Source organism: Candoia aspera, chromosome 4 (assembly GCF_035149785.1).
Source record: "Candoia aspera isolate rCanAsp1 chromosome 4, rCanAsp1.hap2, whole genome shotgun sequence".
Taxonomy (NCBI): Eukaryota; Metazoa; Chordata; class Lepidosauria; order Squamata; family Boidae; genus Candoia; species Candoia aspera.
Genome location: NC_086156.1, coordinates 107,053,294 through 107,179,784, shown reverse-complemented (window position 1 = coordinate 107,179,784; position 126,491 = coordinate 107,053,294). Strand labels below are relative to the sequence as shown.

The following is a 126,491-nucleotide window of genomic DNA, read 5'->3' as shown; positions in this document are numbered from 1 at the left end:
ACTTCCATCAAAATGTATGCATTGTCAAATATATAACCTTCTTACCTTATCAGAACACTTTAGAAACTACATCAGTGATTGTTGCAATCTTCTTTTGTCACAATATTGGTCCTTGGGATTTTCATTAAGCACTCTGACACACCTATAGTCAAAGCTAACAACAGGAGTCAGTAACATCCTATCTTATCCAGTATCATCTTATTTATTTATGTATTTATTCATTCATTTGATTTCTATAGCCAATCATGCTTGACTTCCACAGCTATAATAGTTTTTTTTAAAAAATTGGAAGCTGAACCTATCAGAGAGTGTGGTATTGTTTAGGAAAGTGTAGTATTCCAATGACAAAAATAAGAACATTCTTGGTGTCATATGAAGAAGTTAAAAATATTTAAAAATATTATCGCATTTGAAAATTGTACTGTACTTTAATTTTTATCTCTGCTAGAGACTATGGATCTATAGATCACATTCTAAAGGATGTCAATATAAAAGCACAAAAAACCCCCTCAGGACTATTGACTCCTTCAATGACAAATTCCAATGAGGAGATTTCAGTAGTTTGTTTACATTTTTTAAAATATGTTCATAGGAAGGTTTTTTTTTTTTTTTTAATCAAAGTCATATTGGAGTGTCCACATTTATGATAATAATTTTGTTAGGTTTGCTTAGAGGGACCCACCCTACTTTGAGAAAGTCCAATCTGCAGATTCATATTGGAAACATATTTCTAGAAGCAATTCAAGTGCCATTAAACCTGGCTGGATGTGTTACTTTAATTTTATATAATAAAGCAACCTTTGTGGATGGGTGGGGGGAAATAAAAGTCTTTGTGTTTGTGATTTAAATAAATTTAAATACATAAATAAAAAGCCCCTAACAAAAGCCATCACTCCATTAACCAGAAATCTAAGGAAATGTTTATGCTACCATCACTTTAAACCTTTGGGTTAAATTTGTGTGGTGGTGGTGAGGATTCAGTTTTAATAGAAGTTTCAGGAAGCAAGGGAATTAGGAATATTTAAGATTGAACAGAAAAGTTATTTTAACTAAAACCAATCCTTTAACATCAAATTGTGCCACTGGATCAACAGTGTATATTTCTGTTTTATAAATACTCTAAGAAATCACTGGATGATCCTTTCATGAATTAAGGAACCAGTTTAGGATTTAACAGCATGTTGCTGATCATGTTTTTTTGTTAAAAGTCAGTTGGAAAATAAGGTGAGTTATTTGAAAAGCCCTAACAAAGGCCCATATGGATTTGCTACGTTAATCTGTGAAATGACACCTCAACAACGGCATGAAACGGAGGTGAATATCTCCCCTTTGGAAGTATGTAGACCAGCTCTGAATGTCAGGTCTGATTATTGTCAAGTCAGTGTCAGTGGCTTACAAGTTCTACGAAGAACAAAACTGGTTACACAGTGCATCCTAGTGATCTGCAGTGATAACAAGTGTAATCGTGGCGTTCTGTTGTCACTTGATGAGCAAGTGCCCATTAGAACACAAGATTTTTTTAAAAAAGAGAGAGAAAAAAAAGATTACAGCATTTAATGTGAGCTCTGCCACTGGAATACTGTGTATAACACAGTGATGCAAGTACAAAAGGTGCTGTGTTTGCATCACAATGTTCCATTTATCCTCATCAATTCTTTCCTTGTTCTCCTAGAAAGACATTCAGGTCCTAAATCTCCATGGATATTTCTGTCATTTCTATCTCTGCCCTTCATTTTCATTCCTATTTGAAGTGTGACCATTGGCTCAGTTTAGGGTCAGTTTCCATGTGAGCTATTCTGAGCACTGCATGGCCAACATGTATGCTTCTTTCTGCAAATAGCAAGTTTGGGAACAGAGAAATTAAGGAATAACTGAGCGATGTAGGTGACCACATTTGGAGTGGATTAATATGGCAGGCCTGGTATGACAAAGACTGATAAGGAATAAGTGATGTGGTTTTAGGCAGGACAAACAATATTTTGATATGCCATCTTAGTGTTGGAATGGGTGGGAGGAGCTGAAAAATGATCCTCCAAGGGACATAAATTGGTCCCATGTTCAGGAGACTGTGACTATTATGCCTGCGGGAATAGATTACTCAAAACAGATAAAGTCATAGTTTACACCAATTTACAGAACAATTAATAAATTCATTCATTTATCCAACTCTTGAACACCACATCCAAATATCCTTTACCATTGACTACTCTGTCTGAGCATAATGGGGGGTCCTGCCATATGGAAGTAACTATTCATTAACACAAGCATGCATCACATTTTAAAGAAGGTACTGTATAACTATAAATATGTACACCCTATACATGAAGAGCTCTTTACTAATTATCAGTATCAATAACCAGCTTGTTTTTTTTTTTTTTCTATTTCAATTTAGCTCCATCATTATCTAAGAAGCGTCTCATTCAACAATAGTGCTGGAGATGAAATTTCTTTTGATTCAGATGGAGAATTAGTAGTTGGATTTGATGTTATCAATTGGGTCACATTCCCAAATCTGTCATTTGTCAGAGTAAAAGTAGGAAAGGTGGATCCCTTTGCTCCAGAAAACATTTTTTTCACAACTTTTGTTGATAACTTCATGTGGCCCAGCACATTTAATCAGGTGAGGATGTAGTTTACTGTTGAGGCACTGAAGTCTCTCTGTCTCCACCCTGAATTATCCCAAACAGTAGAAGTTCTAACAGTCTCCTCTGTGAATGATACTCTCCACAAGTGATGCCAAGTGAAGCTTTGTCACCACACCTATTGTGTGCCAGCAGTTCCTGGGAGACTATCACAACACTCAGTGACATTTTTCTAACCAGCAACAAGTATTCTTGCTCCTGACCAACCAGTATCAAGAATACTTACTGAAACTTAAGATATCCTCCTCCTTCATTCGCATACAGGTCCAGCCTCTTTCTCTGTGTAACAATAAATGCAGCCCTGGATATACAAAAGCCACAAAGGAGGGGAAGCCATTTTGCTGCTATGATTGTCTTCAATGTCCACTTGGGAAGGTCTCTCAGCAGCAGGGTAAGAGGTGTCATGGAACCAGCTTCCTCTCTTTGCTGCTTGTGCTTTGCTTAAAGTTTTGGTTATGATTCCTCAGGTGTATGAAGATGACCTAAAGCAGGGTTTTTTTTTTTTTTTTTTTCCAGTTACCATGGATTACAATGTCCCAAATACCATTCACATTGTGAATTCTGAGTTGGAGTCCCATATATCTCAGAGGGCCCTGAGCTCCAAGATCAGCCAGGGAAGGGAAGTGGGTTAAGTACAAAATAATAAGGAATTTGATGAATTTTGTGATGTGAAATCCAGAGACAAATCCAGAGAGAAATATTCTCCAAAGAATAATATAGTATGCCCTCACCTGATAAAATATGTGGAGAGAGTACTCTTGTTAAAATGATATATGTTTGAAATGATTTTCTATTTATTTTATGATGCTTTACTTTAAATAGCTCAGATACATTTTCCTATATTTTGCTTTCTAATTATTCATTTAGTGTGTGCCTTCGAGTCAGTTTTGACTCCTGGTGAGTTGTTTGACATTGCCTCCTTTCTAGGGCTGAGAGAGAATGACTGGCCCAAAATCACCTAGCTTACTTCATGCTAATGTGGGACTGGAACTTACAGTCTACCAGCTTCTAGCCCGGTGCCTTAACCACTACACCAAACTGGCTGTAATTACTTCTAATAAAAATAAAGTCTCTTTAGAAGTCCAGTTTAATCATTAGCACATCATGGGCCCATAGATAAAGTTTTTGTGCAGTGGTATGAAAAGGAGTTACTATTAGCATGATCCAGGAAGCAAGACAGATTAATAGCAGACAGACAGATATATATATATTTTCCCCCAGACTCAGATGACTGCTCCCCATGTCCAGAAGGTTCCTATGCAAACCATAACCAGGATTCATGCATCCCTAACGACATACACTTCTTGTCATATGAAGAACCCTTGGGAGTTATTTTGGCCATGCTTGCTCTCTCCTTTTCGTTCACTACAACTTGGGTGCTTTGGATTTTCATTAAGCACCAAGATACTCCAATTATCAAGGCCAACAATCGAAATCTCACGTACTCACTCCTTGTTTCTCTGCTGCTCTCCTTCCTTTCTGTTTATTTATTCATTGGCCATCCCAACAAAGTGATGTGTCTCTTTCAACAGCCTGCTTTTGTGATCATATTCTCTGTGGCAGTTTCTTGTGTGTTAGCTTTCGTGGCCACCAAACCTGGATCAAGGATGAAAAAAATGGGTGGGAAAAGGTTTGGCAAACTCCATTGTTCTTTCTGGCTTCTTCATTCAAGCCATCATGTGCACTGTTTGGCTGACAACCTCTCCTCCATTTCTCCATTTTGACATACATTCTCTGCCTGAAGAAATCATCTTAGAATGCAGCGAAGGTTACACTGAAATGTTCTATTGTGTCCTGGGATTTATGGGATTGTTAGCCATGATCAATTTTATGGTGGCTTTTCTTTCTAGGAAATTACTTACCAATTTCAATGAAGTCAAATTTATTACTTTCAGCATGTTGGTTTTTTGCAGTGTTTGGTTGTCCTTTGTTCCAAGTTACCTGAGCATCAAAGGGAAATACATGGTGGCTGTGGAGATCTTCTCCATCTTGGCTTCTAGTTTTGGATTATTGGGTTTGATTTTTTTCCCCAAATGCTATATCATTATGGTGAGGCCAGAACTGAATGACAAGAAGCAACTGTTAAGGGGAAGCATTTAAAAAGTTCAAGGCTGATGACCCTTCTGAAGGAGTTATATATGGTTTAATCCCATTCTAAGAAAGTTGCAAGGAAACAAAATTGTTCTTACGTCTCTTAATATACACCTTGAGTAATAAAACTGACCTCAAAGAACAGGTAAAGGTTTTTTTGCCCCTTACATCCTGTTTCTCTCCACCTTTAATTTAAATCTGAACTAGACAGTTATTGAGGCTTATTCTTCATCAGCAATTGGCTATGTTATTTACTTGATTATGAAGATTAGAAATTTGCTTAGTTTATTCTGAGTTTTTATTTTCTTATTTTATGTTCTACCAATAATATTCCTGATCTGGAAGCTGCTTATTGGACTCCAGGCCTGTTCACATTTTTTCTACACTATTTTTAATGAGATTTGTTCCTCCTCATCTAAACTGTATCCCTGGTTTAGCTCAAAATTTTTGCATACTTAATAATACAATAATCTAAGAGGTTAAAAACTCTGATTAAAGGAACTGTTCCCTTATGCACTGGAAGGAGTTTGGCAGAGATGTCTAGTTGGGAAAATGATCCCATTTTGAAAGAAATAATGGTGCCTTCAGTAGCCTCTTTCATGAACCATTGTGTACAGCAATTCTATTATCAGTAGGGATTAGCAAAATATATATATTAAAGGAACTGAAGGATTACTTTCCAAACTAAAATCACAAGAAGATACCTGTCATAGGTAATGTAGCTAGAGCCAAAAACTCTTCCTGGGTTATTCCTGGTTTTTTAATGGAAGCAATGTGCAGAAGCTTGCAAAGCATGCATTTGCTCTTCCTCCAGATCGCTTTTGGTAATAAAATGAGTCTGGAAAAACCTGTTGGCCTATTAACCTGACCTTCCCCCTCCTGCATTTATGCCCTCTGAAGCTGGATGCTCCCTTCTGAGACTTGCCTTGATCCCAGCTAGTAGGATTGCCAAATAGGAAGAGGTGCCTCAGGGTCCTCTACTGAGTTAGACTTACATTACAGCCTCACATACATTTCTGGGTCTTACAGAAGCTGAATCCAATTTCTTCTCAGACTTTGGAAGAACAGCCTTCCTGGATCCGGGAAGCAGCCCTGTTGTTTTGGCTTTCAGGTTCTGGAACAATCAGCCAGCTTCTCCTGAGCAGCTGGATCCAAAATAAGACAAAGGAAGCAATATACTGTAGCAATGCTTAAACTGTGGAGTAGTTTGAGCTTCCAGCTCTATGAGAATCATAACTTCAGAGGAATTTAGTGAACAGGCCAAGCAGATATTGATAGGGACTGTATCTTTCTTCCCTTTTAACTGTTGGAAAATCCATCAGATATTGATCTCCAAGGATTGGTGCACAAAATGAAAAGGAAAGGTGATTCTTTCCTCCCTACTTTCTTCAATCCAGAAACATCCTCTATTTCTCCATTCCCAAGTGAAGCAATGCTTGTGAAAAAGTTATTGAAACTTCCCCTGCTTTCCCATTCCTAAATCACATCATTCTTCATTGTGGTAATTAAGCAGCACAGAACTTAATGAATATATATATATATTTTCTTTGAGTTCAGTACACTACTCACCAAACTCCTTGTCTTTCTCTCATTGAATTCAAGAACTTACTAAATTTTCATAGTTTTCTAATTGCTTCTTTGATTGCTTTTTATGTTAGCTTTAGATATAATTTGCCATTAATTGGCAACTATTTTTGATTTGATTAGTTTTAGATCTTTAGACTCAACTATTACTTAATAAATTGTTGGATTGTTTATAATGATAGTTTCTTTTTGGGACATAAGGAATGCATACACCTCTTAAATCCCAACAGAACTGGTGTCATAGCAGACCCCAATTCCTAGTACCATTAACACAATTTTCACAGGTCAGTTCAAACATCTGTGCAGTATATTTGAACAGCTTGCATTCCATAGTTGTAACCTTTGAGAATGGTCAATAAAATTTGGAAAACTATGATACTTGGTATTTTTTTACTGACTTTCATCTTCATCCTGTTCCCTCCCTCCCTCCCTCCCTTGGTCAACCTCATGATATGAAATGACACCTTCACCAACTAACATTGGCATCATCTTTTCTGTGGCTGTTGCTTCAGTTTTGGGCAGAACCATTTTAATATATTTTACTTTTGTAGACCCAAGCCTGGGGATGAGGAATTGGTTAGAAAAATGGCTGGTCAGCTCCATTATTCTCTCTTGTGCATTTATTGCCAAGAAAGAATAATGGTGCTGACCAGCCATTTTCCCTCCTGCTCTCTTCACTCTATATTTTACTACTACTTGCCAACCTGAGAAGTGGACATGCTCCTTCAGCAAACTACCTTTGGTGTGATCTTCAGGGAGGTAGTGTCTTTTCCAACAGTTAAAAGGGAAGAAAGATACAGTCCCTATAAATATCTGCTTGGCCTGTTCACTAAATTCCTCTGAAGTTCCTCACGGTCCTCTACTGAGTTAGACTTACATAACAGCCTCACATACATTTCTGGGTCTTACAGAAGCTGAATCCAATTTCTTCTCAGACTTTGGAAGAACAGCCTTCCTGGATCAAGGAAGCAGCCCTGTTGTTTTGGCTTTCAGGTTCTGGAACAATCAACCAGCTTCTCCTGAGCCAAGTTTGTATGGGTCCAGAGAAGACTCAATTTAGATGAGCAAAAGTATGTTGATAATTAAATCTTGGTTGAAACTTTACCCCAAGTCAAAGCACTACCCTTGTATATATTATCTACATGGAAGAAGCTTTTCTCTGTGTTCTTATACACCTTGAGTTTATTTCACATTTATCTGGGAGCCTCTGTCATTATGGATAAATGAGCAAATTCTGTACAGCTAAAGCTAAAGCTCTTGGATACATGATAGAAACGGAGACAGAGGAAAATGCTATAGATATTGATATGATATAACCCTACCAAAGAAGCACCAAAGTTGAGTTCAGATCTAGGGAACATATTCACATTTTCAAACCCTCAGAGAACCTGTACCTCTGAATCCTAACCATAATTATCATCATTCCCCCTTGCAATTACGAGATTAGCCCTATCCCCTTCCCCCATTCCTTGGGGAGTTGTAAGTCTATTGGAAAAATAACAAGCCACACAAACCAATATCAAAGCATGTTTACCAGCCATTCAGAGTTACAGTAGATCAGTTGCACAGTGCAGCCATGGCTTCAGTTCTCACAGTCAGCAACCACTCAGGTTGAACAGCACTAGACAGAGACCCTGCTGGGTCAAATCACTGCAGTGTGATTCCTTTTCTAGCCAGAAGAGTTCCACGGAAAATGATAGCATTGGTGGTGTTGGTATTAGTGCTACTTCCACTGGCAGTGTGCAAAGTTCCTAGCTTTAGATGTAACGTTAGTGAGCCTCTTCCTATTCACCATAAGTATTATACATCTGGAGATCTCATAATGGGTGTCATCATTTCTCACACTTACCGTTTTTCAAGTCCTACTTCCTATGAAAAACGTCCTTCTTCTGCACTCTTCGGTGATTTTGTGTAAGGCACTTGATTTTCTTAATCGTATCATATGTGTTTTCCAAGTCTGGTTTCTAAGACTGTTTCTCTGTTATTGTGTTAGAGGGAGTGAACTTTGTCAATGCAGGTTTGTTTAGTCATTTAGTAGAAAATAATGGACAATGTTTCCTTTTTCTTTTCTAAGAATGGAGGCAGACTCCACTGTGATGCAGTCTACCTTCAGGGCCATGTTTCTGCTGGTTCCAATCCTTACACACTAAGCATTTAAAAGTGTGAGGATTTCTTTTCAACACCATGGTCATTTGCCTGTGCTGTCTCTCCAAATTTTGGGAGTTTCCATCCTAGGACATTTGAAAGGGGAGCAGATTAGGAATTCTTCATTCTGAGATGGATCTGCAAATTATTACATTATTTCCTGCTACACATACTACTGGGGGATAGGTATCTTTGAATTTTTAAGAGACCATTTTGGCAAGAGTACAAAGAAGAATACATGTACATTTTAATAGAATTTACTTCCCAGTGTTGTAAACTGAAGTAACAGCTTGTTTCTAAAACTAATTCTCTCCTCGTTGCCCTCACCCCAATCTTTGTGTGCTCCATGAAAATGGTCTAAACATCTTATACTGCAGAGGTTGCAGGATGGAGAGGATAAAAGGAGAGACAGTTTTAAACTTGCCCTTTGTTGTTTATTCATTCAGTCACTTCCAACTCTTCATGACTTCATGGATCAGCCCATGCCAGAGCTTCCTGTTGGTCGTCACCACCCCCAGCTCCCCCAAGGACAAGTCTGTCACCTCTAGAATATCATCCATCCATCTTGCCCTTGGTTGGCCCCAAGTTGGTCCTTTTGCCTTCCAATCTCCCTAGCATCAGCATCTTCTCCAGGGTTTCCTGTCTTCTCATTAGGTGGCCAAAGTACTTCAGTTTCGCCTTTAATATCATTCCCTCCAGTGAGCAGTCTGGCTTTATTTCCTGGAGTATGGACTGGTTTGATCTTCTTGCAGTCCAAGGCACTCTCAGAATTTTCCTCCAACACCACAGTTCAAAAGCATCTATTAAACTTGCCCTATTATGTACAATATTCTGGGTCTTAATCTGGATGTTCTGCCCAACTTTGAAGTATGAGAGAGGTATAAGAAGGAGGGGAAGGTTCAAGGTTAGCACCTTAAATACAATATTCTCAGTCTTAATCTGGGTGACCGCCGCTTATTTGAGGGTGACAAATGGAGAAAATGAGCCATCTACTATGATTGTCATGGAGCCTATAGTTGTTGCTCTTTTTTCTCTAAAGAAAAAAAAACAGCCCATAATGGAACTAAGAAGCAATTCATAGAGAGTCTCCCAGAAGAAACCAGAGTAGTTTTATACTCTTTCCAAAAAGTTACAGTGATGGGTATTAAGGGGCCAAACATTGCAGCTGCACTTAGCATTTCAACAAAGCGACGTGTTCCCCTGCCAAGCTCTGCATTTTTATCCATTTCTTAGCCACAATCCAAGAAATAAATGTTATTGAAAATAGGAGTTAGGATGGTGACTCTGTCTATTTTTAGTGCTCAGTAGATCACTTTGAAATGTGGAATGTATGAAGACCAATGCAAGAAGAAGAACATGAGTACCACTGATTTACTAATGAGATTTTCTGACTATTCCAATTCTGAGTCCCATTCTGAAAAGTTAGGTCTACCTCTCTGGCAAATGTCTGTTTCTAAAATTATTCAGAAACTTCTTCCAATTTTTTGAAACTGCTGTGAAATCATGCAATACTGTACTCCAAAAAGGAGAGTAAAAGGCCCTACTGGTCTATTCAGAAGTGCTTGTGCATTTCAGGCTCACTAGGAACTGGACAAAGAGCTTCAAACATGAAAGAATAGAAAACTATGGATATCTTGAAAACAATTTAATGTATGTTGCATTTTAATCTGATTGAAGCATATTAGACTTCCAAAAAAAAATCTTCAGGGAAGTCACAAGATGATTCCAGGACAAGGGCCCAAGTAATTTAATTTCAAACAAGATTTTTGCTAAAACATCAATATTTTTAGCTGTTAATTTCTCTCATTGTAGGGTCCTGAAACAGCACTACCAGCATATCTTGGCTTTGGAATTTGCTGTAAAGGAGATAAATGACAATACTAAACTCTTACCTAACATCACCCTGGGTTTCCATATCTACAATAATGATTTCAGTGCCAGTGTAATTTATCTTGCTTCCATGGAGCTTCTCTCCACAAAAGACAAATTCTTCCCAAATTACAAATGTGATGCCCAGAACAATCTGGTAGCAGTGATTGGGGGACCTAACTCTGATGTCAGTCTCAACATGGCAACCATTCTCTGCATGTACAAGATCCCACAGGTAGGCAATGTGGATAAATGTTAAGGATTTAAGAAGCAAGAATCTCTTCTCTCAAATTTGAGGTATTTTTGTGGCCAAGTTATGGAAAAAAGTGAACAAAATAGAGAGAAATCCAAGGACTTAAATAGAAACTCTTCAGTCTGGGAAAGTTTTTATTAATTCCATTTTGAGTTGTCTATTCCTTTCTTCATGGAGTAGAGCATGTCATGTGAACTGGGAGCAGCTTTTTATGATTTGCTAGCCACATTCATGTAAATAATTCAGACAACTATAGGGCGTGGAGGAGAGGTGCAGGAGGAAGACTTGCCTTACACAAGACAATGCTAAAAATTGGTGCATTGGTTTCTTGCCATTTGAAATAGAAATACATGAAAATTGAATTGTGAACAATAAAACAGGAAATAAAAGTAGAAGGAAGAATTTAGATTAGATGATCCATCAGCAACCTGTATGGACAAACACACATACTTGTTTTACTTTGGAAATACTTTTTTCGGTGTTCCCTTTTGATTTAGCTCACATATGGCTCTGCTTTAATGATGGAGAAACAAACCCAAGGAGTTTTTTTCCAGCAGATGTTCCCAAGCGTGGCCCTCCATTATAAGGGTATTCTGAGGTTACTGCTGTATTTCAAATGGCGATGGGTTGGAGTGGTTTATCTGAATGATGTTAATGGAGAGAGATTTGTACAGGAAGTACTTCCCATGTTCTCCAAAAGTGGCATCTGCTTTGACATCATACTAAGATTCCCACAGCTAACCTTTTCTGTATTTGCTGATCAAATGGTGAAGGAGGGTTTTCAAACATTCCTGGGTATCATGAAAAGCACTGCAAATGTATTGATTGTACATGGTGAAATCCAGACAATCATTATTTTGAGAATGGTACTTCACTTCTCAGAATTTGAGAATATACCAATGGTAACAAAGGTCTGGATTATGACAGCTCAAATGGATTTCACTTCCCTTCCCTTTCAAGATGATTGGAATTTAGACTTCATACATGGTGCTTTATCACTTGCAATGCACAGAAAGGAATTGTTTGGCTTCCAGAACTTTGTTTGGGCCAGAAATCCTAAAGGGGAAAGAGAAGATGGCTTCATCAAAGCTTTTTGGGAACAAGCTTTTAACTGTGTGCTTCCCACTTCTCTGGCAGACCAAGAAGAAAGCAAAATCTGCACTGGGGAAGAAAAACTAGACTCTCTTCCTGTGACTGTTTTTGAAACACAACTGGCCACTCACAGCTACAGCATCTATAATGCTGCCTATGCTGTGGCTCATGCTCTGCACAATATACATTCCACCAAGTCCTTGCACAGAGCAAGAGCAGAGGGACAAATATGGAAACTGCTGAAACAGCCACTGTGGCAGGTAATGGTCTTCCAAGCTGAAATATATATGCTTGTTCAACACATCTGTAAGTACCAAGTGGAAATCTAGGTCATGTGCTGTCTTTTTACCTATATTAGTATTTATTTAACCTAGATGAAGCTTCTGGGAGATGAGAGAGAAAGTGAGAATCTCAGATGTGAATGTTTGCTGTATTAGCTCTTTTTGGATATAGTATTCATATTTTTCCCTCCTTCCGGATTTCAGTTCCACCACCATCTGAGAAGTGTTTCATTTAACAACTCTGCTGGTGAAAAGGTTTCTTTTGATGAAAATGGCTCATTAATAGCAGGATTTGATGTTATCAATTGGGTCACATTCCCAAACCAATCCTTTCAGAGAGTTAGAGTTGGCAAAATAGAATCCCCGGCTTTTTCTTTAAGAACATTGAACATTCATGGAGATAATATTGAATGGCCAAGTAGATTCAACCAGGTAAGAACTGATTGCATTTCGTGATATTGTAAGCGATTTTCTGATATTGAAAAAGTGCATGCTATGCAGCCCCTGAAACAACTGATCTGCCATTGGATAATTCTTTGAATTTATCTCACTTTATCTCACTTACTCCCTCTAGATATTTCAAAATTCTACTTTCATTCATTCTAGCCTCCCAGTTTAAAGACTTTACTGTTTGACTTGTGGCCCAAAACATATTTAGGGCCACATCCCTAGGTGATCTTACTTGTCTTATCTTAATCAAGTTCACACCACATTAGCAGGGAATGCATGATATTTGAATGAATATCAGTATCCTCGAGCTATAGTTTATAAAACACAATAGCAAAATAATAATAATAATAATAATAATAATAATAATAATAATAATGAACCAATCATATTATGCCAGCTACTAGTTTGTCCTCAGTACCTATCATACAGGGAAAAACAAAACAAAACAACCCAGACCTAATAGCTATGAAAAACTGCCTGTAAAACAATTGAGTAGAAATAACTTGAGGTGGTGGGTATGGTTGCCAAAGCTAACATCATATTTGTAAAAGAGTGAAATTGCTATATATCAGTCCCCAAACGCTCTTGAAAAGTAATGTTAGTATGCTATTCCTTAGCTCATTTCATAACTTAATTTTCCAAACTGTAAACCACTTACCATTTCCATTTATGAATAGGCCTGGCCCCTTTCTCTCTGCAACAACAAATGTCTTGGAGGCACCAGTAAGACAAAGATAGAAGGGAAGCCAAACTGTTGCTACTATTGCCTCCCATGCCCTGAAGGGAAAATGTCAAACCAGACAGGTAAGAGATATGATACAGAGAGGTTTTCAAAATATTGGTTGTGATCCTGAATCTCACAAGCTCATTCAAAATTGGGGGTGATCGCTGGATTAGGGAAGGGGGAAAAAAAAAAAAGATCTCATGGAGTCATCTCTGTGTTCTTGAGCATAGCACGGGAGCTTACTTGACGGATGGAGAATACATAGGAATAAAATTGAGGGCATGAAGGAGGTATCTTCTGCAATACTCCTGAGCCCCATTTTCACTCTCTTCTACCAGGATGGATTCTCTTTCACAACTGAATTGGTACATAAACCTATGGAATTTCAATAGAAACCTAAACACATTTCTACATCATCCCAGAAATGTCTTGCTAATGCTTTCTTTTCCAGATATGGAGGACTGTGTCCAGTGTCCGGAGGATAGATATTCAAACTATGCCCAAGATGCATGCCTTCCAAAAGGTATAAGCTTCTTGTCTTATGAAGAATCATTAGGGATCAGTTTGGCCATATTTGCTCTTTCCTTCTCTTTTGTTACAGCTCTGGTGCTTAGCATCTTCCTCAAGCACCAGGAGACTCCCCTAGTGAAGGCCAATAACCGGAACCTCACCTACACTCTCCTCATCTCTCTCTTCCTCTGCTTCCTCTGTACTTTGCTGTTCATTGGGCGGCCTGAGAAGATACCATGCCTCTTCCGCCAAACGGCTTTTGGCATCATCTTTACAGTGGCAGTTTCTTGTGTGCTGGCCAAAACTATCATTGTGGTTCTGTCCTTCATGGCCACCAAGCCAGGATCCCAAATGAGAAAATGGGTGGGGAAAAGACTGGCAGCCTCTATTGTTCTTTCCAGCTGCTTTATTCAAGCCTCTATTTGTACTGTGTGGTTGGCAACCTCACCTCCATTCCCAGATTTCAATACTCACTCAATATCTGAAAAAATTGTTCTGGAATGTAATGAAGGTTCTGCCATCATGTTTTATTGTGTATTGGGTTTTATGGGTATCTTGGCCATTATCTGTTTCACCCTTGCTTTCCTGGCCAGAAAGTTGCCTGACAGTTTTAATGAAGCCAAGTTTATAACTTTCAGCATGTTGTTATTTTGCATTGTTTGGTTGTCCTTCGTTCCCACCTACTTATGCACCAAAGGGAAATACATGGTTGCTGTGGAGATCTTCTCCATCTTGGCCTCCAGTGCTGGTCTAATGATTTGTATCTTTTCCCCTAAATGCTATATAATTGTTTTAAGGCCTGAGTTGAACAGCAGGGAACATCTAATGAGGAGAAAGAATTAAATAATATACCTTGTCCAGATGAAATTAGCTATAATTTAATTTAATTTAATTTTAAGAGACTAGATTTAGTCACAATAACATGTTCTGTTTGAACAAACAGTATCTGATTAGAAGTAATCATAGATGGATTGGAACAATCACTTTTGATTTTTGTATGTTTTCACTGGAATATAAATTTCATAGGAATAATCTTTAATCTTGGAATAAAACAAAACTATTATAAAAATACAACCACGTAGCAATGGCTAAGAACAGACCATGGACTAAACAGACTGGTTTAAGATTGAGAAAGGAGTATGGCAGGGTTGTATACTCTCACCCTACCTATTCAACTTTTATGCAGAACACATCATGCGACATGCTGGGCTTTAGGAATCCAAGGCTGGAGTTAAAATTGCTGGAAGAAACATTAACAATCTCAGATATGCAGATGATACCCCTTTGATGACTGAAAGTGAAGTGGAACTGAGGAGCCTTATGATGATGGTGAAAGAAGAAAGTGCAAAAGCTGGCTTGGAGCTAAACTTGAAAAAAAACAAGATTATGGCAACCAACTTGATTGATAACTGGCAAATAGAGGGAGAAAAGATAGAGGCAGTGAAAGTCTTTGTATTTCTGGGTGCAAAGATTACTGCAGATGCTGGCTGCAGTCAGGAAATCAGAAGACATTTAATTCTTGGGCGGAGAGCAATGAGAAATCTCAATAAAATAGTCAAGAGCAGAGACATCACACTAACAACAAAAGTCCACATAGTTAAAGCAATGGTATTCCACGTAGTTACATATGGCTGTGAGAGCTGGACCATAAGGAAGGCTGATCGAAGGAAGATAGATGCTTTGGAACTGTGGTGTTGGAGGAAAATTCTGAGAGTGCCTTGGACTGCAAGAAGATCAAACCAATCCATCCTCCAGGAAATAAAGCCAGACTGCTCACTTGAGGGAATGATATTAAAGACAAAACTGAAATACTTTGGCCACATAATGAGAAGACAGGACACCCTGGAGATGATGCTGATGCTAGGGAGAGTGGAAGGCAAAAGGAAGAGGGGCCGACCAAGGGCAAGATGGATGCATGATATTCTAGAGGTGACGGACTCATCCCTGGGGGAGCTGGGGGTGTTGACAATCGACAGGAAACCCTGGTGTGGGCTGGTCCATGAAGTCACAAAGAGTCAGAAGCAACTGAATGAATAAACAACAATTATAAAAATATTTGCTGATGTTTCCATCTTTTTAGCTCCAAATGCACAATGAAATGTATATACATTTACATAATGAGTATTGCATGGACAATTATTTTTTTTCACCTCTAGAAATATGTTGCAAATTCTTAGATGTATTGTCTTTATAGTGAGAAGAGAAAGCCAGTTTGGTGTAATGGTTAAAGGCACTGGGATAGAAGCTGGGAGACTGTGAGTCCTAGTCCAGCCTTAGGTACTTAAGTATAAGTACTTAAAAAAATACTTAAATGCATTTTTAAAAAGTACTTAAAATAAGTAGACACTGTATTTCCTAAGCAACATCTGGGCTTGGTAGTTACAAGGAGGTAGGCAAAGGAGACAACAATCAAACCGAAAGTGTTTGGTGACTGGAGCATGAAATGGTCCAGTGGGAGTTTTAGTCTCACAGTTACTGGGTTGATGATTTGTTCAATTTCAAAGGGTCCCACAAGCTGGGTGACTTTGGGGTAGTCTCTCTCTATCAGCCCTAGGAAGGAGGCAATGGAAAGCTCTGATGTTGTTCCTGGGATCTGTTGGAACCACTCTCCCAGCTTAGGAGTCACAGCCCCAAGTGTTCCTACCACCACAGGGACTACTTTGGCCTTTATTGGCCATATCCTCTCTAATTCCTCCTTCAGGCCCTAGTAATTTGCAAGCTTCTCGTACTCCTTCCTGACGTTCCTGTCACTTGGCAGTGCTACATCTATCCACCACCACTGTCTTCTGGTCCTTGTCTTCTAGCACAATGTCTGGTTGATTGACCAGTACCTCCCTGTCTATCTGGATCTGGAAGTTCCACAGGATTTTTAGCTCTGTTATTTTCCATGAACTTCTGTGGAATCTCCCATCTGGACTTGGGAAGGTCTAGCCCATACACTGTACAGATGTTCCTGTATACAATGCTAGACACCTGGTTGTGCAGTTCAGTGTATGTTGTTCCTACATGCATCATACACCCTGCCACTATGTGTTGGACTGTCTCTGATGTCTCTGATGACTTGCTTAGTTCACATCACTCTCATATTCAAGGTAGGCAGGTGAAGCATTAGAGATCTTTCCTCATGGACCTGCTGGGATTCATAACCCAGTCTCCCACATCAATGGATGGCACTCTAACCACTATTCTACCCAGCGGCAGGCAGGCAGGCAGGCAGGCAGGCAGGCAGGCAGGCAGGCAGGCAGGCAGGCAGGCAGGCAGGCAGGCAGGCAGGCATATATATATGAATATATATATGAATATATGTATATATGTATATATATATATACATACACAAACATGCATACATACATACACACATACACATATACATACATACATACACACACACACATACGTACATACACACACACATACACAATACACACACATAGATATATACACACATACATACATACACATGCACATGCACACATACAGAGAGGGACCAAGATCTGGTTTAGGTTTTGTTTTGTTTTGTTTACTTAGTTAGATTTTCTGTCTCACTCAGATTGAATCTGTGATTCACTTTAGAGAACTGATTTGAGCTGAGCACCTGTCAACCACTCCCTAAACCAGCTGTGTTTTTCTCAGGATTCTGTGGCTATCCTGCACAGCACTAGCTAATTCCAAGTTACTCTGTCATGTGTAATTATCAAAATAACCATTATTGTCTCTGCTTCTTGTCTGAGTGATATCCATGGCAGTAGTAGCCAATTTTGTATGAAGACTAAAAGTACTATAAATATCCATTGCACCATTCAGACAAGGCTTCTTCATGGATAATGTTCACTAGAAAAAAGAGCATTTGCAGTATCATTTCTGCTTGAATGAATTGCCATTCAAGTCAGATCCCGGGACACACATCTTCTTGAATTTTCTTGTATGCTTTAATGAAAGGTTTTGGAAATCAGATGGTAATGCAGAATGCTGGTGTTGATGATGCTGGTATTAGTGATGTTGCCCTCTGTGGTATGCAAGTGTCCTGCGAGTCAGTGGGCTACTCAGATACTTCTTCCAGCTCTTCACAAATATTATCATGCTGGAGACCTCAATATTGCTGGCATTACTTCTCAGAATTATGTGCTTTCACGTTCAATAACATTTGACAAAGCTCCCTCTCCTGAACTCTTTGATGACCTCATGTAAGGAGTTATCGGTTTACTTATTTAAAAATAAAACAATATAAAACTTTGGAAGATTTTGGAAGAAATGCTGCCTAAGGAATGATCAGATAAAAGAGAAAGGGGCCTGCAACAGAGTAATGGCCAGAGAAAGAAACTTAGGAAGGATCTGCTGTAAGAGATGGTGGGAGATTTGTACTTTCAGACTTCCAAGGTTCTGTTAATGTAGCCTGGAGGGGGTATATGGTTTTAGAAGCCCGGTTAAACTTTTCCTGTTCCTTTTGAAGGACAAGCATGACTTGGGCCCCTCTTCCTCATCTGGATCCTTCTTAGACACATGGTTGGCATGTTGTCCTGCCCCAGCTTCATATATATTGGTTGTTCAGGGCTTAGACTGAGTTCATACATCCTATAGTGCCATGGTTTGCTTTTCCATGTTCATTGCAGCCTTTCCCAGCCTAAACCCCATCCAACTATGTAGATTTCAATTCCCAAACTTTCAGGAATAACGATGCTGGGGAATTCTGGGCATTGAAGTCCATCTATGTGCACAAGTGGAGAAAGGTGTTTTAATGATTAAACCATAGCTGGGGTTTACAGTAGTTCAAGAAGTAAACTGCATTTTGCCAGCAATAGTGGCTGAGTTTACCCAACATGCTAACATCTTTTAGCTCAGCACAAGGGCTGAACCATTTATTGTAGCTTGTGAACAATGGGTTATATCTTAGTCTTGGGGTTAATCAGGCCACAATATTTTCTTCAACAGTTTTATGTGAGTATGAACCCAAGAAGAGCATTAGACTTAGTCGAGATGGACTGGGATTCAAATTCCCAGGAATCCACCCAGCTATTCAGGCGGTAAATTGGGAGGGTGGGAGGTTTGTACTTTCAGACTTGCAAGATTCTGTTATTGTAACCTAACAATAAAGTAGAATTAGCTCATCTAGTTGTGTTTCCTGTCTGGTCTACCTGGGAGGGCTGACAGGAACATATCAAGAAGTGTAGTATATGATTCACTTTCCTTTTTAAGAAATATATATATATATATCGCTAAATCCTTTTTCCAGATTCTTTTTGTTCCCTAAAATTATGTCTGCTGTACTGTAAAACAGTTGCACATTCCACTGACTTCCCATTACCGTCATGAACTGAACAGAGTGGTCCAAAAGAGCTCAATGTTATAGGTGGTCTTTGTAGTATATCATAATTCCATAATAATAAATGGGGGACAATTATAATTCTCTCTCCATCCCTCCCTCCCTCCCTCTCTCTCTGTATGTTTGTGTCTATTCATATTCATATTCATATTCATATATATATATATATTCATATATATATATATATATATATATATATATATATATATATATATTGTAATTTGAAACAAACTAGGGTAGCAACAATGGAATTAATCTTTTAATATCATAATTTGGGGATCCCTTTCTTTTTTTATTATTATTTTTCAGTCTTTGGGGGGTGGGGGATATTGAATAAAGAAGTTCATATATTAATTATTCAACCTTCATCTTTTCTTATCATGCATTATTACAGTAATAGATGTTGGCTCCTTGTCCTCTTTGTTTGAAAGCCAACCACGGTATTTTGTTGCATGAATTTGACTCAAGATAGTGACCACCCCTGGAAAATCTTGACAGCCCTAGAATGGACAGAAAGAATTGAGAGAAAAAACTGGTAGGTCACAGCAGAATCCACTAGAGATGGCAAGCAGTTTTGACTTCTGCAACAAACAAACAAACTGGAGAATGCTTGGAATACCCAAGAGTGATTTTTTGAATGATCCTGGGTAGCACTCAAAGACATTTCTGGATTTTTACATTTTAATAGAAGAGAATATCTGTGGCTCATGGTTGAACTGAGGAGTTCTTGGTGTTCTCTGAGCTTACAGATGTTTCATCTCCCAGCTGGGTAACATCATTATTTTACATTGTAATTCTGGGCATATAATTTATTCTAGCACATCAGCTAGTAACCTTTCGAATTTTAGTAGTTGAATATATATAACTACTAACCATCCGTATGTCTGTTATCCTCATCGTTTTCATTGAAGTCATTCTTTCACACTGCGATTGAGAAGAGCCAGCTTTGAGACTCCAGCAATTAACAAACGCCTCTTTATTGACTATCAAAGACCATTTACAAGCACAAATCTGTGAAGCACCATTAAACTTTAATAGGAGCCGATCTATTCCAGGGCATCAGGATGAGTAATCTGTCATTGTGTTTTAAAGCAGCTACACAGAAGTTCACTACTTGAAGTGTAATGTAGTAATTCATACCCAAAAAACTACAGTGATATAAAATGCACCAAACTAACTGCCTATTCTAGAAGCACAGGGCTATTATACTTGAAATGCAAGTCCATATAGAAAGGACACCAAAGGAAATATGATTTATACTTTCAGTTTCCTGGATTCATATGAGCAGCTTCTCCTATACAGGGGAGCTTGAGAGTGTTCATATTTAAAAATCATCAATGGAAGAAAAATGTATCTAGCCATAAAAGCTCTCTTTGTAGCTTTGGAATGGTGAAAGTATTTAATTAGTTTGTTCCCTGGTGATGTTTTGAACCCAAGGCTTGCTTTTGTGTGATATTTTCTTCCCTTCAATTATCTTAGCAGGAGAATCAGATTATTGAGGTCGTATCATAGAAAGGTAAGGAACTCATAGCAACTTTTAAAAATCATTTTTGGCTTTCCAATAATGTTTATCTGCTGGAACTAACAGAGCCAAGCCTGCAGGCCATCAGGTGGGTGGGTGGTGGAGCTTAAGTTTGGTTTCAAGTCCTCTCTTCTGTAGAGGAATCCTGGTTGCTAGTCTAAGTGCAGCACTGAATAAGCATCTTGAGGCAGAAAGAAGCATTGACAAAACTTCATTCCTAATATAACACAGCAAAGAGCCTTGCAGAACTTTAAAGAATAATTCATGATGATTGAAGCGGTGTGCACAAAAATGTCTGTTTCTGCAGTTGCAAAAAAACATAGTAAATGTGATAGTCATGAAATGGCCAGGAAAGACTGTTGGTTGCCATTGGAAAAAGCTAATTTTTGAAATCCACCCTATGATCCTATTCTTTTTTAAATGATTCCACTTGTAGATACTGCAGAATAAGAATGAGATCATTCATGAGATCATCCGATTTTTAGCAGAGAAGCATAATGGTACCATGGTACCATGTTTCTTGATGAAAAAAAGCCATACATTCTATTCTTAATAAGGGCTTGTGCCTTTGCTTCCCAGTAGCTTAGTAGGGCCTTCACCCCAATAAAGCTTTATAGCCCTAATGTCCTTGGAGGTTCTTCAGTACAATTGAGAACACGTGGCAATCAAGTGAAGAACTCAGCAGCAGGCTAGGGAACCAAAACAGAGGTTGGGAGAATGGAGCCCTTCAGAATCCTGTTTCATGCAACCTACCAGGAAATTAATATTGTGCCTACAGCAACAATAGAAGATAGACAAAAGGGTTGCCTTAGATCCTTCAATAGATTAAAAGGAATATTTCTGAAAACTGCACGGAGCCTCCTCATGCAACATAAGGGCACTCCATTTTAGTATATCCCACAACTCAGTTCATCTCTTTTCTCTGGTTTGGCCAACCCACCATGTTTTCACATGAGGAATATTTGGGTAGGAAATCTTTCATGCTGGCATTGCATCATAAGATATCCTGGCAAGTTCTTCAAGAGAACTCAAGGCTTTATTGTGCCTTTAGAAAGGAGTGAGGGTTGACTGTCTTTTTAAGGTACAATATATTAATGATCAATGAAAGTGGAACCCAGCTGTCTGATTGGTAGTCAAGTTAACAATTAAAAGGGTTTGATTTTAACCCTAAACTGCCATCTATCATTTCATGGCAGATTGAAACAATGCTTTATTCATGTGTCCCTTCTCCAACCCTTCATAAGATGATTCCTAGACTGATTTCAGTTGCTACTTCCCTCCCCTGCCAAAGGGGATCAAACAAGAATGGAGATACAATCAACTTGTTTTGTCTTTCATTATGTAAGAAAAACAAATTAGTGATAGTTTCTATGATCTTCCAGTTCACTGTGATTCCTTCGGTTCCATGTCCCCAGAAAATTTTAGTGGCTACAGTCACTAAGGTTACTTAAAAACAAAAGAAAAGAAAAGAAATAAAGTTCTATATGACCATTCCTAGAGTGATATGAATTAAAGTGTTTAGGTTATTGAATGTGTTAAAGTTAATCCTTATTCAACTTGATACTAGACATTGATCAAAACTTTTTCACTGATCTGAACACAAAACAAGGTTAACTAACTTGCTCTGGACCCAACATATTGTTTTCAAGACTGCAAAGCAATGGCACTTCTGAGTAAATAATTATTATCAAAATAACCATAATTAAATCAACAGCTTTCTGTCTATTGGCAGTAGCGAAACTAGACATCAAGATTCATGAGTCCACCATCCCAACAGTTGATCCATATGCTCAGTGCTCTATTTTTCAGAACAGTTTTCTGCAGGAGCAGTAATTATTTAAATTAAGATGTGATGCTCAGATATTCTCAGTTATCATTTGTTTTGAATCAATGAAGAGTTTGTTAGAAAGGAAATTTGAATGCAAGATGGTGGTGGCAATAATGCTAGCATTAGCATTATTACCTCAAATGGCTGGCAAATGTCCTCTTGATAAACACACTACTCAGGTGCTTCTTCCTATTCTTCATAAATATTACCATTCTGGAGAATTCAACATTGCTAGCATTACCTCTCAAAGTAATGTCCTTTCACGTGCATTATCCTATGAAACAATTCCATCTCCTGGGTTCTTTGATGATATCCCGTAAGAATCTGGCATACATTTGAATAACAGTGTGTATCTCTCCTGACTATATGTCTGAGCAAGTTGCTTTATACATGAACTTCTGTTCAGATTCATATCATTTGCAATATGACATCATTCTACTTTTAGCAGAGAAGCATAATGATACCATGTTTCTTTATTAATAGAAGCCATACATTCTATTCTTAATTATGTTTTTGTCTTTCTCAGTTGTTTCTGAGGCTGGGCAGTCCAAGTTGTGTGTGTTTGTGTTTTTTTTAAACCATAAAGGCTGTCATGTGCTAATAATGTTTTGGTTCTCCAGCAAAAGTAGGAAATGTTTTCTGATTGTATTTATTTCAGCGTTTATTTGAGAACAAGAGCTGCAGCCTGTATGAAGATGTATGTCAATTGATTTATCTTTCAAGATACGTTTTTTGCATTGGCTCCCTAAAGTTCATCAGCTAAACTGAACAGTAATCTATAGCTGTTCTAATAGTTTGGGGAAAATGACCAACTTTTCAAAACTGGGACAAACTACATTTCCAGTTCTGAGCTGGAGAGGAATGATTTTTGGAACTTGTTTGTTTCTTGGGTAATAAATGGAAGCTAATTATTCCCAATCTTTGTTTTCTCTTAAAGAATCTCCTTCTTCTTCCTCCTCCTCCCCTTTCTTCTTCTCCTTCTTCTCAAAATATCTTCTTAGCACATTCATGTGTTTGTGTGTCTACATGTCCGTGAGTGGGTGTTATATCCATTTTATAATACAAATATGAATTCTTCCCACCAACTGAATATCACTCCCTGAGCTTTGGTCCCTGATGGCCATTAAGATGCTATGCTCGGTTTCTTCCTATTGTTCTCTTAGCATATCAACCTCCCTTTTTTATGGAATAGATCAGAGGAATCTAATTAGGACAATGCTTTGGACCACAGGTTAAGGGGTCCAAAGTGAACGAATAGGGACCCTGGGTTTCAGCTTCCTAGCTTATGGAGAACTATCTAGTCAGCCCTGTCAATGAGGGAAGAAGTGTCAGCCACAGATGTATAATCTAAATCAAAATGAATGATTGGCTTGCCTTACTGAATGCAGGCAGATGCAGATTTTTAGATGCAGGGTTAAAAAAAGAAAAATGTTGTATGCATGCTAACTAGAAGTTCCAAATTAAATTCACATGCAAATTTCAGGAAGTGATGCATTAGGGAAGTGTATTGTTTTCCCCCAAGTTACACTTTCCATGATAGAAGCTATATAATCTATCCTCGATGCCGCATCATTTGTTTGACACACACACACACACACACACAGAGAGAGAGTATATATAATTAAAATATAGCAAATCTCAAATTTTGAAGTACATGGATACAATTTGTGTACTGCTTTGTAGGGTATTGACTCAGCACTACCAGCATATCCTGGCACTGGTATTTGCTGTAAAAGAAATCAATGAAAACCCACACATTTTGCCAAATATCACTCTGGGCTTCCAGATCTACAACAGCCATTTCAGTGCCAGCTGGACTTATCTTGCCTCAATGGAACTTCTCTCCACCTGGAAGAGGCTCATTCCAAACTTCAAGTGTGACAGCAGGAACAATGCAGTTGCAGTCATTGGGGGACCAAACTCAAACGTCTGCCTCCATATGGCCCCCATCTTAGGTATCTACAAGATTCCGCAGGTAAGGAATACTCAGAGTGCTGATACTTCTATGATTGGCATGATTAAATAAGAGGAAAACTCCAGAGTTAAGACTAACATGTTTGATTTCCACCTTTTATTCAGATTCATATTTTTTGTTATATGATTTAGAAATTCAGTATTTGTCTCCTTATAGAAACCCAAAGTATTTAGCCACAATTTGTTTCTGTGATCAGAAGTTTGCACCAGGTCCTCTGTTTTTCTATACAAGGTATGTGCAAGAGGAACTTCAAACATACAATTCTGTTTGAAAGGCCCACACCAGTGTCTCATGACACTGAAGTTGAGTCTGACAGATGTTTACCCTTGGCTGTTCATAATTTGATTTAGAAGATACTTCAGTCTATAAAGGCTAAAAAGAACTCAAAACGCTTTCTGTGATCAAAGACATGAACCAACGATCCTGTGGATTTGCAGTGGTATATTGGTAAACTCTGTGTCAGTTCTTTGAGTTGAAATCAAATATATTTAACATTATGTCGTTAATATTTCAATTGATAAGTTTTCCTGCTCCTAGAAGTTTAAAACAATTGTTGAACAATTTTAATTTGGAACAGAATTTCAAGTTCTAATGTAATTATGTTTGAATATCTAAATATTCATCCTTCTCTGATTAAAACAAAAATGTGCACATCTGCCCTTTTTTTTTGTATATGAAAACATCTATTGTACACTGCTTGAAATAACATATACAACTGTATTACATTATGGACATTTCTTCTAGCAAAGCCTTCATAAAGGAAATTATAATATTTCAATTAGCAAAACTTTTGCAGGAAATTTCCATTAAAAATGAAATAATATATGTATGAGATAAAAACTTATATCTTAGAGAATGTTGGAAATGTTAGTGTTTTTGGTGTTATCAAAATCAATGTTATTTTTTATAATTTGGCTGCTACTTGAATGATTTTATTTGGCTACTAATTTTATGGTACTTTTTTGGATAGCTTTAAGTTTATTCTGTATGAAGTCTTTTGATTGTCTCTTCTTTAGTTATATTGTAGGAAGAAACTTGTAAACCTTTAAATAAAATACTGTACCAGAATTGAATGATTTGACAACCAGGATGTGGCTTGGCAGTTTTCTAATTTTAGTAAAACAGGAAACCAGAATTTAACTGGAATGGCTTAGTTATTAGGTATCACAAACAAATAAGGAAAGGGTAACAGTTCAGCTGGATTGTGGAGTGTAGTTTTAACCTATCATGTATCATTTAATGGAAGGAATAGCATATGGGCTTTGAAGCTGCAGGCTGAGACCAGCATTCTAACCTATAAGGAGATATGATAGATTAAAACTGGGGGTAGAGGAAAATACACCAATATCTGGATTGTGTCCAAGCAGGTATGTTGGGACAAACATCAAAGATTAATCAACCTACCACTTCCATATGCCAACAAAAGCACAGAAACCTATTTTGGAAATTTGTTCTTTTTTCTTATCAATTACTTAGCTGTCATATGGTTCTGCTCCAGTGCTGGATTACAAAAACCAAGATGCTTTTGTCCAACAGATGTTCCCCAAAGGCACCCATCAGTACAAAGGGATTCTTCAGTTACTTCTTCATTTTAGGTGGACATGGATCGGGGTGCTTTATCTCGATGATGACAATGGGGAGAGGTTTGTGCAGAACGTCCTTCCTTTTTTTTCCCAGAGTGGCATCTGCTATGATTTTATCCAAAGACTCCCCAAACAAGGGTTTTCTAATGCAATTGAAACCCTTGTGGAAGATGGGATTAAGACATACAAGATCATCATTAGGAACACTTCCAATGTCTTAGTCATACATGGAGAATTACAAACCATGTCAGTTCTGATACTGCTGCTAGGAATATCAGACTATCTTGACACAGCAACATCAAAAGGAAAAGTCTGGATTATGACAGCTCAGATGGATTTTGTGTCCTACTCTTTCAAAAAACCACAAGACATAGACTTCATCCATGGTGCTATATCCTTTGCAATTCAATCAAAGGATGTGTTAGGATTCCAAAACTTTCTTCAGAACAGAAAGCCTAGCTCAGAAAAAGAAGATGACTTTCTCCAGATCTTTTGGGAACATGCATTTGACTGTCCTTTATTCAAACCCAACTTAGACAACATACCTGGGAGAGCCTGCACTGGGAAGGAGAAACTGGAAAGTCTCCCTGGGACTCTTTTTGAAATGAAGATGACTGCCCACAGTTACAGCATATACAATGCCGTCCATGCTGTAGCACATGCTGTGCACTTCATGTGTTTATCACAGTCCAAGCAGAGACAAGTGGGAAAAGAACAGCAGCAGAAGCATCTTCTCAATCAAGTCTCCTGGCAGGTAAAAACAGAATGGGAGGATGGTGCTACAAGAGGGAAAGAACAGGTTACCAAGAACTGTAATATTATATATATATATATAAAGTCAAAATTTATTGTGACTTTATTTATGAAGAAAGAGTGAGCAGATTTCTAAACTTTGAATGAAGTGATTCAGGCAGTAGAGCCAGATGTCTTGCAATTGGAGAAAAAAAAAATCCAGGAATTGAATTGTGATTTACCCACATTCTTGGCTTGTAAAATGGCCTGATGATCAGAACTGATGTCTGTTCATTTGTTTTATAAATTTGAGTTTATTAAATTAAAGTAAGACTTACAGCTATGCAGAGAATTGGTCATTTTGCATTATGATTTTGGAAGAGAAAATAGAGCCTATTGCTGATGCAGCTTAAATTTACTTTTAACACTACTTTTAACACAAGTTCATTCTAAGATTAATAAGGACCATGCTGCTTATAAAAATGCAAGGATAATAATTATAGAGGAGGAGGTTACCATATTTGAATGCCCCCTTTGGGGATAGGCAAGAGACTGCAATATTCAAAAAGTAACTTTATATTCAATGTCTCCTAATCCACACTGCATGTTGACAATATAATCAATAAAAGACCCATCTGCATACCAGCTCAACTTAGGAAGGGCTCACAATGCATAAGATATTTAAAAAAACAACAACAACGTTATTCTGCTTCATTAGATTTAGGTTATGGTCAAACCTACTGTGCCAATGTCACCAAAGTTCCTTACCTCTATTAAACAAATCATATCTATCCACTTACCAATCTACCTTTTTTGTGATAAGAGAGTATTTTGGTTACTGTTCAGAGTTGGGTGCTTATTTTAAGCGTTAGACTTATTAAGTGGCCAAGCATTTGTATGTAGGGCTGTGAAGCAACTTAAGGAAGATCAACCAAAAACAAGAGTGAGGAAAAGTGCATTAGTTGTTTACAATTGTAATTAATGAATTAGAGTACTATCCCATAGAAACAGTAAGCTACGACTGTAATGAGAAATAATTATAGATTTCTCACCCCTTCCATACCCCTCTATGATTAAACTACCTATCAAAACAAAAACAAAAACAACTGGAACTGGGACAGCTGAATGTGACAAGAATCACTCTGAGGACAGACATCTTGACCACTGAATCTGATATTCCCTTCCTCCATGATCTTTTATAAAAATAAATGTCATATGTAGTTATTTCTGGCTTGAGTATGATTTCAAAGCAATATTTTCTCCAAGCTATGAAGGCAGAGCTTCAGAGAGGGTTTTGAAACATGGGCAGGGTGGTTATGAGATCTCTGTCCAGCCTCAACTGAATTAAAAAAAAAAAATACTCTGATCAAGATTTGAGTTTCTTGCAAAAGTTGGAATCTACTCTACTTAAGTGTGTTCTTGTAAATCATTGTCATCATCATCTTTTGCCAGCTGAGTATAGTTCCCACATGACTTCCTATTCAATCTTGAATCTTCACTGATGGTTTCTATTTTCCCCAATATATAAAAAAAATATTTTATCCAATATGTTAAAGTGCCTCCAATCCTCATTATTTTTAATTTTACTAGAATCACAATGTTGTATTTGCATCATGCATCTAATTATCTCTCTTCCTCCCTCCCTCTCTCTCTCTCTCTCTCTTTTGCACATTTTTGTTCACTCCCAGCTCCACCCCTTTTTGAGAAAAGTTTCATTCAACAACAGTGCTGGTGACATGATTTCTTTTAACCAAAATGGTGAAAGAATAGTGGGATTTGATATTATCAACTGGATAACATTCCCAAACCAGTCTTTTCATAGAGTCAAAGTTGGAATGGTAGACCCACATGCTTCTTCAGAAAGTGCATTTGTCATTGATGACAGTCACATTGTGTGGCCTAACAGGTTTAATCAGGTAAGTATGCATGTGTTCAGATGTTTTCAGACATTACAGAAAAGTTGGAACATTATTTATTGGAGCTTGCCTTAACATTAGGCAGAACAAGACATTGATTCAGATTGTAGATGCTTGAGGAATTGGGTAGCATCTCCAAAATCTCCTTCCTAAATTTCTTACCAGTTATCTTCTGTTGATGAACAGAGATAGGCATGTTGGGCAATCTAGCCTCTGGCCTGTAGAGTGACCCCACAGAATGGCAAATGCTATCGTGCCACTATCATCCCTATAAGAACTGGGAACATAATACTGCATTTCCTCAGGATTACAACCAAGTTTCTAAGGTTTTCTTTACAGGATCATCTGTATCTGCAAATATACTAAGCACTTGTCAAACTCAAGGGCCATAGAACAAAACTGCATAATCATAATGCAAGATAATGAAATATAACAAAAGGTATTTGATCTTCTCAGCCTCTTGTTTAAGAACAAGTGTATACCAAGAATTGACATCAAACAACAAAACAATAGGGTCATTTATGCACTATGATGTCCCAAAATATATAGACAAACTATTTTTAATAATGCAACCAAAGCTGCTATAAAATATTTTTCTGTGATATATTCTATACTTTCTTTCATGTCCAGGGGTATCCCCTTTCACTATGTAATGACAATTGCCAAGAGGGTTTTAGTAAAAGAAAGAAGGAAGGGAAGCCATTTTGCTGTTACGATTGTTTTCCATGCCCGGAAGGGAAGATATCAAATCACAAGGGTAAGATATGTCCAATACAGAATATATATCTTATATATTGTGTCTGCGCTCTAGCAGGTACATAGGAGGAGGTATGACTCTGCAGGTGTGGAGTATTTTGTGTTTGATTTGGAAAAGGTGGTTCAGAATGCAGAGATGTACCAATACAGGACCTAATGGTGATTCATGAAGGAGACTTGTCTTTTCCAGAATCATACAGATTCTGCTCAGCCATACAGTCCTGGAAACAGATGGGGCTGCTTTAATGAATAACAGACTGTTTGCATTCCAGCATGCTCCAAAGCACTTCCTCTGAATCATTTTCACTCTAACTGAACCCTAACCTCTAATTCACTGAAATTTCAAGATTTTGCATTTCAGATCCAAAGCACATCCTCTGAAACTAATTCAGAACTTTTTATCATCATAACATGCAGCATATTTATGTGTCAAAACAGTAGTGTAAATGATCTTTATTGCTGAGATGAAAATATATCATTTAAAATAACTGTAGATTATCTTTCCTTTTGTGTATAGTGCCTAATCTGATTGGAACAAAACAATTATTTCCACAAACATATATACCCAATAGCATGATTCAAGGGCTACATGATTTGTGGCTGGCTCAGAGGATAACCTCTTGTGCTGGTTCTAGGTATTTCATTAGAACTTGTACCAATTCTGGAGGGTTATTCAGGAAAAACAGAGTTTGCTTCCAATTACTTAGCAAGGAAAAACAAACACACAAACTTCTAAGAGCACCTCTACCTTATGAAACAAGATTTGCAGAAAGCATTTGACTATAATGAGTGGAGGATGTATGCACAACCCATGGAATGCTGTGTGTGGATTCAAATGTAAAGTCCTGTATACCTCAAGCTCTCTTCGCTACAGATCTGAAAGTCTGTGAGCTGATTGACTGATGGCAGCATAACTCAGAATTGAATCTCCCACTGCTGAATTCTATTCTCCCCCCACCCTCAGCTCTTTTGCACTAAGGAGTACTTTATGCATTTAAAATAAATATTATCAAAAATCCACCATACAGTTTTGGCATGTATGGTGATATTCAGCCCAATGAGTGTGTGAATGTACTTTATGTATCTCTCTCTCTTTCTCTTTCTCTCTCTATATGTATGTGTATGTGTGTGTCTATATATATATATAGACACACACACATAAACACACAGACATAAACACATACACACACACACGTGTGTGTGTGTGTGTGTGTTTGTGTGTGTGTGTATGTATGTATGTATGTATGTATATATATATATATATATATATATATATATATATATATATATATATTTCTCCACCTCCACCTTTACCACTACCACTACCACTACCACTACCACTACTTCTATTCTTGAAGAACCCTGAGAAAGATTTTAATCTAAGACAGATTGTTCCATGATACCTCAAATATCCTGCTGAAAACACACCCTTTTCCACTTCTGATTCAGATTTGCACCAACTCAAGAGCACAACCCTAATAAAGAGATGATGTGTTTTTCTAGCTTCTGTTTAGTCCACCTTATAACCTGACCCATTGTTATGTAATTGTGGTGCATATATTTCTTTTTCAGATGCAGACATCTGTTTCCCATGTCCGATAAATCAATATCCAAACCCTCAACAGCATTTATGTATTCCAAAAACTCTAAGTTTCTTGTCTCATAAAGAACCTTTAGGAGTCTCTTTGGCTGTTCTCGCTCTTTTCTTTTCTTTCCTGACCACACTTGTGCTTCGGCTTTTCATTAAGCATCGAGACATGGCCATAGTCAAGGCCAACAACCGGAGCCTCACCTATGTTCTCCTCATCGCTCTCCTGCTCTCCTTCCTCTGTGCTTTATCATTCATTGGGCCACCAGAGAAGGTAACATGTGTTCTTCGCCAAACTGCTTTTGCCATCATCTTTTCACTAGCAGTTTCTTCTATATTGGCCAAAACCATAATTGTGGTTCTGGCCTTCATGGCCACCAAACCTGGGTCCAAGATAAGGAAATGGTTGGGGCAAAGGCTGGCTCACTCCATTGTCCTTTTCTGTTTGCTTATTCAAGTAACTATTTGTACTACATGGCTGTCAACAGCTCCCCCATTCCCAGATGCTGATGCACACTCATTGAATAAGGAGATTATACTGGAATGTAATGAAGGCTCCTCTACCATGTTCTATTGTGTTCTGGGTTTCATGGGATTCCTGGCCATTGTCAGTTTTACTGTGGCTTTTCTAGCTAGAAAATTACCTGACAGCTTCAATGAAGCTAAATTTATTACCTTCAGCATGCTGGTCTTTTGCAGTGTTTGGCTCTCCTTCATTCCCTCCTCTTTGAGCACTAAGGGAAAATACCTGGTAGCTGTGGAGATTTTTTCCATCCTGACCTCCAGTTTTGGGTTACTGGGATGCATTTTTTTCCCAAAATGTTTTATAATTTTGATGATACCTGATTTAAAAATTGGAACGTCTTTAACAAAAAGAAATCAATAAAGGGGAAAAGCTCAAACACCTCGATTTGGGGATGGGAACCAGTAAGTTCAGGACATACTCTACATATGATTCTAGTCAATAAATGTGGAACCCTATCTACCTGTGCTGAGGATTTATTTGGGGTGGGGTGGGTTGGTCTCTTTTACCTCTCTTTTAACATTACCCAAACATTGCTTAGGATGATCATCTGAAATGTGGGGCATATTTCTGTATGTATCATTAGGGATACAAAAAGGGTTTGGGGGCTGTTATTTAGCACTTGTGTATCTTTCCCCAGGATTGCAAAGCTTTCCTTAGCAACTAAGGAAATGAATTTTGAAAAAAAAAAAAAAAAAAAAGGCAACTTATGCAAATTCCAACACCCATTCTCCAAAGCAACTGTTCCCCTTTGTATTCAAACCTCTGCACAGCACAATCAATTAGAACCACAATTTATAGCAAATTTTGAGATAAACATTGAAAGAATTTAAATTAAGCCAAATAGTGTAAACAAGCATTATTTTTTTGCCCAAAAAGAGTTTACATGTCTCGACCACTTTCATAGTACTTTATTCAGTGGATCCAGAATTTTGTTTCAATTTTGTATTAACTGAATAAGGCACTGTGAATGTGATCACAAAAATCCTTTCTGGACAAATATTTATTTGTTTATTTATTTATTCTTTAAATTTCTATCACTGCCTATCTCTCCCAAAAAGGGGATTTTGGGCAGTTTACAAAAACATCAGAATTAAAAACATATAAATCACAATATACATAGACCGATAAATAAAAGTAAAGTAGATAGAAAATCCAAGTGCTGAAGATCTTATTCATTGGGGAGAGATCTATGATACTAGCCACCCCCAAGATGAACTGGTGCCCCTCCCACCCCAAGCGAGGCAGCAGAAACAGGTTTTCAAGTTCTTCCACAAGGCCGGGAGCGAAGGGGCTTGTCTCACCTCTGGGGGCAGAATGTTCCAGAGGGCGGGTGCCACTGCAGAGAAGGCCTGCCTCCTGGGCCCTGCCAGGTGGAATTCCCAAACCAGTGGGATTCATAGCATGCTCTCTCTGCATGACTGGGTGGGATGGGTTATTGTTAGGGGGATGAGGTGGTCCCTCAGATAACCTGGTCCCATGCCATGTAGGGCTTTAAAAGTCATAACCTCCACCTTGAATTGGACCCAGAAGCAAACTGGTACCCAGTGAAGCTCCGGTTCTGAATTATTTCGTTAGCTTGTGCCCTTGCTTCCCAGTAGCTTAGTAGGGCCTTCACCCCAATAAAGCTTTATAGCCCTAATGTCCTTGGAGGTTCTTCAGTACAATTGAGAACATGTGGCAATCAAGTGAAGAACTCAGCAGCAGGCTAGGGAACCAAAACAGAGGTTGGGAGAATGGAGCCCTTCAGAATCCTGTTTCATGCAACCTACCAGGAAATTAATATTGTGCCTACAGCAACAATAGAAGATAGACAAAAGGGTTGCCTTAGATCCTTCAATAGACTAAATGGAATATTTCTGAAAACTGCATGCAGCCTCCTCATGCAACATAAGGGCACTCCATTTTAGTATATCCCACAACTCAGTTCATCTCTTTTCTCTGGTTTGTCCAATCGACCATGTTTTCACATGAGGAATATTTGGGTAGGAAATCTTTCATGCTGGCATTGCATCATAAGATATCCTGGCAAGTTCTTCAAGAGAACTCAAGGCTTTATTGTGCCTTTAGAAAGGAGTGAGCGTTAACTGTCTTTTTAAGGTACAATATATTCATGATCAATGAAAGTGGAACCCAGCTGTCTGATTGGTAGTCAAGTTAATAATTAAAAGGGTTCTATTTTAACCCTGAACTGTCTTCTATCATTTCATGGCAGATTGGAACAATGCTTTATTCATGTGTCCCTTCTCCAACCCTTCATAGGATGATTCCTAGACTGATTTCAGTTGCTACTTCCCTCCCCTGCCAAAGAGAATCAAACAAGAATGGAGATACAATCAACTTGTTTTGTCTTTCATTATGTAAGAAAAACAAATTAGTGATAGTTTCTATGATCTTCCAGTTCACTGTGATTCCTTCGGTTCCATGTCCCCAGAAAATTTTAGTGGCTACAGTCACTAAGGTTACTTAAAAACAAAACAAAGGGAAAGAAATAAAGTTCCATATGATCCTTCCTAGAGTGATATGAATTAAAGTGTTTAGGTTATTGAATGTGTCAAAGTTAATCCTTATTCAACTTGATACTAGACATTGATCAAAACTTTTTCACTGATCTGAACACAAAACAATGTTAACTACCTTGCTCTGGACCCAACATATTGTTTTCAAGACTGCAAAGCAATGGCACTTCTGAGTAAATAATTATTATCAAAATAACCATAATTAAATCAACAGCTTTCTGTCTACTGGCAGTAGCGAAACTAGACATCAAGATTCATGGGTCCACCATCCCAACAGTTGATCCATATGCTCAGTGCTCTATTTTTCAGAACAGTTTTCTGCAGGAGCAGTAATTATTTAAATTAAGATGTGATGCTCAGATATTCTCAGTTATCATTTGTTTTGAATCAATGAAGAGTCTGTAAGAAAGGAAATTTGAATGCAAGATGGTGGTGGCAATAATGCTAGCATTAGCATTATTACCTCAAATGGCTGGCAAATGTCCTCTTGATAAACACACTACTCAGGTGCTTCTTCCTATTCTTCATAAATATTACCATTCTGGAGAATTCAACATTGCTAGCATTACTTCTCAGAGTAATGTCCTTTCACGTGCATTATCCTATGAAACAATTCCATCTCCTGGGTTCTTTGATGATATCCCGTAAGAATCTGGCATACATTTCAATAACAGTGTGTATCTCTCCTAACTATATGTCTGAGCAAGTTGCTTTATAGATGAACTTTTGTTCAGATTCATATCATTTGCAATATGACATCATTCTACTTTTAGCAGAGAAGCATAATGATACCATGTTTCTTTATTAATAGAAGCCATACATTCTATTCTTAATTATGTTTGTGTCTTTCTCAGTTGTTTCTGAGGCTGGGCAGTCCAAGTTGTGTGTGTGTGTGTGTGTGTGTGTGTGTGTGTTAAACCATAAAGGCTGTCATGTGCTAATAATGTTTTGGTTCTCCAGCAAAAGTAGGAAATGTTTTCTGATTGTATTTATTTCAGCGTTTATTTGAGAACAAGAGCTGCAGCCTGTATGAAGATGTATGTCAATTGATTTATCTTTCAAGATACGTTTTTTGCATTGGCTCCCTAAAGTTCATCAGCTAAACTGAACAGTAATCTATAGCTGTTCTAATAGTTTGGGGAAAATGACCAACTTTTCAAAACTGGGACAAACTACATTTCCAGTTCTGAGCTGGAGAGGAATGATTTTTGGAACTTGTTTGTTTCTTGGGTAATAAATGGAAGCTAATTATTCCCAATCTTTGTTTTCTCTTAAAGAATCTCCTTCTTCTTCCTCCTCCTCCCCTTTCTTCTTCTCCTTCTTCTCAAAATATCTTCTTAGCACATTCATGTGTTTGCGTGTCTGCATGTCCGTGAGTGGGTGTTATATCCATTTTATAATACAAATATGAATTCTTCCCACCAACTGAATATCACTCCCTGAGCTTTGGTCCCTGATGGCCATTAAGATGCTATGCTCGGTTTCTTCCTATTGTTCTCTTAGCATATCAACCTCCCTTTTTTATGGAATAGATCAGAGGAATCTAATTAGGACAATGCTTTGGACCACAGGTTAAGGGGTCCAAAGTGAACGAATAGGGACCCTGGGTTTCAGCTTCCTAGCTTATGGAGAACTATCTAGTCAGCCCTGTCAATGAGGGAAGAAGTGTCAGCCACAGATGTATAATCTAAATCAAAATGAATGATTGGCTTGCCTTACTGAATGCAGGCAGATGCAGATTTTTAGATGCAGGATAAAAAAAAGAAAAAATGTTGTATGCATGCTAACTAGAAGTTCCAAATTAAATTCACATGCAAATTTCAGGAAGTGATGCATTAGGGAAGTGTATTGTTTTCCCCCAAGTTACACTTTCCATGATAGAAGCTATATAATCTATCCTCGATGCCGCATCATTTGTTTGACACACACACACACACACACAGAGTATATATAATTAAAATCTCAAATTTTGAAGTACATGGATACAATTTGTGTACTGCTTTGTAGGGTATTGACTCAGCACTACCAGCATATCCTGGCACTGGTATTTGCTGTAAAAGAAATCAATGAAAACCCACACATTTTGCCAAATATCACTCTGGGCTTCCAGATCTACAACAGCCATTTCAGTGCCAGCTGGACTTATCTTGCCTCAATGGAACTTCTCTCCACCTGGAAGAGGCTCATTCCAAACTTCAAGTGTGACAGCAGGAACAATGCAGTTGCAGTCATTGGGGGACCAAACTCAAACGTCTGCCTCCATATGGCCCCCATCTTAGGTATCTACAAGATTCCGCAGGTAAGGAATACCCAGAGCTCTGATGCTTCCTTTACTGGCATGATTAAAATAAGAGGAAAAGTCTGTGGTCTCTTCAGAATTGAGACTAGCATGTTTACTTTCCACCTTCATATTTGACTGCCATAATTCCTCTCTTTATAGAGACTAAAAATATTTAGCCACAATTTTTTTATTTGATCAAAAAATTGCACCACATCTTCCATTTTTTTGCAGAAGATGTGTCCAAAAGAACTTCCAACATACCATTCTGTTTGAAAGGCCCACACCAGGGTCTCATGACACTGAAGTTGAGACTAATAGATGTTCATCCCTGACTCTGCCTAATTGGATTTAGATGACTCTTAGTTTCTAGAGGCTAAAAAGGATTAGAGATGCTTTCTGTGATCAAAAACCTGCATTAACCACCCCGTGTACATACGTAGGAGTAAATTTGGGAAATTCTGTTTCTTTCTGTTGTTTCCCTCTGTTGCTTCCGTAGAGATATCTCATAGGAAACACAGGATTTTAGCAGCTAGAATGCTACAGCTATATTTACCCATAGATATTTGGACAGTTTTGTTTTGTTTTTATTTTTATTTTTTCCTTTTCATAAAGCTTACATATGGATCTGCTCCAGTACTGGGTTACACAAGCCAAGATGCCTTTGTCCAACAGATGTTCCCAAGAGGCACTCATCAGTATGATGGGATTCTTCGCTTACTTCTGCATTTCTGCTGGAGATGGATCGGGGTGCTTTATCTCGATGATGACAACGGGGAGAGGTTTGTGCAGAATGTCCTACCCATTTTCTCTGAGAGGGGCATCTGCTTTGATTTCATACAAAGACTCCCCAAACAAGGATTTGCCGGGGAAATGCAGAAACTTATAGAAGAAGGAGTTGAAACTTACAAGACCATTATGAGAAATTCTTCCAACGTTTTGCTCATACATGGAGAAATCCAGACTATGCCAGTTTTGAGGTTTATGATAGCAGGTTCAGTATTTATGGATGTATCTTCAAAGCCAGGTGATAAAGTCTGGATTATGATGGCCCAAATGGATTTCACTTCCTTTGCTTTTCAAGGTACTTGGAGCATAGACTTCCTTCATGGTGCTATATCCTTGGCAGTCCACTCAAAGGAAGTGTTAGGATTTCAGGAGTTTCTTCAGACCAGAAATCCTATCTCAGAAAAAGAAGATGGCTTTATCCAGATCTTCTGGGAAAGTGTATTTGAATGTTTTTTCTCAACCCCCATATCAGAAGAGTTGTCTGAGAAAACCTGCACTGGGGTGGAAAAACTGGAGTCTCTCCCTGGCTCTCTTTTTGAAGTGAGGATGACTGCTCACAGCTATAGCATGTACAATGCAGTCTATGCTATAGCACATGCTCTGCACTTCATACATTCCTTGAAATTCAAACAAAGGGGGATGGTGAAAGAGCAGAGAGAGAAGCTTCTCAATCAATATTCTTGGCAGGTATATCACAAAGGGAAAATAGTTTACCGTATCTTTGTGTGCAAAGGAAAGTCCCCAATAAGTTAGAACAAAAAAAAAAGGTGACAACCCTTGGTATGAAATATTTCAACATTAGCTCTGCTTACCATTAGCTGATGAGCAGGCCAATGTTTTGGACCCAAAAGAAAACTGAGGAAGCAGTGCTGTTAAGCTTCTTTTCCCTACAGAAAGGGAATGTTCTTGTCAGTGTGTTTTCTTCTACCAATGTGGGAAAAACCCACTTGCAGCGAATGCGGCTTGTGTCTGGGTAGATTGCATAAATACAACAATTGCCTGTGATACTGCAAAGGAGAATTGCATTTGAATGTCATCCACAGATGTCAAAATTATGACAGAAAGTATGGCATTTTGGAAATTAATAACAGATCACAAAGTTTTATGGAATTACAGGGATCTGCAATGAAAATTAACTTGATGGATTATTATGTCTTATGCTATCAGAGAGGATTTAGAACAATATATGTCCCTCTGTCTACTTTGGATGAGCAACTCCATCCTGCTCCAAACTTTGCATCAATCTGAGATCTTAAAGTTAAATCACATATCTTAGAGTTGCTGAGGTTGAGAAACACTGCTCTAGCCTAATGGGATATATTAGCAATTCTGTGTTGCTTTTTCAAAGGTATGATAGTAAAATTCTCAGTAGTAGAATATTATCTGCCTGTTGATCCCTATATGTTGTTTTGAAAGTTTTTCCCCAATTTGCTCTTAGCTCCATCACTTTCTACGAAAAGTATCATTCAACAACAGTGCTGGAGATAAAATTTCCTTTGATCAAAGTGGAGAAAGAATAGCTGGATTTGATATCATCAACTGGGTTACATTTCCAAATCAGTCTTTCTTTAAAGCAAAAGTTGGAAAGATTGACCCATACGCTTCTTCAAAGAAAACATTCACCATTAATGACAGTGGTATTTTATGGCCCAACAAGTTTAATCAAGTAAGGATCCATGTATTTCCTGAGGTATTACCAGCTTTAATAATATGTGGGAATGACCTTGGGAGACAGGGAGAAGATCCACAGCCAGGGGAATGGTGAGATAAGAGGCAGCTTAGTCTGAAGAAGCAAATATCTCAGAAGGGACCCTCCCTAGTTTCTTGGGCTGTAAAGGTGATGGGGGAGGAATGTACTTTCAGACTTGCAAGATTCTGTTAATGTAACCTTACAATAGGGACGCGGTGGCGCTGCGGGTTAAACCGCTGAGCTGTCGATCGGAAGGTCGGCGGTTCGAAACCGCGCGGCGGGGTGAGCTCCCGTTGTTAATCCCAGCTCCTGCACACCAAGCAGTTCGAAAACATGCAAATGTGAGTAGATTAATTGGTACCGCTTCGGCGGGAAGGTAACGGCGTTCCGAGTTGTCATGCTGGCCACATGACCTGGAAGTGTCCTATGGACAACGCCGGCTCCAAGGCTTAGAAACGGAGATGAGCACCGCCCCCTAGAGTCGGACTCGACTGGACTTTACGTCAAGGGAAACCTTTACCTTTACCTTTAACCTTACAATAGAGTAGAATTTATATACATAATTTATATATAATAGAGTAGAATTAGTTAATCCTTGTGGACTACCTCACAAGGCTGACACAGACGTTATAGCAAAGTTTGAAAAGTGATCTATTCAGGGCCAAAACTAACAGATGCTGGTTGCAGAGTAGCAATAGTAGTCTCCCAAACAGTCTTCCCTCTCCACCTTAATGGGCTGAAAAACAGATACTATATGGCACAATGTAATTATAGCTCCTAAGGTACACTTCACATGGGTGATATCACAGACAGTGTCCTGCTGTCTTCTGTGGATGAAAAGGGAAAGGGCACTCTCTCAACTTTCACTTTTGGCAGAAACAAATATCTTTAACAAATTAGATTCAGATGGCTCTGACTCTTTCTCAGGTCCATTAAGTGAGTAAAGGTTTAAGATAATCTTGAGAGAAATACCAATCTATTGAGAAGTTAAGCAACTGCCAAACCCACCAGAACTATACATTTTGGAGGGCATGAGAGTTGGCAAAAACAATGATCATACAAAACTGAAAGAAAAATCTATACCAGTTTTGCAGTAACAGATAACAATATTCGTTATCTGTTAACATTTTAATTAGTTTTTTGAACAATATCAGAAAAAATGGAATTGTGTTTGTAACATAATTTGCCAGCTCCCCTTTTCCTTTTTTCTTTAGTTCAGATGTATTATGATGTTTATGTTTTAAGTTAAATTATTGTGTTGACTCTATTCCACGCATGTGTATTTTTATTTGCTTCAATAGTTCAGCCCAATAAAAGTTATACAAAATATTAAAAAAAAAAAAATCATATCCAAGGACCATAATAACAGCTAAATGTAAACACTACAAGATAATACAATATGACACATGGATATATACATGTAGCCAACTACATATAAACAATCTATACAGGGAAGCAACACCAAGAAAAAAAATCAAAGTACAGAAGATTATAGAGATTTCTGATTTTGGTGTTGTGATAGATATATCGAGGAAACATTTGAAACAGAGGACTTTTTTCATAGTTACATTATTAAATGTTACCATTTCAGTAACTCTAAAAGCCCAATACATAAAGAGCATACCTTAACAGTTTTGCCATACCAGCATCAAATTTGTTCTTAATTATATATCCAATTTTGTTTCAAACTCTCTAGACAAATTTAGTGATATGACATCTTGATACTTTTCCTTTTTTATAAAGACACAGCCTATTTCAGTATGTAATGATAACTGCCATCAAGGGTTTTATAAGAGAAAGAAGGAAGGGAAGCCATTTTGCTGTTACGATTGCCTTCCATGTCCAGAAGGGAAGATTTCAACCCAGAAGGGTGAGAAAAAACATACTTAGAATGTTCAGATGTTTTGATATTTGACCTATGCAGCTCCTTTTGTGTTTATAGTGATGTATGTGATTCATTAGCATCATGTTTAACAGTTCAGTTCATGATTTTGTAGTATGAGTTTGAGATTATTTCAGGTTTTGTGAAGGAACAGGGACATGGAGAAGAGCAAGAGATTTAAAGATTAAACATTTTTGTTTACCTTTTGGAGCATTTATCACAGTGTTTTCTGAAGGCCTGATTCCGCAAGACCACCTTTTCTACCCAGAACCAAACCATCTGGCCCACCCAGAATGTACATTCTGGTAGTCCCTCCATTCTGGGAGATGAAGGGGATTGAGGTCTACATTTTTTTTAAGTTGTGTAATCTATATTCTGGAATAGTCACCCTCTTGAAGACAATCACCCTCAAAGTGGGCCTTCTGGAAATCATTCAGGAGGCAATTCAGAGACTGAGGAATGTTGCCATTGGCATGTATTTGCTTTTTTAAAAAAAAGTTCATTGGATTAGTTATTCTCTTTTTAACATATACTTTATTGTTTTAGCATTTTTTTTTTATGTTGTATTGATGTAAAGTGCCAGCAGTTGGCATGGATTATGGTGGCCTAGAACAATATCATTGTAATTATCATCTTCAGAGCCAGTTTGGCCTAGTGGTTAAGGCAACGGGCTAGAAACCAGGAGTCTGGGAGTTCTAGTCCCGCCTTAGGCATGAAAGCCAGCTGGGTGACCTTGGGCCAGTCTCTCTTTCTCAGCCCAACTCACAGGGTTGTTGTTGTGGGGGAAATAGGAGGAGGAAGGAGTATTAGGTATGTTTGCCATGTTGTGTTATTTATGAAAATAATAAAGGCAAGATAGAAAACAAATAAAAATAAATTATTATTACTATTATAGACCTTACCACAACTACAAGTGGTGATGAATAGAATAGAAGCCAATATAATATTTCTCCTGTGCATAGAACTACCATTCTTAAAGCGATGGAGCAGATCTTAGGAAGGGTACTAAAAGTAAAATAAGTGAATGTCTCATTAAAGTGACACCTGAGGGTGGCTGGCATCATAGCACCCCTTAGTGCTTGTGTTCCATCTCCACTTGGATTTTATATTTAATTTTTATTTATATTTCTAATGGTAAATTAGGTGAATATGTCTTTAGTATCATTTTATTGTAAACCGCCCAGAGTCCACATTTGGGGAGATGGAGGGTGACATAAATTTAATCAATTAATTAATTAAATAAAGTGCATTCCAAAACTTTGGAATGTATCTATTTATGAAGGAGTTTTGATCTGTCATACTGAAGGGTCAATAAAAGAACTGTTTTTTTGGGGGGAAAGGCTCTTGTGTACCTGACATCAACGTTTGGCTTGATGAAAGGTACGTACTCTCAAAAGTGCATATTTTCATTGATGGAGAGCTCAACTGGTTCTTCATCAATGAAATAGTAAGAATGCAGAATATAATTCGATATGGCCAATATTTAATCTGACGTTTAAAAACAGAGTTGTATTATCCCATGTACCCATAATTATTCTTTATCTCATTTTATTCTTTATATGTTATTTGTTGTTGTTATTTCTTTGTTTTTTCTTTTGCTTTCTTCCAGTTTTCATGTTCCTTTCCTCCCACGCCCATATGATATATGCAATTTATCTATCTATTCCATCCATTCATCTATGATGTCCTTATCTGGACTACATTAATATGGAGAACTAGTAGATGGCAGCAAGGAGATATAGCTCTGTAAATCCATCTAGTGGTTGAAAATTTTTCAGTCTACATCTGGTAGCCCTAGTGTATACCCAGGCAATAAGGCTGTAGATATCATTAATGTATCAATTAAACAGTAATGGGGTAAAGATACAGCCCTATTTTACCTCCTTTAAAGTGAGGATAAGTTCACTTAAGTCTCATTTACGATTTACCTGAACCTGCACAGTAGTATCAAGATATAGTGATATTAACAGTTTAACAAGATGGCCATCAGCTGATGTTGTGGCAGGTTTTCTCCAGAACCTCACATTTGATATGGAGTTACAGGCTGCCTTTAGGTCTATTAAAGTGGCATAAAGTGTGTCTTTGGGCAGATTTAATATTCCTTGGCTAGGTGATACATTGGTCCATAGTTGAACGACCAGGTATAAATTCTGCATGTTCTGGGGTCAGAATGGTCTCAGAAAACATATAGTTTAAAAATTTGTAGTATAAAAATCTGGTATGTAATTTCCTAATTATAGATGTAGGAGAGATCAAATGGCCATTATTAGGTGGGTGAGATTTTACTGAGTATCAGAAAATAGGTGCCAGAACAAGCAGTCCTCTTTGCTTGTTACAGCCTGTTGGAGTTTAGCTCAATTCTTTAATTTTGTTAAATTAAAATAAGTTTTGTTTGAATAATTTTGTTTTATTTTTCTCCTTTAGAAGCCTCTTATGACTCTCTTCTAGAGTATGAAAGGATTCCTGTGAAGAAAGTTCATTGTAGGACTGGGCATTCTCATATGGAAATGGTACCAGGCATTTCCCTGCAGCACATTCTCTATCAATCATTCTCAATCACTGATTGAATTAAAGAGGGGTGGGGCTAAACCAGTTGAGCTAAACCAATAATTTGTTGGAAGATGGTGATTATTTCACAGGTGGTGCTAACTACACTCATAGATTGTTTCCAACAATCAATTGCCAGAGCAACAAAGAATTGAGCTATAGCGAAAGACAGGTTATTGGACCATACTGGGTGGCAGTAACTGTTGATAGCAAGGGAATCAAGGGCTTGTAAAGATTGGCTCCACTCAATTAATAGTGAAAGATCCTGACAGGGGTAGTTGGTCACTTGCAAGATGGAAAGACATGCAGAGTCCATAGATAATCTCAGCCTGTAATGTTTAAGAAGGTATAACATTCATAATAAGTTTATTCACCAATTCTCATGGATGGTGTGAGATCTGGATTATTAGATATTAGTGCTAAAGTTTTTTTTAGAGAACTTTATTAATTTTCAAAATACAATTAAAATACCAGATATAAAATATAGAACAGATAGAAAACAGAACTAAAGAAAAGAAGAACTATAAAAGTGCAGAACAGAGAGAGAACAGAAACAGGAAGTGACTTCTGACCTTCTCCAATACAGATATAAATACATTTACAAATATAATCTCTTACCATTAGTTAAACCTTAGTATCATTATTTCTATCAAATAAAACTGTTTAATCATTAAAACCTAACATCAGAACTTCATTTTTTTTTCTGACACAAGCATGTACTCTAAAAGTGGTTGCTAAATAAAAACAAATCCAGAAACGGTCTTTTCTCTTATCAGTGCTGCTAACTTGGCCATTTGGGCCAGCTCCATCAGTTTGATAACCCAGTACTCTACTGTAGGTATTTGTGGATCTTTCCATCTTTGTGCATATAAAATTCTTGCTGCTGTAATCATATATAAAAGCAAAGTCCCATGTGTTTCTTTAAAAATTTAACCCAATTAATTCCCTTCAGAGTTTTGACATTATAAAATGATGTTTAAAAAGAATCACTTTAATTTGTTTGTTTGTTTGTTTATTTTCTCTTCCAGACATGGATGACTGTGTTCAGTGCCCAAAAGGACAATTTCCAAATGATGCTGAAGATGGATGTCTTCTGAAAGAAATCACTTATCTGTCTTTCAAAGAACCTTTTGGGACTGGTTTGATCATTCTTGCTCTCTTCCTTTTTTTAATCACAGCTTTGGTGCTTGGAATTTTCATGAAGAACCAAGACACTCCCATTGTCAAAGCCAACAACCGGGATCTCACTTATGCTCTCCTTATTTCTCTCCTGCTCTCATTCCTTTGTGTTTTACTGTTCATTGGCCAGCCTGAGAAGGTGACGTGTCTTCTTCGACAAAGTGCTTTTGGCATCATCTTTACAATTGCTGTGTCATGTGTCTTGGCCAAAACTGTCATTGTGGTTCTCGCTTTTAAAGCCACCAAGCCGAATTCCAAAATGAGGAAGTGGGTGGGGAAACCCCTCGCCAACTCCATTGTTCTTTCCTGCTCTTTTGTTCAAACAATTATTTGTATGATATGGTTGGTGACTGCTCCTCCATTTCCAGATTTTGACATGCATTCTTTACCTGAAGAAATTATACTAGAATGTAATGAAGGCTCCAATGTAATGTTTTACTGTGTCCTCAGCTTTATGGGTTTCTTGGCTGTTGTGAGCTTCATGGTAGCTTTTCTAGCCAGGACACTGCCTGATACTTTTAATGAAGCCAAGTTTATCACCTTCAGCATGCTAATATTCTGCACTGTTTGGTTATCTTTCTTCCCAGCCTATTTAAGTACCAAGGGGAAATATATGGTGGCTGTGGAGATCTTTGCCATCTTGGCCTCCAATGCTGGGCTACTGATTTGTATTTTTCTTCCCAAAATCTATATCATTTTGGTGAAACCTGAGTTAAATAATAGGGAACAGCTAAGAATAAAACATTAAAAATGTTTAGTATTTGTGGCATTCAGCTAACTAATTCAAAAATTGTATAGATTCTAACAAAGGAAAGGGATAGATACATCATAATTTGATTATTCCCTTAGCTTCTGTGAGTTTTTGACAATAATTTATGTAGTCTAAAGGCCACATCTAGCATCTAGCTGCATACATGAAAGTTTAAAATTAATACAAAGTGGGGTGCCTATACTAGGTTCACCAATTTCAGTCCAAAGCCTTAGAGTGTTTTCATAGGAGGTATGCATTGGTGTCCATGGGTACAATTTCCTATGCAAGTCTGGATTTAAAGTCCCAGATAATGTGAACAGCTTCACTCTGGGTCAAGTGAGTGTAGCTACATTGGTCTTACAGACTTCCCAGCTAAATACATGGAGATCAAGGGAGGAAGGAAGCAGACTTATGTGCTTGGACCTATTCTCAGTGCAGTTTTCACATAGTCGAAGTCTGATGAAGTCAGTGGGATTTACTTCAGGAAACTATTGGTAAGATTGTACCTTCAGTATTTGTATCCTGTGTCCATTTTTTCCTGTTGTGGTTGGTTGGTTGGTTGATTGATCGATTGATTGATTCATTCATTCACTCATTCATTCCACTCAATAAGTGACTCATTTTGTCTCATTGAAATGTGACACTCAATGAACAATCCTGCATGTATTTATTTAGATTAGTAAAGTGTTTCAATCTCAGGTAGCTCTAAGTGGCAAGTACTCCACTACAGTAACATATCATTTATTTATTTATTTTTATTTTTATCCCACCTTATTTTTATAAATAACTCAAGGTGGTGAACATACCTAATACTCTTTCTTCCTTCTATTTTCCCCACAATAACAACCCTGTGAGGTGAGTTGGGCTGAGAGAGAGTGACTGGCCCAAGATCACCCAGCCGGCTTTTATGCCTAAGGCGGGACTAGAACTCACAGACTCCTGGTTTCTAGCCCAACACATTAACCACTAGACCCAACTGGCTCTAAACTAATTAAAACTAATTAAAACTCCAAACTAATCTAAAATACTTAAAACTCCAAACTAATTAAAATATAAAGTTAGTGATGATGATGATGACCATCACGTTTAACATCATGCTGAGTAAAGACATTCTCAATAATAATCAATCACCCAACATTTTATCAGTCCCCAAAGGCTTTCTGAAATAGCCAGGGGTTAGTGGCTTTCCTAAATGCCAGCAAAGTTTATGCTGGGTAGAATGGAACCTTGTTCCAAAAGAGAAGGGTGTTCTGAAACTGTCCCTGGAGGAAGGAGAGAACTACAGAAAAAAAGTGTTCTCTGAAGGCTGAGAGATCAAGTAGGAGCAGGATGGCTGCACAGCTGACATTGTGGTCCTACCATAGGCCATCCACAAGAACAATCAATATGGTCTTGGATTTGTTGGCATAGTGCTGGAAAGCATTTGGCCCAGAGAGATCAGAAAAATCACACACCAGGCATTTCTATAAAAGAATGAATTTATTTACAGAAAGCACAAAAACATATTTACAGGCTTGTGCATTCACACATGCTCAGAGAGGAGTGATCTGCTTGCTTGGGCTGCAAGGCCAAAAAACTAAACAGTCCTGCAAGCTGCCTTCCCCTCAGGCAAAGCAACTATTAACACCTAAACTGAGGACAATTAAATTCAACCTCTTCACCCGGCCAGAGTGATTTGTTACCATAGTAACCATAATTTCTGTAGCAGAAAACAATATACCAACATTCCCCTTTTTATGCTATGGAATGAGATGCAGACCAATTTGCTTTGTTAACTCTGTATGACTTGGTAGAGCAAGAGGTTTGGTTAAAATATCAGTAATCATATCTTTTGATTCACAATTGTAACGATTGCCTAAACCCAAATACTCAGTCTCACAAGCTCGGGCTTAAAGATAACTGATTTATTAAAGGAATAGTATGCAAATACAGAGAAAGCTGAGAATGAGCAAAAGTGCGCCAAATACAAACTTAAAAGCCTTGCTTGTAAGCAGGTCCCGCCCCGTCGCCCGTCAGGACGCTCCCCCTCCCAGGTGCTGGAAGCCGTTAGACGCGCCTGGGAAAGTAACCTTGAACAGGAGCGCAAACCCAAACATGCATTCCAAGCCCTCAAAACAATGGAGGGCGAAAGAATGGAAAAACCCCGGGTGAAGGAACACGGAACAGAGAATGACATGTGAAACGTTACAATGTTAACCAGACATTAGAATGAGAACATGACAACAATATTTTAACATTATTTCCCCCTTGGCTATCATATCTTTGATATATTGATCTCTAATATTGATATGTTTTGTCCTATTCTTGCAGGCTTCAGATTTTGCCATAGCAATGCAAGCTTGATTATACTCAAAAATAGTTATAGGCTGGTTCACTTCCATGCCTATGTCTTTTAACAAATGTTTAAACCATGTAACCTCATTACAGGTTTGTGCTAGGGAATAAAACTCTGCTTCTGCAGTGGAAAGAGCAACACATGCTTGCTTTCTAGAATGCCAGCCGAAGCTTAACCCAGCAAACTGAATTACAATCCCAGAAGTGGATTTCCTGTCACTGACATCTGCTCCCCAGTCAGAATCGGCAAAAGCCTGCAATTTCTCTGTTCCACAGGCTTTTTACTTCAGGCAGTAATTCTTTGTTCCTTGCAAATACCTCATTAACCTCTTCAATGCTGCTTTTCCAGTAGATGTAGGCTTCTCTACCTGTCTACTGAAAATGGTCACAGAATTTGAGATATCTGGGCAAGATTGATTTCCCATGTACAATAAACTTCCAATTGCAGAGATTTATTACTCTGCCTCAGTTAATTGAGTTTCTCCTGTATCTTTCTGAAAATCTGTTATCAGCAGAGTGGAGATTGGTTTACAAGCTTGCATGTTAAAATCCTCTAGGAGCTTTTAAATTTTACTGTGTTGGCTTAACAGAAAGCTACCATCCTTCTCCCTGTGTATTCCCAAGGCTAGGTAATTAGTTACTGTTCCAAGGCTTTTTAATGTGAAATGGCTTTTCATGCAGAAAATCAAGCCTTTGTTTTTCTGTTGATGTGAACAGCAGCAAATCATCAACATAAATGCAGATACATACAGCCTTGTTTGTCTTTCTTCACATATACACATGGATCTGCTTTTCCTTTTACAAAACCAAAATTCTGCAGTTTTCCAGCTGAACCACAAGTGAATCATCGCTGGCTGGCTAGTGCTGTGGCCTCAGCTTCTTTTCCCTTCCTTTCCCTTGTGTTCTGATGATGCAGCTTTCCAGAAGAGATGGGGGGGGGTCTTTCCTCTCTCTTCTCCCATTCAACGAGTAAGTGCTGTGTAACATACGATGGGGTGAGGTCTGCTTCAGGCATAGTCTCCAGGGTACAAATCAGTGTGTCCCACATTTCATTCCGTGAGGACAGCAGGATATAGGATTTGTGAGAGGTGTAAATTCCATTACTCTGTCCTGCAGCTCAACAAACAGCTGCTGAATATAATGCAATGCAACTATTAACACCTAAACTGAGGACAATTAAATTTGACCTCTTCACGTGGCCAGAATGATTTGTTACCATAGTAACCTTAATTTATGTAGCAGAAAACTATATACCAACAGGTTTAATACCTGGCCTTATCCTAGATTGAAATTGGTCCTGATCATCTGTGTCTTCCTGGGCCTTTCATAACTGCAGATCCACAAAGTTCCCCAGAAAGAGGAAGTTGGAGACTGTTTTATAGTTATCCAAAACAACTGGACTAAGCAATAGCTTCTTGAGGCAGGGTACATATTTACTTTCTATTCTCCAAATTTTGACAAAAATAAATGAAGAATTAAATTTAAAGGTTTCTTCCAATGTAGTAGACATAGACCTTCTGCCACCTTTATATTTAGTTTCATAATGCCATCAAATTTTATATATTTACTCCCCATGATCTTAATTTCATGCATGGTGTTTCAATACATACAAAGAAGGTTTGTTTATTTATTTATATGATTTCTATAGCCACCCACCTCAGCGAGTGACTCTGGGCAGCTTCCAACAACTATAACAATTACAATTTAAACAGTTAAAATATAAAATAAATACAAAATAAATATACATGGCTGCCAAGTGATCAATGCATGGATGTTAATACAGCCAAGAGATGGGACCATCCACATGCTCGAGGCCACAGGCTGGAGCACAAACCCAAGTCTTGACAGCCTAACGAAAGGCCAACAGGGTCATGGACATCCTAATTTCTGGAGGGAGGATGTCCCACAGGGCAGGCACTATGGAAGAGAAGGCATGCCTTCTAGTTCCTGCCAACTGACATTCCCTGGCTGATGGGACCCACAGCATACCCAACCTACTAGATCGAATTGGACAGGCAGAAACAACTGGGAGAAGGCGGTCCCTTAGGTAACCCAGCCCAAAGCCATGAAGGGATTATAATGTGACAACCAGCACCTTGAATAGCACCTGGAAGCACACCGACAACCAATGCAGCTCACGTAGCAGTGGTGTTACATGTGTCGAGTACCTACAACATTTACTATCTGCATTCTGCACCAGTTGAAGCTTCTGAATGCTCTTCAAGGGCAGCCCCATGTAAAGTGCATTACAGTAGTACAGGCAGGAGCTCACGAGGACATGAGTGACTGAGCAAAGCCTCTCGGACTAGGAATGGGCACAGCTGGCACACAACCCGAAGGTATGCAAAGGCCCTTCTAGCCATGGCTGCCACCTGTGCTTCGAGCAGGAGCCGTGAGTCTACAAGGACCCCCATATTGCGCACCGGGTCTGTCTGAGGCAGTGCAACCCCATCCAAGACCAAAGGTGGAAAAACCTTAGCACCGGGAGGCCCACAAACCCAAAGCCACTCAGTCTTGCTTGGGTTGAGTCGAAGCCCATTGCACCCCATCCAGGCCCTTACAGCCTCCAGGCACTGTGTCAGGACATCCACGGCATCACTCAGGCAGTCTGGGGTAGAGATATAAAGTTGAGTATCATCAGCATATTGATGGTATCTTACTCCAAACTGTCGGATCACCTCCCCCAACAATCTCATGTAGATTTTAAATAGGCGAGGGAAGAGAACCAAGACCTGAGGCACCCCAAAGAGTAGGGGGCATGGGCTGGACCTTCCCCCCCCCATCAACACCAACTGGTTACCCCATAGGAAGGAGGAGAACCAGCATAACACTGTGCTCTCCACCCCCATCTCCCAAAGCCGGCCCAGAAGGATACCATGTTTGATGGTATTGAAGGCACTGAGAGGTCAAGAAGAGCAAGGATGGTCACACTGCCCCCATCCCACTCCTGCCATAGGTCATCTAAGAGTGTGATCAATGCCGTGTCAGTCCCAAAATCTGGCCTGAACCCTGACTGAAAAGGGTCCAGATAATCCACTTCATGCAGGGTCCTCTGCAGCTGCCATGCGACCACTCTCTCCACAACCTTCCCCAAAAAGGAGAGGTTGGGGACTGGCTGAAAACTGTCCAGGCTGGTTGGGTTGAGCAATGGCCCCTTGAGGAGAGGATGCACCACCACCTCCTTAGGAGCCGGCAGGAGCACCCCCTCTCTCAAAGAGGAATTAACCACTGCCCAGACCCAGGTCAGGTGAATGACCACCATTATGTGTAAGGCCCTGGATTACTTGGGACAGGCCCATGGCTGTCATAGACAGGCCCATCGCTGTTGCAATGGACCACAATTCCCTGAATTTGCAGTCAGAAAGAATAAATACTTTGGTTTTATTATCTCTGAATAAGAATGAATGCTTGGCTATTTAGGTCTCGAGTATTTATTGCTTCCACTTCGCCTTGTACCCATTTATTCTACTGCAGATGTGTTTCTTTTCATTAAATGGGTGAAATGCAACTTATTGTGATCCACCTTCTATGATCAGCTATGTCAGGCTATACAGAGATAAGGCTGATTTTAAATCTCTCTCCTTATACAATACCAGTGTCTCTGTCAAGAAATATAGGAACAATTCAGCCTCCTTATTAAACTCATAGAAAGATTCAAAGTATTATCATTTCCTTCCAATGTATTCCCTGCCCCCTCTAAATTAGGCAATTTCTCTATATTTACTAAGAAATTCAGTTGTAGCTCAAATAGTTCCATACATTTTAGTGTCTCATCTTGCTGTCTGCAAACAGCAGGAAAAAAAGAGGTGGTTTTGCTTGTTTCCAGGTTTATAATATAGTCAGAAGGAAGCAGCTATATAGTTTTAATTCTATAGGGTTGTGCTTCCATGTTTCCTGAAGAAGAATTTCAAACTACTCCAGAGCTGAACTGAAGATGAAATGAATCCAGCAATATTCCATGAAAGTGAAGATGGCGACGAGGCAGCAACTGCTCCTCCAAGGATTACTTTTTATTGTTCAATATCTTCCAAACTTACCCCCTGGTGTGACAGCCTGGTGCTGTCTTATTGGAGCCCTCGACGTGCAGACAGAGTGGAGGAAAATTCTGGGACACTATTAATCATCATGGGAAAAAGAAAGAAGAGATGCTGCACACATTCTGGAACACAGGCTGCTCCCAAGCCCACGGAAGAGCTGAAAGTCGACAGCTACCTAACAAGCAGGCAGCCATCTCCTGTAAGTAACCTAATCCCCTCTAAACTCCCTAATGGGCACGATGCACTAGAGTGGGACTTACAAGTAGAGCTTGAAAGCCAACAACTCATAGATTTCTCCTCTTCTATGGAAGAGGACACACCCTCCCCACTTGAACAGACTGCTGCTATCTGTTCAGCAGCTGCACAGCTTTCGCGGGATGGGAGTGAGAATACAAACTTGATAAATTTAAAGAACTAAAATATAACTGACTTTTTAACCAGACAAAGCCTGCTGACAGCATAAACTGTTCTTCTATCTTCAAGCTGCTGACAATTGAGAACAAGGTGGTTTCCTTGGGAGAAGCTTTTGTGAAGTTTAATGAAAATCAAACAAATGACAACATTGCTGAAGCACAGATTTCCCATACGAGGTGTGCCACAAAGGCAGTTAGCAGGGAAGTCACAGGTAACCTTTCCCCCACGTTAAGAATGAGAAAGACAGCTAGCAATCAGAGAGAGCTGATTACACAGGTGGAGAAGGGTGAGAAACAAGTGCCTATTGGCCACACAAACAAGGGAGAGAGACAGTTAAAGTGTAAATATTACAGTCTAATCAAATTACCCTACAAATATGAAACAACAGTGTAAACAGAGGACAATGGAGATCCCAAAGAGCAATTATCTTACATTTAAGCTAGTTACTACGATGCGAAAGGCAGCTGGTCGATTTGGAAAAAGCTGAATGGCTCCCATTCAGCAGAGGCTGCAAGCAAATTCTACTTACATTCAGGCAGCCCATAATCTCTAGCATGCTGTTTAAAATGAGGCCCTTTCTGCACCTCTTTTCAATAGTCCCAACACATGTGTTTTGTTCAGAGGAACTCAGCCCACTCCTAAGCCAGCTGGACCTAGAGAGCACTGTCACCTTAAAGAACAAAAGTGACAACTCGACTTCAGATAACCTCAAGGACACCTCACCAGCTCAGCCCCTGAGAGAAGTTGGCCCAGGCAAACACTCTGTACTACCTATAGCAAGCCAGTGCACAGACAATCTTCTGGAGGGAAATCTGATTAACTCCTTTAGTGCCTTGTCAGATGTGAACAAGCTGACATTATAAAAAGACTGGATGATCTGAAAGAGACTCTAGTGCCAACATGCAAAGCAGCCAAACCACTAATCTAGTTTTGCCAACTACCCAAGGCGGTTGTAATAACTTTGAGATAGATCTTGTTGGCACTTGTGCCCCTTCCCTTACCAGGTGGAACTCAGATATGCAGATCATCAATACAGAGGCCCCTGGAACAGATCCAAATCCTGTTGAGGTTTTCCTACTAACAGATTAAGACTGCTATATCCTAGTCATTTTGGCTGGGTGAAAAAGGTTCCAAGTGATTGTCTCCTCTCACGTGCTTCATGCAAATCACCTGGGGGGGGGGGAGAAAACCTGCCCGGACTTGTTCTTACTTCCTCTTTTTTCTCTCTGCCGGCAATGTAGGCAAGCAAGGCTTGCTCCAAAGGGAGCTAAGTCCTTTAAATGTTTTGCTTTTGTTTTTGCTTTCTGTAAATAAATTATTTTTTATAGAAATACTTGGTGTGTGACTTTGTTGACCTCTCCTGGGCTAAAGGCTTTCCCAGCATCTGCCAACAAATCCCTCAAACCAGGAATTTGAGACAGATAACAGCAGTCTAGCTCACTCAAAATCTGGTACCTTTTCCAGTTCTCCAGGCAGACCTCTGCCTCAGGAACCAGAGGAAATTATGGTAAATGCAGTCTCTGAGGTAGGAAGAAGACCACTGCCTGAGACTGAGACAACCCCGCTGGCCATTGACACAGATATGAAACAGCCTGTTGATGCTTGCCATCCTATGGGTAAGCCACCATACAATTCACCTGAACCCACACAGCAGCAAGAGAGTGGTAAAGGAAGGTCAAATTTCAACCACTGTGTCTTCCTAGATATGGAAGGAATGCTGGGACTTATCCTACATGTAGAATGACTGCATTAGCCACACCATCCAACTACAGATCTCAGCACAATGCCAGTCATCCCTCCTGACATCAAAGAAGGAAGTTCTATTTGGATATTGACATGGAAGATAGCCGGATGGAGATCTGTTGGAATTCTTCTCCACATTTGACATCATAGCACTCGAAGAGTCATGGCTAACCACAAGTGATGAGGAAGCTCACTTAATAGGCTTCAGATCCTGGTCTATACCGGTGCGCAAATTTTACCCAAAACGGCGGGGCTCGGGGGGGGGGGATTATGCGTACTTGAGAAGACCCCTTCTTTCTCCTAGCTATCCAATTCAAATACAAATCATCTGAAGTTGTGCTAGTAAATGCATACATACCACCATGCTCCTCTCCCTGTTTCTCTTCTGATTGTTGTTTATTCGTTTAGTAGCTTCCGACTCTTCGTGACTTCATGCACCAGCCCATGCCAGAGCTTCATGTCGGTCGTCAACACCCCCAGCTCCCCCAGGGACGAGTCCGTCACCTCTAGATTACCATCCATCCATCTTGCCCTTGGTCGGCCCCTCTTCCTTTTGCCCTCCACTCTCCCCAGCATCAGCATCTTTTCCAGGGTGTCCTGTCTTCTCATTATCTGGCCAACGTATTTCAGTTTTGCCTTTAATATAATTCCCTCAAGTGAGCAGTCTGGCTTTATTTCCTGGAGGATGGACTGGTTGGATCTTCTGGCAGTCTAAGGCACTCTCAGAATTTTCCTCCAACACCACAGTTCAAAAGCATCGATCTTCCTTCTCTCAGCCTTCCTTATGGTCCAGCTCTCGCAGCCATATGTTACTCCGGGGAACACCATTGCTTTAACTATGCGGGCCTTTGTTGTCAGTGTGATGTCTCTGCTCTTAACTATTTTATCGAGATTTGTCATTGCTCTTCTCCCAAGGATTAAGCGTCTTCTGATTTCCTGACTGCAGTCAGCATCTGCAGTAATCTTTGCACCTAGGAATACAAAGTCTTTCACTGCTTCTACATTTTCTCCCTCTATTTGCCAGTGATCAATCAAGCTGGTTGCCATAATCTTGGTTTTTTTGAGGTTTAGCTGCAAACCAGCTTTTGTACTTTCTTCTTTTACCTTCATCATAAGGCTCCTCAGTTCCTCTTCACTTTCAGCAATCAAAGTGGTATCATCTGCATATCTGAGATTGTTAATATTTCTTCCAGAGATTTTAACTCCAGCCTTGGATTCCTCAAGGCCAGCTTGTCGCATGATGTGTTCTGCATACAAGTTGAATAGGTAGGGTGAGAGTATACAGCCCTGCCGTACTCCTTTCCCAATCTTAAACCAGTCCGTTGTTCCGTGGTCTGTTCTTACTGTTGCTACTTGGTCGTTATACAGATTCTTCAGGAGGCATACAAGATGACTTGGTATCCCCATACCACTAAGAACTTGACACAATTTGTTATGGTCCACACACTCAAAGGCTTTAGAATAGTCAATAAAACAGAAATAGATGTTTTTCTGAAACTCCCTGGCTTTTTCCATTATCCAGCGGATATTGGCAATTTGGTCTCTAGTTCCTCTGCCTTTTCTAAAGCCAGCTTGTACATCTGGCAATTCTCGCTCCATCAACTGCTGAACTCTACCTTGCAGGATCTTGAGCATTACCTTACTGGCATGTGAAATGAGTGCCACTGTTCAATAGTTTGAACATTCTTTAGTGTTTCCCTTTTTTGGTATGGGGATATAAGTTGATTTTTTCCAATCTGATGGCCATTCTTGTGTTTTCCAAATTTGCTGGCATATAGCATGCATTACCTTGACAGCATCATCTTGCAAGATTTTGAACAGTTCAGCTGGGATGCCATCGTCTCCTGCTGCCTTGTTATTAGCAATGCTTCTTAAGGCCCATTCAACCTCACTCTTCAGGGTGTCTGGCTCTAGCTCACTGACCACACCGTCAAAGCTATCCCCGATATTGTTATCCTTCCTATACATGTCTTCTGTATATTCTTGCCACCTTTTCTTCATCTCTTCTTCTGTTAGGTCCTTGCCATCTTTGTTTTTGATCATACCCATTTTTGCCTGGAATTTACCTCCAATGTTTCTAATTTTCTGGAAGAGGTCTCTTGTCCTTCCTATTCTATTGTCTTCTTCCACTTCCGCACATTGCTTGTTTAAAAATAATTCCTTATCTCTTCTGGCTAACCTCTGGAATTTTGCATTTAATTGGGCATATCTCCCCCTATCACTGTTGCCTTTTGCTTTCCTTCTTTCTTGGGCTACTTCTAGTGTCTCAGCAGACAGCCATTTTGCCTTCTTGGTTTTCTCTTTCTTTGGGATGTATTTTGTTGCCGCCTTCTGAACAATGCTGCCAACTTCTGTCCATAGTTCTTCCGGGACCCTATCTACTAAGTCCAGTCCTTTAAATCTATTCTTCGCCTCCACTGCATATTCCTTAGGAATATTAGTGAGCTCATATCTAGCTGATCTGTGGGTCTTCCCTAATCTCTTTAGTCTGATCCTAAATTGTGCAAGAAGAAGTTCGTGATCTGAACTACAGTCAGCTCCAGGCCTTGTTTTTACCGACTGTACAGATGTCCGCCACCTTTGGCTGCAAAGGATGTAATCAATCTGATTTCGGTGTTGTCCATCTGGTGAAGTCCATTTATAAAGCTGTCTCTTAGGTTGTTGGAAGAGAGTGTTTGTTATGCAGAGTGAATTGTCTTGGCAAAATTCTATCAGCCTATGTCCTGCTTTGTTTTGTTCTCCCAGGCCATACTTACCTGTAATTCTAGGTGTCATTTGACTGCCCACCTTAGCATTCCAGTCTCCTGTGATGAAAATAACATCTCTTTTAGGCGTGTTGTCCAGTATGTGCTGCAGATTCTCATAGAACTGCTCTACTTCAGCTTCTTCAGCATTTGTGGTTGGGGCGTATATTTGGATCACTGTGATGTTAGATGGCTTGCCCTGAATTCGAATTGAGATCATTCTGTCATTTTTTGGATTGTATCCAAGCACTGCTTTAGCCACTTTACTATTAATTATGAAGGCTACTCCATTTCTTCTGCGGTCCTCTTGTCCACATTAGTAGATCTGGTGGTCATTTGATGTGAAGTGGCCCATTCCAGTCCATTTCAGTTCACTGATGCCCAGAATGTCTATCTTTAATCTTGACATCTCACCAATAACCACATCCAATTTGCCCTGGCTCATAGATCTTACATTCCAGGTTCCAATGGCGTGTTGATCCTTAGAACATCGGATTCGCCGTTCACCACCAGCACCATCGGCCGCTAGCCGTCCTTTTGGCTTTGAGCTATCTGCGTCATCACGTCTGGGGCTGGTTGAGCTCATCCTCTGTTCCTCCCCAGTAGCATTTTGACCATCTTCCGACCTTGGGGTCTCATCTTCCGATGGTATACCGACATATCTCTGGTTGTACTGATCCATTTAGTTTTCATGGCAAGAATACTGGGGTGGGTTGCCATTACCTTCCCCAGGGATCGCATTTAGTCTGACCTCTCTGTCATGACCTTCCCATCTTGGGTGGCCCTTCACGGTTTAGCTCATGGCATCACTGAGGTGCTCAAGCTCCAGCATCACGACAAGGTAACAATCCTTTGCTGAAGTCTCTTCTGATATTTGGGTGCAATTAGCAAAGACGGTCATAGAGATAAACATAAAACATCCCAAAGCCACTGTGATTCTACTGGGAGACTTCAGTGCTAGGGTGGGGGCCTCTTTGTATGATTACGTGCACTTGGGCATCATACCTGAGAGCTACATAACAAACAACCCACCCTGGCACTCCAGAGACTCTGAAAGGAACATGGCTGGCTCCAAACCAATGTCTCTGATACATACATGCAACCTTCACATCCTAGGAGGCAAAAGCAGCTGCTTCACATATCCCTTTACCTTCCATGCTGGGAATGCTAGCAGTGTTTTGGATTACATATGTGTCTCAACAGACAAAACGAACTCATTCTCAGACATTCAAGTCCACATGAGGGAGGACAGTGATCATCAACCAGCTGCAGTTAAATTCTATGGCAATTCTGATTTACAATTGCCAACAACACATGACAAGAGGTTACTTGCTAACCTTGAAGTGAGGCAAGACAGGAGGCTCAAATGGACTAAGGTGGATACTAAGGCAATTTCTCATTTTATGAACTCTGAGAGGGCCCAGTCTTGGGTGAACATGGTTGTTACAACTACTCAATACCCAAATACAATCCTTACTGGATATGCCAATTTGTGCAGCACATCAAGAAACTTTTTAATAGATAAACTGCCGGTTAGGAACCAACAGCCCATAAGATCGAATTGGTTCGATCTTGATTGCTCTCGCTCCAGAAAGACCCTAAGAGCAGCTATGCGTCTGGTTCAAAGAAACCCCACCCCAAACAACCAGGCCAAGATGTTAAAGCTCAGATGCAATTATAAGAAACTCACAGCCAATAAGAAGGCTCAATATACAGCTACAGTTTGGTCTGAGCTAGAAAAGTCAGCAAAAGGGTCTAATCCGGTCATATTTTGGAATATCGTATCTGGCATGTTGAAGGAGCTTAAGCTCCTACTTGATATCCCTATTTCAGCTTCAGTCTGGGAGGATTTCTATGCTACCCTATTTGCCAGCTCCAAGCAGGACTATCCTGAAAAGATGACTACTGAGCCTCTGACCCTTGATAATTTTCCTCCTTGGCTACCAGTAACAGTGACAGAAAGTAAACACATCATCCACTCACTGAAACCCAATAAGGCACCTGGCGAAGACTTCCTACCACCAGAACTTTTCAGGACACAAACTGACTAGTGGGCTCCACTATTGGCAGGATTCTTTACATACATAGACAAGACCAGCCATATTCCAGCAGGATGGGAACTTTCCATCATAGTTCCCATACACAGAAAAGGAGATAAGAAGACCCTAAAAATTACAGACCTGTAAGCCTTATTGATATAACAACTAAGATGTATGCAAAACACCTCCTGAGAAAAATAGAGGACTGGGCAATCGAGAAAAATATACTACTGGAAGAACAGGCTGGGTTTTGAAATGGGCACTCCACAATAGACAATTGATTTGTTTTATACCATCTTATCACAAAATATACAACTGATGGAAGGCACCTGTTTACATCTTTTATTGATCTTAGTGTGGCATTTGATTCCATAAATAGAGATATCTTATGGAAAAACTGGCCCAGTTAAATATGGAACCTAGACTTTTATATTACATAAAGGCCCTCTACACAAATACATGCTTGAAAGTTCATACCGGAGTCAATGGCTCTCTTACACAGACCATACCCACCCACAAAGGTGTCAGACAAGGATGTATCTTGGCCCCAATGTTGTTTAATCTCTATGTTAATGACATCCCAGGATTTCTCCGTTCTACGGATGTCCACATGCCAAAGATCCTCAACAGACATATCAATATCCTCTTGTATGCAGATGACATTGTTTTGCTGGCACATTCCCAAGTAGGCCTGAGAAGACTGATGGGGAAATTTGGTGCTTACTGCTCTGCAAACTTCTTAAACATTAACAAGTCCAAATCCAAAGTGGTGTTTTTTTGGGAAAAGACGGGCCAAATACAATTGGCACTTGGATGGGGAGCCTATAAACAAATAGACTCTTTTTCATATCTAGGGGTGGTTTTCACAGGTACAGGGCCTTGGGCTAATCATTACAAGCACAGTTCTGCAAAGGCCACAACAAGTTATAAAACACTAATTAAACTATTCAGCTACAACCACCCTTGCTCTCTGCTCTCCATTCTGAAGGTCAATAAGGCAAAAGTTGTACCCGTGCTAACGTATGGTGCCGAATTGTGGGGCCTATCAAAGGCCTCCTTACTTGAACAAAATCAAGCATGTGTCATGACCCCGTTGCAAGGCACAAAGAGCCTCACAACGTGGATCATGATCATTAAGAAAGAGAGGAAGGAGATAATTAAATCAGCGCTTAAACCAAGCACCCAAAGCACCCACACCCATGGAATCATATGCAGCTGAATAGAAGGACTTCAGATAAGCAGTGATAAGCCGCACCTGGTGCCCTGGAGGACACACCTGAACCAAGAGGACAAGGACAGCCACCGGGAAAATGCCCACACAGCCATCAAGAAACCCATCAAGGGGGATTGGGGACAATGAAGGGTGGAGGAGCACGGGACCCCGCAAGAGGGTATAAACAGGGCACCTCACCACCGCACCCCCGTTCCCGTTTTTCTTTCTGTCAGAACAGTTTCAATAAACCGGAAATCCTTAATCCCTATTAAGTGAGTCCGTGTCTTATTCGGAGCAAGGCTGACCCTGACAGCATGCTTCTTAAGAACTATTCTGGGGACCGATGGGAACACACATGCAGCAGCAGTAAGAGCTGAAACAGGCACCCATTCCATTCACAGTCTATCAGTAACCAAAGTCTTCAACTACTGGTGGAGGATTCTCCTGATGGAACCTGATAGACTACCAAAAATGTGCCTTGAAGAACAGATGGGCACACCTCAACCCTCCACATGGATCAACCAACTCCTCCAAACTATCACATTCCTCAGCTTTTCATCACAATACATACTTTCAGTTGGAGACCAGGCCAAGGCAATATTCAAAGAAAGAGTCTTGGATGTTAATGCCCAAACAGACATTGAGTCACTTGTACACAGTAGGACTTCTAAATGGCTGCCCAAGAATAAACTGTCCTTTTAAATAGAAAAGTATCTGACAATGGGTCTGACACAGTACCATAGGATAGCTCTTACTAGAGCAAGATTCTATGGTCTAATACGGACGATTTCACAATTTCACCAGGTGCCTTACCTTGAGCGGAAATGTGTTTGTGGAGCACCCGAAGTAGAAGATATTGCACATGTCCTACTCCAGAACACAAATACATATGTGGTCAATAGAACTGTTAAGTTTCTAGCTAGGGCTGTCCAACTGAGAACACAATTTATAGAATGCATTGGGGTGGCATGTAAAGGTGACAAATTCCTTTAAACTCGCAATGTTTCTGTATTTATCACTTGCTTTATCACATCCTGCATTTTTATCTTACAATTTTATCTGTATTTTATCTTACTGTATTTTATCGTATTTTATTTCAACATAGTATATTCTAGTTAATTTTACTGTTTTTAGCTGTTTTATGGTATCACATTTTATATTTTATAGTGACTGATGCCCAACTTTCTGATATGGTCATTTGACTAATCAATAAAGTTATTCACTGTGCTGCCATGAAAGCATGAAAGCATGAAAGGCCATGAAAGGCCCCAAATTCAGTATTCCCCCACCCACCCCAAAAAAGTCCACTTAATAACTTGGAAAATTTAAGACAAGCTCCTTGTTGAGTGAAGATCTCCTTAGAATGGATAATGTTATTCTTCTGTGGTGACCATCTCAGTGTTTGTATCAGTGGGTTCCATGGCATCCTTCTTTGATGACAGTAGAACAGGAGGCAGAGGGGAATCTGCTACAGCTCTAAGTGGAAATCCAGGAAAACAGTTGAAGTTGTGGTGAAAGAAAACACCAGCCTCCTCATAAGTAAGCCAAAGCTCCTGACTGTAAGAGTCTGTGGACCTGGCCAAGCTTAAAGGCTGCTCCATTGAAAGAGTGGGGAGGTGGTGGGTGTGGGGGAGAAGACTGTGACTGCAGATACCAGAGGAGGAGAACAAAGAGAAGCCTGCAGAGGAAAGGCTGGAAATTACCCCTATCAAGGCCTGTATAAACAGACTCCTCCACCCATCCATGCTGCCTGGTTTGGACCTGGCTTATCTGTCAGGCCCTAAATAGAGCTGGTTCCTCTGTTGGAATTTCTTATGTGATGAAAGGAAGGGGGCAGAGTCTTCACAAGTAGGGATTTGCCTGTTTTCTCAGATGCCAATTGAGTGCTAGTGTGAAGGAGTATAACTAGCCTCACCCAGTTGATGCCTCTCCCATTTTTATCCCTTGATTTCCTATTTTATTTTGATAATATTTTTGTAAGTTCTTGGATTCTTCAGCAAAGGATCGTTACCTTTCTTGGTGCTGGAGCTTGAGCATTTATTTTCGTAGGTCTAATGGATTAGAGATGAATGAGTGCAAGGAACAATTCACACCAGCTCTCTGATTCATCTTGTGTTAACTGATGAGTAGAATGTTTATTAAGATGTCTACTTAAACCGCTTAATGAACATTAAACAATTCCAGCTCTATTAGGAATGCCATGGTGGTTTGGCTTCCTTTATGAATTGTGTGGCTCAAGACAGGTGACCTGTGCAGATTTATTTTTCCTCTGTCTGAACTTGAAGTTATTGAATAAAGGCTAGAGCTGAATTCCAACCCTGACCAAACCAAGGATAGAGTCTTCCACTTTTGTCTGTACTAAGAAAAGTGGAAACATATGAGCCGCTGGCATAATAATAATAATAATAATAATAATAATAATAATAATAATAATAATAATAATAATAATAATAATAATCTATACAGTCGGTAAAAACAAGACCTGGAGCTGACTGTAGTTCTGATCATGAACTTCTTCTTGCACAATTTAGGATCAGACTAAAGACATTAGGGAAGACCCACAGATCAGCTAGATATGAGCTCACTAATATCCCTCAGGAATATGCAGTGGAGGTAAAGAATCGATTTAAGGGACTGGACTTAGTAGATAGGGTCCCAGAAGAACTATGGACAGAAGTCTGCAACATTGTTCAGGAGGCAGCAACAAAATACATCCCAAAGAAAGAGAAAACCAAGAAGGCAAAATGGCTGTCTGCTGAGACACTAGAAGTAGCCCAAAAAAGAAGGAAAGCAAAAGGCAACAGTGATAGGGGGAGATATGCCCAATTAAATGCAAAATTCCAGAGGTTAGCCAGAAGAGATAAGGAATTATTTTTAAACAAGCAATGTGCGGAAGTGGAAGAAGACAATAGAATAGGAAGGACAAGAGACCTCTTCCAGAAAATTAGAAACATTGGAGGTAAATTCCAGGCAAAAATGGGTATGATCAAAAACAAAGATGGCAAGGACCTAACAGTAGAAGAAGAGATCAAGAAAAGGTGGCAAGAATATACGGAAGATCTGTATAGGAAGGATAACAATATCGGGGATAGCTTTGACGGTGTGGTCAGTGAGCTAGAGCCAGACATCCTGAAGAGTGAGGTTGAATGGGCCTTAAGAAGCATTGCTAATAACAAGGGAGCAGGAGACGATGGCATCCCAGCTGAACTGTTCAAAATATTGCAAGATGATGCTGTCAAGGTAATGCATGCTATATGCCAGCAAATTTGGAAAACACAGGAATGGCTATCAGATTGGAAAAAATCAACTTACATCCCCATACCAAAAAAGGGAAACACTAAAGAATGTTCAAACTATCGAACAGTGGCACTCATTTCACATGCCAGTAAGGTAATGCTCAAGGTCCTGCAAGGTAGACTTCAGCAATTAATGGAGCGAGAATTGCCAGATGTACAAGCTGGGTTTAGAAAAGGCAGAGGAACTAGGGACCAAATTGCCAATATCCGCTGGATAATGGAAAAAGCCAGGGAGTTTCAGAAAAACATCTATTTCTGTTTTATTGACTATTCTAAAGCCTTTGAGTGTGTGGACTATAACAAATTGTGGCAAGTTCTTAGTGGTATGGGGATGCCAAGTAATCTTGTATGCCTCCTGAAGAATCTGTATAACGACCAAGTAGCAACAGTAAGAACAGACCATGGAACAATGGACTGGTTTAAGATTGGGAAAGGAGTACGGCAGGGCTGTATACTCTCACCCTACCTATTCAACTTGTACACAGAACACATCATGCAACATGCTGGGCTTGAGGAATCCAAGGCTGGAGTTAAAATTGCTGGAAGAAACATTAACAATCTCAGATATGCAGATGATACCACTTTGATGGCTGAAAGCGAAGAGGAACTGAGGGGCCTTATGATGAAGGTGAAAGAAGAAAGTGCAAAAGCTGGCTTGCAACTAAACCTCAAAAAAAACAAGATTATGGCAACCAGCTTGATTGATCACTGGCAAATAGAGGGAGAAAATGTAGAAGCAGTGAAAGACTTTGTATTTCTAGGTGCAAAGATTACTACAGATGCTGACTGCAGTCAGGAAATCAGAAGACACTTAATCCTTGGGAGAAGAACAATGACAAATCTCGATAAAATTGTTAACAGCAGAGACATCACACTGACAACAAAGGTCCACATTGTTAAAGCAATGGTGTTCCCTGTAGTAACATATGGCTGCGAGAGCTGGACCATAAGGAAGGCTGAGAGAAGGAAGATCGATGTTTTTGTACTGTGGTGTTGGAGGAAAATTCTGAGAGTGCCTTGGACTGCCAGAAGATCAAACCAGTCCATCCTCCAGGAAATAAAGCCAGACTGCTCACTTGAGGGAATGATATGCAAGGCAAAACTGATATACTTTGTCCACACAATGAGAAGACAGGACACCCTGGAGAAGATGCTGATGCTAGGAAGAGTGGAGGGCAAAAGGAAGAGGGGCCGACCAAGGGCAAGATGGATGGATGATATTCTAGAGGTGACGGACTCGTCCCTGGGGGAGCTGGGGGTGTTGACGACCAACAGGAAGGTGTAGCGTGGGCTGGTCCCTGAAGTCACGAAGAGTCGGAAGCGACTGAATGAATAAACAACAACAAATAATAATAATAATAATAATAATAATAATAATAATTCCTTATATTAATATGCTGTTCAACTCCAGATGGTTCTGAGCTGTTCACAGCAAGAAAACAGAAGTTAAAAACAACAACACTGTAGCAAGAAATATGTATTATCATGGCAGAGGTAGATTCTCACCTGCAGAGTAGAACCTAAAGCAATAAAGAAGCATTATTTTTATTTTTATTTTTTTATTTTTAATGTACTGCCCCAGGATACAATCCAGCTACAATAAAACATTATCAAATAAGACGTGAACAGCAGTAAAAATTACAGGAAATGAAAACAACATGAATAAAATCAATCTGTCTTCTTCTTCTTCCTAGCATTTTCCCACTGTCACAGGGTCTGCTTTTTGGATCCTGAAATGCCACTTCACCCGATCATCCACATCCTCAGGGTGCAGACCCTCAATATAAAATCAATTTGTACCACAATATATTTACAATCACAACTAAAGTAATCTTTTACCATTATAAAACTTAAACCTACCTACCTGCCATATAACTTTACTAATACAATTCATACTAAAACAGCCCTACCACCATTCTCAGCATCTATTTACAACCCCTTCCCCCAAACTGTCTGCTTCATTATATAAACAGGGTTTCAAATCCCTCTTAAATACATCTAAGGATATGTGGAGTCAAAATAACCTAATTTTCCCCTAATGCTGCCTCCCACAGCTAAAGGTTTACCTCTTTAAGGAAGCTCATTAGGGAGAAGTCGTTTTTATATATGGGGGCAAGTTGTTCCATTGGACCTTGTGATGCCACCGAGAAGGCTCTGCAATAAGATCCCTGTAGATGAAACTCCTTTGGAAAAGGGGTCCTTAGCAAGGCCTGTCTCACATGTCTTCCGGGACTGGGAATGAGGACACCTGATTTTTTTAGGATTCAGAGAAGCTACAAGTTTTATCTAACTGCAAGGATCTGGTATCTCTAACAACTTGGATATCCTTACAGTCATAGAGACTTTTGGTACTACAATGTCCAGACAGCTTTAGTAGGATACATCTTATGCTTGCCCAACAGGGTCAACTGATCCCTAGATTAGCTCCTGAAACCTCCACAACTGGAAAATCTTTCAGAACAACACAAAACAAGGCAATATGGAAACCCTGTTTCACTCGTTAGAAATGAGAGGCTTTGTGGTTTCAAAAAGGGTGTTTTACTCAAAGCATAACCAAAGCAAAGGACCTCTTCAATGTTTTGCACAGTGTTAATAAAAGGAACAGTGAATTCAGTACTGAAAGTTTCAGTAAAGCTATTACTCCAGACATGGTTTCATTAATGAACAACAATAGGTGATCATACCTGTTTGCACCTCCTGCATTTATTTAAATATCTTCCTTCCTTCCTTCCTTCCTTCCTTCCTTCCTTCCTTCCTTCCTTCCTTCCTTCCTTCCTTCCTTCCTTCTGAAAGAAATAGTTAAATATAGCACATGCATCTCTTATTAAATAATTATTCTTATGACTTTTCTCCCTTTGTATCTTAGTTGCATCACTTTCTAAGAAAAGTTTCATTTAACAACAGTGCTGGAGAAAATATTTATTTTGACAGAAATGGTGAAAGAATAGCTGCATTTGATATTATCAACTGGGTGACATTTCCAAACCAATCTTTTCTTAGAGTCAAAGTTGGAAAGATAGACCCCTATGAGTCATCAAATACTTCATTCACCATCAATGAGGATAACATTGTATGGCCTAGGAGGTTCAATCAGGTATGGGTTAATGCATTTGTTCTGGTGTTTCCAGATGTTTTCATCAAAGGGGGAAAGTGGTTTGCTCAAAGCCAGCCCTAACATTAGGCAGAGTGTCTTATGGTGGGGATGGACCTGTAGTAGTATCTCCCAAATATCAGCCCTTGGCTACCCAATTCTTCTCATTTGAGGACAAAACTGGTTGTTGTTGTTTTTTCCTAGACTCCTAAAACAACCCTCCATCTTGGTTGCAATAGACAATATTATCTCATTACTAGGGATCAACTATTTTTTTCCTATGATTTTTGCTGGCTTCAGTACCTCAAACGGGTACACTCCAAAGAGACTGGTTTCATTATCAACCCCTGACCCTGAATGTTTAAGGGTCTGGAAGAATAAACTGCAGCAGGTTTTCTATATTTTTGGAGTCCTGTGTTGGTTTGCTGTTACTCACAAGTCAGCCCCCTGCCTCTCTGTCCACTTGGGACTTTGCCACAGTTGTGCACTGCTGGAAGGGATCTGAAGGACCAGTTTGGGGACAGATCATCATGGAGGAATTCTCTCTATGTCAACACTACCCACTATGGAAGAATGGTTGGTGAAGTTGACAGATTTTGCTGAAATGGATAAAATGACTTTGGTGATTAGAAAAAGACACTATTTACATTTATTGGTGACTAGAAGCCTCTTATGGACTTTTTGTGTAAAAATAAAAAAAATGAACTCTTGATTTATGATTTTGATGATTAGACAGGACAGATTATAGAAAGAAAAGTAATATGATGTATTGTTAGAGAGAGAGGTTAAAATATATTGTACTTATAACTGCTGTATATATTTCTTTTTCTATTTTTCTTTAACCTTTTTTTTCTTGTATTTTCTTTTTTCTTTGACTTCCTTCTTTTCCCCTTCCTTTTCTTACTTTATGTTAGCTTTTAACCTTATTGTTTAAAAGCTTTAATAAAAAAGTATTTTAAAAAATGAGAAATTCTATCTATGTAGCCACTAAGAGTCAACACTGATTTCATAGTACATCATCAACATTATTAGCTTTAAACGCCAGAGACTATCAACTGTCAAAAATAGCTTCAGTTCTATTATTATAATACTTTATTGAGTTTCTGAGGAGGTTCAACCAGGTTATACAATATAGGCATATATATCCACATTCATACATACAGTTAGGGGGTGAGTGTGACGTGAAAGGCCTGCTTGCAAGTCAGAGATGCTTAGGATCATGTAACTACAGCCACTGTCCCCTTCACCTGAGAGGCAGGTGTGGGAGTCAGGAAGGGAAATACCTTCTTTGTCTCTAGATAGTCTTGGCTGGAGGCCCTCAAAGAAGGAAGGGACTTATACAACTGGGCCAAAGTTTCAGGCCCTCTGCTACCAAGCAGCAGAGTCAATGGGAACCACTAAGAGAAAGTTGGCATGAAAAACCATAGAGAGACACACCAAGGTTTTGTATTTCTTCTCAGTGCAACCTCTTTTCCACTCCTCGGCTCCTTTGTCTGCTAATTACATATGCTTTTCCTTCCTCAGAGAAATGATTTAAATTGTCAGGTAGTGAGTCATAAAAGCCACCAAAATTGGAATTCAAGAGACTTCCCAAGTGGCTTTCTATTATTTAAATGTTGTTGCTTTCTTATGTTGCTTTCAAAAGCAACCCTTTTCTTTCTTTTCTTTTTTTCTTTTTCTTTTTCTGGACCAGTGGGAAATTACTGCATGGGAATCAACCCAGAATGATTGCCTGCCCTGTAATTATGGATTGCGAGTTAGCCTGTGGCTTCTTTGGGTCTGGGGAGAGTTCCGGTGGCTGTTATTGATGTCACAGATCAAAGTAAAGGAGGCTCAGATATCCCCTGGGCACTTCAGAGTTAGGGACGCTACAGAGAGAGACTGTATTAAGAAGCTGGTGAGAGATGGTTTGCCTTATGCTTCCTTGGCTTGGGATCTGCAAGCTGAGGCTGCTTCAATCTTAATGGGCCATGAGGAGAAATGTTCTTTTACAGGGAGATTTTCATTCATGATTATAATATTCAGATTCTTAATATTAGTGCCCCTTCCTAAAAGTGTCTGCAGGGTTCCAGTGCTAAAATGCCCCAGGACCCAGCCTATTCGTTTTCTTCATAAATATTATCAGCCAGGAGACCAGATCATTGGCGGCATTCTCTCCCAGACCTTCCCTCTTTTTAAAATAATGGAATTCAGAAGACACCCATTCCAGGACATACTTTCGGATCACGTGTAAGTAGCTGTGTATTTTAAAATTACACACTTTTTTTCCCATTTCCTCTTTTAAAAATATACAATATTTCAATCCTTCACTGCTCATATGCTTATTACACCTTATTAACATATGTGAGACAAACCTTTCCTTCTTAAAGTGCTGAAATACCAAAGATAATACAGGAATTTTCAATTATACATATACATATATTCTTTTGCAGATTGCTGACCCAGAGCTATCAGCACGTCTTGGCTTTGCTTTTTGTGGTAAAGGAAATTAATGAAAATCCCCAGTTCTTGCCCAACATCACCCTAGGCTTCAACATATACAATGACTATTTTAGTCCAAGATATACCTACGTAGCTACAATGGAACTCCTCTCTACTCCAAATAGATTCATCCCTAACTATAAATGCAGTCTCCGAAACAATCTAATAGCAGTTATTGGGGGACCAAGTTCCATGGTTTTTGTTGATATGGCCACCATCCTGAATCACTACAAGTTTGTGCAGGTAAGTTCTTTGTTGAAATCAGAAGGCTAGTTTTTTTTTTTTGTTTTTTTTTAATGTTTCTAATCTTTCATTACTTTTATTATATATTTTGGAGACATGGAATACAATGGTTGGATGATCTCACTTGAAGATTTAATTGTAGCAAGAAGATTAAAATCTAGGACGGATATTAATGTGGAAAGAAAAAAAAAAAAAGAATCACAATTCTCAATGGACCTAACAGTTCACCTTTCCCATTTCCTGGTTTCATTTAGGTTGCATATAGCTCTACTCTAGAGACCAAGACCCAGACACAATCTCGTTTCTTTTACTGGATGCTCCCAAACGCAATCTGTCAGTATAAAGGACTTCTCCAGCTTTTTTTGCATTTTGGCTGGACCTGGATTGGGCTGTTTTACCTTAATACTGGCAGCATAGCAGAGACTTTGTGGAGGAATGTTCTTCCCATGTTTTCCAAAAAAGGTGTCTGTTTTGAATTTATAGAAAAAATGCCAGGTGGATTTTTCAATGGCAATGAAAAAACTGCACGAGAGGCACATGGAATTTTAAATATAGTCTTCAATAGTACAACTAATATAGTGCTTATTCATGGTGAATTTCACAGTATGTTAAATTTAAGGTTTTTACTCAACCTGCTGGAGTTTGGTGATGTGGTATATGACACAAAAGTCTGGGTTATGACAGCAGATGTAGATTTCTCATCAGTTCTCTTTCAAAGGAGTTGGAATGTTAATTTCATTCATGGAACTCTGTCCCTTTCAGTTCAATCAAAGGAAGTATCAGGATTCCAAAATTTTGTTCGGGTGAGAAACCCAGCTTTGGCTAACGGAGACAGTTTTTTAACAGAATTCTGGCAACAGACATTTAATTGTTTGCTCCCAATGTCTTCTGTAGACGAAGAGGATGAGAATATCTGCACTGGGGAGGAGAAACTTGAGACTCTCCCTAAGACTGTGTTTGAAATGAGCATGACTGCCCACAGCTACAGTGTCTACAATGCTGTCTATGCAATTGCACATGCTTTGCATCTTCTGTACTCTTTCCAAGGCCAGCAAAGGTCAGTGAGGAGACAGAAATTCCTTACTCAAGAGTCATGGAAGGTGAGCAGACTAATTAGCACATCTCACCAGATACAGTATGTTGGTTCAGTTGCAAAGTTGCCTATTGGCTTTTTCATTCTTTCATAGTAACAGATATATTTTCATCATTCAGTAACTTCTCGTATTTGTGACCAGTGGCTGATCTAGTTGTGAAACATAATTTTAGCTTAGCAAGGACAACCTTGGCAATTTCTATGGTGTAGAGAACATGATTTATCAGTTAGATTTCTGTTGAATTAAAACCCCATACATTAAGTAAAGTCTTATATCCTTCTTTGTAAACTGTCTCAAAACTTTAAAATACTGCTTTGTAATTTATGAAAACTGCATGTTACATCTGCACAGAAAGATATTTTCTTGGGCTTATATGTATACAATGTCATTTACTAGTAATAAAATATATGGTTCTCCAGTTTACAACTGTTTATAATAATATACGTAAGCTATGCAAGCTATATCTTATTTTTTGTATATAAAACAATTTACCATTTTATTTGCTGAATTGCTAGATCCATTACAGTAGCCCACTGAAAGTTTTGAGGAATAATTAACTACAGTATGGATGCTGATCCAATGAAATGCATTTCCATCATTTTAACTTTTTCATCCTCTATTTTTAAAGCTCCACCACTTTCTACGATGCATGTCATTTAATAGAAGTACTGGAGAGAAGATTTCCTTTGATGAAAATGGGGAATTAATTGCAGGATTTGATATTATTAACTGGATCACATTTCCAAACCAGTCATTTCTTAGAGTCAAAGTTGGAAGGATAGATCCAGGGGCAGTTTCTGACAAATTCTTGACTGTTTTTGAAGAGAAGATCATTTGGCCCAACCGGTTTAATCAGGTGAGGTCCATCTCATTTCAAAATGGACTGGTTCGATTTTATTATGGCCAGTCATGAATATTCCGGTTCATATCTCAACAGATAGCACATATATTCTGTACTCCACATTCTGAAGAAATGTGCACTTCTGATCACTTTTTTTAAAAATTTGCTTTGCAAATATCCTATTGTATAGCAACAAAAATTTTAAGATTGGTCTCCCTGAATTTACCATTCCTGAAGAGGATAAAGATATTCCTGCAGATTTTCTGCATCTAAATTTAATATGAGAGGACGTATGGTGTAGTGGTTAAGACATCAGACTAGAAACTGGGAGACTGTGTGTTCTGGAACCCACCTTCAGCACCAAGCCAGCTGAGTAACCGTGGGCCAGTCACCTTCTCCCAGCCCTAGGAAGGAGGCAATGGCAAACCACTTTTGAAAAACCTTGCCAAGAAAACTGCAGGGACTTGTTCAGACCGCCTCTGAGAATTGGACATGATTGAACAGATTGAAAATTTGTTTATAGAAACATGATTGAAAAGTCATTTTTAGAATTAGATTTATAGAATTCTTGAATTCTATAAACATATTGCTGAAGTGAGGAAATACCAATCCTTCCCTCTGAACTGGATGATGAGCATCCTTTGTAGATACATGAGGACTATCATAAAACCCAGTAAAATTTGTCAGTGGTTGCACTGATTTTCAAATCACTGTAAACTATGGAGATATTTCTATTGGATATGGAGGCATCTTGGAGATCTTCTTTTCTTTTTCTCTAATCAATCTTAACTTGATCTGGATGATTGGAGAAAGTGCCTCCCCCAGACTCTCTGAACTGGTTTCTACTAGTTTTGATGATTTTCACGTTATGTATTCAGACTAGATCATTGCTATTTTAGGCAGTGACACTGTTAGGATAGAAACTGGGGATTAAAATGGAAGGATTTATCCAGCAGAGGTGGATTACACAACCACAAAATATTGATGAGTATGTTTTGAATCAATCTAAAATCATGGTGCATGCACCCAGCAGCACCTAGTTACTCTTTAGCTAGATGGGAAGTTGAATAAATGTGTAAATTAACAAATAAAAGAATAAATGCAATGGAGAACTACATTGGTATTATAGTCAACAAAGAACAAGATGTGTCCATCTGCTGATCAGAAATTGAGCTTGATTCCAGAAGGGTTTCAGCTGACAACAAGGGGAATTTTTAGAATATTGTGTCCTGAGTTTTGTTTCATATAGACTTATCTGAGTGTTTCAGAAAAAAAGTTTGTTTCTGTCTGATGAGAGATGACCGATTTTCAGTTTTTTGTTCACACGCCTAGTTTTCCTTTCATCCTCTTTGCCTTCTAATGTCACAAAATTGACTCCAACCTGTGGACCAGGAAGGATTTTCTCCTCTCAAATTTCCCAGGATTGTTGATGTATTGTGTGTCTTGTTTCAGTACAATGAGAGAGAATGGAGAGCTGTCATCCATTCCTAGATACCTATAGCTTTACAGATGCAGCATTTTAAAATTTATTTTCTATATTTCAAAGTTCTTTTGTTTATTTGTTTGTTTTTTCATTCTTCGACAGGAACGGCCTCTCTCACTCTGTAATGAAAAGTGCTATTCAGGTTACAGAAAGACAAAACTTGAAGGACAATCATTTTGTTGTTATGATTGCATTCCATGTTCAAAAGGGAAGATCTCAGACCAGACAGGTAAGAAGAAGAAAGGGAAGGAGGGAGGAAACATTTGATAGAGGGACCTTGGGGTCCAGGTGAAGCTAGGGTTTTCTTATCTATCTATCTATCTATCTATCTATCTATCTATCTATCTATCTATCTATCTATCTATCTATTTAAATTCAGCGACAAATTGAATTGTGAAATATTGAGACTAGGGAAATACCTCCTCAGAACTGGACCTAAGAGCAGTTATGACTGTTAGAAAATAACAGTTCAATGGTGAAGTTGATTATGTGGGTTCTCCTTGATTGCATGTGCAGAAGCAGAGGCTAGATAGTTACCTTACAGAGATGCTTTTATGTCAATTCCTACTCTGATCAGGGCTTGGATTGGGCTAAATTTACCCTTCCCTCTCTGTTTTAAGGGTTTAACAAGCTGATGATCCACAGCTCTCCTTCTCCATAACATCTCAAACAGGAGAGGCTGGGAATATTCTGTCCCAGTGCCTCAAGGTGGTGATGGGGTGGAAGAGAAGCAGGAAACTGATATTGAATCCAGCAACACAGAGCCCTTGGTATGGAAATTACAGGCTGTGTCCAAGGGGATTTCCTTGGTCTTGGAATTGAAGACTGACCATTCCAAATAGTTTCATGCTCCAAGAAAAAATAGACAAGTAGTTTAGATTTTCCGTTAGATGTATTGATGCCACTGGAGGTCAGAATACCCTCTTTGGCCAGGAGCATCTATTACTAGCTATTTTTTGGCATGCCAATCAGTCTATTACCATTTCTCAGACACTGAAACCCTGACATATAGATTACTTTCATGTACTCTGTCTGGGGCTTCCTTTTCAATGGATTCAGAAGCTGCAGATAGTGAAGAGTGTGAGGACCAAATTGTTAAGTGGACAGTGGTTCTTGACCTATGCAAAGAAGTACATTCATTGTTGCACTGATACAGGGTACCTGGAAGAGAGCCTCCTCCTCCTCTTTCTCTTGTTTTCTTTAATACTTTATTGTAACCTAAACGTTGTTACACAAACATGCACTGGACTAACAAAAAAAAAAAAAAAAGCCCACTAAACTGTTTTCTGTTAAGAAGCACATTTTTTCCAATATAATTTCCAGGTTCTATGTACCACAATTAACAGAAATACAACTGAAATATCCCAATGATTCATGGAAATTTCATTTCTATTCAAGAACTACCTGAATAAGAATTCCCAATTCCAAAAGACTTAAGCACCCACACATATCAGCTAAAATTGCATATTTCAGTATAATTTAGGGAAATATTAACATTACCCAGAGAAATTATTAAGATCGATATCTGGGAAGGAAGGAAGGAAGGAAGGAAGGAAGGAAGGAAATCTGTAGTTTATCTAAAAGAAACAGGCTAGTATGCAATACAAAATAACAAAGTGTTTTTTTAGTGTGAAATCTGGACCAAAAAAAAACTTATTCCCCTGGAGCTCATTCATAACACTCACACTATCTACATAAATTGATGCATCATCATGTATGAAAACAATATTATTTCAACTTTATTTATGTATATCATTCTATGTACTAAGGGCTTTCTGGTATATTTTGACTTAAATATGTACATTGGGTTTTCCAGATATGGATGATTGCTTCCAATGCCCAGAAGATCATTATCCAAATAACGACCAGGATTTATGCATGCCAAAGCATGTAAGTTACCTATCCTACAAAGAACTGTTGGGGACTGGCTTAGCCACATCAGCTCTTCTGCTTTCTTTTACCATAGTATTGGTGCTCGGAATCTTCCTGAAGTACCACAACACTCCCATTGTCAAAGCCAACAACTGCAGCCTCTCCTACACCCTCCTTGTGTCCCTCCTCCTCTCCTTCCTTTGTTCTCTACTTTTCATCGGTCGACCCATGAAGGTGACCTGTCTCCTTCGACAGACTGCCTTTGGGATCATCTTCTCAGTGGCTGTTTCTTGTATGTTGGCCAAAACCATCACTGTGGTTCTTGCTTTCATGGCCACCAAACCAGGATCTCACATGAGGAAGTGGGTGGGGAAAAGACTGGCCCTTTTCATTGTTCTTTTCTGTGCTCTTATTCAAGCTACTCTTTGTACTGTATGGCTTGGAATGTCTCCCCCCTTCCCAGACTTTGACATGTGGTCCATAAGCAGTGAAATAATTATAGAATGTAATGAAGGATCAGTTGCAATGTTTTATTCTGTTTTAGGTTTTATGGGCTTCCTGGCCCTTGTCAGTTTTGTTGCAGCTTTCCTAGCCAGAAAGTTACCAGACACTTTCCAGGAAACCAAGTCAATTACTTTCAGCATGCTGCTGTTTTGCAGTGTCTGGTTGTCCTTTGTCCCTGCCTACATGAGCACCAAGGGGAAATACATGGTGGCTGTGGAGATCTTCTCCATCTTGGCCTCCAGTGCTGGGCTCCTGGCTTGTGTCTTTTTCCCCAAATGCTACATTATTATAATTAGACCTGATCTCAACAGAAGGGAGCATTTAATAAAAAGAGTGAATTAAACAATATTGTCAACCATGTTTTCTTTCTCCAGTGGTGGAAATACAATGGTAGCTGGCATTTAAATTGTATCTGACATATCAATCTTGTCAAAACATGCCATTCTCTGCATCATCATTGTTATTGTGGCAGCAACAAATGTAGTTGTACATGTTCTTTTTTCTTTTTTAATCTCCGAGATGGACCTTGAAGCCAAACACTCTGGCATGGTCCATACTCAGTTTTGTTCTCATGCTGTAATTCAAATGATGTTGTCTGTGTGTCCTTGGCTGGTCATGGTTCAATATGACTAGGAGTCATCTGTATGGGAAAGTGTCTGTTTATTTTGGTTGAAGAAAAATTGCTCTGCATTCCTTTACCTTTACACAACGGATACAGTTAAGTGTCCTATTGTCAGGATCTACTTTCAAACTAATTTTTCCCATTCAGTCTGAGATACTGCATTTCAGTTTCCATGACCAAATTACTATGAGAGAAGTTCAAATATTTCCTAAGTGGACATTATTATGATTATTATGATTATTAATATTTAAGCCTTGTCTCCATACAATTCTCTTCAAATAGGTCCTTTTCACAGGCCCTATTCATTTCAAACAGGGTTCCCCTTTAAATTATACTACATAGTCTATTAAAGGCAAAACTGAAATACTTTGGCCACATAATGAGAAGACAGGACACCCTGGAGAAGATGCTGATGCTAGGAAGAGTGGAAGGCAAAAGGAAGAGGGGCCGACCAAGGGCAAGATGGATGGATGATATTCTAGAGGTGACGGACTCGTCCCTGGGGGAGCTGGGGGTGTTGACGACCGACAGGAAGCTCTGGCGTGGGCTGGTCCATGAAGTCACGAAGAGTCGGAAGCGACTAAACGAATAAACAACAAAGTCTATTGATGTGGAACAGCTTATTAAAATTAAAGGAATATAGAAAGCATCTTTAGTAATCCGTTCAATCATTTCTTTTTTCATATTTGCATGGCATATTTTCCTTTCATAAAGGTCATAGCAGAAGACAAGTAGAAAGAAAAATGCTGTCCTCTGACTCTGCATAACTTATATGTATGAATCTGTGCACAGGCATGTGGCCCCAACTACACAAACTTTGATGGGCAGATCTTAGCCTCATATAACTCGATGCACCAAACCTATTTTTCTCAAATCCTCACTGCTTGTCTTGTTAAAGAAGGAAGTTCTTCACTGTTCATTACCTACTGCAAAGGTTGTGCTTATACTAATACCATGTACTCCAAAACTGCTTCAGATTCTCATTCTTGGTTAAAAGGGAAAAGTGGAATACTTTATATGAAATCCTGTCCTGAGGAGGAGGAAATCCCCTTCTGTCCCCTTCAAATACCAGGCATTATGGAAGCATCTCCCAATTCAAGAACAGGGGGTAGATGCAGCATAGCTCCCTGCCCAGATGGACCCCTTTCAGGCCCAAATACACTGGAACCATGATCGAGAGGAAGAGTGGTTGGAGGTCCCAGGGAGGGATCCGAGAAGCATGTGCTGCTGCTTGTGACTGGCAACTACTCCCTCCCTACACTTCAACCAACACAATACCCCTCGCTTCCATATTTCTACAAAGGAAGTGAAATGTTTCAAGCCAAAAAAAGGTAAGAGATACAACAGGGTGATTAGAGATCTTGGCTGAGGTCCATACTGGGTTTCCCCTGAGAATACCTTAGGAATGGCATTCATAGTTTTGATAGGTGATAGAAACCACTGGCTGATACTCAGAGTGACCTTCTGATTATAAGTTATATCACCATGAAATTTGTGAAAGGAAAACTATCCCCCTCATTGTGATGTATCTTTTCTCAGAAAAAAATGATTTCAAGGCTATGATTTTATGATGTCAGCTAGTGATTCATAAAAGCCACCAAAATTGAATTCAAGAGACTTCCTAAGTGCCTTTCTATTATTTAAATCTTGTTGCTTTCTTATGTTGCTTTCAAGAACTTTTTTTTTTCTTTTTCTGGATGAGTGGGAAAGTATTGCAATGGAATCAACCGAGAAATGAGTACCTTCCCTGTAATTATGGATTGTGAGTTAGCCTGCAGCTTCTTTGGGTCTATGGAGAGTTCAGGTGGCTGTTAGTGATACTACAGATCAAAGTAAAGGAGGCTCAGATATCCCCTGGGCACTTCAGAATTAGGGACCCTACAGAGAGAAACTGTATTAAGAAGCTAGTGAGAGATGCTTTGCCTTATGCTTCCTTGACTTGGGATATGCAACTTGAGGTTGCTTCAGTGTTAATGGGCCATATGGAGAAATGTTCTTTTACAGGGAGATTTTCATTCATGATTATAATATTCAGATTATTGGTATTAGTGCCCCTTCCTAATAGTGTCTGCAGGGTTCCAGTGCTAAAATGCCCCAGGACCCAGCCCATTACTATCCTTCATAAATATTTTCAGCCAGGAGACCAGATCATTGGTGGCATCCTCTCACAGACTTTCATTTCTACTAACATAATGGAGTTCAGAAGTCACCCATTTCAGGACATACTTTCAGATCACGTGTAAGTAGCTGTGTATTTTAAACTTACATACTAGTTTTCTTCCTCTTCCTTTTAAAAAAGATATTCCACTCCTTCACACTCCCTAAAAATGAATTGTACTAACAGTTCCTCTTGAATAAATACTTTTAACATTAGTGGAATCCACCATTCATACTAGGCTTGAAATGCAGTATAAACATGCAAAGTGAAAAAAAGTTTAATGGCCAATATTACGCATTAAATATATATCCTCAGTAAATATTGCATGTTGGGGAGGGGAGGGAAATGCTATTTTAAAACCAGAAGAAAAATGCAGCCTAATGTGTCATTTGGAAGACCTCCGGCCATTCTGCTATGCCTGTATATCCTACTTTAGTAGCAGTAGCACCTCTTACCCCAGAAATAATTTAAGGATTAGTTTAATAATAGAGAAAGGACATCAAGGTCCATACTAAAATCCATCACTTCTCATAAGCGATTATACCTCCATAACATGCAAGAGGAAAACCTCTCCCTCTGAAGCAATTCCACAGAGAATACTACTCTAGCAATTTTCCATTTTATTCCAGATTACTGACCCAGAGCTATCAGCACATCTTGGCTGTGCTTTTTGCGGTAAAGGAAATTAATGAAAATCCCCAGTTCTTGCCCAACATCACCCTAGGCTTCAACATATACAATGATTATTTTAGTCCAAGATATACCTACGTAGCTACAATGGAACTCCTCTCCACTCCAAACAGATTCATCCCTAACTATAAGTGCAGTCTCCTGAATAATGTGATAGCAGCCATTGGGGGACCAAGTTCTATGGTTTTTCTTGATATGGCCACCATCATGACACCTTACAAGTTTGTGCAGGTAAGTCCTTTGTTCCAAAAAACAAAACAAACAAAAAAGGATTTTTTTAAAAAAAAAAAGCCTGAACTAGGTTTCCAACATTTCATGTCATGCAATGGCTTTTCATATATATCTTGCAGACTCAAAATAAGATTAAGTTGGGTGATCTCAGTTGTCGTTTGGAAGGAGGGATTTAAATGTAGCATGGATATTAATGCAAAAAGAGAAAGAGAGGGAGGGATGGAGGGAGGGAGAGAAAGTCACAATTCAGAGTGCATCTAATTGTTTTCCTTTCACATTTCCTTCTATGGTCTAGGTTGCATATAGCTCTGTCCCAGAGATCAGTACCCAAACTCGGTCTCATTTCTTTTACTTGATGTTCCCAAATGCAAACCATCAATATAAAGGACTTCTTCAGCTCTTTTTGCATTTTGGCTGGACCTGGATTGGGCTGTTTTACCTTAATACTGGCAACATAGCAGAGACTTTGTGGAGGAATGTTCTTCCCATGTTTTCCAAAAAAGGTGTCTGTTTTGAATTTATGGAAAAAATACCAAAGGACTTTCTCAGTGAGGATGAAAAAGCTGTTCATAGATCACATGCAATTTTAAACACTGTTTTCAATAGCACAACTAATATTGTGTTGCTTCATGGAGAATTTCAGAGTATTTTAAATTTAAGGTTTATGTTCAACATTTTGGAATTTGGTGATATGGCATATGAATCAAAAGTCTGGGTCATGACAGCAGATGTTGATTTCTCATCTGTTGTCTTTCAGAGAACTTGGGGTGTTAATTTCATTCATGGCACTCTGTCCCTTTCAGTTCAATCAAAGGAAGTATCAGGATTTCAAGAATTTGTTCGGGTGAGAAACCCAGCTTTGGCTAAAGGAGACAGTTTTTTAACAGAATTCTGGCAACAGACATTTAACTGTATGCTCCCAACGTCTTCTGTAGACGAAGAGGATGAGAATATCTGCACTGGGGAGGAGAAACTTGAGACTCTCCCTATGACTGTGTTTGAAATGAGCATGACTGCCCACAGCTACAGTGTCTACAATGCTGTCTATGCAATTGCTCATGCTTTGCATGCCATATACTCATCCCAAGGCCAGCAAAGATCAGTGATGAGACAGAATTTCCTTAGTCAACAGTCATGGAAGGTGAGCAAGCTACAAAAGATATCTCAACATACTTCTTGACCTAAAGATAAAGGTTACCAGTCAGCCTTTTCACCCTGAACCCTGTCAGATACATTATGATATCCTGGAGTTTCCAACATTTCTGACCAATGGCTGTTTTTGGTGGGTATTTTGCTAGTTACAATCACAATGTGTTCCAAGGCACCAGCTTTGGGAGCAGGCAGAGGGTGTTGTCATATGTTTTGTGGCTTGCTTCCCACAAAGAAAATGGGGATGTTTGGTTATCTGTTCTAGAGTTATCCCAGTTTCTAATCAATACAGTTCAGAAGAGTCAACTACATTGATTAAAAATGATGACTAATCTCATGATTATCTATATTCTAGTATTGCTTCTGTTGGTTTAGCAATACTATTTTCTCATTTATGTATTTCATTTGTTGTGCTATTTTTCAAATTATCAATTTATGGTGATTGTATCAATAAAGGATTAAAATTTTGAGACAGTTTTAGTCTGGCAAGGGCAAGCTTGGTAATTTATAAGTTATTGAGAAGTTGATTAATCACCCAGGCTTCTCTGTTTCAACATGACAATGTCACCATTTTCATTGATGAAATATGCAATTTAATGGTGGGATTGTTTGAGGTTTTTTTTTTTTTGGGGGGGGGTAATTGATGAAAATGGTATGTTACATCTCTAGACAAAGTTATTTCCTTTTTGTTATCTGTATGGTATGTTATTCACTAGTAATAAAGTAAATGGCTTACCTGTTTACTGGACTATATAGTAAAATTTACAAATTATATGTAGAATGATAGAGAGCCAGTTTGGTCTAGTGGTTAAGGTGCTAGGCTAGAAACCGGGGAACTGAGAGTTCTAGTCCTGCATTAGTCATGAAAGCTGGCTGAGTGACCTTGGGCCAGTCCCTCTCTCTCAGCCCAACTCACCTCACAGGGTTGTTGTTCTTTTGGGAAAATAGGAGGAGGAAGGAGTATTAGGTATGTTTGCCACCTTGAATTATTCATAAAAACACTAAAGGTGGGAGCAAAAATGAATGAATGAATGAATGAATGAATGAATGAATGAATGAATGAATGAATGAAATAATAGTGAATATTCCTAAACATTTTACTGGTCATGGCATAAATTGGTTGGATGTTTTATTTGCTGAACTGCTAGTACCTATAAGGATGGCATATCAAGAGCTTTGAGAGACAATTAATTACAGTATGTACTTGGAAGTTAATGATCTGTATTGTCCTCAATTTAACTTTTTGATTCTCTTTTTTCAGCTCCACCACATTCTGAGAAGCATATCATTTAATAACAGTGCTGGAGAGAAGATTGTTTTTGATGAAAATAGGGAATTAGTTGCAAGATTTGATATTATAAACTGGATCACATTTCCAAACCAGACATTTCTTAGAGCCAAAGTTGGAGGGATAGATCCAGGGGCAGCCTTTGACAAACATTTGACTTTTTCTGAAGAGAAGATAATTTGGCCCAACCGATTTAATCAGGTGAAGTTCATCTCAGTTTAAAATGGACTAATTCAGCTTTATTACGGCCACTCATGAATAGTCAAGTTCATACATCAATAGACAACAAACATTGTGTAAACATGTATCCTCCAATTTCTGAACAGATTTGCAGTTTTGATCATAGAAATGCATTGTTTTCTATCATTTTCTTTTCTTTAATGAGACTTCCTCCTAAGCAAATCCAATAGAACACGCTGAAATATTCCACTTACTTATTTAGTTAGTTCTTTTTTGCAGCTTTCCTATGGTACAGATGTATAGCCTTGTATACATGCAAGAGCTGCCTTTCTCTCTCAGAAATTTCAAAAATTTATTACAGTATTTGATATTTAATGTGACAGAAAAATGGAAATAATCTAAAACATGAATGGATGATGATCCTTTTAGTTAAACTTCAAGATGAACTGAATCAAAGTAAATCCTTGGGTTTAGGCTAGACTGGGAAGTAAAAAGCAAAAAGAAAAAAAAAAAAGCAAAATCAGTTCAAAGCACTGGCAAACCACATCAGCATTTTAACTAACCAAACAAAAGGATTAGAGAGTAAGGAAGATGACCTTGACCAAGATATGCAGTAGCTGTTGCCTAGGCAAAGGGGGATGAAGCAATATTTAAGTTCAAAACAGCCAGATAACATTCAGATGTGGCTCAAACAGATGCCTCCCTCATTCACTGAACTATGGGAAGGAGGAGGAAGCACCCCATAATAAGACTTGCAAGATGCTCTTATTATAGCCAATCTCAATAAAAAATAGTTTTAGCCTTCCTATGGGGTTGATCTCCTGGTCTGATCCTGGTCTGACAGTAGGCCAATGTAGTCATCAGGCATTCAGCTTGATTCCTTTAAGTGAACAAGAGAGGAAATTCCATGAGATTGTTATATCGGGAGTCTAAACACTTCAAAGTGCACATGATCTAAAACTGCTCTGGCAAACAGTATGTTTCTGTCTTGGATTACAGGTGACCAACCAACATTCAGTTCTCCAACTGCACATCCAGTTTTTATTTCATCTTTTTTGCCTCTTCACTTAATTCAAAAGAGGAAACAGGAGGGTTTTTCTCCGCTGAAGAATCCCAGTAATGTAATGTGATGATTTTCAGCTAAATGAGAGAGAATGGGGAACTTTGTGAGTTAATTGAGAGACAGAATGGGAAACATACAAGCCAAAAAAATATTTACAGCTTTAGAGATGCAACATCTGAAAACTCATAATCTAAATGGCAGGCCGTCTTCTTTCATTCCCGGACAGGAACAACCTCTTTCACTCTGTAATGAGAAGTGCCATTTGGGTTACAGGAAGGCCAAGATTGAAGGGCAATCGTTTTGTTGCTATAATTGCACCCCATGTCCAGAGGGAAAGATCTCAGATCAAATGGGTAAGAGATGCTAAGAAAGATAGACTTATATAGAAAGAGAGTGACAGACCTTTAAAAGTTGTTCTGATGAAATGGTAACATTTTGATAGGGAGGTACCTGAGGGGTTGTCTGGCTTGGCTTGGCCTGGCTCAATTTAAGGTAAAGGTATTCTGAAAAAGGGCCTGGAAAATATCATTTTGCAACTAAAGTTAGAAATGATGGCCCACTTCAGATCTATGCCATGGAGATCGAAACCAAATCTTTTCCTCCACATTATGAAGTACAGAGCAGAGATAAGGGACCCAAGTTACAGAAAGAGAGATTCTGATTAGTTGTTAGGGGAAACAATTCTGGGGAAGGGGGGATGATTCAACACTTGTGTCTAACACAGAGAGGATGGATTATCCTTCACTGGATGGGCAAAGCTGAGCTCGACAGCCAAATTTCAGGGATGTTTTTATTTCAGTTCATAACCCGAGTAGGACTTGGACTTAGCTAAACTGTCCCTTCCAACTCTACAAGATTTTAACCTGCTGATGATACTCAACTCTACTTCCCCATAACTTCTCAGTTAAGAGTGTCTGGGAATATTCTGAGCCAGTGATTTGATGCAGTGATAGGATGGATAGAACCAAAAGACTAATACTGAATCCTGATGAAACAGAGGCCTTAGAGATGAGAATCACCTTGGTGTGGGAACTGGAGCATTTGCTCATTCCAAATAATGTTTTATGCCCCTGGGGAGATGGCAAAGATACTACTTGTTTAGTTTTAATATTCTTTTGTGTGTATCAATGTCATTGTTGGCCTGCATAACCTTTGTGGCCACACCAGCCTACTATTGTTCACACACTGATAACCTGAGATGTAAATTATGATAACATACTTTGTCTGGTGCTCACCTTTTAATGGTTTAAAATGCAGCAGACAGTGAAGAGAGTGAGGGCCAGATTACTGAGTAGGAACTTAGTCAATACCTGGGCAAATAAGCAGGGACACTGTTGCACTGAAAACTGGTGAACTGGAAGACATTCTCCTCTACCCACCCCCACCTATTTTACTTTAATCCTTTAACCTAAATTAAACTAAACATATATTTCACACAAACACATGCACACAAATGCAGAGAGAAACAAGCTAGACTAGGGAAAATTGCAATAATTCTTCTACTAAGATATTTTATTTTTGTCTTATTTACTATTTTGTCAGAACCCCATAAAACTTCCAGGATTTTACATCAATAAACATACAAGTAAAGATACAAATGTCATATCCTTAACATGTACATACTTACACAAACATATACTAGTTGTATAAAATTGTAGGTTTCAATGATATGACTTAGCAAAATATTATAATTATGAGCATGTTTGTGTTGGAAGGAAGGAAGGAAGGAAGGAAGGAAGGAAGGAAGGAAGGAAGGAAGGAAGGAAGGAAGGAAGGAAGGAAGGAAGGAAGGAAGGAAGGAAAATTGAATTATACAGTTATGTTTTTCCTAAAAAACAGAAGGGAGTACACAGTATGCAATTCGTGGTACCATGCTCATCTTAAATAACTATGTATTCTTGGGTATGAAATTTGGGGTCAAGAGAAAACAATACCAGTGTATTCCATCCATAACTCTTACTTTTGAGATTAATGTCAGCAGGGTACACCATTATAATCAAAAAGATAGACAGACAGACAGACAGACAGACAGACATGGCTCTCTGGTATAACTTCACTTATAGATGTACATCTGGTCTTTCAGATATGGATGATTGCTTCCAATGCCCAGAAGATCATTATCCAAATAACGACCAGGATTTATGCATGCCAAAGCATGTAAGTTACCTATCCTACAAAGAACTGTTGGGGACCACCTTAGCCACATCAGCTCTTCTACTTTCTTTTACCACAATATTGGTGCTCGGAATCTTCCTGAAGTACCATGACACTCCCATCATCAAGGCAAATAACCGAGGTATCTCCTATGTCCTCCTTATCTCCCTCCTCCTCTCCTTTCTTTGTTCTCTACTTTTCATTGGTCGACCCATGAAGGTGACCTGTCTCCTTCGACAAACTGCTTTCGGTATCATTTTTTCAATGGCAGTTTCCTGTATGTTAGCCAAAACCATCACTGTCATTCTAGCTTTCATGGCCACCAAGCCAGGATCAAGGATGAGGACATGGCTTGGGAAACAACTGTCCCTTTTTATTGTTCTTTTCTGTTCTTTCCTTCAAAGTATTCTTTGTGCTGTGTGGCTTGGAACTTCTCCCCCCTTCCCAGATTTTGATATGCACTCCATAATCAGTGAAACAATTGTTGAATGTAATGAAGGATCAGTTCCAATGTTTTATTCTGTTTTAAGTTTTATGAGCTTCCTGGCCCTGGTTAGTTTTATTGTAGCTTTCCTAGCTAGGAAGCTACCAGACACTTTCCAGGAAACTAAATCAATCACATTCAGCATGTTGTTGTTTTGCAGTGTCTGGTTGTCTTTTGTCCCTGCCTACATGAGTACCAAAGGCAAATACATGGTGGCTGTGGAGATCTTCTCCATCTTGGCCTCCAGTGCTGGGCTCCTGTCTTGTGTCTTTTTCCCCAAATGCTACATCATCATGATGAGGCCTGATCTCAACAGAAGGGAGCATTTAATAAAAAGAATGAATTAAACTGAATTAAATTATTGTCAACAAAGTTTTCTTTGGGTTTTCCTTTCCTACTGATGAACTGAATGATTATTAGAAAATTGCTGTGAATCTCCCTTAGAAGCAAATTTGAGAGTTACTTTAAAGATCATAATATGTGTAGTTATAATTCCTTTCATTATATGAGGGGTAAAGATAAGTGGTATAAACTACCAATTGCTGCAGTGGTTGATGATAAAATGGTCATTCTGAGATACGTACACTTGAAGTCAGAGCAGCTATAGTAAGTAAATTGATTTTCAAAGGAGGTGGCAATGATTAGAGTTTCAAAAAAAAACAAACTATTAACACAATTTGAGGCAATCCTGCTTGAATTCCCCTTGTTCACTTACTGGATCTCTGTTTAGCAGGGCATATGGATGTAATTAAGAATCAAGCTTATTAACAACCTAGAGGAGTGCCTAAGATCCTAAAAATGCAAGTAAATATTTCTGTGGAAATTAGATGCTATTATAGATTATCTGAAGTCCCCTGTCTGCATCATGCTTGAAGGATGTAGTTTGGGGATGGAAATGGTTAAATAATTTCTAGTTGAAGAGGAAGAGAAAGTCAAAAATGAGTCACCTTTCCTGGAAGCATCTGGCTGAATTAGCTGGTTCTGCTTTCTTTCTGATAAAACAAAAGAGATCAAGAGAAAGACAGCATGGCTTGCCAGCTGAGCAAGTGCCTTCATTCTCCGCTGCCAAGCTGAATGGCTGCAGGGCATTTTTATTCTTTGTTTTGTTTGAAATTGTTATTTCAATTTGGAAATAATAATAATATTAATAATATTAATATTAATAATAATAATAATAATATGTTTTATGCCACCTGACTCCCAATAAATTGTGTTGATTGGGGAGAAGAGGTCCCATCCTCAGCCCCTACTATGTGGGGTCCCATGGGGTTCTATGCTCTCCCCTCTTCTATTTAGCATCTACATACGGGTGCTAGGTGAGCTTATTTGTCACCATGGGATGCAGAATCATCAGTACGCTGGTGATACCCAACTATACATTTCTGCCCCTGGCAAATTAAGTGATGCCATGGACACTTTATCCCAGGGTCTGGTGGCTGTAAGGGTCTGGATGGGGAAAAAAAGGTTTCAGCTGAACTGGCAAGACTAAATAGCTTTGGGTTTGGGGTCCAGCTCATTCTAGGACTCTGCCATCCTTAATGCTGGAGGGGTGCAACTGCCCAAGCAGACCCTGTGCGCAATCTACAGGCCCTCCTAGACTCACAAATTCTGTATTACTACCAGCACTCAGAGGATATGCAAAAAATGTTGTTTTGAACTCTGCTATTTTTTTCGTCAGATTGATCAGTTCTGTGTTTATAAATTTTACTTCCTCCTGTAAGGATGTTTGTTCTTGGAATAAGTGGCGAATTTATGACTCTTATCTGGAGGGTTGTGACCATTTGTCACTTTCCTAGTGATGAGGTCACAGACTAATTCATCTTTAAAAACTCTGACAGTTTGAATCTGGTGAGTCTGTAGAGTCCTTGGTGCTCTCTGAGCCTTTTTGTTTTCTTGCAGATGTTTCAATGCCAGACTAGGCAACATCTGCAGCGTGAAAAGGGAGTGGCCCTTGCTCTCTGTTTATATACTGTAGTTTATCCAGCTTGTGTTAGCTCTCTCCTTGGGAGCTCCTGGATTGGGCTGTTGTTTGCTGCTTGGTTGATCGACTGAGTTAATAGTTCCCTGATTAAGGTATAATGTACTGTTTGATTGTTCATCTGGTGTCAATCCTAGTGTTAAACTTTGCACATCTGGGTGATGATTGCTGGCCAGGAGGTGTTCTGGTCCTTTGGCTTTTCTATTGTCTCTTTTGAATGATATGTAAATGTTGTTTACCTCCATGTGTCTGTTGATGGCTGCTTTGTCTGAGTGCCACCCTCCAGGAACTCTCTAGCTTTTCTGCACCTGGCCTGGCCTAGGATGCTCACAGTTTCCCAGTTGGAAGCATGGCTGAGTTTGCCCATGTGTTGTGAGATTAAGGAGTTTTCTTCATGTCTTCTGACTGCTAGTTGGTGTTCGTGGAAGTTGTGCTCTGCTAGTCTTCCGCCTGTCTGTCCTACATAATGGCTGCTACAGTCCTTACACTGTATGTTGTAGATGACTCCTGTTTCCTCCTCCATGGATACCCCCTCAACTGTATCAAAAAGTGCCTGACCACTCAACCCACTGCAACCCAATCAACAGAAGCTATGAAAAGGATAACACTGCCATACATCAGAAACATTTCAGAAACTGCCAACAGACTGTTACAACCACACGGCATCACCATAGCACATAAACCAACTAAAACTCTTCCAAACATCTTAAGTAACCCAAAAGACCCAGTAACCCAAGAAGAATAAACAGTGGACGTTTTGGAAAAAATGTTCAAGACTTCCAAGGTAAGAGGGAGCTTCTTCAGAACAAAGTGCAACTCTGCCTCTTTCAAAGCAGGTAGGATCTCACTTTTCCTCAAGGGATAGTAAACATCTCCAGATCCAGCTCTATGGACACACACATGGTTGCCCAAAAGTGCCAGGTTGGGCAAGGATGCAACCATATGGGACATTTCCCTGAGCTGTATAATTATACGCATAAGGTGACTTTCACAGGCATGGAGGGCAGTTGTATCTGTCAATTAATTCTGTTCTTTAAATACAGAAATACCCCAAATATTTTTTGGTCTCCACTCTACTTCCTTGGAATGCTGCAAAGAATCCATGACATTTCCCTTCTTCCCTCGCATGCCTGATACTTTCAGCTGTGTAGACACACACTTGGCTGTCCAAAAGTACCAGGTTGGGCAAAAACCTGTCCTTGAGATGGCAGCCCTCATTCTGCAATGCTCAAAAGAATCCAACCTCATTTTACAAAACATCATCCTAGTCATCTAGCATGCCTCTTTGCCCTGTTGGTATCTATGATAGAATGAATAGGCCTTATTTTATATGTGAAGGAACCCAATAAAAACTTGCTTTGTTGGTCTCCTTCTTCCCCTAAAAGGTCTCAGTCACACTGAACAAAGCTGCTAGATAGATAGACACATTCATCACAACTGGTTAGGCCCAAATCTGTGTTTGTACAAGTACTCAAATTTACTATGCATCTTCAGCCAAAACTGTACTAGGTTACTTTCTACTTGCTTCAATTCTCCTATGTCCTCTAAGCAGTAGAATTATTTAAGATATTGTGAAACTACATCTCCCAGAAACCATCACTCAATGGGCTGCTGAAATTTTGACTTAGCAATATCTGGAGGGTAGCATGTGGTCAATCTGTGTCTTAAAATGCTACAGTAAGATCTTTTCACTTTCTAATCATGCCATAAAATTAGGAAATAAATCAAATAAATGGACTGGCCTGGAAAATGGATCAAGATGGCTCAGCAGTATTTCTCCATCCTTTCTCCACCCACCTTGAATTGACCAGATCAAGTTTTGCTCATTTAGCAGAAATCATATTTGATATCTTCTCTGGATCCTTCCAGGCTCTTTCTGTTTCCCAAAGTTATGTCTTTTGGGTGAAGATGTGCTTTGTGTACCTTTGAGGGATGATTAATTTCAACAAATGCCTCCTGCCTGAACCTCTGATTTTTTGATTCTATGAATCAAGCCCTGAAGCCAGCAAAGTAGGGATCTGCCTCAAAGGAGGTAACTTCAGAGAGCTGTAAAATATTTCAATCCACTCACAAATTTGACGGCTTCCCCCGGCTACACACTTCTGGAGTAGTTAGACTTTCATACCATATCTGGATCTTGCTGGAAGGGTGTTGAACAGTGTCATGAGTTATCTGATGTTGATTAGCCAATGAATTTGACCAACTCATAAATTATCTGCCACATATATAGATACTAATAATATAGTATTAGCACTTCTAGATGAAGTGCTAGATGAAATGGTTATCACCTTTAAAGCCCTAGATGGCATGGGGCCAGGTTACCTGAGGGATTGTCTCATCCCCATGACATCAACCCATCCCACCCAATCATGCAGAGAGGGCATGTTGCAGACCTTGTCTGCAAGATAATTCCATCTGGTGGGGTCTAGGAAACTAGCCTTCTCTGCAGTGGCACCCGCCCTCTGGAACATCTTGCCACTGGGGGTCAGGCAAGCTCCATCCCTTTTGTCCTTCAGGAAGTCTCTGAAGACGTGGCTTTGCTCCCAGGCTTGGGATGGGGAGGGGAGAGTCATTCTTGGGACCCTTAGAGTGCTCCCCTCATATTTATGATCTTTTATAGCCATCTGGATTTCTATTTTTTCCTACTTTATTTTAATCTTATATTGTATTATATTATATTTTGTTATATAATATTTTGCTCAGAGTTCACAAGGGGAAAATGAGCAGTAGTACAAATTTGAGACATAAATAAATAAATAAACAAACAAACAAACAAATAAATACAACCTTTTCAGGAGAATAGAAACAATGAAGGCAGATGATGTGGTCACTTTGGAGTCCACAGAAAAAGAAGGGGTTGGGGATACTTTACTTTACTTTAATTATTTATTTATTACATAAATGTTTCTGGGAAGTAATAGTAAGAACTCCATAGAACACACATACACACACACATTTACCAAAGAAAAATGCACTTACAACTAAAATAAAATGAATCAATTGAATAGTTATCAGAAGCTAAAATCCGTTGAAAACTCTGCTCATCCTGACCCAATCTTTGGAGGAAAAGGCTAGGCCTTAATTGTCTTTCTAAAGGCCTGCAATGTTAGGGCCAACTCTATCTTGGAGGTGATTCCAAAGGGCAGGTGTGGCCAATGAGAAAGCTCACAAGATGACATTGGAATCCAGAGTGAAACCTTCCTATCTGAGTGTGTCTATCAAAGGCAGATTCCCCTCCAAGTTGTAAAATGGCATCTGAAGAAAAAACCAGGTCACCATCCAATGTAATACAAAATCCCTTCCTTACCTAGGCATTGGTACCCTAGGGATTTTTTCCCCCTTCTTCTTTTATTAGTTCATGAATATGCAAACTATAGCTACATAATATAACAAAACTATATGAATATAACTTCAGCAAAGGATCGTTACCTTGTCGTGGTGCTGGAGCTTGAGCACCTCAATGATGCCATGAGCTAAACCGTGAAGGGCCACCCAAGACGGGAAGGTCATGACAGAGAGGTCAGACTAAATGCGATCCCTGGGGAAGGTAATGGCAACCCACCTCAGTATTCTTGCCGTGAAAACTAAATGGATCAGTACAACCAGAGATATGTCGGAAAATTCTGAGAGTGCCTTGGACTGCCAGAAGATCAAACCAGTCCATCCTCCAGGAAATAAAGCCAGACTGCTCACTTGAGGGAATGATATTAAAGGCCAAACTGAAATACTTTGGCCACATAATGAGAAGACAGGGCACCTTGGAGAAGATGCTGATGCTAGGGAGAGTGGAAGGCAAAAGGAAGAGGGGCCGACCAAGGGCAAGGTGGATGGATGATATTCTAGAGGTGACGGACTCGTCCCTGAGGAAGCTGGGGGTGTTGACGACCGACAGGAAGCTCTGGCGTGGGCTGGTCCATGAAGTCACGAAGAGTCGGAAGCGACTAAACGAATAAACAACAACAACATGAGTAGTTTGGGAGATCATGGAGTTTGAAAAACAATTTATGAGTCTTTCTTTTTTTTCAGTTTTGCCATATTCACGTTTTTCTCCTATTGTTTAGAAAGACAGTATAAGTGTCTGTGGGAGAGGGCAAAACACAAAAAGGACACCATGTTGTCAAGACACAAAGTGACAACTTAGATACTCTCATCAGACGTTGGGACCCAAAGGCTTAAGGTTGGAGTTTCACTCACTTGTCTTTCATTATTTTGCTGACTATGGGGCACATTTATTTTATGCTCACCTTGGTAGTTAAAACCCACAACATTACAGTACACAAATGAAAAATATTAGATAAAGTGTAATGAAATATAGAATCTGGATGGATTGTCTGTTTTTATGACACAAAGAAACAAAACTTAAATGAAAAGGAGAAAGAACAGTAATATTTCGTGACAACCCGAAGATAACAATATATTCAGTTTCCTCTAAATGTTATCCTATGATCTGTGTTATTGCTCTTTTTTGTCTCTTCCCCTTTTCACAACTGTAGTGGCAACGCAGAAAACCATTGTATTTCAAGGAGTTTAAGTGACATATTTTGATTTTTCTCCTTCCCATGAAGAAGCTTAGAGTTTATTTTGAGTTACACTAATGTTTAGCTGGCTTTTTTTTTTTTTTTAATTTCTGTTTGAAATGTGGGGGAGAAGAGTAAACCCCAAGATTGTTTTTGTTAAGCTTATCTGTATAGCATCCCAGGCACTTGGATTTAACAGGTGCTCCAGACCCTGGGAACTATCCAGTTAAGGTCGAATCCTGCAGCCTCAGTACCATGGAAACAGTTTCATGAGGCTTTAGGGTCAGACTTTGATAAAAAAACTGAGGATTGCCTTTTGAGTTGGGGAGCTTCTGCACAGACCTGACTGTGGGTTGCTGTGGAAATTGAGTATCTCTTCTGTCTTTATTAAGGGGCTCCTGACAGCCTATGGGAGATTGGGTATCAACTTGCTTCATATGTTATGATTTTCCTTTCTTTATGCTATAAATTTTGTTTATTTAAATTTATAATAAGGCTTAAAATCTCTTTATCCACGGGTGTGCTTATTGTCTCTGGATCTAAAACAACCAGTTTTCTGACCACCTGAGCACTGCTTGGATACATGGCATAACAATGACAAAGACTTACATTCATAAATTTGTTATACACTTATTATACATACAACTGTAGTCTACTAAACAGCTTGTTCTTCTTCCTGTTTTTTTTTTTTTAAATATTTGGATGACTGTTTTCAATGTCTAGATGATCAGCATCCCAACAAGGACCAGAATCTGTGTCTTCCAAAAGATTTCAGCTTCCTCTCATTTGAAGAACCTTTGGGAATCATGGTCACTGTTTTTGCCCTTTTCTTTTCTTTCCTCACAGCTTTGGTGCTTCACCACTTCATTAAGCATAGGGAGACTCCCATCATCAAAGCCAACAACCAGAACCTCAGCTACATTCTCCTCACTTCCCTCTTCCTTTCATTCCTTAGCACTTTGCTTTTCATTGGACAGCCCACAAGCTTATGTGCCTTCTTCAACAAACAGCTTTTGGCATCATCTTATCAATAGATGTTTCTTCAGTTTTGGCCAAGACCATGATTGTGGTCCTGGCTTTCATGGCCACCACACCAGGAGCTGGGATGAGGAAATGGTCTGGAAAGCACCTGGCCAGCTCCATTGTCCTTTCCTGCTCCTTTACTCAAGCCTTGATTTACAGTGTATGGTTGGTTACTGCCGCCACCTTTCTGGATGTTGACATGCACTCCCTGATGGAAGAAATTATCCTGGAGTGCAATGAAGGATCGGTCACCCTGTTTTACAGTGTCCTGGGCTTTCTGGGCTTTCTGGCTACCATCAGCTTCATGGTGGCCTTCCTGGCAAGGAACTTGCCTAACAGTTTCAATGAAGCCAAGTGTATCACCTTCAGCATGTTGGTCTTCTGCAGTGTCTGGGTGTCCTTTGTTCCAACTTATTTAAGCACAAAACAAAATACATGGTGGCCATGGAGATCTGAGCTAGCTGCGTCATCACGTCTGGGGCTAGTTGAGCTCATCCTCTGTTCCTCCCCAGTAGCATTTTGACCATCTTCCGACCTGGGGGTCTCACCTTCCGATGGTATACCGACATATCTCTGGTTGTACTGATCCATTTAGTTTTCACGGCAAGAATACTGGGGTGGGTTGCCATTACCTTCCCCAGGGATCGCATTTAGTCTGACCTCTCTGTCATGACCTTCCCGTCTTGGGTGGCCCTTCACGGTTTAGCTCATGGTATCATTGAGTTGCTCAAGCTCCAGCACCACAAGGTAACGATCCTTTGCTGAAGAAACTATTCATAGATCACACCTTTTAAATAACATCTCAAGATATTGGGAAAGATATTGAGCTGACAGGCTTTGCATGAATGCATTTTTATACAGCAGTTCTTACTCTTTAGATGATAAATCTTCCCCTCTGGGCATCGTTGGCAATTGTGGCAGCCAAAGGGTTTCCCTTCAATCTTTCTCCTACTGTAACCAGAATGGCAAAGGGCATTACACAGAAAAAGAGGTTGTACCTGTCCAGAAAGATGAGAGGATAATGTTTTACCCTTCCTACAATTTTTATTGCAAATATCTACCTCCAGGTTATACCCAGGGTTCTTTTGGAAATATATATATATATATATATATTGACAGTGGGCTAGAATAGAGTTGTGCAATGCAATAGATTGAAAGGGATGATGAGCACAAGTGAGTGTACACAACACATTTGTCAACAACCCTTTAAAGAAGTTGGATATTCACCCAGAAGAGATTAATGATACTTCCCCCCCCCCTTCAGTTTAGCAGAGTCCTTGGTTGGAATAAGAACAACAACAACAACAACAAAACAAGCTGCCTTAATGCTTCAGTTTCAGTGAATTGTGCACTTATCTATGTCAGGTGACTGACAGACTTGGCAGGCAGTTGCATCTCAGAAAGGCTCCAAATGTGATTCCCTGGCACTTGAGCAAGTCTTCAGCAAAGCAGATGAACTTGGTCACACATCACCATGTTGTAGGCTGACTGTGCAATTCAGACATTAAATTAAGAACATGAACAGGAATTTTAAAATGGTGGAGATGGAAGAAATGGGACATTTCACACCCAGAAATATCTGGTGGGAAAGGGATTGACACAACTTAGTATGAACTCTACCTGGTTGAAAGCCTTGGGCCAATTAATTGCATCCTCAGAAATGGTGAATATTTTGCCAGGGTGTGAATTCTTTTTTCCCTTTCAGATCAGTATCTTAGGAGATTCGTAAGATGCAACAAACAAACAAACTGCTTTATTACTGAAATTTCACTGAATTGTATAATAATCCACATAAGGTGACTTTGACAAACTTGAAGGGTACAGTAGCTGCATCTGGCTATTACTTCTGTTCTTGCAATACAGAAATACCCCAAATATATGCCCCACTCTTTCCCTTTCCACTGCAGCAAGACAAAGCAGAGAAGTTGTTGGCATATTGTTAATTAAGAACTTAAATTAAGAAGATGAAAAAGGAGTTTAAAATGGTGGAATGGGAGGAAATGGGACATTTCACATGTGTAAATATATATGATTTAGTATCACCTCTACCTGGTTGAAAGCCCAGGGCCACTTGATCACATCTTCAGAAATGGTGAATACTTTGCCAGGGTGTGAATTCTGTGGTGCCACTCTTCCAACTTTGACTCTAATGAAGGACTGATTTGGAAATGTGATCCAATCCATAATATCAAATCCTACTATTAGTTCCCCTTTTGAACTAAAGGAAAGCAATTCACCGACACTGTTGTTAAATGAAATGCTTCTCAATTAGTGGTGAAGCTACATGAAAATGAGAGCAACAAATCATCATCAGCATCATATTAAAATAATAAATAAATACATTTAAAATCAAATTGAATCTTAAAGGCACTCTTTCTGTAAAATAAATATTCTGGCATACAAATTTTCCCAGATATTTAAATAGCCAATTTCATTTCATTCCTTCCAGTTTTCCTTTCGGAGATGCTATTGCTGTTGACATACAGTAGGCAATGTTAACTTTCTTTGCAGTGGCTGTTGTACTGGGTGGTATGGGATTACTTCTAGGCTGGGTTGCTTACTTTAAGGAAGTGGAATCACCTAATCTGGCAACAGAGATACTAAGAGAATCTCCGGCATAATTTTTCCCTTGCTTTCTAGGAGAATGCATGCACCTTCACTGGCAGGAACAATTACAAATTCATATCAAGTTGATCCTATCATTTTTTTCCATCCAGTTCAGTTGCACTAAATATTTCACAAGTAAAATAAAAGGGAAGAAGCTCTAATTAGATTCCCCAATCTAAAAGTTAGGGCAGAGTTTACTGAATATTTTCTGAAGAAGGAAACATCTCAATATTCAGTAGTTTGCTAGCAGATGAGCAACTCTGTGTTAGGCTTCCCTGTTCATCGACCTTGTCAGACCATGAAATGAAGTAAAAAGAAAAGACAGACCTTAAAAGGAAAACATAAATAATTGAAGTTCATAATCATCATTATCTGACTTCCAGTCATCAGGAATGGCCAATCAACTTCTACTTTCTTTCAAACCAATCCTATGAACTGGGTGTGAAATGGCAGCCAAGACACAGCGGTCCTATGAATGTCTAAAATTCTGCAGTGATGTCAGAATTTGAACCACTGAGTACCATTGCCTGGAGCTCCCAAAACTGTGTGTTCATGAGTTCTCCTGTATTATAGATCCCAGGAAACTACCTGCCAAGGTTGTTGCTTGAGAAGATGCTGTCTCTGCTTATCCTGTTTTGTTCCTTTTTTCACTGCAGATGAGTGCATAGTGTGCAAAGCTTCTGCCACTACATGGACAGCATTATAGATGCTGTAGCTGTGGCTGGTCATGCTCATTTCAAAAATTGACCCAGGAAGATGCTCCAGGTTCTCCTCTCCAGTGCAGGTTTCTTCTGCCATTGTTTCTCCAGTAGCATTGGAGAAAGAACACTGAAATGCCTCTTCCCAGAAATCCTTAGAAATACCACCATCCTGTTTAGTTGTGAGCTTCCTGTGCTGAAGGAACTGATCGAATCCCAGCACTTCCTCAGTGTGAAGTCAGTGTGAAGTTTTTAAATCTTCATAAACTCTTCTTTTAATGAATATTTATGAAAAAGAGGGAGAGAGAGAATTAGACAGGACAAAGGTAATTCCTTTGTGTGAAACTGCTGCAAAGGAGATTGAAAGTTGCTTCTTTAGATATCTTTCTTTTACTTGCTTTTTTATTCTTTTACCTTTTATAATTTCTTCCTTTTTCTATTTTTTCTTCTGTGTTTCCATAGATTTTTTAAAACTTTTTTATTTTTTTTTGGGTAAAATCTTCTTTTAATAAAAAATAGTTATTAGAAGAAAGAGAGAGACAGAGGCAGAAGGACAGCGAATAAGACAGGGGCTTGCCAGGAGATGTAATGTGGCCTTACATCATATTGACAAACACATCAAAAGAGGGATTTTTTTCAAAGGTTGCTGGAGGGGAAAATAGATAGATCTCAGAGAAAATGGCACCAACGATTGTTGGCAGAGTGCTAGAAAGCTTTTGGCCCAGGAGAGATCAGAAAAGTCACACACCAGGCATTTCTATAAAAATAATTTTATTTACAGAAAACAAACATACTTAAAGGCTGTTTGCTGAGAGGAGAGATTTCTCTCAGCTGCATATTCTCTGCAAGGCTACACAGAAGGGAAACTGAAACTAAAACAAGTTCAGGCAAGTTCCTCCCTTAGGCAATGCAACCATTAACATGGGAAAAGGGGACAACTAAATTCAACCTCTTCACCCGGCCAAAATGATTAGTTACCATAGTAACCTTAATCTGTAGTAGAAAACATATTAACACTCCCCTTTTTGTACTACCGAATAAGATGCAAACCGATTTGCTTTGCTAACTCTGTGTTTCTTTCCATTCACAATATTTTGACATTATCTCCCCTTTGGTTTAACAGAAAGCTACCATCCTGCTACCTGTGTGTTTCCAAACCAAGGTTATTTGTTACAGTTCCAAGGCTTTTTAATGTGAAATGGCTTTTTGTGCAGGCTTCAAAATCAAGCCTTTGTTTTTTCTTTCTTCATATATACACATGCATCTGCTTTTCCTTTTTCAAAACCAAAATTCTACAGTTTTTCATCTAATAATTGGTTCCAGGATCTAGCAGCTTGTTTAACCCATAGATTGACTTCTGCAGTTCACAGATTAGATTCTCCCCTTTTCAAAGCCAGGGGGTTGCTGCATGTATAATTTGTGGTCTAAATCACCATAGAGAAATGCAGTTTGAATGTCATAGTGGTGAACTGACATTCCTTTGAGTGCAGCAATTTTTAACAGTAATCTAATTGATTCACATCTAATAACTGGTGCAAAAGTCTTGTCAAAGTCTAAATCTTTCCTTTGAGTGAACCCATTTGCAACTAACCTTGCTTTATATTTTTGGATTTTGCCATCAGCATCCCTTTTCAGTTTGATAACCCACCTACAACCTTGACAGCATTCATTGGGAGGTAGCTTTACCAGTTTCCATGTTTTATTTTCTTTCAAGGATGCTAGCTCCTGTTGCATGGCAGAATGCCAATTTTGTGCAATCTCAGGTGGTAAAGTATTCACTTGTTCTAAAGACTCAGGTTCTGTGAATATGTGAAAAGCCTTTACTGTTTCAGCCTGAAAATGTGATGGAGGAACGCCTTTATTACTCCTCTGAGATCTGTGAGGTAATGCAGGGCTTAAATTTTGACTCCTATCACTTTCCTGAGAAGCATCTGTCTCATCAGACAGATCTTCAGTTTGCTTTTCTGGTTTAATGTCCTCATCAGGCAAAAGATCACCATCAGCAAGTCCTTGCTGTTCTCTTGTGGTGGCCAGTTCAACTGGAGAGCTAGAATTTAATCTCTCCCAGTTTTGTTCAGCAAAAGAAGCGCTTTTGCTAATTATTAATTTCTCTCCCATTATGAACCTGTAGCTCCTCTGGCTTTGTTCATAGCCAACAAAGATGGCTTTCTTTGTTGTGGGGCCTCCTTTCCTTCTCTGTTGTTTTGGAATATGAACCCAAACAGTGCTACCAAACACTTTAAGATGGTTTACCTTTGGTTTCACACCATAAAAACAAATGGAATGGAGTGTCCTGAATCACAGAGTTATACAGTCTGTTTTGTACATAACAGGCAGTAGATATTGCCTCTCCCCAATACTTAAATGATAAATGGGAATCTTTAAGCATGCATTCCATCCCATTTTGCAAGGTTCTGCCCTTTCTTTCAGCAACACCATTTTGCTGAGGGGTGTAAGGGTTAGAAAGAATTTGTTCTATCCCCTTTTCCACTAGGAACCTTTTGAATTTGTGAGAAAGGTATTCTCCTCCTCTACCACATTGGAGTGCAGATACAGGCCTAGGGAATTTTCCATTTGCCCATGTCAACCTTTAAATTTCTCCAATACCTCATCTTTGTGTTTTAAGATGTAGATAAATGTGTATCTTGAGAAATCATCAATGATGGTCATTGCATACCTTGCTTGTCCAAGACTTGGAGCAAAAGGACCAATAATGTCAGAGTGTACAATTTCCAAAGGTCTAGCTGTAACTCTGTCACTGTGCTTACTCACAGGAGCTTTTAGTGTTTTGCATTCTTTGCAAACTACACAATCTAAGTATTTGTCACAGGGTTTTATCTTTAGGTCAGCACACAGCTGTGGCATTTGTGCTATATACTTGAAATTAGCATGACCAAATATCCTGTGCATCAGGTGTACACATTGGTCATGATATGGCGTGTTGCCAACTGCAGCCTTGCAGCTTGGCTTCCTTGCATTTTGCACAATGTACAAGGAGTCTTTTAACATACTAGTAGCACACAATTTCCCATTTTTTCGTATCTCACAACCATTTTTCTTAAATGTTATGATATACCCTGTTGCAGCCAATTGTGCCACAGATAAAAGGTTTGATTGTAAATTTGGCACATACAACACACCTTTTACAGTTTCTCCTATGCAGGATAAACACAAGTCACCTTGTCCCATAATTTTGGTCACAGACCCATCAGCCAAAGATACACTTTGTCTTTCAGTTTTAGACAGTGACACAAAAGAGCTTTTACAATTACATAAATGACAATTGGCCCCAGAATCTAACACCCATACATCAGAATTACCCTTCTCAGCAACCTGTGCAATTTGGGTTGTCTGAAGAGCCTTCTTCTGTGTTGCCCTTGTGTTCTTCTTCTCTGTCTTTCTACTCTAGGTCTCAAGGCACAGTCTTTCTGCAAATATCCAGCTGAACCACAAGTGAAGCATCGCTGGCTGGGTAGTGCTGTGGCCTCAGCTTCCTTTCCCTTCTTTTCCATTGTTTTCTGGTACTGCACCTTTCCAAAAGTGATTGGGGGGATCTTTCCTCTCTCTTCTCCCATTCAGTGAGTAAGCGCTGTGTAACATACGATGGGGTGAGGTCTGCTCCAGGCATAGCCTCCAGGGTACAAATCAGTGTGTCCCACATTTCATTCAGTGAGGGGAGGAGGATATAGGATTTTGTGAGAGGTGTAAATTCCATTACTCTCTCTTGCAACTCAACAAACAGCTGCTGAATATGATGCAGGTTCTCAGGAAGGCTATCTCCTTCTGTAAGGTAGGCTTTGTACAGCTTTTTGTCAGGGTAACTTTACTCCCTGCTGTTGCCTTTACATACAAGTCTCTCAAAGCGTCTCAAAGTTGCTTTGCAGACTGCATACCTCACACATGGACTAGCTGATTGTCCTCAACTCCCAGGATAATGGTGGCTCTAGCCCACTCATCCTGTCTAAGCCATTCAGCACTGGGATTTTGGGCGGGTTGCTCACCAATTGGCAGCCAAAGATTCTTTGTGCGAAGATAAATCTCAATCTTCAGGGCCCAATTCAAATAGTTGGTCTCTGATAGGCACTCCAGAGGCATTGCTGAGGTCTGGGAGGTAGCCATGGCTTCTTCCTTGTTTTGCGAGTCACCTCAGCTGTCTTCTTTGTCCTGTAGACCAGCAGTTGCTGGAAAATATCCAGGTGGCTCCAAAGAAAATCTTCACAGGTCTTTGCTACCTGCCTTTAAATTGTGCATGAGGTGTGGAGTTGATCTCTCTTTTCTCTCTGGGGTTTTACTGGGCTTACTGGGTTTACTGGGCTGCTTACTGGGCCCATAACCTGTTGGCACAGTGTTAGAAAGCCTTTGGCCCAGGAGAGATCAGAAAAGTCACACACCAGGCATTTCTATAAAAATAATTTTATTTACAGAAAACAAACATATTTAAAGGCTGTTTGCTGAGAGGAGAGATTTCCCTCAGCTGCATATTCTCTGCAAGCCTACACAGAAGGGAAACTGAAACTAAAACAAGTTCAGGCAAGTTCCTCCCTTAGGCAATGCAACCATTAACACGGGAAAAGGGGACAATTAAATTCAACCTCTTCACCCAGCCAAAATGATTAGTTACCATAGTAACCTTAATCTGTAGTAGAAATCATATTAACAATGATAAAGTCACCAGGACGGTAATGCTTGTGAAGAATTCAAAGTGGGAGACTTGTAGGGCATTTCACAGGAGGACTGTTACACACTTCTTCAAACACCAGGATCACCAGTATTGATGCCACAGACATCACCATCTTGAATGAAAACCTTTCATCAAGATTTCCTGTCCCATATACTATCTATCTTGTTGAGTTGGACATGTTGGCTTGAATACACACTTATTGGAAGTCTGGCCTTAATAATAAATATAATCAAACAACTAAAATATTGTCTGTCTCTGCCCTACTTAAGAATGGATATTAATAGCAGTCTTGGTTCAAGGTTTTGCTATCAATTATTTGGATTCTCTAGGGGGCTGTACAAGGCATTGTGTTTGAGTTCAAAAATTACAGAGAAGAGAAACTCCAGAGTAATGTTGATGTTCTACAAGTCTTGAAAGAAAGAAAGAAAGAAAGAAAGAAAGAAAGAAAGAAAGAAAGAAAGAAAGAAAGAAAGAAAGAAAGAAAGAGGAAGATTTGTCAAATCTCTACAGTTGTCTATAACTATCTTTAACAAGACCTGGAAAACTGAAAATAAAACTTTTAAAAATGAATGCTAACATCAAAGAAGGTGTAGAATTTTGTAAGAGGTGAAGTTTGCACAACTTTTGAAATGGGCCAAAATATGGGAAAAAGAAATAACCAAACCTATAGGTACCTAAAACTTTCTAATTTCTAACAGAAAAAAAAAAAAAATGATTTAACTCCATGCAAGTTCAGAATCTGCATATTCCTCATTAAGCAGGAAAGTGGGTCATGACCTCTCCACTCCATAAGCAGGCAGATAGCAAGTCTATCAAGTAAATTCCACCCTACCGAAAAGACAAATGGAGTGCTAAAATAAATGTATCCAGCTGCCAAGATTTTGCACACTGACCTCTTTTCCCTTTTCAATACTGTTTGATTGATTGATTATGTGTCATCAAGTCATTCTCAACTCCTAGCAACCACATAGATCAATACTATGCATGAATATCTGTCCCTACCAATCAAAGTGAAAATTTGTAGCTCAGGGTTGAACCAAGAGTCCTTGGTGCTCTCTGAGCCTTGTTGTTTTCTTGCAGATGTTTCATTGCCAGGCTATGTAACATGCTCAGTGCAAACAGGGAGTGGGCCTTCCTCTCTGTTTATATATTGTGGTTTGTTCAGCTTGTGTTGTTCTTGCCTTGGGAGTTCGGTGATTGGGCTGTTGTTTGCTGCTTGGTTGGTTGACTGAGCTAATAATTCCTTAATTATTGTGCTGTTTGATTGTTCATCTGGTGTTAATCCTGGTGTTAATCATTGCATATCTGGGTGTTGTTTGCTGATGAGGAGGTGTTCTGGTCTTTTGGCTTTTCTATTGTCTCACAGTTTCCCAGTTGAACGTATGATTAAGTCTGTCCATGTGTTGTAAGATTAAGGAATTCTCATTATGTCTTCTGACTGCTAGTTGGTGTTCGTTGATGCGCTCTACTAGTCTTCTGCCTGTCTGTCCTGTGTGGCTGTTACAGTCCTTGCCTTGTATGTTGTAGATAACTCCTGTTTTTTTTTCTTCTTGGGCTACTAGGTCTTTTGGGTTACTTAAGATGTTTTGAAGAGTTTTGGTTGGTTTATGTGCTACGGTGATGCCATGTGGTTGTAACAGTCTGTTGGTGGTTTCTGAGATGTTTCTGATGTACAGCAGTGTTATCCTTTTCATAGCTTCTGTTGGTTGTGTTGTAGCGGGTTGAGTGGTGAGGCACTTTTTGATAAAGTTCAGTAGGTATCCATTTTGCTGGAAGATGCTGTATAGCTGGTCTGTTTCCTTTTTCTGGTGTTCTGGGTTGCTGCAGTGTGTAAGCACTCATCTGAATAATGTTGTTGCACAGCTTCTCTTGTGGGAGGTTGGGTTGTTGCTTTGGTGAAGGAGCACTTGGTTGGTGTGGGTAGCTTTCCTAGAGACTTATGTTTCTAGCTTGCCATCATTTCCTCTACTGATGAGGATGTCCAGGAAGGGTAGTTTGTTGTTGTTTTCTTCTTCCCTTTTGAATTTTATTCCATTGAAGATGTTGTTGATAGTTTCATGTCTTTCCTCCAGTTGTTCCTTTTTTATTATGATGAAAGTGTCATCTATGTACTGGATCCATACTTTGGGTTGTATACGTGGGAGTGCTATCTTTTCTTTTTGAAGCTCCTAAAGTAGGCACAGGGGCCCTGACATAAGAAATAAAACTACTCTTCTTTTTCTGATTATTTTATGGTTATGGTCATATATTTCAAAGTGGTTTGCCCTTGTCTTCTTCCTAAGGCAGAGAGAGAGAAAGAGGGAGATAGAGACTGGCCCAAGGTCACCCAGAGGGCTTCATGCTTAACTTGGGACTAGAACTCATGGTCTCCATGCCCATGAAGCCTGGTGCTTTAACCCCTACACCAAACTGGCTCTCTAACAAGGACTTACCGATAATTAAAAGAAGATAACTTTTGGTAATTCTGAAAGTAATAAAGGAGTTCTTGCAGTCTTTTGCAAGATTCTTTGGGGAAGGGGAGGAAAGGAACTCTTCCTTTTCTTTGACCAGTGCATGCATGCTGTTGTTTATCTTACAAATTTCTTTAAGTTCTAGAGTATGCAGACTGTTGCTGTCAACTAGCCACAGGACTCTCCATTTCTGTACTACTCTTTATTGGTACACATGACTACCTAGCTGCATCTGTATAAAGAAATAAATTATTGTCCTACCAGAATTAACATCAGTGTTTAAAAAAATATATATATGACAGAGATACTGTATATAATGTAAGATATATCAGCCATGGTCAAGACTCAGAGTTGAAAAATGAATTAACACTTTTTTTTTTTCCCTATTGGATGCAAATGTCATGGCCACTTCAAGGGGGAAAAAAAACATTGTCTAGAAATTGGCTTTTCTATTGGATATTCCTTTGGGAGTGGTAATTACAAATGTTGCCTCTGTGATTGCACCATGGGAGTAAGAGGAAAAGTTTCTGTTCAGCAGCAGGAAAAAAACATGTTTTCTTCAACAATATTGCAAATAATGAAGCAGTTAGGATGTAATCATCAGCCCTCTCCCTATCATCTCAAATGACTTCTCCCTTGACTTTGGAAATTCCCTAACATTACCAATTTCATTATTTCAGAACTAAAGAACAAATTATTCCTCCTAACCACTGGAATTGTGAATACAAAACAGTTGTGGTCCACTTGTTCAGAAGCAAGCAGATTGTTTTAACATTTCTTGAGTTTGGTTCTGAAATCTGGCTATATAGTTTTAAAGTTTTTCATCAATAATGTGGGGAATTAATAACTTTTTTACAGGAAGATCTTCATATATGTTTATAACTGTTGCAGTGCTGGTTTTAGTGTTCCTCCCAACAAGTGTTTGCAAGATTCCTTTTGAAAAATGTACTAGGAGTGACCCCAGTCCCATCATTCATAAATACCATGAACCAGGTGAACTCATAATTGGTGGCATAATTTCTCAGAACTTTGTTGCTTCCGAGGAGACCACATTCAAAAGACACCCATTTCAAGATATGTTTGTTGAGTTCATGTAAGGAGCCGGATGTTTTAGAACTGTATTGTACCTCTGTCTAGTAATACTCAGAAACCAAATGGTGTTCTTGTTTGTTTATTGTTTCGGGGGGGGGGGGATCTCTCCTGAAAATAAATCTTTTTTTTTTCTTTATTTGACCAAATTCATTTATTATGGAGTAAGTGTCCTTTCAAATCAATATTTTCAACTACTATATATATGGGCACAATCAACACACATCTCTCTCTCTCTCTCATCTGCTGTTGTGAAAGGTAAAGGTAAAGGTATTTGGGGGAGAAGGGCAAAGAAGAACAACAACTTAATGTTGATGACATGTAAGCATTTGTATGTGATGACGCACACATGTGTGAAAGAGGTGAAGTGTACATCCTGACAATGCAATACTGCTTTGGTCACTCTGACAGAAGTGGTAGTGATTGCAGACATCTCTCATAATTATGCTTAGTTCTTTCCCAGATGTATTCCATGGACATTGAAATAGACATGGGTGATATATTCTATTTAATTTCAAGATTGTTAAGAAAACCTTACAGTTATTTCAAGTGGAGGTAACAACACGTAATTGACTGAGCCTATTTATTATTTTCCAATTGCATTTCAGATTACTGACCCAGAGCTACCAACATATCTTGGCTGTGGCTTTTGCTGTAATGGAGATTAATGCAGATCCTAAAGTCTTAACCAACATCACCCTGGGCTTCAACATCTGTAACAACTATTTTAATCCAAAACTTACATATGCAGCTACAATGGAAATTATCTCCACACCAGACAGATTCATCCCAAACTATAAATGTGATTTCCAGAACAATCTGCTAGCAGTCATTGGGGGACCTAACTCAAATGATTTTCTTCACATAGCAACTATTCTGAGTAAATACAAGATTGCACAGGTAGTTTCTGTTCATGAAAGAGGAGAAATTAAGAAATCCTTTACAATTCACTTAGCTGTTAGATAAGAAAGACTCTAAGGTTTTGGTTGCAGAATGTTTATTTGAACACTAATAAAACACAATAATAATAATAAAAAAAATAACTCAATAAGGGGGACTATTGTGAAAGAAGCCAAACTATGGAAATATTTCTTTATTTAATTTTGAAATTCAAGTCACCTTTAGTACTTCCACTGAACTATATTTTACTAATTACCTTAATTTACTAGTTTAATATATTTTAGTAATGGCAGGCTTCAATTTAACTGCTCAAAAATCATGTTAATATCAGGACCAGTCAAAGATAGGCAGTACAGCCTTAGAAATCACAACATACTGAGGGTTTCACTTCAAAAGAAAACGAAAAGAAGTCTAAATCACTATTCCTTTTCAATGAACCCTTCTCTTACCTTGTTTTTCTTCTTCTTATCCTTTTTCACCTGTGTTCTCTTAGATTACATATACTTCTGCTCCAGAGACAGACAGACCAAATCAAGCAGTTTCTTTCCACTGGATGTTCCCAAATGTGGATTATCAATATAATGGAATTCTCCAACTATTACTGCATTTCAAATGGACATGGATTGGTGTATTTTATGTTGGTATTGGCAGTCAAACAGAAATATTTCTCTGGAAAATATTGCCCTTGTTTTCACAGCATGGGGTCTGCTTTGACTTCATCAAGGAATTAACAGGTAAGAGTTTAGGTGAAGCTCAAGCTGTTGCACTTGCAGCACTTCCAAATATAAGCCTTGCTTGGAACAGCACAGTTAATACAGTGATTTTTCATGGAGAATATCAGGGGATAATCTATTTGTGGATTCTACTTGAGGTTTCAGCATTTTATAGTATGTCAGAGAAAGCTAAAGTCTGGATCATGACAGCAGATGTGGACTTCACATCAGCCCTGTTTCAAAGAAACTGGAGCATGAATTTCCTCCATGGTGCTATATCCTTGGCAATACAATCTCAGGAAGTGTCAGGATTCCAGAAGTTTGTTCAGACAAGGAACCCTATTTTGCACAAAGGAGATGGCTTCTTGAAAGAAATCTGGCAGCAACTGTTTAATTGTCTGATTCCAAACTTTTCCACTGACTCAGTGGAAGAGAATATCTGCACTGGAGAGGAGAAGCTGGAGGCTCTCCCCATGACTGTTTTTGAAACAAGAATGACTGCCCACAGTTACTGTGTCTACAATGCTGTCTATGCTGTTGCACATGCTTTGCATGTCCTGTATTCATCCATAAACAAGCAAAGATCAGGGGTGACATGGAAACTCCTTAAACAACAGTCATGGAAGGTAAATCTCCTTATCAGAGTAGTGTAGGATATCCCGCCATATCTATTGATGCAATACAGTAGTAGCATTATAAACTTATTTTGTTTAACTGACACATGTGGGATATTTGGGACCTGAGATCTTCATGTTTCCATTAAGAAATATGAATCCTTTTGGGGGGAGATGGGCAGTGATAGAAATGTGAATAATAAATAAATAAATAAAAAGAAGAACCAATGTTTTCTTCAAGCTGGGTGCACATTGGAACATCTGTGGCCCAAGCATATCAGCAGAGCAAAATGTTGGGGTGAGCTGTCCCATGCTTTGTGTTCTACACATCTTTAGTTAGTATTTCTGTTTTCGTTTCTGCAATTGTCTTAAGTTCCAATTCTCAGCCATTACAATGCTACTCCCATAAAAAAAATATTCCAAACTGGATGTGAATTATTTTCCTTCATTTGATCATTCAATCATTTCTCCATGTTGGACTGTTTATCTTTGTAAAAATGGATAACATTCATTGCAGATCTTCATTTGATTTTGGTTTTGCAATCTTTTTCACCAAGAAACAGTTGTGCAGAGGAAGGAATCTGGTCTCATGTTCATCTTGATCTTCTGATCCATTTTTTTTTTTTCAGTTTGTCATAAGGAATCTCATTAGAAAATCCCACCAGCTAGATCTATGACTTCTGAGTCTGCTAGATATATTAGGATCATTGCTCATTTCTAGATACATTTCTGTAGTTCAAAGGGGCTTTGCAGAAGAACATTTTATAGGATGATCCTCTACTGTAAGCTCTAAGTTGAATTTTAGTTTTGATTTTTCAATTCTAGAACTATGTGATTTTCCTTTTTTCAGGTATCTCAAAGACAGTTCTGTATAACTTTATTCTACTTTGGTTATACCTTACAGCTATTATCACATATTCATCTCACTATATCAGAATAAGGTTGCATAAAGTTAGTTGCTCACCCTTATTTTATTTACATTTCATTATATTAATTATATAGTAAAAACATATACTGTATTAAAAATATATATACTTATTATAGTTACATACTTTTGGAAAAGAAGAGGATGGTGATGAAAATGATACCAGACTCATTTTGATCCTGAACTATTACAATTGAGATTTTTCAAGATATCTTTCCATAAAATAAGAATAAGAATACTGTGAATCTAGTAACTGTTCAAAGTCCTTATATAGACACACACTGGATTGGAGGTTTTCCATATATTAAGACATGTTAGATTTGCAAAAGAATGTCATATTTTGTCCATAAGAAATAAATAAATGTTTAATAATTTGTGGGAAATCTGTTCAGAGATTAAGCCTGAAGAACCTTATTAATCTTTTTTTTTATTATTGATTCCATTTCCATGAGGACAATGACGCAATCTTACATCTAATGTACTACAGTAGTGCTGAATATCTGTTTTCTTATCTACTGGCTTTCATCATATTGGTAAAATAAACATTTTGCAAAGCATTAACCATAGGCCATCATACTGTGCTTTTATCTCTTTCCCAACTTTTTCCTCCTTGCTGTTTAGCTTCACCATTTTCTGAGAGACGTTTCATTTAATAACAGCGCTGGGGACAAGATTTCCTTTGATGAAAATGGTGAATTTGTAGGAGGATTTGATGTTATAAACTGGGTCACGTTCCCAAACCAGTCCTTCCTTAGAGTTAAGGTTGGAACCATAGACCCAGAAGGACTCCCACATCAACTGCTGACCATTTCAGAGGACGACATCATCTGGCCCACCTGGTTCAATCAGGTAGAATCCATCTCATGTCAACATTGATTTATTAGTTTACCTAATATTCCAAGGATGTTCATGTAAAAGTAACAGTTTCATTATTTTCTGTTGAGTAATTTTGTCAAAAAAACAAACAAAAAACAACTGTCCAAAAGCTGAGCAAATCAGACACATGAGAATATGTATTTATTTTCTATATTGTCATGTGACTATTCTAGTAATATACTGCATATATTCTATTTTGCCTTGGTTGGGTTCAATCAGGGAGTTGTTGGGGAATCTGAGTATTTCTAGGTATAGGTTCAATATCCATGTGATATATGGGGGCACAATGGGTAGGTTAGGTGACAAACTGTGCAGTGGGACCCAAACTGTAAAATTTATGGGGACACCTTCAGCTATGGTCACTGGCTTCAAAGCCCTGTTCTTTTTTTATTAAGTGAGCAGAGCATACAGTACATATTAAAAAGGGGAAGGATTTTATTGCTGGATATTTCTGCCATTTGGAGCCAGTGACTATCACCGTAAATGCACCTGGACCCTTATGCACTTGTATGTGACATGCAATGCAAGTATCAACCAGAAGCTTCTATTGTGATGACACAATATAAGTTTCCTCATTATGGAGTCACTCTGCCTGCAGACACATTTATTGATTTATTCACTAGTATACAAGATAAGGTTCTGTTATTGTGTTTTGTTGTTTTGTTGTTGTTTTTCTTCAATAGTTTTATGCAACATATATTAAGATCTAAACAACGATCTCAAAAAGGGTATTGGTAAATCATATTTGTGATATTCTTTTTGAAATTTCTCAGCATTTTCTCGATATTTCTGGTAAATTTCTCTCAAATGGTAAATTTTCTTGTGGGGAAAATTTCAGCCCCTCCCTGAAAAGAACTTGACCTAATTAGCTCCTGCCATGTGTTTCCCCAACTGAAGGGGGAGAAAAATTCTAAGCACAACTCTGGTTCCAGTGTTAATCTTGCTGAAGATCATCTACAGAAGCACTACAATTCTCATCTTGTTATAGGGAGTCCGTGGTGCTCTCTGAGCCTCATTGTTTTCTTGCAGACATTTCATTGCCAGACTAGGCAACATCTTCAGTGCAAAGAGGGAGTGGGCCTTGCTCTCAGTTTATATGCCATGACTTGCCCTGCTTGTGTTGGTGGGGGTGTTGTTCTCTCCTTGGGAGTTCCTGGATTGGGCTGTTGTTTGCTGCTTGGTTGTTGACTGAGTTAATAGTTCCTTGATTAGGGTATAGTGTGCTGTTTGATGGTTCATCTGGTGTTAATCCTGGTGTTAATCATTGCATAGATGGGTGTTGATTGCTGGCAAGGAGGTGTTCTGGTCTTTTGGCTTTTCTATTGTCTCACAGTTTCCCAGTTGAAAGTATGGTTAAGTCTGTCCAAGACTTGTGAGATTAAGGAGTTCTCAAGATGTCTTCTGACTGCTAGTTGGTGTTTGCGGATGTGCTCTGCTGGTCTTCTGACTGTCTGTCCTACATAGTGGCTGTTACAGTCCTTGCACTGTATGTTGTAGATGACTCCTCCCCCCCCCCTTCTTGGGCTACTGGGTCCTTTGGGTTCCTTAAGATGTTTTGAATAGTTTTAGTTGGTTTATGTGCTATGGACTCCACAGTTCAACCCTGAGCTACAAATATTCGCTTCAACTGGTATCATCTTGTTATGCTTTCCAAGAGAATCAACAATATACAAATTGCAGAAAATGAGGAAGAAACAGCAAGCAAATTATACTTCAAAGAAATATAAATTGGATGATCTAGAAATGGGGTGGCCAGTCTTAGTGCCCCTTTAAGGCTACAGCACAGCTTGGAAATGGTGACCTCCCAGCTGCTCTTACTAGTCAAGTGTGAACACTGCTTGCGATCTTCTGGCTGCAAGGAGCCATCCATAGGACAGATGGGGTAGTTCCAGGTGTTTTCCTTTTCTGGGAAAACAGTTCTGGCCTTCAGGAAAAAAACTTCTTGAACCCAGCTTCCAGTGGGAAATGGCGGACAGAGCAGATGTGCCTATGTGAGCTCCATGGGCAGAGCTAGGATTGTGGCAGTTTTTGGGGGCACAGGCTGGTTTCTCCTGTAGCCCAGAGCATTTTTCCAAGCAAGAAAAACACTGGGAATTGACCCATTTGTCCTCCAGATGGCAAGTTGCAGCCAGGAAACCATGGACAACATGAGCAATAGACTGGAAAGACTTCACCAGGAGACTAGGATTTCCTCATTCTGAGCCACGCTGCAGCCCTTAAAGGGACAGTAAGTCCTGCCTTCCCATTTCTAAAACACCAAATTATTATTGTTGTTGTTGCTGTTGCTGTTGTTGTTGTTATTATTATTATTATTCAAGTTATATACCCTAAGAGAAGCTATCTACAGTAAGAAGAAGCAGAATCTCTTGGTGCTTATCACTATTTCTGGATTATATATATATATATATATATATTAAGATTCGGCTTGTTTTCGCATTTAAAGTGTAACAAAGATTGAGAATACATAACTGCCTCCCTGTTATTATTTTTGGTATTGAATTTGAAGAAGGAATATTTTCCTATATGTTGGACTTGCTATTTAAAATCTTTGGGGTAAGAAGGAACTAATTACATGGATGTTGTTTTAAGGGGGAGGGAAGTTGATTCATTCATATATATATATATATATGTATGTATGTATGTATGTATGTATGTATGTATATGTGTGTGTGTATGTGTGTATGTATGTATGTATATATTCTGTCTCTCTGTGTGTGTTTTATATAAGGGGAAGGAGCAATTGTATTAGTGATTTGTATGTGTCAATGGAAGGATGTATAGAAATAATTGAAATACAGAAATAATGTGATCTTTTATAAAGAGTAAGAGTTTGATTATGGAAATTCCTGTGTATTCTTGCTGCTGAAAGTTGGAAGTCACCTTTGCATGTAATCTCTAAAATTCAAAATTTCTTTGTGTGTGTGTGTGTGTTTCACACTTCTTTAGTTTCTTTTTTCTTTTTCTTTTTGTAGTTTTTTTTGTTTTTCTGTAGCTTTTATCTTTGTTGTAAACTTAATAAAATTATATTTTTTTCTTAAAAAAAGGGGGAAAAAAAACCTTGCATGACCCTGAAAAAACTGCAGCGTTGTCAGTTCAGCCCGCTGATCCCGGGGGCACAGCTGTTCAGTGCACCATGTCCACACCAAAAGTCCACCAAATAGTCATTTTAATGGGTATCAGTATATTGTTTTCTTGGCATTGGCCAGAGGCCTTCTTTCAAGTGTGGCCCTTTTCATTACTTAGCTTTCATTTTCTTCAGAACCGAAGGCAGATATAGGATCCAGAGGTTAACTTTGCAATAATAAAATATGGCTCTTTAAGTTCATAAGTTAGGTGAGCTGAAACAACTAGTTGCCGTGTGGAGTAAGCAGAGTCCAACTTCCATTTGGCCTGATTGCATCACTTTTATGAATCATGGGCCTGGAATCATTCATGTTTTTGTGTATTGTTTCAGCTGAGCCAGGGAGGATGGAAAAATGCTTTTCAACACCACAATCTCAAAATTTTGCAATGGCAGTCTGTGAATATTACTTCCAAATATGTTAACATATGTTTATTTCTTTCATGGGCAGGTATCACCTCTCTCCCTGTGTAATGGTTATTGCCCTTCAGGTTACCGAAAGACCCCAAAAGAAGGAGAACCGTTTTGCTGCTATGACTGCATCCCATGTCCGCAAGGAATGATCACAAATCAGACAGGTAAGAGATGTTCGGAAAGATACTGGATGTCCTCCATCATTAAGAAACCACACTCAATTTCATAAACATGGCTAACTTTTTACAACTGAGTAGCCCATTTCTACTGGAAACAGGGGACTGTATCAACCAAAGAGAACATTTGTAGCTCAGGGTTGAACTGTGGAGTCCTTGGTGCTCTCTGAGCCTTGTGGTTTTCTTGCAGACGTTTCATTGCCAGACTAGGCAACATCTTCAGTGCAAAGAGGGAGTGGGCCTTGCTCTCTGTTTATACACCATGGTTTTTCCTGCTTGTGTTGGTGGTGCTGTTCTCTCCTTGGGAGTTCGGTGATTGGGCTGTTGTTTGATGCTTGGTTGATTGACTGAGTTAATAGTTTGTGCTGTTTGATTGTTCATATGGTGTTAATCCTAGTGTTAATCTTTGCATATCTGGGTGCAGATTGCTGTATGAGCCAAAGTTTCTCTTTCTAAAATTATTTCTCTCTCTCTTGTGATTTACTATCAGGTGAAAGTTTGTGAAAATAGTGATTAAGGGAATATTGAAATCATATTTTATTAAGGCAACTCTGAAGTATTTCCAAGCTTTGCTTGTATTCAAACAATCTCAATATGAATCTTTCTTTATTTACTGTAGGATGGTTCATCAATGTCTCTGAGATATTTATTATATATATATATATATATATATATATATATATATATATATATATATATAATAACAAATGAAATGGACTGTAGTCAATTATTTTCATCCCAGCAAAAATCCACATGAAGAGACGATGTCATTACCATTATTTTTGTTGCTTACATTTGTACACCACCTGACTCTGTCTGCCAATGAGACATTTGCTTTAACATACATTTCCAATGTATGTCTTTTCTATCATCATACTCAGATTATTGGCCTCCCAACCACATCTTTATTTTCTACCTGTATTTGCTTTTTCAGATATGGATGAGTGCTTCCACTGTCCAGAAGATCAGCATCCAAACAATAACCGGGATTTCTGCCTTCTCAGGCACATAACATACCTCTCTTATGAAGAAACATTAGGAAGCAGTTTGATGGCAGTGGCCATTATCCTTTCTGTCACCACAAGTTCTGTACTAGGAATCTTCCTGAAGTACCACAACACTCCTATTATTAAGGCCAACAACTGCAGCCTCTCCTACACCCTCCTTGTCTCCCTCCTGCTCTCCTTCCTTTGTTCTCTGCTTTTCATTGGACGACCCATGAAGGTGACCTGCCTCCTTCGGCAAACTGCTTTTGGGATCATCTTCTCAGTGGCTGTTTCTTGTATGTTGGCCAAAACCATCACTGTGGTTCTAGCTTTCATGGCAACCAAGCCAGGATCAATGATGAGGTCATGGATGGGGAAAAGACTGGCCCTTTCCATTGTTCTTCCCTGCTCTTTTACTCAAACTCTTCTTTGTACTGTGTGGCTGGGAATCTCACCCCCTTTCCCAGATTTTGATATGCGTTCTTTCATTTCTGAAATTGTTGTGGAATGTAATGAAGGGTCAGTTGTCATGTTTTATATTGTTCTGTCTTTTTTGGGTTTCCTGGCTATTGTCAGTTTTATTGCAGCTTTCATGGCCAGGAAGTTACCAGACACCTTCCAGGAAACTAAATCCATCACATTCAGCATGCTGGTCTTTTGCAGTGTGTGGTTGTCCTTTGTCCCTGCCTACATGAGCACCCAGGGGAAATATGTGGTGGCTGTGGAGATCTTCTCCATCTTGGCCTCCAGTGCTGGGCTCCTGACTTGTGTCTTTTTCCCCAAGTGCTTCATCATCATCATGAGGCCTGATCTGAATAAAAGGGAGCATCTAATAAAGAGAATTATTTAAGAAATCTTGCCTTTTGTATTTCTCAAACATGGAAATAGCATTGTGACCTGAATCTCTTCAGGCATCAATTTTGAGAGGCACTTTAAAGGTCAGATAATCTATTTCCATGGTGCTTGAAATAAGTCCTATGAATCAGCCGAAGATACACTGTAAAAATTATGCAGTGGTGTTTGTAATGTTTGGCCCTATTTATGTAACATTCTGAATCAGATAAACCTAGCTGTTGCATTCTCACATGCAATAAGCTTGTTTGGTGTTAAATGTAATAATTTTAAAGGTTAATATTATATCTTGATTATATTTACTAAAAAGCATTTAATGCAATGTTTATGGGAAGTTACAAAGGCAATATTAAAATGTATAAGTAGTTTCTGAAAATGGATATAAGTTAATAAAATTGCTCAGATTATTGAATACTGTAAATACTATAATTAAACTAATAAAACAGGTGCATGCAAAATTTATTGACTTACTTATAAAAGTACTTTTTGAATAAAAAAAATGAAATGCTTATATACTGAGTTACTATCCTATTATGTGCTTGTATAGATAGATGATGGATATCAGTGACTGTCAGGGTCAGTCTCGCTTCGCAATAAGACACAGACTCACTTAATGGGTATTAAGGATTTCTGGTTTATTGGAATGATGGCTGACAGAACGAAAAACGGGAACGGGGGTGATGGTGTGGAGGTGCCCCTTTTATACCCTCTTGTAGTGCCCCGGGCTCCTCCACCCTGCATTGTCCCATTCCCTCTTGATGGGACCCTTGATGGCTGCCTGGGCGTTTTCCCGGTGTCTTCCTTTGTCCCCCGGATTCAGTTGTGTCCTCCAGGGCACCAGGTGCGGCTTATCTCCGTTCTTCCAACGTCCTTCTTTTCAGCCATCTATGGGTCCATGGGTGTGGGTGCTTTTGGGTGCTTGTGTTAATCCCTGGTTTAATTATCTCCTTCCTCTATTTCTTAATGATCATGATCTACATTGTGAGGCTCTTTGTGCCTTGCAACAAGGTCATGACAGTGACTAATGATATGTGACTGGAAACACAAAAACATAGAACAGCATAAAAGGCATAGGAAATGTTGCATATATGTGAGATCCTTAAATCAGGACAGTAATTTTCTGCCTAAGAAATGACCACTGAAATAAATGTTGTGACTCTTGAAAATGTATGATTCTTGTCTGATAGTAAAAGGCAGATAACTCTTCCACAGTACTGGTGAAACTTCTGTAATCTAGCACATTTCTTAGGGCAGGGTGCAAAGTGCTGTAGAAAGGACATGGAAGACAGATACACCCTAGAGTGTCAGGAGACAGGAGCTGGTTTCTTCTTCAAAAGATGGATTGTTACACTTTCTTTCCAAACCTAGGACATTAGGAAGGCTCTACAATGCACTGGCGGGTAATATTGAATTGGAAATTTGCCGGTGTAAAGGGTTTATGGATCATATCCTGCCTAAATTTGTTTGCCTATTTTCGCTTGCTCTACCTGGAGAATTATGTCGTAGTCCCATTGCTGGACTCTGTTTCTAGCTCTTGATAGCTCCACATACATTGCTATAAATCATTCTGGATTCTGGCTTTCCCAAAAGAGGGGGGGGGCGGGAAATGAAGAAGGATAATGGCAGCCAGGAAATTGCTTGAAAAGTAAACTTTGAGGAAGAAATAGAAGCAACAACTGTGGGCCCTAACTTTCAGAGGGAATCACCCCAATTTCTAAATGAAGGGCTCTATTTGAAACAGTGTAAAGTACTCAGAGAGAGCCACTTTGATGTAGCGGTTAAGGCATCAGGCTAGAAATCAGGAGACTGTGAGTTCTAGTCCCACCACAGGTACAAAGCCTTCTGGGTGACCTTGGGCCAGTTACTCTCTCTCAGCTCTAGGAAGAAGGAGGCAAGGGCAAACCACTCCTGAAATCTTGCCAAGAAAGCTGCTGGAGCTTGTCGAGGCAGTTGCCAGGAGTTGACACTGACTCGAAAGCAAAAAAAAAAAAAGAATAGCGCTCTAAGGAATCTGGATTTAATAATATCTGAGGGCTTTGAGTTACATACCTGCATCTTGGATTGGGATTAAAAAGTATGATGACAGCAGCTGTGCCCTTGCCTCCTTTCATATGAAAAAGGCCCAGTATGTCCTGAGCATTTGTATTTGCCTTTTCAGAAATAGATCTAATTGGTTCATTTCAGATCCCAAGATATTGAAAGGAATACATGTGCTCAATATTATTATTGTTTACCTGGCAATGAAGTTTGAGCCATTTAAGTCCGTTTGGAAAAAAAAAAAAAAACATCATTTGGGTTTTGGAATAGTTCATTATGAGTCTTTCCTCCCTACAGAAGTTCCCCAGGTGTGTAATTTCTTCTGAGGCCATCCAAGATTCAGGAAGGCATGCCAACATCATCAGGATGGAAGAGCAGAGCCAGTTGTCCATTGTTAATATTAGAGGGCTGGTGTTCTTCTTTCATTAAGGGGATGACTATTGAGTTCACTTAAAGCATAAAAGGAAGAACAGCCAGAATAGAGTCCTGTTTCACCACAATCCAGAAATATAAACAAGGTTTCCTAAGGAAGTGACAGCTATGATAACAGCCTGGAGGCTCCTATCTCATGCATGACCTCAAAATCACTTTTCCTTCTGACAGCTTTTCTTCCAGGACATCATTCTGTGGTCATACAGGAACGGTTCTTATGTAAAGAATTAAGGTCTGACTTTGTTAGTTTCACTGGCTGGCTATTTCTCCTTTGGTAAAATTAGGTGGAACATTCTTCCAGATGGAATTCTCCTGTAATGTATTATAGAGAGCCTCAGTTCAGGTAGTGTTTCTGTATCCCCTTCTTATTCAACTATATTCAAACACACACACACACACACACACACAACCTTCTCACCCCTATGGGTGGTATGTGTCTTCCTCAACCTCGGGTCCCTTACCAGAGGCCTGGAGGTTTGAGGGTTCTGCACAGTTTCTTAGCTATTCCTAGCACTGCACTCTTCTGAACAGAGAACTCTGATGTGGTTCCTGGGATCTGTTGGAGCCCTTCTCCCAGTTTAGGAGTCACAACCCCAAGTGCCCCTACCACCACTGGGACCACTTTGGCTTTACTTTCCACATCCTCTCTAGTTCCTCCTTCAGGGCCTGGTACTTCTCCAGTTTCTCATAGTCCTTCTTCCTGACATTGCTGTCACTTGGTACCGCTACATCTCTCACCACCGCTGTCTTCTACAATTTGCCTTTTGTAACTGAATGAATGCAGATGTTATCTGGAGAAGTTAATCAGCATCAATATAGATATGTTACTTTCTGAGATTTTTAAGTCTTTATGGGTAAGCAGATATGACTATGAATCCTCTCTAGGGATCCTTGCCTCTCTTTTTGTTTCTGCTTAAAGTGGTGCCAGATCTCTTTGGCTTTTGTACAGTGCTACCATCTAGTGTGTCTTTTTCCCCAAGTGCTTCATCATCATCATGAGGCCTGATCTTAAGAAACAGGAGCACTTAATAAAAAGAGTAAGTTAACCAATATTGTCAACAATGTTTACTTCTTTTTTCCCCCCTTCCACTAGTGGAACTACCATTAGACAGTCTGCAGTGAATCTTATCCTACAGTAATTTGAGACTTACTTAACAGTAATATTATGACCATTTATAATTCTTTCTTAATTGACGGGGTTAGAAATTAGGTGCTGTAAATAAAGTTTTAATTGGTGCAGTGGTAGTTAAGAAAAGGATGAATGTGAAATATATACTCTGCAAGTCAAAGCAGCTATGGTAAGTTAATTGTGTTCCAAAGCAAGCTGTGGCTATTATGGTAGTTCTAAAGACAGTATTAGGAAAATTTGAAGTAACCTTGGTTGAAATCATACAGTTCATTCTTTAGGATCTGCACTTAGTTGAGCATACTTTGAAAACAAAGTTTATTCACAGCATCTACAGGCAAATGCCTAAGACCCAGAAATACGAGTAAGATTTCTCAGAAATGCTATGACAGACCATCTGCAGGCCTACCCTTGTCTGCCTCATGTTTGACTTGAAATACTTTTTTTTTTTTTAATCCTACAGCTTTTTTTGCAGCAGATCTTTCTGTTGATATTCAGGTATGGTTCTTGTATACAGAATTCATATCTTCCTTTGAAGCATCTTTGGCTTTGTGTGGTTCACTAGCTGGCACTCCTTTGATAACTACAGTAAACCATCCTTTAAGTAGAATTGTCATCCTGTCTGTCCAAGAATTTGACTTCAGGTCCAATTTCTGCATCTCCTTCTTCTTCAAGTTTGCTGACTGCATTTGACAGAAGTGTACATTCCACACGTCAGAGTTAGACTTTCTGCTGAGAAACACTGTACTGTTGGCTTGGTCAATTTTCAAACAAATAGTTTGCATTGCCATTGAAAATAAGACTCACAAAAATCATGAGGTTAATTTTTTAAGTGGCTTAATAGAACCAGCATTAGCAGTTGTTGAAACATTTAGTTTCATATTAGAAACTAATATTAGTTTCATATTAGAAACATATTTTCTAAAGAAGTTCCATGTCATGATAAACATCCTGGTGTCACATTTCTCTTGTATATTCTACAGCTGTTATTTCAGCTGTAAGTGGGCAGAGGGAGGAAGAATGAAGAGATTCTGTATTATAAGTATTAGTTAAAGAAAGGATGTCTTAATTATTACCCTAACTTAATCTAAAGGCCTTCAGTTGTATTTGGTTTTAGCTGTATTTGGCTATAAAATAAGTCTCAATAAACATGAATGCTAGAATTACCAAATACTCCAATGTTTCACAATTAGTCCATTCCTTTCACACTGATGAGAGTGTGCATGTGTGTATGTGTCTCTTTGCAAGAATGTATATACATTTATGTGGGTGTGTATTTCTGTCTTTATACAGGATGTGTCTTAATGAGTTTCAGTAGTGGAAGTTATATTTGATGCTAAGCTGGAAACTCTTCTTAACAAAAGGTATAGGAGCTTCCTGAAAATTTCTCAGTTGTTGCATTGGAAACACAGTCATCTCAAAATAATAAAACCTGCAAAATGGTGGACACTTTTCTCACCTCCCCCTATTGGAAGAGCTTGTTTCCAGACTGTTCAATTTTCTTTATGTGAACAGCCACCTGTAAGTTTCTCTATCATCAGTGAAAAGAGCCACCACCTCAGGAAATCAGAAGAAGGCTCTTAGAAACTTAGAGAGGTTCCACCCTAATGTACAATGTACATTAAGGTACACTGAATACTCTAATGTACTTGAATACTCTCTATCATAGACCCCTTATTTATTGCTATATGCTGAATGTATATTAAGGGAAGCTGGATTGGAAGAAGATGAGCATCGTTTTAAAACTGGAGGAAAAAAAAAACAATAATCTGCTCTATGCTCATAACACTATTCTGATAGCCAAAAATGCAAAGGATCTTCAAGCTCTAGTATTAAAAGACAAGGACCACAATGAAAGAATGGGATTAAAATTGAATATGAAGAAGACCAAACTAATGACAACAGGTACAATAGCTGGCCTTAGAATTAACAATGAATATATTGAGGTAGTAGACAGCTTCTGCCTTTTAGGATCAACCATCAACTGTAAAGGAATCAGCAGTCAAGAAATACACCACAGACTAGAATTTGGCAGAGTAGCCATGAAGGCCTTAGAAATGATATTCAGATGACATGACGTATTAATACCAACAAAGGTCAAAATCATGCAGGAAATAGTTTTCCTTGTGTCACTCCATAGAAGTGAAAATTGAACTCTGAAATAGCAGGATAGAAAGAGTATTGATGTTTTTGACCTTTGGTGTTGGAGAAAACTCCTAAGAATTAAGCTGTTACAAATGAAGTTTATCAGAAGGTGATTTTAACAGGCTTAAGAAAGCCCTTTCATACCAAACAATGATTACATCCATACCTAATGTTGGTCACTAAGTAGGATGGTTTTAAATGGGGATTAGGAAACTCTTTGAGGAAAAGTCTATCAAGGGCAAAGACTCTTACAGGCTCCATGACACTACTGCACTTTGGGCAGAATGCCTTCAGATATCAGTGGCAGGGCAAAAACAGAGAGAGACATATGCCTCCATGTCCTGCCTGGAAGCCCCACAGAAAAATCTGATTGCTTACTCTGAGAATTAAGATGGGACTCAGCTTGACCCAGCAATGCTGTTCTTTTGTCCTTATATAGCATTTCTTGCATCAAATATGTAGAAGTTTAACTTCAATAAAGTTGTGCATGTATTGTTCTATTATACTACATTTCCATGCTTATTTGAAGCTGCTTCTTTGTTTGTTTGTTTCTGGAGCAAGATAACAATTTAATGCAATTCATGTATGTTAGGTGAATTAAAGAAATGTCTCCCCAAATAGAAGATAAAATAGGTGTGTTGTGGTGGTACTTGGAAGCCATACATAGTAGTTTCAAATTTTAAGTTTGCATGACTTGGAAGAAAGTGGAGTAGTTAATTAATTAACTAATATAGCCTTCAGAAACAAGCACCAGGTTTATGCTTATTTTCATTTAAAATAATCTAAAATTTAGCTCACCACTGATACCATCAGATAGTATGCTAGAAGATGCCAATAGAGCCCTCACGATAATCCCTACTACAACCATAGGTCAAACCTATGGAACCTTGAGTTTCAAAAGGAGATCATCACCAAGTTTTGCCCAGGTTTTGCCCATGTACCGCTTTGAACCTTATCTGAAAAAGATATCCATGGCAATGGTCCTCCATCCTGTTACATTTGATGGAGGACCATGATACCTATCTTGTGAAGTAGCTACTGGTCAGCATTTACCTGCCAAATATTTTCATAAGGCTTTGAAGATAGAGTTTTATTGTGGGTGTTGTTCTGAGCTGGGATTGACACCATGGTTTATGTAAACTTCAAATTTACTGCTGTACTCTATATTAATTCATAGTTTCTTTTTCAATATATAAGTATATATAAAGCAGCTGGATAGTGTGATTACCACACCACCCTTTGACGCAGAAGACTGGGTTTCAAATCCCAGCTGTTACCTATTTTAGCAGTAGGGGTATTTCGGCAAAGACCAACTAATGCTTCACCTTCCTACCTCAAATATGAGAGTGGCACAAATTAAGAGTCTCATGCCAGCTCAGACGTTGCCCAGATTAACAAGTTCTGTGCCAGATGTTGAGGAACCAGGACAATCTGACAATAAGTGGGCTACTGGATACATGGATGAAACAAGAGAACCTGGAATTGATGGAATCCTACTACAAAAGTAGACCTAATGAGAGGGGATATATGAAATGTATGAGGGAACTATGGATGGACAGAAGACCAGCATCCACACTAACTGAGACACAGCTAGTTACCCAACACTTCAACAGAGTGAAGAGGAAACTGCTCTCACACCTTGAGATAGACCAGCTAAACATTACATCCCAGACTCAAGAAGACTCAGAAGAACAACTGGAGGTGCAGGAACCACCTGAAGCTGGAACATCGCTGCCACCCCCTCCATTTCAGAGCACAGCAGCTGATATGAAGCATAAGATCATAGATAAACTAGCTACAGTCAACCCTTGAGACCGATTACCAAGGCTCACTGGAGAAATACCATCAAATAGTATGCTAGAAGATATCAATAGAGCCCTCATGACAATCCCTGCTACTACCATAAGTCAAACCAATGAACTGGTATATGCTACAGCCTCTGTAATCCTGGAGATGCTTGGCTACATTATCAAGAAGAGCAGCAATACATACCCACTCGCCCTGGAAAATGAGGTTGGACGCTGAGATCAAGGCACCTGGGAGAGAACTTAGCCAGCTGGTGGAACTACAGAACAGTGTGGAGATTAAGGATAAGACTCAGCTACTGAAAAAATGCAAGGACCTGATTGCATCTGAAGCCCTAGAGACTGCTGAACAAAGGCTCACAGCCTTTGTTATCAGGCTAAGGAGATACACTAGAGAAGCAGAGGCCAAAAAGATAAATGCCCTGTTCTCCACAGAACCATCCAAGGCGGACTCCCAACTTTAGTGCAACAACACTGTAACAGCAGAGCCACCAACAGCAGAAGCTGAACAATATTGGAAGAACATATGGGAGAAAGAGAAGACATATAACATTAGTGCAAAGTGGCTGCAGGAGCTGAAAGCAAACCGCAGCAATCTCTCAGAACAGAACGAGTCATCGTCACAGTAGCAGACACCAACAGCAGGTCAAGAACATGAAGAGCTGGACAGCACCTGGCTCAGACATGATCTACACGTGCTGGCTATAGAAACTAACAGCAGTGCATGAACATCTGGCATCACAGATGAACCATCTGCTATCAGCAGGCTCCCACCCAGACTGGCTAACACAAGGAAGGACAGTGCTGATCATGAAAGATCCCACAAGGGAACAGCACCATCCAACTACCAAACTGTTCAGTTTCTGCTGTTTGTGGCTCTGCTGTTACTGTGTTGTTGCATTACAGTTGGGAGTACACTTTGGATGGTTCTTTGGAGAACAGGGCATTTATTTTTGGGGCCTCTGCTTTTCTAGGGTGTTGCTGACTCTACAAGCAAAGTGAACCAGTTACCCTTGTTTTTACCTCATTTTTTCTGCTTCTGACCTGGTGGATCCCTGCCCTGTTCAAATTACCTCATCCTTGTCTGTAAATGCTCATTTATTTCTGGCTAACTGATAATTGTTGCATGCATTTGCCCATTTTTTATGTATGTATGTATGTATGTATGTATTTCTTGAATTTATATAGCTGCCCATCTCACTTGCATGTGACAATTAAAACAAAACTGAACAATCAATATAATTTATCCATTAAACAGTTAAAAACCATAATTACAAAAGATAGAGAAGAATGCAGTCAGACTTGTACCCAGTCATTTCATAGGCTCAAAGCTTCCATGAAATCACCAGGCCCAACAACAAAATCAAGTTTTGAGGGCCTTCTGGAAGGCCAACAGGGTTAGGGTCAACCTCACCTCAGGGGGAATAACGTTCCAAAGGGCAGATGCCAGGGCAGAAAAGACTCTCCTCCTGGGCTGTATCAAATGAAGCTCCTTGGCTGACAGGGCCTGCAACATACCCCTCCTGCTGGATCTGAGAGGATGGGTGGATGTAAGTGGGGCAAGGCAGTCCCTCAAAGAACCTGGACCCATGACACATAAAACTTTAAAAGTCAAAAGCAGCACCTTGAATTGGACCTGGGAGCAAACTGGTACCCAATGCAGCTTGCAGAGCAGAGGTGTAACAAGTGCTTTTCTTCAGGCAGAACTGCCTGTGTGTCATGTTCATCATTCCAATGTTCTGAATACATCGTAACATTTCACATGTAACTTTCCTGAACCGTGTTTCACGTTTCCTGAGTGGAGATTTCCAGCCGTGCCAGGCTGTAATCTTCTTACTGTAACTGTGGAATGTATGTTTGGGTTATTGCATGTGTTCAAGGTTACTTTCTCAGGCCGATGTGAGTGACGGTTGCTAACATCTGGGAGGGGGTGGCTGCTAAGCGGGAGTGAGGGCGGGATCGGGTTTGAAGCGAGGATTTTTAGTTTGTATTTGGCGCGCTTTTGCTCATTCTCAGCTTTCTTTGTAATTGCACACTATACTTTCAATAAATCAGTTTTCCTTAAGCACCTGCTTGTGAGACTGAGTCTGTCAGAATAAGCAGCCCTTACACTGTGCCACTCCATTTTGCACAAGCTGAAGCTTCCAGATACTCTTCAAGGGGAGCCCCATGTACAGCATGTTACAATAGTCCCTTCGGAAGGTGACTAGGTCATGAGTGACTGAGAGTAGGTGTCTACATGGAGCATAGGAGGGTGATTGATGAAATGTTCAGATTCTTCCTTTGCCAAATTTTGTTTTGTTGTTGTTTATTCATTCAGTCGCTTCCGACTCTTCGTGATTTCATGGACCAGCCCATGCCAGAGCTTCCTGCCGGTCGTCAACATCCCCAGCTCCCCCAGGGACGAGTCCGTCACCTCTAGAATATCATCCATCCACCTTGCCCTTGGTCGGCCCCTCTTCCTTTTGCCCTCCACTCTTCCTAGCATCAGCATCTTCTCCAGGGTGTCCTGTCTTCTCATTATGTGGCCAAACTATTTCAGTTTTGCCTTTAATATCATTCCCTCAAGTGAGCAGTCTGGCTTTATTTCCTGGAGGATGGACTGGTTGGATCTTCTGGCAGTCCAAGGCACTCTCAGAATTTTCCTCCAACACCACAGTTCAAAAGCATCGATCTTCCTTCTCTCAGCCTTCCTTATGGTCCAGCTCTCGCAGCCATATGTTACTATGGGGAACACCATTGCTTTAATAATGCGGACCTTTGTTGTCAGTGTGATGTCTCTGTGCTTAACTATTTTATCGAGATTTGTCATTGCTCTTCTCCCAAGGATTAAGCGTCTTCTGATTTCCTGACTGCAGTCAGCATCTGCAGTAATCTTCGCACCTAGAAATACGAAGTCTTTCACTGCTTCTACATTTTCTCCCTCAATTTGCCAGTTATCGATCAAGGTGGTTGCCATAATCTTGGTTTTTTTGAGGTTTAGTTGCAAGCCAGCTTTTGCACGTTCTTCTTTCACCTTCATCATAAGGCTCCTCAGTTCCTCTTCACTTTCAGCCATCAAAGTGGTATCATCTGCATATCTGAGATTGTTAATGTTTCTTCCAGAGATTTTAACTCCAGCCTTCCTCAAGCCCAGCATGTCGCATGATGTGTTCTGCGTACAAGTTGAATATGTAGGGTGAGAGTATACAGCCCTGCCGTACTCCTTTCCCAATCTTAAACCAGTCCGTTGTTCCGTGGTCTGTCCTTACTGTTGCTACGTGGTCGTTAAACAGATTCTTCAGGAGGCAGACAAGATGACTTGGTATCCCCATACCGCTAAGAACTTGCCACAATTTGTTATGGTCCACACAGTCAAGGGCTTTAGAATAGTCAATAAAACAGAAATAGATGTTTTTCTGAAACTCCCTGGCTTTTTCCATTATCCAGCGGATATTGGTAATTTGGTCCCTAGTTCCTCTGCCTTTTCTAAACCCAGCTTGTACATCTGGCAATTCTCGCTCCATGAATTGCTGAAGTCTACCTTGCAGGACCTTGAGCATTACCTTACTGGCATGTGAAATGAGTGCCACTGTTCGATAGTTTGAACATTCTTTAGTGTTTCCCTTTTTTGGTATGGGGATGTAAGTTGATTTTTTTTCCAATCTGATGGCCATTCCTGTGTTTTCCAAATTTGCTGGCATATAGCATGCATTACCTTGACAGCATCATCTCGCAAGATTTTGAACAGTTCAGCTGGGATGCCGTTGTCTCCTGCTGCCTTGTTATTAGCAATGCTTCTTAAGGCCCATTCAACCTCACTCTTCAGGATGTCTGGCTCTAGCTCACTGACCACACCGTCAAAGCTATCCCCGATATTGTTATCCTTCCTATACAGATCTTCTGTATATTCTTGCCACCTTTTCTTGATCTCTTCATCTTCTGTTAGGTCCTTGCCATCTTTGTTTTTGATCATACCCATTTTTGCCTGGAATTTACCTCCAATGTTTCTAATTTTCTGGAAGAGGTCTCTTGTCCTTCCTATTCTTTTGTCTTCTTCCACTTCCACACATTGCTTGTTTAAAAATAATCCCTTATCTCTTCTGGCTAACCTCTGGAATTTTGCATTTAATTGGGCATATCTCCCCCTATCACTGTTGCCTTGTGCTTTCCTTCTTTCTTGGGCTACTTCTAGTGTCTCAGCAGACAGCCATTTTGCCTTCTTGGTTTACACTTTCTTTGGGATTTATTTTGTTGCCGCCTCCTGAACAATGTTGCAAACTTCTGTCCAGAGTTCTTCCGGGACCCTATCTACTAAGTTCAGTCCCTTAAATCGATTCTTTACCTCCACTGCATATTCCTTAGGAATATTAGTGAGCTCATATCTAGCTGATCTGTGGGTCTTCCCTAATCTCTTTAGTCTGATCCTAAATTGTGCAAGAAGAAGTCTGTGATCAGAACTACAGTCAGCTCCAGGTCTTGTTTTTACCGACTGTATAGATGACCGCCACCTTTGGCTGCAAAGGATGTAGTCAATCTGATTCCGGTGTTGTCCATCTGGTGAAGTCCATGTATAAAGCCATCTCTTAGGTTATTGGAAGAGAGTGTTCGTTATGCAGAGTGAGTTGTCTTGGCAAAATTCTATCAGCCTATGTCCTGCTTCATTTTGTTCTCCCAGGCCATTCTTACCTGTAATTCCAGGTGTCATTTGACTGCCCACCTTAGCATTCCAGTCTCCTGTGATGAGAATAACATCTCTTTTAGGCGTGTTGTCCAGTAGGTGCTGCAGATCCTCATAGAACTGCTCTACTTCAGCTTCTTCAGCATCTGTGGTTTGGGCGTATATTTGGATCACTGTGATGTTAGATGGCTTGCCCTGAATTCGAATTGAGATCATTCTGTCATTTTTTGGATTGTATCAAGTGGCTTTAGCCACTTGACTTTTAATTATGAAGGCTACTCCATTTCTTCTGTGGTCCTCTTGTCCACAGTAGTAGATCTGGTGGTCATTTGATGTGAAGTGGCCCATTCCAGTCCATTTCAGTTCACTGATGCCCAAAATGTCTGTCTTTAATCTTGACATCTCATCAATAACCACATCCAATAGATCTTACATTCCAGGTTCCAATGGCGTGTTGATCCTTAGAACATCGGATTCGCCGTTCACCACCAGCACCCTTGGCTGCTAGCCGTCCTTTCGGCTTTGAGCTAGCTGCGTCATCATGTCTGGGCTAGTTGAACTCATCCTCTTTTCCTCCCCAGTAGCATTTTGACCATCTTCCGACCTGGGGGTCTCATCTTCCGATGGTATACTGACATATCTCTGGTTGTACTGATCCATTTAGTTTTCACGGCAAGAATACTGGGGTGGGTTGCCATTACCTTCCCCAGGGATTGCATTTAGTCTGACCTCTCTGTCATGACCTTCCCATCTTGGGTGGCCCTTCATGGTTTAGCTAATGGAATCATTGAGTTGCTCAAGCTCCAGCACCATGACAAGGTAATGATCCTTTGCTGAAGCCTTTGCCAGATATTTACCTAAATTTGATATTATATTTATGCTAGAAATTGGGTAGTTGGCCAGAGTGATATGGTTGGATTTTATTCTCTCTACACCAAAGCTGTTCCAAATGAAAGGAGAACAAGACCCAAAGGAGGTCTGGCGGTCTTAATTCCTACAGATTTAAGAACGTTACCCCTCTTCCCTAGACCTCTAGTATTTCTTGGGGTGTCTCTTTCCTGATCTACCTGAAAAAGCTTACAGATGATTGTGCTTCTCTCCAAAGAACTATATGGTCATTAGGAGTCATTATATACGAGGAAAAATATGATGTAGATTGTTCCTATGCATTATTGGGATCAGACAGTTTGACTGGCCAC

General features: G+C 39.3%; 6 protein-coding genes across 6 annotated transcripts; all 6 read left to right on the top strand.

The window, feature by feature from the left end:
• The first annotated feature begins 8,139 nt into the window (after positions 1 to 8,139).
• Positions 8,140 to 14,484, top strand: LOC134496945 (vomeronasal type-2 receptor 26-like). Its single transcript, XM_063302658.1, has 6 exons — positions 8,140 to 8,228; positions 10,275 to 10,566; positions 11,082 to 11,936; positions 12,162 to 12,389; positions 13,085 to 13,211; positions 13,583 to 14,484. Exons 1-6 carry the CDS (start codon positions 8,140 to 8,142, stop codon positions 14,482 to 14,484), a joined length of 2,493 nt encoding a protein of 830 aa, XP_063158728.1.
• A 3,153-nt stretch (positions 14,485 to 17,637) lies between these two features.
• Positions 17,638 to 31,747, top strand: LOC134496943 (vomeronasal type-2 receptor 26-like). Its single transcript, XM_063302657.1, has 6 exons — positions 17,638 to 17,825; positions 23,995 to 24,286; positions 25,763 to 26,623; positions 28,290 to 28,517; positions 29,148 to 29,274; positions 30,846 to 31,747. Exons 1-6 carry the CDS (start codon positions 17,638 to 17,640, stop codon positions 31,745 to 31,747), a joined length of 2,598 nt encoding a protein of 865 aa, XP_063158727.1.
• Positions 31,748 to 34,329: 2,582 nt separating this feature from the next.
• On the top strand, positions 34,330 to 45,016 carry LOC134496942 (vomeronasal type-2 receptor 26-like). Its single transcript, XM_063302656.1, has 6 exons — positions 34,330 to 34,547; positions 35,911 to 36,202; positions 36,797 to 37,657; positions 38,409 to 38,636; positions 40,404 to 40,530; positions 44,118 to 45,016. Exons 1-6 carry the CDS (start codon positions 34,330 to 34,332, stop codon positions 45,014 to 45,016), a joined length of 2,625 nt encoding a protein of 874 aa, XP_063158726.1.
• A 6,276-nt stretch (positions 45,017 to 51,292) lies between these two features.
• LOC134496941 (vomeronasal type-2 receptor 26-like) lies at positions 51,293 to 74,790 on the top strand. The gene is made up of 7 exons (XM_063302655.1): positions 51,293 to 51,589; positions 51,874 to 51,980; positions 68,363 to 68,654; positions 68,909 to 69,754; positions 70,377 to 70,604; positions 72,175 to 72,301; positions 73,889 to 74,790. The coding sequence occupies exons 1-7, from the start codon at positions 51,293 to 51,295 to the stop codon at positions 74,788 to 74,790; spliced, it is 2,799 nt and encodes a 932-aa protein (XP_063158725.1).
• Positions 74,791 to 78,005: 3,215 nt separating this feature from the next.
• Positions 78,006 to 90,439, top strand: LOC134496940 (vomeronasal type-2 receptor 26-like). The gene is made up of 6 exons (XM_063302654.1): positions 78,006 to 78,149; positions 78,445 to 79,290; positions 80,560 to 80,787; positions 82,056 to 82,182; positions 83,913 to 84,796; positions 90,371 to 90,439. Exons 1-6 carry the CDS (start codon positions 78,006 to 78,008, stop codon positions 90,437 to 90,439), a joined length of 2,298 nt encoding a protein of 765 aa, XP_063158724.1.
• Positions 90,440 to 104,167: 13,728 nt separating this feature from the next.
• On the top strand, positions 104,168 to 113,085 carry LOC134496939 (vomeronasal type-2 receptor 26-like). The gene is made up of 5 exons (XM_063302653.1): positions 104,168 to 104,410; positions 104,904 to 105,749; positions 107,284 to 107,511; positions 111,111 to 111,237; positions 112,184 to 113,085. The coding sequence occupies exons 1-5, from the start codon at positions 104,168 to 104,170 to the stop codon at positions 113,083 to 113,085; spliced, it is 2,346 nt and encodes a 781-aa protein (XP_063158723.1).
• The last annotated feature ends 13,406 nt before the right edge of the window (positions 113,086 to 126,491 follow it).

Bases quoted from the DNA above. Each gene is read 5' to 3' on its own strand.
- LOC134496945 (XM_063302658.1), top strand. From the start codon at position 8,140: ATGGGTGTCATCATTTCTCACACTTACCGTTTTTCAAGTCCTACTTCC. The intron at 8,229-10,274 runs GTAAGGCACTTG...CTCTCATTGTAG, and splicing joins GCACTCTTCGGTGATTTTGT to GGTCCTGAAACAGCACTACC. The intron at 13,212-13,582 runs GTAAGAGATATG...TTTCTTTTCCAG, and splicing joins GAAAATGTCAAACCAGACAG to ATATGGAGGACTGTGTCCAG.
- LOC134496943 (XM_063302657.1), top strand. From the start codon at position 17,638: ATGTTGCCCTCTGTGGTATGCAAGTGTCCTGCGAGTCAGTGGGCTACT. The intron at 17,826-23,994 runs GTAAGGAGTTAT...ACTGCTTTGTAG, and splicing joins GAACTCTTTGATGACCTCAT to GGTATTGACTCAGCACTACC. The intron at 28,518-29,147 runs GTAAGTATGCAT...TTTCATGTCCAG, and splicing joins GGCCTAACAGGTTTAATCAG to GGGTATCCCCTTTCACTATG.
- LOC134496942 (XM_063302656.1), top strand. From the start codon at position 34,330: ATGGTGGTGGCAATAATGCTAGCATTAGCATTATTACCTCAAATGGCT. The intron at 34,548-35,910 runs GTAAGAATCTGG...ACTGCTTTGTAG, and splicing joins GGGTTCTTTGATGATATCCC to GGTATTGACTCAGCACTACC. The intron at 37,658-38,408 runs GTATATCACAAA...ATTTGCTCTTAG, and splicing joins TCAATCAATATTCTTGGCAG to CTCCATCACTTTCTACGAAA.
- LOC134496941 (XM_063302655.1), top strand. From the start codon at position 51,293: ATGAATCCAGCAATATTCCATGAAAGTGAAGATGGCGACGAGGCAGCA. The intron at 68,655-68,908 runs GTAAGTTCTTTG...GGTTTCATTTAG, and splicing joins ATCACTACAAGTTTGTGCAG to GTTGCATATAGCTCTACTCT. The intron at 72,302-73,888 runs GTAAGAAGAAGA...TGGGTTTTCCAG, and splicing joins GAAGATCTCAGACCAGACAG to ATATGGATGATTGCTTCCAA.
- LOC134496940 (XM_063302654.1), top strand. From the start codon at position 78,006: ATGGAACTCCTCTCCACTCCAAACAGATTCATCCCTAACTATAAGTGC. The intron at 78,150-78,444 runs GTAAGTCCTTTG...TCTATGGTCTAG, and splicing joins CACCTTACAAGTTTGTGCAG to GTTGCATATAGCTCTGTCCC. The intron at 82,183-83,912 runs GTAAGAGATGCT...CTGGTCTTTCAG, and splicing joins AAAGATCTCAGATCAAATGG to ATATGGATGATTGCTTCCAA.
- LOC134496939 (XM_063302653.1), top strand. From the start codon at position 104,168: ATGGAGATTAATGCAGATCCTAAAGTCTTAACCAACATCACCCTGGGC. The intron at 104,411-104,903 runs GTAGTTTCTGTT...GTGTTCTCTTAG, and splicing joins GTAAATACAAGATTGCACAG to ATTACATATACTTCTGCTCC. The intron at 111,238-112,183 runs GTAAGAGATGTT...TTGCTTTTTCAG, and splicing joins AATGATCACAAATCAGACAG to ATATGGATGAGTGCTTCCAC.